Source organism: Antechinus flavipes, chromosome 4 (assembly GCF_016432865.1).
Source record: "Antechinus flavipes isolate AdamAnt ecotype Samford, QLD, Australia chromosome 4, AdamAnt_v2, whole genome shotgun sequence".
Classification (NCBI taxonomy): Eukaryota; Metazoa; Chordata; class Mammalia; order Dasyuromorphia; family Dasyuridae; genus Antechinus; species Antechinus flavipes.
This window is the reverse complement of record NC_067401.1, coordinates 78,550,295-78,694,473: the sequence shown is the minus strand read 5'-3', so window position 1 is coordinate 78,694,473 and position 144,179 is coordinate 78,550,295. Positions and strand designations below refer to the sequence as shown.

The 144,179-nt window shown below is 35.0% G+C and overlaps 2 protein-coding genes across 3 annotated transcripts; one reads left to right on the top strand and one right to left on the bottom strand.

Moving 5' to 3' along the window:
* Positions 1–71,628: 71,628 nt before the first annotated feature.
* WDR26 (WD repeat domain 26) lies at positions 71,629–114,046 on the top strand. 2 transcript variants are annotated; one of them, XM_051993381.1, is made up of 14 exons: positions 71,629–72,744; positions 74,751–74,850; positions 74,954–75,010; positions 80,778–80,914; positions 84,660–84,757; positions 85,830–85,986; positions 90,012–90,150; positions 95,920–96,060; positions 98,328–98,447; positions 98,784–98,929; positions 99,207–99,285; positions 99,531–99,660; positions 108,880–109,065; positions 111,932–114,046. In XM_051993381.1, exons 1-14 carry the CDS (start codon positions 72,302–72,304, stop codon positions 111,955–111,957), a joined length of 1,959 nt encoding a protein of 652 aa, XP_051849341.1. In that variant the 5' UTR covers positions 71,629–72,301; the 3' UTR covers positions 111,958–114,046. The 2 variants fall into 2 exon arrangements, with proteins under 2 accessions (XP_051849341.1, XP_051849340.1); XM_051993380.1 differs by having other exon boundaries at positions 74,954–75,058.
* A 7,095-nt stretch (positions 114,047–121,141) lies between these two features.
* Positions 121,142–143,768, bottom strand: CNIH4 (cornichon family AMPA receptor auxiliary protein 4). Its single transcript, XM_051993387.1, has 5 exons — positions 143,574–143,768; positions 141,313–141,381; positions 135,375–135,487; positions 123,025–123,165; positions 121,142–121,363 (listed from the first exon to the last, which is right to left on the bottom strand). The coding sequence occupies exons 1-5, from the start codon at positions 143,640–143,642 to the stop codon at positions 121,336–121,338; spliced, it is 420 nt and encodes a 139-aa protein (XP_051849347.1). The 5' UTR covers positions 143,643–143,768; the 3' UTR covers positions 121,142–121,335.
* Between the last annotated feature and the right edge of the window lie 411 nt (positions 143,769–144,179).

Here is a 144,179-nt window from a genome sequence, read left to right as displayed (position 1 = left end):
CCTGTTTGTAGTGGCTAGAAGCTGGAAAATGAAAAGATGCCCATCAATTGGAGAATGGTTGAGTAAATTGTGGTATATGAATGCTATGGAATATTATTGTTCTGTAAGGAATGACCAGCAGGATGAATACAGAGAGGACTGGCGAGACTTACATGAACTGATGCTAAGTGAAACGAGCAGAACCAGGAGATCATTATATACCTCAACAATGATACCGTTTGAGGATGTATTCTGTTGGAAGTGGATTTCTTCGATAAAGAGAGCTTTAATTGATCAAAGATGGACAAAAGCAGCTACACCCAGAGAAAGAACACTGGGAAATGAATATAAACTGCTTGCATTTTTGTTTTTCTTCCCGGGTTATTTCTACCTTCTGAATCCAATTCTCCCTGTGCAACAAGAAAACTTTTCGGTTCTGCACACATATATTGTATCTAGGATATACGGTAACCTATTCAACATGTAAAGGACTGCTTGCCATCTGGGGGAGGGGGTGGAGGGAGGGAGGGAAAAAATCGGAACAGAAGTGAATGCAAAGGATAATGTTGTAAAAAATTACCCTGGCATGGGTTCTATCAATAAAAAGTTATTTAAAATATATATATATATATATTTGTTGTAGTTCTTTTTGTGGTAATAAAGAATTGGAAAAGGGAGTGGATGTCCATCACTTGGGGAATGGCTAAATAAGTTGTGGCATATTAGGATAAAAGAATCTTATTGTTCTATTTAAAAAAAGATGAATAAGCTGATTTTAGAAAGACCTGAAAAGATTTACATGAACTAATGCTGAGGGAAACAAGAAGAACCAGAATACATTGTACACAGTAACAGCAAGATTGTGAAATGATCAACTATGAAACACATGGTTCTTCTCAGTAGTTCAGTGATCCAAGGCAATCCCAATAAACTCTGGATAGAAAATACCATCTGCGTCTAAAAAGAGAACTATGGAGATTGAATGTAAATCAATACATGCTATGTTCACTTCTTTTTTCTGTTTTTTTTTTTTCTCTCTCATGGTTTTTCCCTTTTGTTCTGATTTTTCTCTCTCAAAATGTTTCATAAAGAAATATATATTTTAAAAGTTAATATATATGTATAACCTGAAAAAAAATTTTTAAAGAAAAGAAAAAGGTAAGTAATATAAAATAGGCTAGAAAATTTAGTTGAATCCAAACTGTAGCCTAGAATGCCAAGCTGAGAATTTGATCTCATAGTTAACTTTTTTTTTAAAAGCTGAAGAATTTTGTACAAAGGAGTGATATGATTATATCTATGCATTAAAATAATTACTTTGGTATTACTGTGAAGGAGCTTTTGGAAAAAGGAGTATCTGAGGGCACTAAGACCAGTTAGAAAGCCATTATAATAGTAGTCCAGGCAAGAAGAAATTAGGAAGGAAAAAAAGCAAGTTTATTAAGTTCCTTATCATGTGTTTGACACTCCACTAAATGCTTTACAAATATTTCATTTGGACTTCACATCACTCTGGGAGGTAAACAGCTTAATGGAAATAATCCCATTCAACACCAGAGGAAACAAGCAGAGAAAGGTTAAATGATCAGGCTAGACTCAAATAACTTAATAAGTGTTAGAGGCAGCATTTGAACACAGATCTTCCTAACTCCAAGTCCAGTGCTCTATCCACTGCACCACCCAGCTGCCTTAAAAAAGAGTCTAGACTAAGTGGCATATAAAAAGAGTAGAAAGGAGGGCAGATGCCAGAAATATGTAACAGGATTTGAATACAAGTCCTATGAGGGCTTGGACTATTGTGGATGATTGGATATGGTTTCCCTATATCAATCATATCAGTAGAAGTGATTTCATCAACTCCCATGGATTCAATTATCAACTATATGCAGATTCTTTCTAACTCTATATATCCAGTCCTCATATCTCTAAGTAAATTCTAGTCCTGTATCTTCAGCTTCCCACTAGACATCTTCACTCAAATGCTTCAAAAGTATGTCAAGCTCAACATACACAAAACAGAATTTATTTTCTTTCCCCCTAAACCTTTCCCTCTTTCTAGTTTCCCTCTTCCTAGCTTCCCCAGTTCTAATAAAGTTATCACCATTCTTCTTATGACTCATTTTCACAAGCTGAGTCATTCTTCATTCTCCTTTCTCCCTCCATGTCATCCCCCATAGTCAAGCCAGATGCCAGCTCTGTTAATTCTACCTCCCAACATCCCTCATTGTTTGTGTCACTTTTGTTAAATACTTTAATATTTTGAGCTTCAAAATCTTCATTAGTAAAATCAGGGGTTTAACTAAATAATCTCTAAGGTTCCTCTCCCATATATTATACCCCAATTCAGGTCCTCTTTATTTCTCACCTGGAATATTGTTCAAGTCCTGAGTCTAATATTTGCTATTTGTGTGACTTTAAGAAACTTAACTTAACTTCTCTGGCCTGAGTTTCTTCATACATGGTGAAGGAATTGAAATACAAGATTTCTGAGGTAGACTCTAAATCTATAAAAAGAATAAATGATGTTTTCATAGGTCTCTATATCTAGCCTTTCCAATGCATCTTCCACACAAGAGTTAAATGGATATTCTTTTTAAATTTTTTTATTATAGCTTTTTTATTTTCAAAACATATGCATACTTAATTTTCAACATTCACCCTTGCAAAACCTTGTGTTCCAAATTTTTCCCTCCCCCAGATGGCAAGTAATCCAATATATGTTAAGTGTGCAATTTTTCTATATATATTTCCACATTTATCATACTGCCCAAAAAAAATCAGATCAAAAAGGAAAAAAAAAGGGGAAAGAAAACAAAATGCAAGCAAACAACAACAAAAAGAGTGAAAATGCTCTATTGTGATCCAAGCTCAGTTCCCACAGTCCTCTCTCTGGTTGCAGATGGCTCTGTTCATCACAAGATCACTGAAACTGGACTGAATCTTCTCATTGTTGAAAAGAGCCATGTTCATGAGAATCGATCATTACATAATCTTGCTGTTGTGGTTTATAATGTTCTCCTGGTTCTGCTCACTTCCTTCAGCATTAGTTCTTGTGAGCTAGGACTCTCTGAAATCATCCTGCTGTTCATTTCTTACAATAATATTCCATAATATTCATATACTATAATTTCTTCAGCCATTCTCTAATTGATGGGCGTCCACTCAGTTTCCAGTTTCTTGACACTACAAAGAGGGCTGTCTCAAACATTTTTGCATGTAGGGGTTCCTTTCCCTCCTTTATGATCTCTTTGGGATACAAGCCCAGTAAAAACACTGCTGGATCAAATGATATATAGTTTGATAGCTTTTTGGACATAAGTTCCAAATTGCTCTCCAGAATGGTTGAATCAGTTCACAACTCTATCAACTATGATATGTTCCAGTTTTCCCACATTCCTTCCAACATTCGTCATTATCTTTTCTTGTCATCTTAGTCAATTTGAGGGGTGTGTAATGGAACCTCAGGGTTGTCTTAATTTTCATTTCTCTGATCAATAGTGATTTAGAGCACCTTTTCATATGACTGGAAATAGTTTCAATCTCTTCATCTGAAAATTGTCTATTCATATCCTTTGACCTTTTATCAATTGGAGAATGATTTGAATTCTTATCAATTTGAGCCCATTCTCTATATGTTTTAGAAATGAAGTCTTTATCAGAACCTTTGAATGTAAAATGTTTTCCCAGTTTATTGCTTCCCTTCTAATCTTGTCTGCATTGGTACAAAAACTTTTTAAGTTAATATAATCAAAATTATCCATTTTGCCTTCCATAAAGTGCTCTAGTTCTTCTTTGGCCACAAATTCCTTCCTTCTCCACAGATCTGAGAGGTAGACTATTCTTTGTTCTTCTAATTTGTTTATAATATCACTCTTTATGTCTAAATCATGAACCTGTTTCAATCTTGGTATAGGGTATTAGGTATGGGTCAATGCCTAGTTTCTGCCATACTAATTTTCAATCTTCCCAAAAATTTTTGTCAGATAATGAATTCTTATCCCAGAAGCTGGGATCTTCGGGTTTATCAAACACTAGTTTACTATAGTCATTGACTATTATGTTTTGTGTACCTAACCTATTCCATTGATTGACTATTCTATTTCTTAGCTAGTACCAAATGATTTTGATGGCCACTGTGTTATTATATAGTTTTAAGCCTGGTACAGTTAGGCCACCTTCATTTGCATTTTTTTTCATTAATTCCCTTGAAATGTTTGACCTTTTGTTCTTCCAGATGAACTTTGTTATTATTTGTTCTAGCTCTGTAAAATAATCTTTTAGAAGTTTGATTGGTATGGCACTGAATAAGTAGGTCAATTTAAGTAGTATTGTCATTTTATTATATTAGCTTGGCCTACCCATGAGCACTTGATATTTTTCCAATTGATTAGATATGACTTTATTTGTGTGGAAAATGTTTTGTAATTGTGCTCATATAGTTTCTGACTTTGCCTTGGCAGGTAAACTCCCAAATATTTTATATTATCTATAGTTATTTTAAATGGAATTTCTCTTTGTATCTCTTGCTGCTAGACTTTGTTGGTAACATAAAAATGCTGATGATTTGTGTAGCTTTATTTTGTATCCTGCAACTTTGCTAAAGTTGTAAATTGTTTCTAGTAGTTTTTTAGTTAATTCTCTAGGATTTTCTAAGTATATTATATCATCTGCAAAGAGTGATAATTTGGTTTCCTTATTACCTACTCTAATTTCTTTAATTTTTTCTTCTTTTATTGGTAAAGCTAGTATTTTCAATAAAATATTGAATAGTAATGGTGATAGTGGGCAACCTTGTTTCACCCCAATTTTATTGGGAATGGTTCTAATTGATTCCCATTACATATGATGATTGCTGATGACTTTAAATAGATGCTATTAATCTTTTTAAGGAAAACTCCTAAATGGATATTCTTAAAGCACAAGTCTGACAATGTTACTCTTCTATTCAAAAAACTTCAGTAGCTCTCTATTACTTCTAGAATAAAATTTTTAAAACTCTGTCACATTGAAATATGTTTAAAAGAATTGCACATATTTAACCTACATCAGTGTTTGCTGTCTTGACGAGAGGGGAGGTAAGGGAGAGAGAGAGAAAAATTTGGAACACAAAGTCTTACAAAAATGAATGTTGAATTTACTTATTTCTGCCAATATTATATTCCCTGAGTAGTAGTTCATAAAGGAAAAGAACTCTTTCAGTTTCTTTTCTGTATCTTCACCAACAAGCTAGGTGCCTAGTATACTGTAGATGTTTAATAAATTCTTATTAAATTAAATTGATGAATCTCACTTCACTAAATCATCTGCATATAGTTAACTTTTTAACTTGTACAAACTGTATATTGTACACATTATAATGTAAGAGACTGACAGGTTCAATCAGTAGGTTCGTGCCCAACATACCATCTCATTTGACTAGTTTTTAACTGGTGTGGTTTTTAAAAAATGGGAGACAGGATTTGTTTATTTGTTCATTCTCATATTTAAAAAGATACTGGATTTGGAATTGGGGTGAGCATTTGTATACTCTCCCTGAGGACTAAAAACAGATCTTTGTATTTGCTTCCAACTTCAGATCCCATGAGCTTATGATGTCCAGGTCCCATTCCTAAGACCCATTCCACCCCAACCCCAATCCCAATTCATTTATCTCAGTAACAAAGCTGTTTGTCTTGGTATCAGAAAAATTAACATTCTTTCTGTCTGTGGATCTTACTCTTTTTTTCCCTTCAGGGACTGGTTAAAGTGGTGCTCTTAGAAAGTATTTGACCCCTCAGATCTCAATGGCATACCTCAGCACTGCCCACAATGCTGCCTTGAAGAAAGTTCTTCTCTTCCTGGTCCACTATCCAGAGCCAAGATTCCATTGGCCACATCTTTCTCTCTTATTATTTTATACCTCCACAATATTTATCAAAGACTAAGACTCTGATAGATCCTGTGGCATATACCCTCCCCCTAGAGTGTATCTAGATGAATTCCTCACCATCTAAGCCTTCAAACTTTCCAGCTTTAGTTCCCTCTCAATGAGTTACCTCTCCAAGGCAGTCAGAGAAAAAAATGCTGACTCAGGAATCAAAGGACCTGCTTTCAAATCCTACTTCTCATGCTTACTGCATGAGTGACTTTAAGTCTCAACTTCCCAGAACCACAGTTTCCTCATTTGTAAGATGAGGGGATTGGACTAGATCAGGGGTCCTTATTTTTTTGTCTCATGGATTTCTGGTGGGATGGTGAACCTTCATAAACCTTTTCTCAGAATGTTTATGGCCTACATTCATAATTAAAAGAAAATCTAAATGTCAATTAGAAGCTGATGAAAATACAGATATAATTTTTTTCCCATGAAAGATATCCATGGAGTCCAGGGAAGAGAATGAGAAGGGAATGATCACTTCAACAGTGCTTATTGTGTACCAAGCACTATGCTAAATACTTTACATATAGTAACTTATATGACAGACAACAAATCTGTGGGATCGATATTATCCCTATTTTACAACTGAAGGAATTGAGGCTAAGTGACTTGCCCAGAATGACAGAACTTGTGTTTGAGGCTCCATGGACTCCCTGACTAAATGGTCTCAAAGGTCCCTCCTAGGCCTAGAGCTATAATCTTGATGGTGACATATTGTTTTTTTTTTTTTTCCAAATAATGTAGTAGGAAAAAAACTGGACAGGTATAGTCAGAAGGCCTAGCTTCAAATCTTAGACCTGGCACTTACGAGGTATACACCTGTGGCTAAATTGCTTAAGGTCACTGAGTCTCAATTTCCTCAATTATAAAATAGTATTTATAATACTTGGCTACCTACTTGATAGGACTGTCATAAAAAAACACAAATAGATCATTATATAGGACTATAAATTTAAAGTTTGAATGGATCCTCAATTTATAGGTGAAGAGACTGAGACCCAGCAAGAATAAATGAATTATCCAATTATCCAAACCCATCACTAATAAGTTTCAGAGCCCATTATTTTCCCCATTGCACTATAAAGCCTTTTTTTTAAATTAAATGTGTTGTTGTTATTGTATTAAAATGTTAATTACATTTCAGTTATTACAGCCCACCAGACAATGGTTTCAGGGTATGTACAAACTCTAAGGAAAGGAGTTTTTGCCACCTGGCTCCAGAAGGTATCAAATCCTAAAGTGCAAATGAACAAGGAGCATAAGCCAGTTTTCCTGTCATTGGGCATCAAATCCTAAAGTGCAAATGAACAAGGAGCATAAGCCAGTTTTCCTGTCATTGGGTCAATTTCAGCAGCATTATCCCATTCATCTTAAAAGTGTTCATAAAGCACCTAAATGGAGGCAGTGTTGTGCTACAGGTTTTACAGGGAGACCCACAGAAACATGATCCCAAATTCCTAAAGCCTAAGACAGACATACCTATAATGCTTCGGGGCTGAGGCACAGGTGCTACCTGGAGAAGAGCAAGGATTGTTGGGAGAAAACCAATCAAAACACTCATGGGAGTGGCAAAGGATTATGGGAATCAATGGTGCCCATTAGGAATACATTAGTGGTGGAGCTATCTGGCCATAGCCAGAGAATCTCTGAACCAAGAAGATCATGAGAGCTATAACAATAACTGTGCAATACAATAACACAGGACAAATAGGATGGTAACCAAAATGGAAACAGAAACTCCATTACTGAATTCTCAATCCTCATGCTACTGAAACTTCCCCTGCTGGTGCTCTTAAATTTGTTTATACAGGGAAATGGGACCAACTCTCTGGAAAAGGGAAGAAGATATATTCTTGTTAACTGATTCATAGAAATTAGTCCTATTTCTGCTCCTTACATATTGAGATAAATTTTGGGTTCAAATATTTATTAGGAGCTTGTTCTTTGAAGATAGAGAGTTAGAATCAAGCTAAATTCAGATGTTTCCAGATATGACTTCTGCATGAAGGGAAATACAAGACATGTTTCTATTATAAAAAAAAAAAAATTATATAAAATTGAACTTGTCCAACTACCAAGAAGAGTAAAGGGTTTTAGGTGTCCCATTTAATAAATAGTACCCATAGAGTTACAGAATCACTGACTACTAGAGCTGCAACATACCCAAATAATAGTCTGAGGGACTATAGTTTTAGAAATAAAGAAACTGAAGCTGAAGATTCTTCCTAAGATCTTGTAATTGGTAAGTGGCAGATCTGTAATTATTATAAACCTAGGTCCCTGCTGTTTTTTACATTGCTTCTCTGAAGTCAGTAATTCCTAAGCAGGAATGTGTTGGGAGCAGTTCAAACCAATTCAGGAAAGCTAGCTGTTAATTTTTCTTTATAAGCATTTAAACCACAGAAATCAGCAGGGCTTGATTTATTATTTTGTTGATTGCCTAGACTTAAGAAAGTCAGGTTAATAAAACTCTGAAGTTTTTTTTTCCTCGTTCTTATGAAATAAAAGCCTCGACTCACTCGGAACACTGAACAAAAACAAGATAAAAAAAACATATATATCTGAACCCACAATCCCTAACTCAAGTTGTATGGAAGTTAGTTAACTCAACTAGCCCCTGTGTAGTGAATGAGACCCCAGAGAATCTGAATCAGGTTCAGGGAAGAAGCTTCTGTCCCTTTTTTTCTAGCAGTTTATTTAAATAGAGATTTGAAATTCAGTCAGGACCCCTAAATGCAACAATTTAGAAGGGGGAAAGGGGAAAGGAGAAATGAGAAGAAACAAAACATTTCAGGCTGAATTGGACTAATTAGGCCTGGGCAACTTGTTCCCTTGTACCTGAAACAGTTCACTATAGGTCATTCTTGTATAGCTGGATTCTGTTACAATTCTTAACTAGTTTTATACCTGATCCTGGAACAAGAAAGTAAAGGCTTAGAATTAGAATAAGGGATCTTAGCAATAGCTAGAATGCCTACATATTTTACAGATAATGAATCTGAGGCCTGATAAGGTGATGTGATTTGGCCAAACACACTGTCAACAGCGACTAGAGCCATCAGTTGAACTGAAGTACAGTTCCACGGCTCTTCCACTGTACTAATAGCAGTTGAAGCAGTGGCTATAGACTAAGCAAAGCCAATCATAACGTAGGTGGAGTAGGTGGAGACTGGCTTGCTGTGTTTTGAGGCATATCAGGGAGTTTCTACAACCCAAAAATATCTCCCCACCCAGTTGCAACAATTTCTGTGACTCATTGCTTTGGTTTAAGCTTTGCTGAAATGGAAAAGTCTCTTTTGGTTTCTACAAGTGCTCTCTCTTTCTGGGCAGAGTCCTTTTTTTAGTCCTTTGGTGGTCTCTGAAAACGCAAATACTCCTGGGAGGGACAACATATTCAATTACTAACCCACTTGCCTCACTAACAGGAAATTCTGGATAACAGGAGAATCTAGGACTTCATTAGACTGTACGGGAGGATCCACTTTTTTAAAAAATGATGTGGAATAGAGAAAGGAAGGAGAGGCAGGGCCAGACAAACTTCTAGTACTTCATCATTTTGACCATGGCCAGTCTAAATATCAAGACGTTTGTTGTTAAGCAGGTTCAGTCAAGACTGACTCTTCATGACCCCATTTGGGGTTTTCCTAACAAAGATACTGGATTGATTTGCCATTTCCTTCTCCAGTTCAGTTTACAGATGAGGAAACTGAGGCAAACAAGGTTAAGTGATTTACCCAGTCACACAGCTATTAAGTATCTGGGGATAAATTTGAACAGGCCACTCCATCCCCTATCCAGGGGTCCTCAAACTTTTTAAATAGGAAGCCAGTTCACTGTCCCTCAGACTGTTGGAGGGCCGGACTATAATAAAAACAAAAACTTTGTTTTGTGGGCCTTTAAATAAAGAAACTTCATAACCGTGGGTGAGGGGGGTAAACATCCTCAGCTGCTGCATCTGGTCCACGGGCGGTAGTTTAAGGACTCCTGTGTTTAGCTGTCAAAAACTCAGGACAGCAATAGGGGAAAGTATCCTCTTCTCCCAGACATTCAACTCCTCTGCTCAAATACTAAATGCCAATAACAAGGTTTTTCTCTGAGGCAGCAGTAAAGCGTGTGTCAGATTACAGACCCGGGTTCTAGCCCCAGCTGTGAAGCCAGTTAACTTTGTGGTCTTTGGCAAATAATATATCTACTTTGATAAAACAAGGAGTTTTGATTAGATAGTCTCAAAAGTTTCTTCAGTTCCAACATTCAAGAGAGGAAGAAAAAAGCCTCTGGTTTAGGCAATTAATTATGTCAACAGTAAACTGGAAAGATGCCTTAATATTAAGAAATAACAGGAAACTTAAGAGAATTTAAAGCTTATCTCATTTAACCCCAGAATTTTATAGATGAGGAGTCTGAAGCCAGGAAAGTGGTAACTTGTTTAAAGTCACAAAGCAAAAAATGGCCATCCAAGAAGACAAGAACTTGCTTTGTCCAGTGTACAATCTACTATGCTGCACTGAATTTAAGGGTGTCAAAAATATTATCAAGTCCCAATAAATATTAAGGAGGGATCTTATAACCAATATAGCACAATGATTATATGCTACCTATCTTTCTATTATTTTTTTTTTGATGGATTGTTTTGGGGTCAGGACACTAGTGAGGCTGAGGAGAATGGAGTCAAATTTCCCACTTCCATGATACCAGCCAGCAAGCCATAAGCTAAGACTGTAAAACAAACCCAGAGAAGCCAGAGCTAACTTTGCCTCCAGATGGAAATTTGACTTTGGATGCTGCAAGAATTCCTTAAAAACAGTTTTAGAATTTGGAAAGGGAGCTCCTAAAGCTCCAAGGAATGTCTTTACTTTTATATTCCTGTGGCCTCCTTTTTATTGCCCCATGGATTACTTTACCTGGAGGTTATTGAATATGTTTTTATTAAAAGAATTGTTTATCTGAAACTTCAGGTAATATATAGATATTACACCAGATATGAAACCACAACTCTAACTAGGAAGTTTTCAGGCAGATCTATGTTGGAAAAGTATAATGAGAGACTTTGAACATATCTCCTGGCTGGTTAGTGTTTTCTTGACTAGTGGTTGGGGATGCAGTAGAAAAATGAGATAACAGAACATCTATAAATGTGAGTAAAACTAATATAAATTGTACAGCCTAAAACGTATGGCTATGGGCCCACTGATTTGAAGAAAATCTTCCCAACATCTACTAACCTAAGAACTACGGTAATTGTAATCTGAATGTAATAATAATAATAATAATAATAATAAATTGGAATATAATATTGAATTATAGCAATAATAAACAGGAAATATAAATGTGATTGATAAAATATTCAGAAATTATATCATCATAGCCTTTTGTCCAGAGACATCTGTGATATAGCATATTAAAGAATCAACTCTTCTAGCTTTTAAGCCTGAATTCACATTATAGATTTTGCTACTTAATCTGAAGAAACGTGTTCAATTTTATGTTGTGCTTTCTTCTCAGATCAATGTTTCCAAGTTTATTTGTTCATTAAAATGCTGCATTCCAGTGTCACACTCAAATAAGATTTTGTTTTTTAATGAAAGTAATAAGTGCAAATCAATGTTAATTAATGAGCTGCTACAGAGGGAAAAAAATGCCTTTTGTTTGTTGAGGTAAGTAAATAGTTAAGTGGGTGACTGCCTCTTGGAGTACAGAGGAGAAAAAAAAAAGATTTTTTTAGGGCCCATTTCACCTTATTTCCTGCCTTCTCCAAATAGCCAAGCTTTTGACTTGGATACATTTCATGAGGGGCCCCACCCATGCTTACTTCACTCCCACCTAAACACTCTACAGGTTGCTCCACTCTTCAGTAGCAGCCTTGCCCACCTTAAGATGTCTCTATCTTGGTGAGCTCTTCACTGACACTGCCATTTCATTACCATCTCAACTCAGTCTCAGAATTCCTTTGCCTCCTCACCAACACATTTTTTCCACCCCCTTTTTAGCATCTCAAGATTTTTGACCTCTTATTGGAATGTACATTCCTTGGGATTAAAGACTGGGTTTTTTTTGTTGTTTGTTTTAGGTGTGTTTTTGTGTGTACGTGTGTATTTGTATCTCCAGTGGTCAGCACAGTCACTAGAACATAATAAGCAACTAGTAAATGTTCTACTTAAGACAAATTACACTAAAGAATCACCATTTTACTTCCTCAAGAAATGACTCAGCCAAAAAATGTAAGTATGCAAAGCTATTATCATCCCTCAATATTGCATCATTCATACCTCATCAGTGCCAAGGGACCCCTCTGACTAGAGAACAGAATACAGAACTCTCCACTGAAGGAGAAGCCATCCCTTTTATTTCATCCCAGGTTGTATTCCTCTACACGTTTCCATTATGTATCCTTACCCTTTCCTCTTTATTCCAATGCCTTCCCTAACTTAATTATTTTCTACTTTTCCTGCATATAGATAGCTTTCTTTTTATGTATTTGTCTGTATGTTGTCTCTCCCATTCAATTGTAAGCTCTTTATGGGCAGGAGCCTCTTTTTTGTATCCTCATAACTTAGCACAGTGCATGGTATATAGTGGGCATTTAATAAAAGTTTATTAACAGATTGGCTACTTTTCCTTCTTTTCAGCTTCCTTTTTTGTGTTTTCTTCCCCCACTAAAGGGTAAGCTCTATGAAGACAGGAACCATATTTCTTTACTACAGTTGTGAATTCAGCCATCTCCAACACTCAGTACAATGCTTGGCACATAACAGACATTTAATAAATTATGTAATTTAGGAGAGCAATTTATAGTTCCAAATGATGGGTTTGAGGTTCAGCACCAAATGAAGTTGATGTTCAGGTACTAATTGTTGAGGTTTTGTCATGTGAAGAATTCACAATGGCTATTCTCTTAAGCAAAAGGTAGGTTTATTTAGAAGAAGAGGTTACAGATAAAATGAAGAAATACACTAGACACTGGGAATAGTAAATATGAAATACAGTTGGGAGAGCATATAGTTAGCAAAGAAAAGGGCTTTAACAATTAACAATGGAAAGGACAAGCTCCCTAGTGGAACTCATAATTCACCAGGAGAAATAATTTAACACCCCATAAGGTTGGAGTATGCCCTTAGCTGGCAAGCTAATCCCAAAAGGGATTTAGTACCCTAAAAGAGTTAGTTACCTATAAGGAGAAAGACACCATGAGACATGGGGAAAGGGTGAGGAGAAAAACACCACAAGTCAGAGCACCCTGTTAGACTGACCCATAAGGGGTTCAGCAAAGATGATGTGAGCATGGACAGATTTATAGGGGAAACTTAACTTCAGGGTTATATATGACTTAGATTTCTGACTGGATGATCTCCACAAAGGATGGGACCATATTAGGTTAAATAGATCCCCATTAGTGTCCTTTCCTGCTTGCCTCAAATGAATAATTCCATCAATACTTTAGTCTTTCTCTTTCAGCCTCACCTAGTTACTCAGGATCTCATCAATAAACAAGGAGATGCCCAGATATACAATATCAGTGAAATAGCATCAATCAGGTACCCATACATTTGAGGAATATGGTTCTTATGATCAGGGCTAGAGAAAGCAGAGGTACACATACCATTATAAGTCAAGAGGCAATCTCTCTATTATGAATCCGTATCCACGAATTATGTTGAACTGGAGTTTCTAACACTCTTTTCTAATTCTTCACACCATTTACTTCCCCTTCAACAAACTTTTCATCTTTTCAACACATATTCATGCTAGGATGTCATCAAAGAAAAGTGTGACTGGAAAGGGAGGGAAAATGAAGCTTAATCCATGTGGGTACTCCCAAAGACAGACTAACACCTCTACCACTTAGCAGATGATTCTGTGTGTTTCTGGGGCCAGAGAAAATCATTACCCAATTGCCAACCATGTAGCGATAACTTTCTCTAAACTTAGGCTGATCCACAGACAGACCCATTTTTAAGGGCCCCTGGAATTAGAGCTTCCAAGAAATTAATGACCAATAAATCAAAAAGTATTTAAGTGCCTACTAGGTGATAAAGCAGCAGAGGAAAATTTTGATGGAACATAATCCATTACATGAATCAGTCTCAATAGTGGGATTATAGGTATGATTCATTTTATACAACAGTTGTGCTCCTTAAAGATGTGCTTAAATTTATGTATAATATCTAAATATTTGAAAATGAAATCATATTTTAATGCAATAAGAGAATGAGCTCATCCTTCCAAGAGATTCTAAAGGGAATTTTTAAATAATATCAAGAATGCTTTTGTAAAGCCAATCAGCATCCCAAATTTGTTCTATTAATATTAGTTTTATTTAAATTAATTTATCTAAAGAAGATGCATTTCATGTTATCCATCCCCAGAGAAAGAACTGATGAAGTCTGAATACAGATAGAAGTATACTTTTTTTTTTTAACTTTACTTTTCTTGGAGGATTTTTCATCTATGTTTTCTTTTACAATATGACTAATATGGAAATATATTTTGCATGACTACACATGTATAACCTATATCAAATTGCTTGCCTTTTCAACAAGAAGAGAAGGAGAGAATTTGGAACTCAAAATTTTAAAAATGAATGTTAAAAAATTTTATATGTATTTGGGGAAAAATAAAATACTAAAATTGTTTAAGTTACATTTCAAAATTGCACCTTTTCTAGTAATTTATATTCAACAAGAAAAATGTGTTAATGGCATATAGCAACACTTAACAATAATAAACAATAGGGAGGTAAGGAAAAAATGCTATATCCCACCAACCCACTAAAACTAGAAAGGGAACTTCAAAAAATCAAGACTCAAGCCCATGAATTCAGCTTTGTTCAGGATTAGGGGGTTAAAATAGGATTCCTTCATCTTTTTTGTTCTTTGTTCTACACAGAAAGCTATCTGGTTGTTCCTTACAAAGATATTACTTTTCTAAGAGTCTCCTAGTACATTCTGAAGAATTGATTTCTTTTGTTAAGATCTTCCTTGAATATCTGTGGAAGACAGAAATCTCATCCAGAGCAGCTCCCCAACTAAACAACAAAGATGTAACTTTCTGGCAAATCAACAAAGGCCATTTAAAGCAGCCATTCCTGGCTTATTAGTCAGTTGGTACCACTTAAAAAAATGAATATGTGGTGACGTATAGTCATAGTTGGAACATCTTTATTTCATCCAATGTAATCTCCACTAATGGATAATAATGTGCAAAAGGCTATGTTTTATGTAATCTATTTTTGTGTTACATCACTCCCCTGACCCAAATCTGCAATGACTTCTATCTATTAAATTATTCCTAAAAAATAATAATAATAATAAACTATTCCTCATAAAACTATCTGGCTTCTAAGGCTCTGTATGATCTTGCCCCACTCTACACAATAATAATAACAATAATATGGTATCACTTCTTGTAGCTTCTTTCTCCTCAGTTGACTGTCTCTCTATATCCATGTCTGTCTGGGGTATATGTATCTGCTTCCCACTAGATGAAATGTCTCCCATGGGTTCTGGTATTCCCAATGACATGATGAAATCACCCATATGGAAGGACATGAGGAGACAATCTCCTTCTCTTCCTTCCCACCCTCCACCCCTGTCCTTTCCCAACTATTGAGCTCTGGTATAAGGATAGGGGACTCTTTCCATAACTGCCTCAATAATGAGGAGGAAGAAATAGAAGAGGAAGAAGAAGACAAGATGCCTTGTATGAAAACACAAAAAAAGAATATCCAGGAGAAAACAGTCAACATTATCAAGTACTACAGAGAATGCAAGAAAGAGAACTGAATTAAAATTAAAAAACAACAACTGAGCAATCAAAAGACTACTGATAGAAAAGCTCTTGAATTGATAGAAACAGAAGGCAGACTACAAGGGTTAGAGAAGTGAATGGGACATAAGGAAGGGGAGGCAATGAATACATACAGTTTAACCTGCTATTTACACTGTTACTGTCTGAAATGTCTTAACTAGGAGTCAGAAAATCTGAGTTCTCATCTGAATTCTTCCATTCACAAACCTCAGCAAGCCTTTGAGCAAGTTATTTAACTACTCTAGGGCTCAGCTTCTCCAATTGTCACAAGAAGGAGGGGTAGGTTCTAAGGCCTCTCATTGCTTCCAAATGCTTTGATTTCAGTAGCAATGAGTAAAGAAACCTAACCTCACCAGATCTCTCTACAGAATTTAAACCATAGACACTTGGGAGTAGGAACAGACCCTATCTTTAGCAGGAGCCTATCAAGCTCATGAGTCATCTGCCAAGAACTTGAATTATGTGATCTCTTTTCCTAGCTTCCTTTGGATGAGCCAGATTCAGTCCTGACCACAGGCCCTAAGAATAAAGAGAAGAGAGGGCTTTTTGTATTCTTCTAGTACTTTCTCCTGGGACTGAGATGTTTAGATATTATGAGTCCCCAATAAGACAGTTTGTTGTGCTATAATCACATTCAAAAGAGGCAGCAAAGCATTGTAGCTAAGTGGCTAGATTTGGACTTCAGATGGTTTCTATTTCTAACACTGTGTGACCTTGGGCAACCATTTAACTTCCCAGTGACTTCCTGATCTTTATCAGTGGAGTATCCACAACTGGGAGTTTCTCCCTACTAAAGAAATTAATCAGCCAGTCAATTGGTAGGCATTGATTAAGGTCTTACTAAGTGTTAGGAATATGATAAACTCTGGGTATACAAATATAAGCAGAAAGTCCCTGCCCTCAAAAAGCTGACATTCTAATGGAAGATGATTAGAAACTGAAATGGGGGGAGGGGGAGGGAAGGGTTAGGAAGACACCAGTCATGATGGAGAAAGTCCAGTGGAGATGAGTAAGCAGAGTTCAGGAATGAAGGGGAATCTCCTTAAAAGACCAGTTCTACTCGGAACCAGCCAGTGAGAGGGAGAGGCCCCAGGGCCAGAGGGTACTTCCAATGTGAAAGTAGTCCAGGGTAGGAAAAGTGGAGGTTTCTGTGGCATGGAAGACTAAGTCCTGTGGAAATGAGTCAGCAAAGCCGTTTTAAGAAGAATGGAAATGAGGTTGGTCTGGACCTCCTCCTAAATTGGGGATTCTCCAGTCACAGATCCAGAGTCTCTCCCAAAAACCACACCAGACTCAGAGGACTCACTAGCAATCAATCAGCAAGCACTGCTTAGGGGCCTGCCCACTATGTGTTAAGTGCTTCTGACAAAAGAAAAAAAAATCAAGTCCATGCTGCTTGAAGGAGTTTTTATTTCTCTGGGGGGAGACAACCTGTAAATACATAAAATATAGGTATAGGTTGTTGTGTTGATGAAAGATGAAGGAGAAAATGTGAGTGTGAACCATGGCTCCACTTGTAGGAAAATGCAGAGATGTTTGTAAGACCTATGGGCCATAGATGGGTGTGTGTGTGTGTGTGTGTGTGTGTAACACACAACCATCTATCACCCATATGGGGAAGGCAGAATTACAGATATTCTTTCCCCCACAGAACCCAAGCGTGTCTCTCTGTTTTTAATAGCCCTCCATAAATCTATGAGTAAGAGAACTAGGCTGGTTGAATGTAAATGTAGCAGCAAAATTCAGCAGTGATGGCTTGACCTGATAGCCACCTCTCACATGATACTATGCATGTTGGGACATGGTTTCAGGGACAAAATTCAAGACCATGTGACTTTAACCCAGGTCATGGAGTTTAACAAATCCCTTTGAAATGAGTTGCTGAAAACATCTCCTTTCTATAATAAAATGAAATTTGCCCATAAATATACAAGCAGAAATTAAATTGTGGTATATTTCCTGGAGTCTATTGGTCTGGGAGTAAGCATTCATCAGTTTTGTTACCAGACCTGTTACTAGATCCTTTGGGCAATATTTTCACCTCTTGGGTGCTCAGATAACTCAGTTTAAAATCTGAGAAAATATACCTTGCTATACTTTTCATAGCAGTCCTGGATAAACTGACAAATAAGGTTGGAATTAATCTCCATTCTTTTATTCATCAAACATTTTATTGATTGGCATCTGTACATGAATTATTTAAGATACTGTGAGGAATTCAAAATAAATGGAAAGAGTAGGTCCTATCTTCAAGAAGGATAAAGTCTAGATGGGAAGATAATGTAGAGCCACATGAAACAACTATTAATTTAAACCAGTCATAAATAACAGAATATAGTCTACAAATCTTGAAAATACAGACCAAGTGAATAATTCAAGCAATTTGAATAAAAAAGTACTATTCTACTACAAAGCATTCTTGTTGGAACCAGATCCCCAGTCTCTTCCATCTAGAGGCAACCGAGAGAACTACCATTTAAACAATTAAGCTAAAAATCAAACAACTGGAATTCAACTGAATTCTTCCAACTGATTTGCTATGAAGGTGGAGGTAAATTTATTAATATCTGTGAATTTATCAATTTGTGGAGCAAGAATGAATATTCAGTTCAATCAAACTGAACTAGCCTAAGTTTGAGGATTTAGTAATAATGAATGACATTTACAAGGGGCTTTAAAGTTCAAAAAGCAATTTACAGATGTTAAGGGAAGGAGCTGGTGGGTGGGAAATTACCAATAAGGGTACAATCTGTTGAGCATGCTCAGATTTGCCCTTCTTGGCACGTTATAAAGAGCATACACAGATATCCCTGGCCTGGTTCCAATTAAACATGTGTAGGCATGCTGAGTCTACTTCCAGCCATGAATAACTGAGAAGCTGATTCTATGAGGTGCTAAACAGTCTTCTGGTTGGCTGAGGAGCTAGAAGGGCTGGTGACTCATGAGTTGCTAAGCTGAGACTGAGTGTCCATAAAAAAATAGTAATTCACCTTTCTGCCTGCCTTTTGATTCGTTTCCTTATTGGTGACAAGTTAAAGCAGAACTGCTACAAGTTACTAAGTTGGGGGAAGAGCAAATGATCTGTCATCAATATGGCTGCCATGTTTCCAATGAACATGTGGCTATTTCTTTTGTGTTCATTTTTTAAAATAATTTTTAATTGTTGTTTTCTTTTTATATATATCATTATTAAAATCCTAACTCTCCAGGGTTACCCCTAGGACTCTATGGAAAATGAGTAGTAGTCAGCAACCTTCTGGGTATCTGACTTATCAATACAAGTAGAAGTTAGAACAGTAAGAATGGAATGGATGCCACAAAGACATCTTATTTGTACCTCACTACAACCCTGAGAGACAGATACTACAGATCTTATTATCCCCAATTTTTTTATACATAAGGAAATGGAAGTTGAGAGAAGCAACCAAAGATCATATAGTTAATATTGAAGACAGGATTCAAAGGGTCTTCCTGATTCTAAAACCACTGTACCATATAGCCTCTCTAATATAGTTATTTCTATCCATTTGATTAAAAAATATTTATTAAGCATTTACTGTTCATCTAATATTAAGAGAGCTGCACTGAGGTAATGAGAGATCAATCAATCAACAAGTATTTAGCAGGAAAGTGCTCCCTCTCTTTCCAGAACTAGTATGTCAGGGAATCTGGGTGAAGGAATAAAACAGTCTCTGCTCTCAAGGGTTTTAGATAGCCCAGTTACATCATCTAAAAATGTAGTTTAGGATTAGACTACATTAGATTTTGAACGCAATATGAGAAGTCAGAACTTCATCCTTCAGGAAATGGAAAGCCATGAATAGTTCTTGATAAAGAAAATGGATTTGGAGTTACAGAACCAGAGTTTAAATAATCCTAGCCCTGTTTGATTTTGAGTAAGCCATTCAATCTCTCTAAATCTCAGTTTACTGATCCATTAAAAAAAAAAAAAAAAAAAAAAACAGGGTTAGGGGCAGCTAGATGGCACAGTAGGTAGAGCAACAGCCCTGAAGTCAGGAGTAACTGAATTCAAATTTGACGTCAGAGACCTAACACTTTCTAGCTGTGTGATCCTGGCCAAGTCACTTGACATCAATCGCCTGGGGGGGGGGGGGAGGGAACAGGTTTGAACTAGATAGCTTTTGAAGTACCTTCCAGTATGAAATGTATGGTCCTATGAGGAAAGTGAGTTTTAAAACTAAATCTAGTGGTAATATCTCAGAAACTGAGGATAAGGAAACTTGCAAAGTTGGATGATCGAAATCTGTGTTCGAATGGTAAGAGAATAGAAAGGAAGGGTAAGAGTACTGTCCTTGTAGTATTTGGATCTGAATCCCAAGTTCTATTAGTTTCAATTAGGCAACTCACTTCAACATTCTGTGATCCTAAGATTATTATTAATATATATAATATACTATTTAATCACTGTAATGAAGAGAAGAGAAAGAGTCAAAGAGAACGCTAAAGTTTCCCATTTGAAATATGATCCAGACTCAATGACTCTGTAATGCAATAGGGTCCAAAAATATTATCTAGAATGTATTTATAAGAATTTTTACCTATTATACTCATAGCATGGTTGTTGCTCAAAAAGCACCATTAGGAATCAACTAGGTCTGTCAGCCACTGAAATAAAGCTTTTAGATACACCAGAAGTTAAGATAATATATTTATTTGTACCATCCATGGCTTATAAGTGCAATTGGTGAGGATGGGGTGCTAGTGAAGTTAATGACTTGCTGCCTCATAAGATCTAGTTAACTCTTCATGACTAAAGAATTTAACAAGTAGTCTCTGTTTCCAAGTGAGAAAGCATCATTCCAAATCCATTATCATTGCTGAAAAGAAAAACTCTAAAAAGTAACTGCAAGTGGCCTGTTTTTATACAGGAAAGAAAGAAAATGGCTAATGTAATCTAATCCCAGAGATATTTTATTTAATGCAATTAAAATATTTATAAAGCTTCTTAAAAAAAAAAAAAAGAATTTTACCTATAGTTAAATTCTAAACATAATATCCTTATATGTAAATTAAGGTAGTTATGTCCAGTGTTATATAGAATATTCCTCCTATAGTCTAATGCCCTACCTTAAATAAACCTGTTCCCTTAGAGGCAGAATTTCACTATTAAAAATAGAATTCAATAAAACAGATGTAAGCCTTCCACTCCAGCCCAAAGTGCAGTTTTTCAAATGACCACCAGATGTCAGAATAATCAACAGTATACTTTGCACTTCAAAAATCCAAACCTTTGAAGCTTATTTGCCTTTCCATATTGTTTTCATAAAAAAAAAAAAAAAAAAAAAAAAAAATTGGAAAAGGTTTTTCAAAACTTTCAGATTCAAGATTTGAGAAGAAGTGCTTGTATATGACAGAAAGAAGGGGAAATAAATGCCTATGTATTAAAAAAAAAAATGATGCATTAATACTCCTGACTGAACATTATATATTCATTACATATTGCCTCATATTTAGAAAAATAAACTGGTTTAGGATAAATTTAATTCAGCAAATTTTAAAAGTGCCTACTATGAAAAATACTATCCATATTCAGAGAAAGAACTAATGGACTCTGAATGTAGAACAAAACATATTTTTTCAGTTTATTCTTTTTCATTTTTTTCTTTTAATCTATTCTTTCACAACTGTGAGTAATATAGACATGTTTTACAAGGTAGCACATGTAAAATCTATATCATATTGCCTACCATTTTCAGAAAAGAGGATGGCAAGAAGGGAGGGAGGAACATTTGAAACTCAAAATCTTGTGAAAATAAAGACAAAAAAATTGTCTTGACCTAATTAGGGAAAAAAATTAAATACTACTAAAAAAATAAAAGTGCCTACTATGTACAAGGCATAGTTCTAGGCTCTGGGAATATTCCACAATCACCGTTGCCATGGAGATTGCTGAAATCTTGGAGGAGAGACAGACATATATACAAGTAACTATAATTTGAATGATAGGTGTTCATCTTTTTCAAAGAAGACCAACAACATCATAGGATGATTTTTTAATTTGTGCATGAATTGGATTTCAGTGAAGCAGAACTGCACAAAGTCATTAGCTTCACTCTCCTAACATCATTAAGGTCCAGTGCCAAGACAAAAGCCTAGTCAGCCATCGATGTCTCCGATTTGCAAGGGGTGAGCTGGACCCCTTTGATCTGACCAAGCTCTAAGTACTCATGGTACTTGCTTTCAGCCACCTTTATGGCCACTGGAACTAACTCTTCTCATCCACCCATTCTGCCAAGGGAAGTCTTCACATACTTGGGGGAGACATGCCCCTAACTTCCTGAGCAGTTTGAGGTCCCTCAGATATCCAAACTTGGACTATCTGCCAAGACAATTTACGAACTTGTGGCTACTTCTTAAAGCTGCAGACAAGAATTGGATGGTAGTTGGGCACCAGAGTGGGGGGAGGGGGAAAGTAGATCCAAAGGAGGATCAGCAAACCCTCATAGCAGAGGTGAACACCCATTCACCCCAATTTGAATGTAACACGGGCATGAGAAAGGATGAGACATTTGAGGAAGAATAAATCATTTCTAGTTAAAGGAAGACATGCTGAAAAAAAAAAAAAAAAAAGACAGCACCTGAGATGTCCCTAGAAGAAAGAAAAAGACTTCCACAGACACTCTTAAATGGGACCTATCCCAGGCCCGGGGAGATAGAGGTGAGAGAAGGAGAGATAAAAGCCAGGAAGCACAGCTTGGTTCAAACATAGAATGCTTGGGGTGTTTGAACTAAGGCTGGAAAGGAAGTCTGTATTCAGACCCCAAAGGCCAGGACAGAATATTAGTCAAAAGGCAAGAGAGAATCATTAAAGATTTCTGAGTCAGGAACCAACATAATCAGATCCATACATTTGTAAGCTATTCACAGCTGTGTGAAGGGTGATTTAAAAAGTGAAAACACTAGATACAATGAGAAAGGTTATGAAGCCATTACCATAGTCCATACACTACTACCTGGATTTCGATAGTAGTAATAGGAATGAAAAGCAAGGGAGAAATATAAGCGATATTTTGAAGATATAAATTATGAGATTTGATAACTAACTAGATATGGGAAGTAAGAGAAGAGGAAGAATCAGGAATAATTCCAAGAAAAAATGATGCCATAGAGAGAACTCAGAAGGAGAGGCAGATTTTAAGTGGAAAATAATTAATTCAGTTTGGGGAATGTTGAGTTTTCGAAGGTGACAGCCAAATGGAGACTTTGAGTAGACAACTGGAGATAAGTAATAGAAGCCAAGGGAAAGGTCAAATCAAAAGATAACAGCCGCATCAACTATCTGCATAGAAATGATAATTAAATTGAATCCAAAAGAAAAGAAATGTTAATTATATCAGATAAGGAAGGATAAAAATAGAAAAGGTTAAAAGAGACTGATAAATGGTCAAAAGATAAGAACAGGTAATTTATAATTAATGAAATGGAAGTTATCAATACTCAGATAAAATATATTCCAAATTCCAAAAATTAATAATTAGAAAAATGCATTTAAAGCAACTGTGAAGTCCTACCTCATACTCATTAGATTGTCAAAAGTTTAAAAAAAAAAAAAAAAACAGATGTTAGAATGAGTATAGAAAACAAGTAGAACTATAATTTATGCCTACTGTAATATAATTTGGAATTATGCTCAAAAAGCTACTAAATTGTGCATAGCCTTTGACCTAACAATACTACCACAGGGACTACATCCCAAAGAAATCAAATAAAGAGGTTCATATGTATTAAATATTTATAACAATTCTTTTTACAGTAGCAAAGAACAGAAAACTAAAGGGATGTCAGTCAACTGGGGAATGGCTAAACCAATTATAGCAATAAGTTCTCATGAGGGAATTGAGAGGATAAGAGCAGTAAATGATAGGGAGAATTGAGTGAACCACACATACTGTATCTTATAACTCTATTCAGGAGCCGGCTAAGTTCCCTTTCTGTTCAATTATGGGTCCAGTCCAATTTCTGTCTTGCAAGAAAATTTTATTTAATTGTGGGAATTGAGAAAAAATCTTATTGCACTGTTTGAACTTAGCCTGCATAGCTAGCAAATTGGATCACCTCTATCTGGTGCTTAAAGATCCTTAACTAAGGACTTAGGTTATGATGACCAGAAACTCATTTAGATCTGAAGATTGGATGTGAGGAAATTTCTCACAATTATACATTTCAAGCAACCCATATATCTTATCTGAAAACTGGCTCCATATCAGTCAGTCAGTTATTGTTTCCATGATTCTTTGAATGAATACAGTTACTTTGGAGGTAGGAGAGAGACTCCTCTTTTTCTGACTTTGGGGAATTGTACCAATTCACCTTTCCCTTTACTAGGGAAACTCCCTAATTTCCTCGAATTAGAAATCAGATCACCTAATTTTGTATCCAAGATAACTGTTTCTTATACTTAATTTCTTTTATTTGATTGTTTTTAATACATAAAAGTTTGTCTGTCCCTGTATTTGGAATTGAATACCAAAGCTGATGGGATTTGGTTCTGATCTGTTAGGCAATCAGTGTGTATTATTTAATAAATCAATATACTTAGAAGATTTTTTTCTTTAATCATTTCATCTTTTAGCCACTTCACTTAAAATTGTTGGTGTCAAGACTATTTTTCACTCTTTAAAAAAATTACTGAGGAGGCAGAGCCAAGATGGCAGAGAGGACACATGCTTCTTTCTAATCTTTTCCCTGCACCCTCAAATAATTACCAAATTCAGCCTCTAAATTAGTTTTAGACTGGCAGAATTCACAAATATTGGGAGTGTGGCAAATTAAAAGCAGAAGATAATTTCTAAAATTGCCAAAAAAAGGTCCGTTTCAATTGGGCTCAAGGAGGTGGCCAGGCACAGGATGCCAGCACACACTGGGCAAATGCAGAGAGGGGTGTAGTCTCCGAGGGATTGTGCAGTCTACTTGGGGTGAAGAATCTATGAGGAGGACTCTACCACAGTGTTGGCTACTCTGCCCTGGTTGCAAGCCAGGAGATCAGCAGAGAAGTTATAAAACATCCAACACAGACACAAAAGATAAAGAGTGAACCTGATTCATGGCATCTGGACACACCCATCCAGCACCGGGAGTGACTCAGCATGACCCCAGAGTAGCCACTGCTGCTTCCTCGTGTCTGTAGAGGAAGCTTGGAAAATCTCCCTTGCCCTAAAAGATCCCAGCATTTTAAAAAATGAGTAAGAAAGGCAAAGTGAACTCTTAACTATAGATAGTTTCTGTGATGAAAGAAAAGAACAGATTTCAAGCCCTGAGAAGATTAAAAGCAGATTGTCTCTACATGAAGCCCCAAAAGGTAATATAACCTGGTCCCCACCACACAAGGCTCTCGTAGAAGAAATTAAAAAGGATATCAAAAGAGACCTAGAAGAAAAATGGGAAAAAAAAAAAAAACTCTGCAAGAGGGTGTGGAAAAGGCATGTAATTAATTAAAAGATAGATCTCATAAAGTGGAAAAAGAAAACAACTCCCTAAAATGTGAAATGTAAAAGGTAAAGAACTGACAGGAAAACAGAATTTGTGAATTGGAAAAGGCAAATAACTTCCAGGAAAACAGAATTTGTGAAGTGAAAAAAGAAAATAACTCCTTAAAAAACAGAATGTGTGAAATGGGAAAAAAAATTCCATAGAACAAAACTCATTTAAAAATTCAATTGGACAAATATAAAAAGAAGTTAAAATAAAGTAAATGAAGAAAATAATTCACTAAAAATCAGAATTAAACAAATGGAAATGAATGACTCGATGAGACATCAAGAATCAGTCAAGTAAAACCAAAAACATGAAAAAATAGAAAAAATGTAAAATACCTACTTGGGGAAACAACTGACCTGGAAAATAGATCTAGGAGAGCCAATCTAAGGATTATTGGACTCCCTGAAAATCATGATTGGAAAAAAAAAAAAAAAAAAAAGTCTAGACACTATTTTCAGGAAATCATCAAAGAGAACTGTCCTGATGCCATAGAATCAAAAGGTAAAATAGCCATTGAAAGGCTGCTTGAGACAAGTGTGTGCTCATAAATTAAATACTGGGAAGGAGAGAAAAGGGAAAATGAAAGAGAAAAGTATAATCTGGGAATAATAAGATGGCAGGAAATACAAAATTAGTAGTTTTAACTGTAAATGTGAATGAGGTGAATTCTCCCATAAAGTGGAAGTGGATAGCAAAATGGATTAAAAGTCAGAATCCTACAGTATGTTATTTACAAGAAACACATTTAAAGCAGAGTGATACATACAGAGTAAAGGTAAAAGGATAGAGTAGAATCTATTATGCTTCAGGTGAAATTTTAAAAAGCAAGGGTAGCCATTCTGATATCAGGTCAAGCAAAAGCAAAAAATGAGATTAGGAATTAAAAGAGATAAGGAAGGAAACTATATTTTGCTAAAGGGTACCATAGATAATGAAGCAATAACAATACTAAATATATGTGCAGCAAGTTAAGAGAGCTGCAAGAAGAAATAGACAGCAAAACTATAATAGTGGGAGATCTCAACCTTGCATTCTCAGAACTCAATAAGTCAAAACCACAAAAGAAATAAGAAGGTAAAGGGGTAAATAGAATACTAGAAAACTTAAGTATGATAGATCTTTGGAGAAAATTGAATGGAGATAGAAAGAAGTACACTTTCTTCTCGGCAGTCAAAATTGACAATATATTAGGACATAAAGACCTCAAAATCAAATGCAAAAAGGCAGAAATAGTAAATTCATTTTTTTCAGATTACGATGCAATAAAAATTACATTCAATAAAAAACCAGGGGAAAATAGACCAAAAAGTAATTGGAAACTAAACAATCTCATCCTAAAGAATGAATGGGTGAAACAGCAAATCATAGACACAATAATTTCATCCAAGAGAATGACAATAATGAGGCAACATGCCAAAATTTGTGGGATGCAGTCAAAGCAGTAATAAGGGGAAATTTTATATCTCTATATGCTTACTTGCATAAAATAGAGAAAAAGAAGATCAATGAATTGGGCTTATAACTAAAAAAGCTAGAAAAAGAGGAAATTAAAAACCCCCAATCAAATACCAAACTTGAAATTCTAAAAATAAAAGGAGAAATTAATAAAATTGAAACTAAAAAACTATTGAATTAATAAATAAAACTAAGAGTTGGTTTTATGAAAAAATCAATAAAATAGATAAATCTTTAGTAAATTTGATTAGAAAAAGGAAAGAGGAAAATCAAATTGTTAGTCTTAAAAATGAAAAGGGAGAACTTTCCACCAATGAAGAGGAAATAATTAGGAGTTACTTTGCACAACTTTATGCAAATAAATTTGATAACCTAAGTGAAATGGAGGAATACCTACAAAAATATAGATTGCCTAGATTAAAAGAGGAGGAAGTAAATTGCTTTAAATAGTCCTATTTCAGAAAAATAAATAGAACAAGCTATAATCAACTTTCTAAGAAAAAATCCCCAGGACCAGATAGATTTACATGTGAATTCTACTAAACATTTAAAGAATAATTAACTCCAATACTATATAAACTATTTTTTTAAAAAAATAGGGAATGAAGGCCTCTTACTAAATTTCTTTTTGGATACAGACATGGTACTGATACCTACACCAGATAGGACAAAAACAGAGAAAGAAAACTATAGACCAATCTCCCTAATGAATATTGATGCAAAAATCTTAAATAAAACATTAGCAAAGAGATTACAGAAAATCATCCCCAGGATAATTCACCATGAACAAGTAGGATTTATACCAGGAATGCAGGGTTGGTTCAATATTAGGAAAACTATTAGCATAATTAAATATATCAATAACCAAATTAACAAAAACCATACGATCATCTCAATAGATGCAGAAAAAGCATTTGATAAAATCCAACACCCATTCCTATTAAAAAAAAAAAAAAAACTAGAGAGTATAGGAATAAATAGGAATAAAATAGTAAGTGGCATCTATTTAAAACCATCAGTAAGCATCATATGTAATGGGGATAAACTGGAACCATTCCCAATAAGATTAGGACAGTTGCCCACTGTCAACATTACTATTAAATATTGTATTAGAAATGCTAGCTTTGGCAATAAGAGATGAAAAAGAGATTACAGGAATTAAAATAGGTAATGAGGAAACCAAATTATCACTTTTCAGATGATATGACGGTATACTTAAAGAACCCCAGAGAATCAACTAAAAAGCTATTCAAAATAATCCATAACTTTAGCAAAGTTGCAGGATACAAAATAAATCCACATAAATCATCAGCATTTTTATATTTCACTAACAAAATCAAACAGCAAGGAATACAAAGAGAAATTCCATTAAAAATAACCATTGATAGTATAAAATATTTGGGAATCTATCTGCCAAGGAAAAGTCAGGAATTATATGAGCAAAACTACAAAACATTTTCCACACAAATAAAGTCAGATCTAAACAACTGGGAAAATATCAGATGCTCTTGGATAGGTCAAGCAAATATAATAAAGATAATAATACTACCTAAACTAATCTATTTATTTAGTGCAATACCAATCAAACTCCCAAGAAACTATTTTACTGACCTAGACAAAATAATAACAAAATTCATCTGGAAGAACAAAAGGTCAAGAATTTCAAGGGAACTAATAAAAAAAAAAAAAATCAAATAAAGGTGGCCTAGCTGTACCAGATCTAAAACTATACTATAAAGCAGTGTTCATCAAAATCATTTGGTACTGACTAAGAAATAGACTAGTTGATCAGTGAAATAGGTTAGGTTCACAGGACAAAAAAGTCAATAACTATAGCAATGTAGTATTTGACAAACCCAAAGACCCCAGCTTTTGGGATAGGAATTCACTATTTGGCCAAAAACTGCTGGAAAAATTGGAAACTAGCATGGCAGAAATTAGGCATTGACCCACACTCAACACCGTATACCAAGATAAAGTCAAAATGGGTTCATGATCTAGGCATAAAGAATGAGATTATAAATAAATTAGAAAAACATAGGATAGTTTACCTCTCAGACCTGTGGAGGAAGAAGGAATTTGTGACCATAGAAGAACTAGAGATCATTATTGATCACAAGATAGATAATTTTGCTTATATTGAGTAAAAAAGTTTTTGTATAAACAAAACTAATGCAGACAAGATTAGAAGGAATGAAATAAACTGGAAAAACATTTTTACATTTAAAAGTTCTGATAAAGGCCTCATTTCCAAAATATATAGAAAATTGACTCAAATTTATAAGAAATCAAGCCATTACTCCAACTGATAAATGATCAAAGGATATGAACAGACAATTTTCAGATGAAGAAATTGAAACTATTTCTAGTCACATGAAAAGGTATTCCAAATCACTATTAATCAGAGAAATGAAAATTAGGACAATTCTGAGCTATCACTACATACCTGTCAGATTTGCTAAGATGACAGGAAAAGATAATGACGAATATTAGAGGGGATGTGGGAAAACTGGAACATTGATACATTGTTGGTGGAACTGTGAATGAATCCAACCATTCTGGAGAGCAATTTGGAATTATGCTCAAAAAGTTATCAAACTGTGCATACCCTTTGACCCAGTAATATTACTACTGGGCTTATTTCCCAAAGACATCTTAAATAAGGGAAAGGGACCCACATGTGCAAAAATGTTTGTGACAGCCCTTTTTGTAGTGACTAGAAACTGGAAACTGAATGGATGTCCATCAATTGGAGAATGGCTGAATAAATTATGGTATATGAATGTTATGGAATATTATTGTTCTGTAAGAAATGACCAACAGGATGATTTCAGAGAAGCCTGGGAAGACAAACATTAACTGATGCTAAGTAAAATGAGCAGAACTAGGAGATCATTGTACATGGCAACAAGAAGACTATATGATAATTCAGACCAGTTCCAATTGTTCAGAAATGAAGAGAGCCATCTACACCCAGGGAGAGCCATCTACACTGTGGGAACTAAGTGTGGACCACAGAGCATTTTCACTCTTTTCTGTTGTTGTTTGCTTGCATTTTTGTTTTCCTTCTCAGGCTTTTTTTCCCCCTAGATCTGATTTTTCTTGGGCAGCAAGAATAACTGTAGAGATATATATACATATATTGGATTTAACATATAGTTTAACATGTATTGTAATATCTGTCATCTAGAGAAGGGTGTGGGGGGAAGGAGGGGATAATTTAAAACAGAAGGTTTTGCAAGGATCAGTGTTGAAAAATTACTCATGAATATGTTTTGTAAATTAAAAAAAAAAAATCAAGGACTCCTCCAAAAGAGTTTTTGCTTGTCTATTGATATGATTCTATCTATTGATTTTAAATGTACTAAAAATTTAAATATCTTATGAAAACAATTTTGACCTCACAGCCCTATTGAAAGGGTCTTAGAGACAGACTTCCAAGGGTCCCCAGACCACAATTTAAGAATTCCCAGTATATTAATGGAATATCATATTATTGTGCTGTGATAAATGATGAGAAGGATGATTTCTGAGAGATCTGCAAAGACTTATAAGAACTGATACAAAAAAAAATGGAAATTTTTAAAATTTATATAGCAACAACAATTCTGTAAAAACAATTTTGAAAAACATAAGAACTCTAATCAATCCAATATTGCTGTTCTTTGTCCTTCATTCTCATCCATTCATTACTTAAGAGCATTAATTTTGAAATATGTTATTCATCTCTTGATACTGAAGTGATAGACTCAGGATACAGAACAAGGCCTCTATTTTTTGAACATGACCAATAAAGGAGTCTTTCTTGTTCTATACATATTTGCTATGAGAATTATATTTTTATTTTTATTTTACCAATCTGAAAAGATCATTATGTGTGTATGGGAGGAAGGAACAGATTTTTTTTATCAAAAAAAAAATTAAATTACAAAAAAATAAGAAGTTAGTAGGGAAATGACATTATTATTAATAATAAGAGCTACTAAATTACTATTGATTAGAGAAATGCAAATTAAAATAACTCTAAGATACCACTTCACACTTATCAGATTGACTAAGATGAGGCTAAGATAAAGAAAAGGTCATGATAAATGTTGGAGGGGAATGTGGGAAAACTAGGACATTAATGCAGTCTTGATAGAGTTGTAAAATGATCCAACCATTCTGGAGAACAATTTGGAACTATGCACTGTGCATATCCAGACCCAGCAATCTCACTACTGGGTCTATATTCCAAAGATATCATAAAAGAGGAGAAAGGACCTCCATGTACAAAAATGTTTGTAACAGCCCTTTTTGTAGAGGCAAGGAACTAAAAATTGCGTGGATGCCCAACAATTGGGGAATGGCTGAATAAGTTATGATATATGAATATAATGGAATGTCAATTTTCGATTAAAAATGATAAACAGACTGACTTTTAGAAAAACCTGGAAATTTTACATGAACTGATGCAAAACCAATGTACACAGTAACAGCATGATTATGTGATGATCAATTATGACAGACCTAGCTCTTCTCAACAATGCAGTGATCCAAGACAATTCTAATAGACTTGGAATATAAAATGCCATCCACTTCTAGAGGGAGAACTATGGAGATTGAAGCATACTATTTCCAACTTTTTGTGTGTTTGCTTTTTCTCTCTTGTGGTTTTTTCCCTTTTGTTCTGATTTTTCTTTCACAACAGTACAAATATGGAAATATGTTTAAAATTGTTCTACATGTGTAACCTATATCAGATTCTTTGCTGTCTTGGGGGAAAAGGAGATAAAAGAAGGAGAAAATTTTGGAATTCAAAATCTTACAAAAATGAATGTTGAAAACTATGTTTACATGTAATAAGGAAAATAAAATACTATTGAGGGAAAAAAATAATAAAAGCTATCAAGCATATAGAGAAGACTTTAAGGTTTGTAAAATACTTTACATCTATTATCTTATTTGATCCTCACAACAATCTGTGAGATAGGTGTTACTATTATCCCTATTTTTCAGATGAAGAAACTTACCAAAGAATAAAACTCTTTAACTAAGACACATAGCATGAAGGAAGGAGCACCCTATGATTCTGCATGCTTACTCAGTGTGTGTATATGGAGATGACTCGTATCATTGGAAGACCTCTAAACCTATAGTGCTACATATAGTGCATGTGAGAAAGAGAGATTTCAAAGATCTTTGAAAGAAAGAGAAGTGCAGAAACAGAGCTTAAAAGATACAGGAGTGAAAGAAGGCATAAATTTGTGTGGGGTTAATAAGAGATCCCAGAGCTTCATGCTTGTGAGGAAGACACCTCATATTCCTTGATTCCTAGCACCAGTCCCCACTAGAGACTTTCCTTTGTGGAGTTTAGCTTTTATTCCAGTCCCAAAATGAAGAGACTAATTACTCTTTTATATTCTATCTTCTACCTTAAACTGTATTATCTCTTAAATTTCTATTTATGGCTTACTTGGAAAAATGAGTTTGCTAATATTCTTTGATTATCTCTTGGGTATAAGTATTCAGTCAAAAGGAACTAAAATGACCAAAAGTAAGTTATCTTTCCCTTTAGTGCATTATTCTTATTGTTCTGTAAGAAATGACCAACAGGATGATTTCAGAGAAGCCTGGGAAGACAAACATTAACTGATGCTAAGTAAAATGAGCAGAACTAGGAGATCATTGTACATGGCAACAACAATTCTATATGATAATTCAGACCAGTTCCAATTGTTCAGAAATGAAGAGAGCCATCTACACCCAGGGAGAGGACTGTGGGAACTAAGTGTGGACCACAGAGCATTTTCACTCTTTTCTGTTGTTGTTTGCTTGCATTTTTGTTTTCCTTCTCAGGCTTTTTTTCCCCCTAGATCTGATTTTTCTTGGGCAGCAAGAATAACTGTAGAGATATATATACATATATTGGATTTAACATATAGTTTAACATGTATTGTAATATCTGTCATCTAGAGAAGGGTGTGGGGGGAAGGAGGGGATAATTTAAAACAGAAGGTTTTGCAAGGATCAGTGTTGAAAAATTACTCATGCATATGTTTTGTAAATAAAAAAAAAAAAATCAAGGACTCCTCCAAAAGAGTTTTTGCTTGTCTATTGATATGATTCTATCTATTGATTTTAAATGTACTAAAAATTAATAAGAATAAATGTAGAATTATTCCTATGAGTAGCAACCCTTTATATAATGCAAGGAACTGGAAGCTAAGTGAATGCTCATCAATTGAGGAATGGCTAAATAAGTTATGGGATATGAATGTTATGGGATATTATTGTTCTATAAGAAACAATCAATAGGATAATTTCAGAAAAACCATGAGAAACTTACATGAACTGATGCTGAGTGAAATGAGCAGACCCAAGAAAATACTACACAGTAACAAGATTGTGTGACAATCAATTCTGATGGAGATTGACTCTTTCCAACAACGAGGTGATTCAGGCCAATTTCAATAGACTTGTGGTGGAGAGAGCCATCTACACCCAGATAGTGACTATGGAGACTGAATGTGGATCACAACATACTATTTTCACCTTTTTTGTTGTTCTTTGCTTACTTGTTTTCTTTCTCTTTTTTTTTTTCCCTTTCTGATCTGATTTTTCTTTGTGCAGCATGATAAATATGGAAATATGTATAGAAGAATTGCACATTTAGCCTATATTGGATTACTTGTTGTTTAGGTGAGGAGAAGAGAGGGACCAAGATTTGGAACATCAGGTTTTGCAAGGGTGAATGTTGAAAACTTGGCATGTATTTTGAAAATAAAAAGCTATTATTTTTTTTTTAAAATATTCCCATGGACAAGCTTCCATGGGTAAGAGTATAATGAGCAAACATATTTATCCTAATAACATAAACATAAGATGGAAAAGTTGTACAAATTAGAATAGGTGATAGAACATAGAAAAGTAAATGGCCTCTTCAACTTGAAAGTGAGATAAAATCTCAGTTCAACCAAAGAGAGAGCAAGCTCATTTCAGAAGTCTGCTCTTAGCAATTTGGCGGGGAGGGAGCTGTCAATAGAGGAAGGACCAGGTGCAGGCAAAGCTCTCAAGAGATGTTGTGGGGCAGGCTTTTCTCCTAAGCCTGCGGCTCCAGTGAATCCTTTTAAACTATCTGTGCCTTCTCTCCCACCCCACCTCCCTCAAACTCCTTTCTCTCTCCATTTTCTTCAAAGTGTCTTTCTGCCTCACTTATGCAATGTCATTACACACATACACACATGTGTATATGTATATATACATATCTGTGTATGTGTATATACACACTGCTTGTTTTATGTGCATATGTGTATACATGCTCATGCATGTGTGTGTATGTTTAGTTGTTGAGTTGTTTTCAGTTGTATCCAGCTCTTCATAAGTGACTTGCCTGGAGGGGGAAAGTGTATCTATATATCACCCTGTTTACAAAGCTATCCTTCATGAAACTGCTAATCCCTTTTAGAGTGAGAAGAAGGAAGAACAAGGAGGAGAAGGGAAAAGAAAATTTACATGAAATTGCTATAATGAGGATTAGTTTGGAGGGAAAAAAACTAGCAAAACAGACTAACTCCTACCTATTTTGATTTTTTATAAAGACAGAGGAAAGCAAATTGCTAAAATGAAAAATGAAAAAGGAGAATCTATAATAAATAAAGGCACGTTAGTTAAATTCTAAGTACCCAGATTGTTAAAATGAATGAGTTGGGATGAGCATTTCTAAGCATGTGCTACAGAAGGAACAAAGAAAAGGCCTGTTTGCATCACAGTGTACAATAGTGAGGAAAATAATACACAGTGAGGTTGGAAATATAATGTAGGACTAAGTTGTTCATAACGTTTAAAGCTAAGCAAAGTTAATATTTTTATCACAGAGTAAATAACAAGGAACTAGAGTTGGATTAATATGGCCGTGACATGGTCAAATCTGCCCCTAAGGAAAATTATTTTGGCAGCAATATGTAGGATGGACTGGAGTAGTGAGAAATTTGAAAGAGGCTATTGCAATAAATCTAGGTGAGAGGTGATAAGAGCCTCAACTTAAATAATATCTGTGTGAGCAAAAAGAAGGGTAAGATATAAAAGATGTTGTGGAGGTAAATGATAACTGATTGGACAAGAGGAGTGAAAGAGAATAGATTTGAGGAAAATGCTGAAGTTTTAAATCTGAGAGACTAGAAAGATGATGGTTCCTTCAACCATAGAAATAGAGAAATTTGGAAAAGAGGTCATGTTGGGGGGAAAGACAGTAAGTTCTGTTTTGAACAAATTGACTTAAATACAACTAACAGATATTGCCATTTGGCAATGAGAGACTGAAGCTCAGGAAAGACTGAAGCCAAAATATAGTCTAGAAACCTTCTATATACAGTTGATAATGAAACCCATGGGAGCTTATGGAGTCACCAGGAAAGAGAAGAAAGTAAAAAGCTCAGGACAAAACTTTGAGAAAGTCTCATAGTTTGTGTGTGGTGGGGGTGGAGGAGGGAGTGAGGAGAGGGGCGGGATAAGGATTATGAGTTAGCAAAGGAAACTGAGGGATAGTCAGAAATGTAGCATATCAGGAGAGGGTGTACCCAGAGAAGAGTATGCAGAAGAGGGTGGTCAACAATGCCAAATGCAGCATGTCCATAGAGAAGGATAAATATTAAGAAAAGACCATCAGATTTGGTCATTAAGAGGCCATTTTGTAGCAATAGAAAAAACAATTTCAGGTAAGAGATAAGGTCAAAAGTCAAATTGCAAAAGGTTAAGAAATGAAAAGAAGGAAGCAGAAGAAGCAAATGTAGCTAAGAAAGAGAAGAGAGATACAGGATGATAGCTTGATGATACTGAAGGGTTTAATAAAGGATTTTTTAAGGATAAAGGAAAATTGGACATGTTTTTAGGTAGTTCAGAAGGAACAGTATATAGTCAGAGTTTTGAAGATTCAAAAAGGAGATGGGATAAGTGGCAATCTAGTGAAAGAGACAGGAGAGGTACAGATCAAGTATGTATATAGAAGAACTGATTTTGGAAAAAAGAAGGTCCTCCTCTTTGTCAGAGACTTGGAGGGAAAATGAAGAGAGTGGGACACAATGTCAATGATTGTAGGATTAAGAGAATGACAAAATAAAAAGCTTATTTCTAATGCAAGCTTCTCAGTAAAGTAAAAAGCAAGATCCTCAATTGAGAGAAAGTGAAAAACAGGCTTTTTGTTTTTAAGTAAATGGTCAAGGCAATATATCCAAATATTATAAAGAGTATCTCTCTAAAACCAACAACTAGTATTATCTGTCATTAAAAAAGACTAGAGGATTTTCCAATAAGTTCAGGAGTATAGCAAGGAAGTCCATTGCTTATTTCTATTTTTTAATTATAGCTTTTTATTTTCAAAACATATGCATAGATAATTTTCAACATTCGTCTTTGCAAAACTTTGTATTCCAATTTTTTTCCTTTTCTTTCCCCCAGTCCCTTCCCTAGATGGCAAGTAATCCAATATGTTAAATATGTGCTATTCTTCTATACATATTTCCACAATTATAATGATGCACAAGAAAAATCAGATAAAAAAGGGGGAAAAAATAAGAAAGAAAACAAAATGCAAGCAAACAACAATAAAAAGGATGAAAATACTATGTTGTGATCCACATTTAGTTCCCACAGTCCTCTCTCTGAATACAGATTGTGCCCTCCATCAGAAGACCATTGGAACTGGCCTGAATCACCTCGCTATTGAAAAGAGCCACACCCTTCAGAATTGGTCATCGTATAATTTTGCTGTTGCTGTATACAACATTCTTCTGGTTCTATTCAGGAAGTCTATTCTTTCTATATTTCTAGAAATGCTAGTTGTTATATTAGACAAGAAAAAATTTAAGCAAACAAACATGGACAAAGAAGAAATAAAATTATCACCTTTATAAATGTTTTTCTTAGAAAACCAAAAGACTCAATTAAAAACTGAAATAATATTTTCAGTAAAGTAACAAGATATAAAATAGACCCATCAAAAACGTCAGAAAAAGGACAGCTATGTAATTAAATCTCAAAATCAGATTTGAGACTCTTCCTTAAGAAGAATTAGCTTAGTATTGTAAAAAGGAAGCAGCTTCTTGCCTTTCCAAAAATGCAAGAGTCACAAGAGTTTTAAGATTAGAAATCACATAGTAAGGAGCAGAGAAAGATAACAAAAATAGCAGTAATTGGTGAATCTTTTCCCAGAGGTATTGAGGCAGCTATTTGTCCATTTGATAACAACAAAGTGGTTTATTGTCTTCCTGTGGCACATATCCAATACATAAGAGAAAACTTCCCAAAACTTATTACAATGGATGACTATTTCCAATTTGTGACTCACATAGACACAAATGACACTTTCAGAAAAAATCTAAAGGGTATTGCTAATGTTACTGAGGTCACAGAAAATAAAATTTTGATTATATAAAATTCAAAAAATTTTGCACAAAGTCAATATAGTTAAAATTTAAAAGGAAGCAGTTGACTGAGGGAAATCCTTATAGCAAGTTTCTCTGATAGAGATCTCACATTATATATATAAAATTAATAAAAATGTATAAAAGCGAGAGCCATTCCCCAATAGACAAATGCTCAAAGGATATTATTAGGTGCCTTCAAAAGAAGAAATACAGTCAATAGTCATATGAAAAAATGCTCCAAATCACTAAAACTTAGAAAAATGTAACTCAAATAACTATAAGATTCTACTTTGCACTCATCAGATTAGTAAGGATAACAAAAAAGGAAATGACAATTATTGAAGAAGCTTGGAAACAGGAACATTAATACATTGTTGGTAGACATGTGAATTGGTCTAGTCATTCCGAAAGGCAATTTGGAACTATATCATAATCATATTCACCCAACTCTAGTTCCTTCCTATTGACTCTATGATAAAAGTATAAACTTTGCTTAGCTTTAAACATTTTTGACAGCTTGGTCCTACTCTATATTTTCAGTCTTATATTTTATTTCCCTTCCGTACACTGTACTCCTGTCAAACTAGCCTTTTTTTTTTCTGTTTCTTATATATATAGCACATGCTCTGAAGTATCCATCCCAATTCTCATTCACCTTCACAGAATATCTAGAACTTACCTACTATACCTTTATTTCTTATATATTTTCCTTTTATATTTTTACTTTGGCAATTTGTTTTTCCAGTCTTTAAAAAAATCAAAATAGCTTTCAATTTATCTATTTTACTAGTTTTTCCCAAAAAAACAGATCCTTATAGCAATTTTATTTTCTCTTCTCTCTCTCTTTTTAATTTCTTATTCTCAGTCTAAGTGAGATTAGCAATTTCTTAAAGACAGCCTTGTGATGCTGGGTAACACACACACAATACTAGTTTTGTGACCTCAGTTAAGTTACTTATGAAAAGTTGGACAAAATGGAATAGAATTTATTTATGTATATATGTGCATGTAAACATACACCTATACATAGATTATATGCCTGTGTGTACATACATGTATGCATAGACGTGTGTATATATGAGATGACGTTTCATATGTGAGGGAGATAGGTACTTTGAAGAAAATGGAGAGACAAAGGAGTTTAAAGGAGATGGGGTGGGAGAGAAAGTACAGATAGCTTAATAGGATTCACTGGAGCCACAGGATTATAAAAAAAGCTTGTCCCACATTCTTGCCAGTTAGTTCCTGCACTTGGCCCTTTCTTCCATTGACAGCCTCCTCCTCCCCAAATTGCTAAAAGCAGATTTAAAGAGCAAGAGCAATAAGCTTGTTTTTTCTTTGTATGAACTAATATTTTATATCACTTTCGAGTCAAAGCTGGATATATGTACTTTGACCCAGCAAGGGTTATGTCTAGGCCTACATCCCCAAAGAGGTCAAAGGAGATCCACATGTACAAAAATACTTTTGGGGGCAACAGATGGCACAGTGGATAGAGCACCAGCACTGAAGTCAGAAGAACCTGAGTTCAAATTTGACTTCAGACACTTAACACTTCCTAGCTGTGTGACGGTGGACAACTCACTTAATCCTAATGGCCCCAGTGAAATTAATTAACTAATTAAACAATGAATGGATAAATAAATAAGTGGATGAATGAATAAACAAACAAAAATACTTTTGGTCTTTCTGTAGTAGCAAAGACCTGGAAACTAAGGGGGTACTTGTACCTTGGAAATGGCTAAACAAATAAAGAACTATGAATATAATAGAATATTATTGTATCATAAGAAATGATGAAATGAATGGATTCAGAGAAATCTGGAAGACGTGTATGAACTGATGTAGAGTGAAGTGTGTAGAACCAGGAAAAACAATTCTTACAATAATAGCAATATTATAAAGTGAAATAAATTATTTTTAACAATCAATAATTTGGGGAGACCCAAAATTTTCCCCTTCTAAAGTCCTGACTTTAAAAAAAAGTTAAAAATTCAGTTTCTTGAAAGATATTACTGATAATGAGGTTGAATTAACTGTCCTCAATCTCGGTCAGAAACACCCAACCTTATAAGGAGTTTAATCTAAAGTAGAGAAGCCTATTATGGAGGGAGGGAGTCTGGATAGAGAGAAAATTAACATAGCTCACTTCCCATTTTATTAACTTATCAGTTCAGTGCCACTCCTCTTCCAAAAGGAGTTATAAACCCTGAATCTCCCATGATTGTCTTTGATTTAAGAGAGAGGCCAAATAACCAACCATCTTTTTATTAATAATGTATTGCTTAATTTTAAAAATGATTAAATCATTTAATAAATAATTAAATTAAATTATTATAATCATTACAAAAAAAAAAAACTTTAAAAGACCTGAGAACTTTGATCTGTGACTGACTATGATTCCAGAGAACTGATGAAGAAGCATACTACTTACCTCTTGACAGAGAAGTAATAGACTCAGGAGGCAGAATGGGATATAAATTTTCAGACACAGTCAATGTGATAATTTGTTTTGTTTGACTATATAGGTCTGTTACAAGGTTTTGTTTTTCTAGTTGGGATGAAGAGGAGATAACAGCAATGGGATAGCAAAAAAGAAAAAAAGAAAGAAAAGAGAGTCACTAAAACATTTTTGTTGTTGTTAATGGAGAGAAAAAACAAAAGGAAAAATGTTTAAAGGGGAAGGAGTAGACTGCTTATGTATAACTTTACAGAGATAAGTTACAAAGAAGAAAGAATAATAATTGAGACACCTTAAGAACATATAGAAAACAAAATCCAAGGGAAAAAAACCAGTAGTAAAATACAGGACCTCAAATGTTTTTATATAGATGCCCAAAGTTTAGGCAACAAACAAAAGGAACTACAGATCTTATGAAAAGAAGTTTTGATTTCAAAAGTATCATTGAGACTTGATAGAATAAAACTATGATTAGACTATGGTTCTGAAAGGATATAACTTACTTGAGAAAAAAAAGATAGGTAAAAGGGGTGTCACTGAATATTCAAAAATATATTTAAGTACAAGTTAAAAAAGAAAAAAAAGGATTTTTGTCATTGAAGCATACTTTAGATTACAATGACAAAAAGAGGAAATAGATGAAGGTTTTGGAAAAAGGATCACAAGTGTGGCAGAGAGTTGTGAGAGTGAAGTGATGGGGAGGTTTCAATTATCCCCACATCTACTGGACCTCATTCTCTGTCAAAAGCTGAACAGCTAATAACTTAACTTCCTTTAGTGAATACTTCAGATACATAAAGAGTTAAAATAAAGGTTAAGGCAAAATGTATTATGCTTTAGCTGAAGTAAAAACAAAAAGGAGGAGCAACACTCACAATCTCAAGCAAAACTACAGTTAAAAAAAAAAAAAGATTTTAACAAAAGAAATAAACAGAAACCACATTTTGCTAAAAGGTACCACAGACTTTAATATCAATACCAAACACATACACCCTAAAAGTCATAGCATCTAAATACTAAGAGAAATAGTGAAAGGGATATGCTATAAGAAATTTGATTTCTTATAATGTGATATAAGAAATATCTGGAATGATTTTAGAAAAACCTGAGGAGATTTGTATGAAATAAGGCAGAGTGAAATGAGCAGGAGTAGAACGATTTACATAATAACAACAATATTGTAACAACAGATAACTTTGAAAGACTTTGAAACTCTGATTATTTCAAAGAGCAGTTACAATTTCAGAGAACTCATGATGAAACATGCTATCCATACTCGGAGAGTTTAGAGACTCTGTAGACTGAGACACACACGTATATCTATGTATTTTTATGTGTGTGCATGCATGTAAATGTGTATGTTGAACATGCTCCATGCAGTAATTTGTTTTGTTTAGTTTCATGTTTGTAACAGGGGTTTTGTTTTGTTTTGTTTTTCTTTTTCGACAGAGGAAGTGGGAAAGATTAAAGAGAGAACATAGATTTTTCTTTATCAAAGTGATAAAATTAAATTTAAAAAATAATTGGAAGGAAAATAATTAAATGGGGAAAATATTTAAAGTAAATGTCTCTAATTAAGGTCTTGTATCCAAAAACGGAGGTAAACGATTTGTATACACCGAGATATTTATTGAACCACTTTTTGAAGTAACAAAGAACTGGAAACAAAGTAAGCATTTATCAATTGGAGAAGATATGAACAAATTATGGTATGTGAGCATAATGGAAAATATTTGTACCATAAGAAATCATGAACATAATAGATTCTAAGAAATCTGGAAAATCTTTATGAAGTGATGCAGAGTGAAATGAGCAGAACCATATGAACATTTATATGACTACAATAATATAAAAGAAAATAACTTTGTGATTTCCCATAACCGGAAGAATTCGGTTATAACTAATTGTGACTTCAATCCATTGTTGGTGAAGTTTGTTTTTTTTTTCCCCTTCTTGTCAATAAAAGTGATAAATTAGAGGTTCAGAATAAGACAATTATATTTTTTTAAATAGCCAATTTATTGATTTTTTTTGCTTGACCACATTTATTTGTTATAAGGGAGGATGTCTATTTGGGGAGGGATAATTCATGGGAGAGGCAGTTGGATAATGGCAATGAGGCAAAAAAAAAAAAAAAGAACATCAGTGAAACATCTAAAAGCACACAGAAAAGAGAAAAATTCAGAAAGGTACAAAGGGCAAGATAGCTTTGTCACTTAAGTTAAAATTAAAATATATTTTTAAAAAAACATACATTTAGATTTCATATGTATCCTCTTTTCTTTCTGCATTAAAATTTTTCATTGATATCTATTATGTTCATAATGAAAAAGAAAATTTAATTTAAAAATAGATATACTAAAGACTACTTTTAAGGAGACTTTGTTTCATCTAGAGATCAAAACAAATTTTTTCAAAATCAAAAATTCTTTTAGTAATTGAGTCCTAACCCTTCTTTTTCCTTTTGAATCTTTAATCAAGTTTTTAAAAATTAATATTAACTATAAAATGATCAAGCTCATTCTCCTACATAGTATCTGTGTGCTTCATCCAAATGTAGTCTCAGACGTGGAAGGGACATTAGAAGTAATTTCAACCAATCCCCTCATTTTACAGATGGAGAAACATGCCCAGAGAGGATAAATGATCTGTCCAAGATCACCAAATCCCTTGTTTTAGAGATAAGGGAACTGATGCCAAACTGACCCAAGGTGACTTGTCCAAATAGTGAAGTAAGTGAAAGGTCCTCTAATTCAAAATTCAGTGCTTTTAACAGTGGCAATCACTTTCTTCTCCCATTGGACAATCAGTCAATCAGCAAAAACAAGAGCAATCAGCATCCAGAAAGGCATGTGTTTAGCATTGTTCTATGTTTGCAGAGAAGAGTGTTCTGAATCAAAAATACTTAAGATGGTAAAACACATATAAAAGTTTTGGATTCATGTTCTGGGTAGAACAACAGTAAGCCTATCTCAGGGAACTCTCTTCTTCACATCCAGAATTTCCACAGACTCACAGCATGAATTAGCAAAGATGTTGTATCATGAAGGAATCAGCTGTTTTGTTGTAAGAACTGATATTTCTAGTTCAAGACCAAATTAGCATCTCCCCTTAAACTCTGATGGATTAATATGACCCCAACAGGTAGCTGTGGGTCCTCATCCAGGGTAGCATTATAGATTATACCTCCCTCAGTCAGGTCTATGGTTGGTCTTACTTTTACATTCTCTCAACACAACTCTCCAGCTCTTGAAAGGCTATCTCATATATCTTACAAATCAAGTCACTCCAAGCAACAGCCTTCTTCTCACATAGTTAGCAAACCCCAAGTTCTTGCTTAGAATAGCTTATATATGTGTGTCTTCTCCCTTTCTTTTCTATTCATTCTTAAGCTGCCTGCATGTCCCAAAAGACTGAAGAAAGAGGGTGTGATTCTACTCCTATTGATGCACCCCAATACATTAACATTCCTTCAATCATAATTCTTCCCAGAGGAGGCAGTAATAGCATATCAAAAAAACCACAGAGTCCAAAGTTGGCTCCTATGATGGGTATGTGCTAGGATGAATTCGTGACTCGTATAAGCGTTGGGTTCAGTGATGTTGGGTTACAGTGCACCTGAGGGTACCAGAAGAACATCAGCCTCTTCACTATTGACTAGAATGTAAGAGTGTTGCAGGCATGGGGAAAGAAAAGACTCAATATTTTGTGGGTGACATTATTTAAAAACTCTCCTGGCCTCTTGATTCCCATTAAGCCTGATTTGGTCCTCTAGATGAGTTGATCTAAGTTCTTACACTCTAAGCTGGAATGTTCTAGGTGTGCCACATGAAACAACAAGAATTACTTTAGTCAATCCTCATCAGAAAAGGTCTATACACATTTTAAAATTACACCTGTTGGGTATATACCTGATGGCATACATGTAATAAAAAGTCAGAGTAATCATTAAAATGTAGGCAGTGTACTTATCCAAATGTGACTATGCATTATAATGAATGGTTCTGGGGGTGAGTTATATAAATATAAACTGACTACTTTAAAACAAAGGAAAAATTATACATATACCTCTTGTTTAGAATCTGCATTAACATACCATGACTGAAATAATGACTTGCTTTCATGTGGCCTACACAGATCTGAAAGGCAAGAATCTTTGTTTCCTGCTATGACATGTGACATCATAAATGCAGAATTAACCCCTGCTAATGCTCTAAAACACAAGAGAAGCCCCAAAGCCTCTGAGTCAGAGGCAGCTTCCCAACCTGTTCTTGTCAAACTCTCCACCCATCCATTACCTTGAACTTATCCAAAGCAATCTATTCAAAGCTCTTTAAAATGGTTTCCACTGCAGCTATCTCTTCTACTATACTTCAGTGTCCTTGATTAAAAAGTAAATTCCTATTCCTTGAGTTTCCTCCTAAACCTGTTTCTTTGTCTAGAGTTCTCTTCTTATGTTAAAAAAAAATAAAAACTATTAGGTACTTTTCTCCTTTGTACAATGTACTAGCACATCTATTGTATTGACAATATAATTTTTCAAATCATTAACAAAATCAAAACTACTCAATTCAACAAATATTTTACATCAGGGCTTCTTAAAATTTCTTCCACTGATGACCCGTTTTCTCCCAAGAAAGTTTTACATGATCCTAGGTATATAGGCATATAAAATAGATATGCAAATCAAACATTTGTTTATAATAAATCATAATTTCATAAGCTCCACATTCAGATACACAGCTCCGTATGGGGTCATAATACTAAATTTTTTTGTTTTAAGTTTGTGGTATATGAAGATAATGTAATATTATTTTTTATAAAAAATGATGAACAAGCTGATTTTAGAAAGGCCTGGAAAGATTTACATGAACTGAAGCCAAGTAAAACAAGAAAAACCAAGAATACATTGTATACAAAATAGCAAGACTGCAAGATAATCAACTATGAAAGACTTGATTCTTCTCAGTGGTTCAGTGATCCAAGGTAATCCCAATAAACTTTGGATAGAAAATGCCATCTGCAAATAGAAAGAAAACTATGGAAATTGAATGTAAATCAACACATGCTAAGTTCACTTCTTTTTCTATTTTTTTTTTAATCTCTCCCATGGTTTTTCCCTTTTGCTCTGATTTTTCTCTCCCAGCATGATTCATAAAGCAATGTATGTTAAAAATAAATTAAAAAAAATTTTTTTTTGTTTTACAGAATCTATTATTTAGAGAAGACAATACTGACAGTTAAGGAGGGCACAGAGTTTAGGTAATTAAAAAGTCCCAAGCAAATTAAAAAAAAAATTATCTTAAGAAAAATCAAATAAAATGAGCAGTTCCATATGCAGAAAATAGAAAAAGAGGATTGAATGTGAAATTGTAAATTATTTTTAATGTTTTATTGATACCTATTGTTTTTATATCACAATTATATCAATCCTCTTCCACTCCAGATAGAATTCTCTCTTGAGACAAAGAAAATTAAATAAATATCCAAAACAGTGACTGCCTCTAATGACATATACAATATTCAATCCCAATAGTCCTCCTTTCATGAGGGATGGAATATGTGTCTTTATGGAACATTTACTGTTTTCTCAGTTACTCAAAGTTCCATTTTCTTTGGGTGATCTTTGCATTTCTATTGATGCAGTAATTGTGCAATTGTTGTCTTGGTTCTGCTTAATTCATTCTGCATCAGTTTATCTAAATCTTCCCAGATTACTCTAAATTTCTCATTTTCATCATTTTTTAATCATATGATAATTTTACATTAAATTCCTACAACATAGGTTTGTTTTTGTTTTGTTTTATTTTGTTTTTTCCTCAGGGAGCAGCAAATTGGCACATGGATAAAGTGACAGGCCTGGAATCAGGAAGACTCATCTTCCTGAGTTCAAACTTGGCCTCAGATATTTACTAGCTTTGTGACTCAGGGCAAGTCATTTAACCCTATTTGCCTCAGTTCGCTCATTTGTAAAATGAGCTGGAGAAAGAAGCAGCAAATCATTACAGTTTGCCAAGAAAATCCCAATGAAATTTAAAAGAGTCAGATACAATTCAACAACAATAGCTGGGTTGTTTGTTGATGTTGTTGTTTTTCCAGACAATTCTAAGTTGATGGTACTCCTCAATTCTTTGCTACCACAGAAAGTCTTGTTGTTACTATTTTAATATATATTTATTTTATTTCTGCCTCTAATTTCATTATGATGTATAGAGTGGGATATTTAGGGATGTAAAGTTTAGTCACTTTATAATTTCAAAATGATATCTAAACTAATTTGGTAAATCATAGTTATCTACTAACAATTTATTAGTGTGCCAGTATTTCAATGTTTGTTGAATCTTCTTTTTTGGTGATTTTTTGCCAATTTGCATGGTATGAGGTAAAATTTCATTTATTTGTTTTAATTTCTCATCTGGAGCATGTTTTCACATAGTCACACACAGTAATTTGCAATTGGAAAGCTATTTATATTCTTTGACTCCTTAATTGCTGAAGGAATAGTTCTTAATCTTATATTTTTGGTTAAATTCCTTATATATTTTAGATATCAGACTTTAATCAGTGATATTTGATGCAACTATTTCCTATTCTATCATTTTAAAAAAATTCTATTTTCATTGATTTTATTTTTGCAAAAGCTTTTTAATTTTATAGTCTTTTCTTTTTTGTTATCTCTTCTATCCCCTGTTAATAATTCTTCCCTAGCAATAGTTTTAAAGATACCTGATGGGGCAGAGAGGTAGTACAATAGGTAGAGCACCAGTCCTGAAGTCAGGAGGACCTGACCTCAAACACCTAATTCCTCCTAGCTGTGCTCACTTTACTTCAAGTCACTTAACCCCAATTGCCTAAACAAAGATAATAACAGAAAAAATTAAGGTACCTAATCTTGTTCTCTTTTAATTTTTTATAGAAAAATGAACATCATTAAAAAATTAGAAGAGAACCAGATCAATAGCTTTTCACAGCAATAGATAGGTAAAGAATTCTTGTCAAATAGATTATTTACAAGCCTTTTTTCATAGAGGTATCTCAGATTTAAACTATGTGGTATTCCCAATTGACTGCAGTGTAAAAATCAAGTTGATTTTATGTTAATGAAAGTTAAAGAGCCATGTCTACTAAGTTATTTATGAAGCTACTAATCCAATCAAATGTAATGTCACTTTCTGGAGGCAAATGCATTTTAGTTTTTTTCTATCTTTTTCTGCCATAAACTTCAATAATTATCATATTCAGGAAATACACAAAAATAAATGCACGATCCTTAACCTCAGGTTCTTGCAATCTAGGTGAAAAGACAAGACATGCAAATAAAAGAACAGTTAGCAATAAAAAAGGAGCATATGTTAAGTGCAAAATGAATGCCAGATAACAAATACTACAAGAATTCCTAGGCAGGTGAGATTACAGTAGGTTGGAATATTCAAAAAAGACCTTATAGAGGAAGTAGAAATTTATCCAGATCCTGAAAAATAAGTGAGATTCACATGAGGAGATTAGAAGAGAGAAAACGCATTTTTACAATAAGTAAATCAACTGCATTTAATTAAGTACCTATTATGTGTCAGTGTTAAGCACTGGGGATATAAAGAAAAGCAAAAGATAATTCCTGCTCTCAAGGGGCTCATAGTCCAATAGAACAAGTAGCTAAATGGTAAAATGGATAAAGTGGGGAATGAGGAAGACCTAAATTCAAATCCAGTCTTCACAGATTTTTTTGGTAACCATCCAGTTTGTCATTTCTTATAGCACAATAGTATTTCATTATAATCATATAATACAACTTGTTCAGCAATTTCCCAAATTGATGGGTATCTCCTCAATTACCAATTATTTATCAATACAAAAAGATTTGTAATTTATTTATTTTTTTACAAATAGATCCTTTTCCCTTCTCTGATCTCTTTGGAATACAAATGTAGTAGTAGTATAGTTGGATCAAAGGATATGCAGTTTTATAACCCTTTAGGCATATTTCCAAATTGTTCTCCATTTCACAGTTACACTAACAATGCATTGATATCCCAATTTTTCCACATCCCCTCCAACATTTGTCAAAGTACACATACATACACACACACACACACACACACACACACACACACACACACACACACAAACTTGTACATACATATAGATGTATATACATATGTGTATGTGTACATGTACATATGTATTTGTAATGGATTTTGTTTTTCTTGCCTTCTCAGTAGGGAGCAGAGGGTGTGGGAAGAAAGAGAGAATTTGGAAATTAAAAAAAATTTAAAGATTCTACTTTTAAAAAAAAATTTAATATTATTTTATTTGTTCCTCGCAATAACTTTTATTGCTATTATTGTCCCCATTTTACAGACATGGAAACTGAAGCAGACAGAGGTTAAATGACTTGTCCAGAATCACAGAAAGTATATGAAAATACATTTGAATTCAGGTCCAATCTGACTCCAGGCCCAGTATTCTAACCATTGCATCACCTACCAGCCTCTCTTCATTTGGTATATGTAATTTGTGAAAGATCATATATAAGAATCAAATAAGATTTTTAAAAAATGCATGGTTGGCTTTCAGTCTTTACTAGCTTAGGGTACATCTACTTGATGAAATCATTGATCCACTATAGTACTGACACATCTCCCAGTGTCTAGAAGAGGGCTCTGCACAGAGTGGGACCTCAATAAATTCTTATTGGCTCATCAAGAAGGAGGAGTTGGACTCAGAAGTATGATAAAGATAATAATGCTAAATAATAATAATAATAAATTATTATAATTTTTTTCTCTTAGAACCTTGAAGGGATTTACACATTTTATTCTTACTTAAAACAGGAATTGTAAGACAGGAAGAAAGTGAGATATTATAATATCAATATTTATGAGGAAATGGGAGGGAATAGCCCAATGACAAAAATAATAAAATTATTTAGTGTTTTATGCACACACATTGCCTCATTTGAGCTTCACAAGAACCTTGTAAGATAAGTAATAAAAGTATTATTGCTCCATTTTGCAGATGAGGTAACAGAAGCTGAAGAAGTTGAAATGCTCTGCCAAAAGATCACATAGCTAATGAGCATCAGGCCTGAGATTTGAATTTAGATCTTACAACCCTGTAGTCCAGTTTTTTTTTTCACTACTACATGTTAATTATAAAATCTAGTGCTTAGCATAGTGCACACAGTAGTAAACACAGTAGGTGTTTTATAAATATTTACTGATTGACTGAAAGTTGGCAATAGGCCTTAAATGAGAATCTAAACTCCCTTATGTCAGGGTCAAATTTGTTCTTTATTTTCAAAGCCCATGTTCTCAGTTTTGGGGGCGGGGGAAAGTTAAAGCTGAATTGCCCCCACTATCAAGCCCCAAGAAAAGATCATATCCAACAAAATGTAGGTTAAACAGTTGTCAAATTCACTAGGAAGAGTGATGATCCTAACCAGACCTCCTGGGAACTAGACAAAATCAATTTGGCTGGCTTGGTATGTTATGCCACAATCTCTTTTGACTGTTTTACCTCAGTTTCTCTGTATGAGTTTCCCTTATCTCAGTCTCCTTAACTATTCCCCTTAGTTGTAAATTCCCCTCTGGTCCAATAAGACTGAGGACCATTTACTCTAAGGTTATAAATTGTTAGCACAAGCAAGGTAAACAAGAGAGTAGATCTCCTGACTCTTTTCTGTCCTCAAGAATTTACAATTTCCCTCTAAAATATTCCAAGATACCTCACTGATATCTTTACTTCTGTGTATTCAGACATCCTGTCTCTGGGTTTTTAGGATTTATGGCCTCCCCTATCCCGACAGAAGCTTTCCCACCCTTTTCTTTGTTTCTAAAAAGTATTTAAGGGTTTGAGATTCTCCCATTCAGCTCTGGATAATTTGAGCAGAGAGTCTTGTCCAGTCAATTATGCTCTCCAATTAATAAAATATTAAAAACTCTCTAATCTCTCTCCTGCCTCAGTTTCTCTGGCATTACAGGTGGGCACTGTTTAACCATGTTAAGGGAGTTTCAGAACAAGCCTGACTTGTCAAAAATAACCCCAATCCCCAAAGGTTTGCCAGCAGGTCTCCCCGCCTACTCCCTTTAATAATGGGGGAAATCTATGTTTGAAACAATTGTGACAGTCAGCTGGAGTTGCAGCCAGATCCTCGGATTCCCCCAGACTTCCCTGCCCTCTAGCAAAGTTGCTGACAAGCACTAGGTGTGCCTAGGTGATCCAAACATCTATTTGCCACTCCTACTTCCACCTCCATTTAGGGTTGGTGAGTCAGAGGGGTCAGATGGACTGATGCACTTGTTTTTGTTATTTTGCCAAGATATGGAAATAGTTAGAACTTCTCTCCCTGCTGCTCCTGCCTCCATAATACTGTATATTCTCTTTCTTTGGGAGGGCAGACTATCCTCCTTAGGTCTTATCCCCAAAGGCAGGGCTGGAGGCTTCTTAGCAAGGTCACTATTTCAGTAGATATCAGCCCTTAAGGAGGGACAGCTCCCTGAATCTGACCGCCCTGAAAGCCCATACAGCTAGTGCAGTCATCATAGTTATAATTAATCCTCCCCTAAGTTGTTTCAGTCTTACTGAGCAGCTTCCAAAGCAGTGACTGAGCCTTCCCTGCCTGTCGAAACTTCGAAACTTCGGAGCAAACATTCCTGACTAGGTCTTTCAACCCAAACCCAATGACTGGTACCAGAAGAGTAAACATGTTAGCCCCAATGGAGGCAAAACAAAAACTGGTTCTCCCACTCTCTTTATGACTTGTAAAGTTTTAATTATGCTTAACACAATACAGCTGAATTATTTTTCACCCCTTAAAAAGCCTCCAGACTATGACAAAGAGTATTAGAAAGACAGAATTGAAGAATGATTGAAATTCTTCAATGTGTGAAGCCACACAAAACAATGTTAATTGGAAGTCTTAAGTTATTTCACTTGCAAATGATAAAATGGTAACATCACCATTCACTGGAGCATCTGAAACACTAATACTGGGTAAAGATTGGTCCTTATCTTTTTCCTTATTTATTGCCAAGATTTTTATATCACCTCTTTTTTAAAGATCTCCACTAGTACCATATATTTCAGGCTGGAAGGAACCTTTCATGCCACCCATTTAGTCAAAGGATTCTTAACATTTTTCATAGGCTGGACCCTTTGGCAGTATCTGGTAAAGCCTAGGGATCCCTTCTTGAGAATAATATTTTTAAATGCATAAGATAAAACCAATAGAATTACCAAGGACATTGTAATGACATTGAAATATGTAATAACTTACATATTTAAGAATGGCTGAAGCCAAACTCCTCATTTTATAGATAAATAAAACTAAGGCCAACCAGCTTGCTCAGTGTCACCCAGGAACTAAATACTAAATAGCAAAGTCAAGTTTTGTACACAAGACCCCAACTCCAAATCTAGCACTTTACCATTGTCATTGATTTTTCATAGACAGGTATGCGAGACCCTTGAAATAATTCATCAAAAGTTACAAAGCAAAGTAAGTGGGACAATTAAGAAGAACTTTTAGATTTATACTTTCTTGAAAGATTCATTGCATTACTTATTAATGTCAGGCTAGTTTGAGTTGTTCATGCCTAAGATCAATACACAGAAGTTCCTAACTATACATAAAGCCTTTCCATTGGACTTGAAATCAAAACAAACCTGTTCACTTGTAAAAGGAAGCTATGGTGTGTTATACTATGGAAACTACACTAGCAGTGGAGTCAAAAAAAAACCTGAGATCTAGTCATAACTCTTTTTCTTAATAGCTATATGAGTCTGAATGATTTACTTAGTGCTCAAAGCCTTGGGATTCTCATTTAATTAAGATTATAAACTTGGACGGGACAGCCTCCGAGGTGCCTTCCAGATCTAATTTTCTATGATTTTAGGTTTTCTTTTCTAAAGGAGAAAGGCAATTTTTTTGTTGTTGTTATTTGTCAGTATTGTTATCCCCATCAAACATGAAGGTGCTGATACAGGCCCTTTGGCATGATACATAGAGTGTTGGGTTTGTGGTAAAGAAGACTTGAGTTTAAATCCTGCCTCAGATAGTTATCAGGCATGCACCTCAACTTCCTCAATCATAAAAGGGGCATAATAATAACACCTACTTCACAGCAACTCTGTGAGGATAAAATGAGGCAACTTATGAAAAGCATTTAAAAATATTATTATGAGACATCTGGGTGGAATAGGGGATAGAATGCTACCTCCAACACTGCCTAGCACTGTGACCCAAGAGAAGTATTCAACATTCCAGTTTCCTCACCTATATAATGGAGAAAAATCACAGCACACAGATTATGACCCCATTGTGACTTAATTGATAAATCTCAGATTTTTGCTTGAGATACACAGAAATTAAGTAAATTATCTAGGGTCACTTTGTCAGGAGCAAGATTTGAAGCAGGGTTGTTGTGAATATCAAACAAAAGAACACATGCAAAGAACTTTGTAAATCTTAAAGTGCTATATACATCTACCTGTCATTTTTGTAATTATTTTACTTGTTAAGAGTATCTCCAGAATGTTATGATAATTATACTAGTCAGGTTACTTTATGTAGCTGACTGACTAAATTCTAAAGGTAATCAGGTATAGGAGATAAAGGACCAGCATTGGAATTAGGAAGATCTGGATCCAGGTCCTGCCTGTGACACATACTGACTGTGTAATTAAAATTTCAATGCTACCAGACAACTCTCTAAGATTATAAATTACAGAAAAGTTGCCAATCAACATCATTACAAGGACTCTCCAGAGTAGAAGTTCCCACTATTGATGAAATCAATAGTCCAGACCCCTTCTCCCACTACCTTCCCTCCCAAAAAAAGACTGAATTGGATCTTTAGACAATTGATTTACATATATGTAGAGGGCTGAAACTCTTGGGTCACTGCACTGAGGTTGGTTCAAGCACTTAAGACTAATCACCAATTGGACAATACTTTAGGGGCATGTGCTTGAGGAATGGCCCTTCCCACTATCCTGTGCTGGCTCAATAATTGGTGTATACAGAGAATTGTAGGAAGGACTAGGGGGTGGAGTAAGACTAGCCAGGGTCACTTGGCTGTAAACAAGGGAGGAGGAAGGTCCAAGAGATTCTGCTTCCATCCAATTCAATCCTACGTCTCAAGATCAAGAATAAAGACTAAGGACTTTTGCTCATCCTGACTCCAGCTGATTCTAAGATATCCTGGGTGCTAATGCAGTCATTACACATATACACATAAATTTATGTATGTATGTAAGTTGATTTGCCTATATATAAGATTTGTGAAGACAGCAAAAATAAAAACTAGATCATAATACAATGATAAAGTCTATCGCATAATCTAGATATCAGCATGGTTCATCCACACAATTAATATATTTATAAGAATATAGGTTCTTGTTATCCATCAACAAGTAGTCTCTATTACACTATGTCTGAACTGAATTAATTTGAATTAAATTGTATACAGAATTGTCTTTGGTCTTTTTGACTCAAATTTTGAAAGGAACATTTATTTGATTCAGAAAAAAACCTGGCTGAATGAAATGCATCTAAACATGAGACCTCAGCACTCAGGGCAATGCTTAAAAAAAAAAAAAAAAAGTTTTATAAATATTTTTAATTTTTATACACTTCAATAATTTTTCTGGACATTATTTCTCACCCTTCATGACCTTTCCAGATAGTGAAGAACAACAATCGAGCAAACTGTTGTTGAGTAACTATCTCTGTTGTATTTGGCATCTATAATAATCTGACCTCTGGATTCAATATTGGTCATGGAATTCATCCTGTGTTCAGTTGCCCTTTGGGTTATTTTTATTTCCATATTTGTAATTCTTATATATCTTCTTCTGGGACTACTTATTTCACTCTGCATCAGTTCATCCAAGTTTCTTTAAATTTCTCATATTTGTAATTTCTTTTGAAGATACTATTCATTCAGGAAGGTTTTTATTGCATAACTCTCAGATGGAATAGGTGTCCAGTTATGCCGGGACTTAACTCTGGCCAAAAATTCATTGGATGTCAGGGCCAGTATCTTTTTCTATGGAAAAAAGGTACATGGAAAGAAAGAAATAATACAAAGTTGATTATTGAACAAATGAGAAGAACAGAAAAATTGATGGACTTTTTCCAGTTAATTGTTAAAAGAGTATATAGAAAAGAAGAAATGCCTTTCTCCCCCCACCCAAAAAACCCCAAAACCTAAAGCAACTGGGACCAATCAAGTTTGTCACACTGAGGTAAATTCACTTACCACCTTTCCCCAGGAAAGAAGTTGAGTTTCAAGAGAAAAGGGTGGGGGAAGGGAATGGTAAAGGGTCTATGTTCCTCTCTATCTTTGTGTAGCAACACTAATCAATATGCTTTATTCCTCTGCTCTGTAGTTTGTCAGTTAAAACTGAGAAGTCTTTGACCACAAAGTCTTGTATGGGTCCCTAAATGCAGACAATTCAGGGGCCATTTTCTTCTTTGTGTTATCATTGCTTCCCAGTTGTCCAAAGTGTGTCCTCTAATGGTCCTTAAGCCCTAACTTGGAGAAGTAGGGTACTCATGGTGCATGTGCTCTGACAAAATATGTTTGCTTTCAGGATAAGTAAGGGTTAAAGCTCAATTTCTTGGATTCTTGCCTAAATGGAGGTTTAATTTCCCTATCATAAGTATTAGATGTATTTATTTAATAAATAAAGGTATGCAGAAAGCCATCTTGATAAAGTTCCAAATCTCTATGTTAGTGATTTATCTCTGCTATAGTTTTATACACATTAAAATAGCAATATACTACCATTCCATAAATATATATTGCTATGGCACAACAGAAGCATAGGTATTTGCATAAATGAAGAGGGAAATGTTCAATTGAAAATTGAAGACAGGATTATAAGACAAATATATCAATAGTTAATAAATTCCTACAGTATAAACATTAAATTATTATTTTTGTTATTATTACCTTTACATATGGATAGCAAGACATAATAGACAGAGTGATAAGCTGAGAGTCAGGAAAGTTTGAGTTTAGTCCTGCTCCTGACAAAGAAACCCTAGATAAATTACTTAATTTCTACATCCCTCCAACAAAAACCTAAGACTTATCAATTAAGTCAGAGTGGGGTCATAATCAGTGCCAATGGAGAGTGTGCCCATATTAAGAGCCTTTCATGCTGACAAAAACACAAATTATTAGGGGCAGCTAGGTGGTGCAGTGGATAGAGCACCAGCCCTGAAGTCAAGAGGACCTGAGTTCAAATCTGATCTCAGATACTTAACACTTCCTATCTGTGTGATCCTGGGCAAGTCACTTAACCCCAATTGCCTCAGCAAAAAAAAAAAAAAAAAAAATTCAAATATTCTCATATCTTACTATACTTGACCTTTCTCAGGTTAACATCCTATATCTTTCCTCTCCTAGCCAAAATCTATGAAAATGCTTCCACTCAATACTTTCCCTACATCTCCTTTCACTTACTTCTTCATTAATTCTTTGTGATTTAGCTTCTAACATCTTCATTTAACTGAAGCCACCATCTCCAAAGTTACCAATGATCTCTTAGTTGTCAAGTCTAATGTTCTTTTCTCAATTGCCTCTTGTTTGTTATTGTTGCCCAACTTTTTATGTATGTCTTAAGTCTGGATTTAAATTCTGGTCTTCCTGCCTCCAGGTCTGACATTTTATCCACTGTACCTCCTAGCTGCCCCAAATCTTCCTGACTTATCTGCTACATTTGACAGGTTACCACCCTCCTGCATACTCTCTCCTCTGTGCTTTCATGGCACTATGTCCTTCTGGTTTTTCTCCTTCCTGTATGACCTCTCTCAGTCTCCTTTGCTAACTCATCATCATATCACATGCTCTAACTTATGCTTTTTTTTCTCCCTCAACAACCTACTCATCCATCATAATCCCCATCCCCTCCCAGAAAAAGCTCATTATTAGGAAAATCATCATCTCAGAGATTTCACCAGTTTGGATACTCATAACTCAGCAGGAGCCTCAGTGAATTCTGCCCCCTCATTCGGAAGGACAAACAAAAAGGTGGAGAGTGGGACAAAATCACTTCCCAAAGTCCCTATTTAAATAAAGGGTTAAGAAGCCCATCCAACTCTTCATTTCCATAAGCTGCATGACTTGGTTGCAACTACACTAACATCATGCCTTTACTAGATGCTCTACTCCCTAGTCCCACCGCCAACTTTTTACAGTTTCCTTTTGTGTATTTCCCTAACCACTATGTCACCTGTTTATTTTCCTTAAGAGCAGGTCCTACCATTTAATTGCACCCCAATAGGTACTTAATAAATGTGTATTATATTGTTTTTCATGTTGTATTGCATTGCATTACATCCTACAACACTCTCTTAGTAACCTCATCAGCTCCCATGGAGACAGTCACAGATAGAAGCAGAGAGAGAGGAAAATAAAAAGAAGAAAAGATATACAAACACACACATACTTGTGCTAGTACCATACTTACGGATCCATGTCTAATTGATTGTTGTAAATTTCAAACTGAATATCCCAGAAACATCTCAGACATAGCATATTCAAGACTGAACTCATTAGCTTTCTCCTCCAATTCTCTCTTCTTTCAAATTTCCTTCTTTCTGTCCAAGTCACTACTATCCTTCCATTGGCTTATATTTACTCTGTATGGTTAATCAGTAGCCGAATCTTGTCGTTTCTGTCTTCACATCTTTTGCATGCTCCACGCTCACCCAGCTTTCACCTTATTTCAGGCTCTCATCACCTCTCACCTATACTACTGCAGCCACCTCCTAAATAGGTCTCCCTGTTCTACATTCCACTACATTTGAGCCTCTAAATTGCTGACAAAGTAATTTTTCATACATTTTGGGTGACTGGCAAATGAGGGCACAGTCCTTAAAGCATGTACCTTCTCCTCTGTTAGCTACTAATACACATGGAGGATTGAATCTGTTTTGTGAAATATATTATAGAAAGGTCCCTCCGATTTCCTGATTCTCTGGTTCTTGTCGTCTTACTATGGGATGATGAAAAGCCCTTCAAACATACATAAAGTTCAAGCAGGAACAGGTGAAATTGATCTCTCTCTTCCCTGGAAGAGACACATGGTACTCCATCTCCAACCTTGACAGTGATCATCCCTTTTACCTAGAATGCATCCTCGACTCACCTCAGAGTCTTTTTCCTTTAAGGCAAAGTGCTAATACCATCTTTTGTGTAAAGTCTTTTCTGATTTCCTCAACTACTAATGACCTCCCTCCTCAGCTACCTTGTACTTAACTAATTTGCACATATTAATTATCTAATCACTCTATATTTTGGTTGTGTTATTTCTATATCTGCTTGATAGCTCCCTATTTAGAATGTGAGTTCCCTATAAGGATTATTCTTTGTACTTGTATCCTCCACAAAGTGCCTGGCACAGAGTAGGTATTTAATAAATACTTGTTGATTGATTTGTGTTACTATCATGAAATGTTTAAAAGAAAATACAGTGGAAAATCCCTAGTGCAAAGGATAGTTTATGGAGGGTTTACAGAAAGACATGGATAATATCTAAAGTATTATCATCTTTATTATCTTCATCCATCACCAAGATTTTCTGGATTTCTACCAGCTTTCAAAACTAGTCTTCAGTATTATTATTCATTCTGGGTGACTTTTAATGTATAATAACAACATTAGAATGTAGAATGATAGTTTATACATGAATAGAAAATAGTCAATTTGCATGTATGCAAATACATAATCAAATTTCACTAAAAACCTTTCCAGGTTAGAAGCATGAGCCAGAATTCACATTCAGCAAGAGCACATCTACATCATAAGAAGACAGAGTAGAATTCTAGTTGGGGGGCTGTCTGTCTTTTTTTTTGCTTTGTTTTTATTTGTTTTTGAGGCATCTTCCACCAAAAGACTTAATCATTAAATATATATATATATATAATTTCATGACTTTAAACAGATATAACCTTTAAAGTCTCAAATTAGAAAGGACCATAAAAGTCATCAGATCTATCCACATTCCATAATGATAATATGCAGCAGTTGTATAGCACTTGAAGAATGACAAAATGCTTTATATCGTGTGATCCTCACAACCCTGGAAAATAGGTTCTCTTATTATTCCCATTTTACAAATGAAGAAATTGAGGCTTAGAGAGACTAAATAAGTTGTCCAGGATCACACAGCTGTTAAGTGTCTGGAGTGGTTTTGAAATCTGTCTTTCCTGATTCCCAAGACTCTCTCCACTACAACACAAGTAAATCTGCACTCCAAATTATCCAATATATAAATCTAAACTCTGTTTTGCATACCTGCCTGGGGATAAATGGATAATGTACTTATTCATTAGTGAATAACCTAAAAAACAACTGAAAGGGAATTTTTAGCTAAAGATCCAATGAAGAGCCTTAGTAAATGCACAACAAAGTAAAAAGAGCTTTCATGACTGTAGGGTTTATGTCAAGCTGAGCAAGTATGGGTGTCAAGAAAAAGATGAGGCCTTTGAGAATTATTTTCTGCATTCCTTGGCATATATGCCTACAAAGGTACTCCAAGTTGATATATCTTTTAGACCAGGAGTTCTTAACCATTTTGCATCAGGGCCTCTTTCAACAATCTGGTGAAATCTATGGGCTCCATTCACAAAATATCTGAAACAGCATTAAAACACTTAAGATTAAAAAGGAAACCAATTATATTAAAACTCAGTCATCATTAAAAAAAAAAAATTCAGGGACTCTAGGTGAAGTTCCTCTGTTCTAGGAGAACAGCAGATTCTAATAAGAGTTTCCATAACCTATCTGCATGTCAGTTCCTAGATACTGAGCCGAAGCTATCTAGCTCTATCTCTGTTAGATATCTATAGCAGTAGCTTCCTTTGCCAGCTGACTTGGCTAGAGCTGCTAATGGAGTTTAGATAATAAAGTGAGGAGGCCTATGTAAGTCAAGTCTGTTTGTTTCTTATCCTAGGATCCCCTACTTACTCTATTACAGATCCATGCAGTATAATAATGATTCTTACCACAGTAATAGAAATGATTGACAAGAAAAAATGATCAATAGCTTCAAGGAGACAACTGCCACTTCTATTTTTTTCAACCCTTCCCCCAGCCCTTCCTTTGCCAGGGCAAATTAGAAAGTAAGAATAATTAATGTTTCACCAAAAAAGAGTTCTTTGTTACTTTGGTGCTGAACTCTGAAGCCATAGATCACTTAGCAGGTAGAGGCAGCTCTAGGGAAATAAAGAAGTTCTGGGTTTTTTGGCCTCTACTCCAAGCCTTCCAATGAAGGAAATCTGCTTCCTCTGATAGCCCAATTCCTTTCTGTATGGCTCCAGTCACCAAAAAAATGTCTCCCAACATGAACCTCAAATTGGGCCCTCAGCAATCCTCCACCTCCCACCCATCAACACCACCACTAATTTACTCCTACCTCTGCCCTCTGAGATCAAGAAACACAAGTCCATTTGACTGTGGGTACAAACTTGTGATAATTACCAGATACTTTATCACTCAATGTATATATACTCCACAGGATCTTGCCTTTTCCACTAAGGACATAGAGCCAATCAACAAGAAATCCTCTCCCTTACTTTTCCAAATTTCTTCCATTGTCATCATTCTTTCTCCTTTTCCTTGTATCTAAGAGAAAAATGTATCTCAATTCTTTTTTAAAAGTTAGTTCCTCGGGGCAGCTAGGTGGCACAGTGGATAGAATACCAGCCCTGAAGTCAGGAGGACATGAGTTCAAACTGACTTCAGATACTTAACACTTCCTAGCTGTGTGATCCTGGGCAAGTCACTTAACCCCAATTGTCTCAGGGAAAAAAAAAAAATTACATGAGAAGCATATCATATACCTCTTACATCTATGGTTAAGAGATAGATTCTTAACCAAACAAGGAATAGAGGCAAAAGATAAAATCGAGTAACTCTGATTACATGAAACTGAAATTTTTCTGCAGCAGACAAAATTAATGCACGTAAGATAAGAAGGAAAGTGAGTGAATGGGGGAAAATCTTTGTATCAAATTTCTCATAAATATTTGATATCCAAGATATGTAAACAACAAATAAATAAATAAAGGTCTGAAAGCCATTCCTCAATAAATAAGTAAAGGAAAATACACAGCTTTCAAAAGAATTACAAAATATTCACAATCACATGAAAAAAAATGCACTGAATAACAATGAACTAGAGAAATACAAATTAAAACAAACCTGCAGTTTTACTTCACACCCTAAAAATTGGAAATGATGACAAAAATGGCAACAGTTAATGCTAGAAGGATTGTGGAATGCTAACCACACCAATACATTATTGGTAGAGCTGTGAAATGGCACAATCATTTTGGAAAACAATTTGGAATTATGTAAATAAAATGATTAAAATTTCAGTACCCTTTAGACCAGAAACTACATTACTGGACTTATAATTCAAAGAAACTATTGATAATAATTCTAGTGCCTTCTCTCTGCTAATTACTATATATCCTATACAAAGCTTGCTTTGTATATATTTGTTTGAATATTGTCTCCTTCATTAGATTATCTTTCACTTCTTTTTGTATCCCTAGCACATAGCACAGTTCTAACACATAGTAGGTACTTAACAAATATTTAATTATTCATTCAATAATGTTTATGATTGATTTTAAAAAGTCCCTATACATCATAATACTTATAGCAGAACTTTTTGCAATAGCAAAGACTAGAAACAAAGTAGATGCCTGTCAATTAGGGAAAGGCTGAACAAATTTTGATACTATGCTTAAGAAATAACATATGTGATAAATACAAAGAAACATGGAATATCTACATGAACTGACACAGAATAAAGTAAGCACAATCAAGAAAACAATATACAACAGTAATTTCAACTGTGCAAATGGAAAGAACAACCACATATCAGAAAATCAAAAGTGACCATAACAAAATTATAAAGGCCAATCATGGGAAGACACCCACAACCTATTCTTTTGTGAAGAGGAAGATGTTAGGCATTACACATGTTTTGAATTTTTTCAATGTATTGATCAGTTATGCTGATCTTTTTTCTTCTTTTAAAATATTATTAGTTATTTGGGATGGCTTAGTTTAATATGGGAGGAAAAGAGGAGGGATGTTGGGATTATCTATGATATTAAAAAAAAAGACTTTGATAAAAGCTTATTTTAAGAAAAAGAAGTCAAAAAAATTTTTTATTCTAGTTCTGTACATATTGGTATAGAGGAACAACCATACAACTACATTAAACCCAGAGTCAACATGTGCTTACAAATAATACTACATAGAGATAATAAAGATCAGACTAGATTAATTTCCTTTTGTCTCTTTGCAAGTTGGGATGTGTGTATATATATTTATTTTTAATCAGACGTGTGTTTTCAATGGTGCAGCAAACCTGTTATTAGACAACAATCACTTATTAACCATTGCTCTGTGCCAGGTTCTATATCATTGCTACAGATATAAAGAAGATAAAAACAGTTTCTGTTATCTCACATTTTAATGGAGGAGATGATACATAAATAACTAGATAAATACAAACTACATACAGAATGCATAGTAGGTGAGACACTAGTTTCAAAGGGAAGACACTACTTTCAGTTTAGCTGAAAGGGCCAGAAAAGGCCTCCTGTGGAATTCAGAATTTGAACTCAATCTCCAAGAAGGTCAAAAAAGTTAAGAAGGGAGCAGCAAATAGGCTAGTAAAAAATAAAGTAAAAGAAAACTGGAAAGGTGGGGAGGGACTATAATATGAATAGTTTATAAGACAACCAGAAGATCTTGTATTTGATTCTGGAGGTAATAGAGATCCTTTAATTTTATTGAGTAAGATGACATAATCACATTCAGGCATTAGAAAAATCATTTTGGCAGCTGAGTGGAGGATGAATTCAAGTAGGAAGAAATATGAGGCAGGAAGATCAATTAGAAGGCTCTTGAAAGATGGGAGATGAGGAGAACCACTGAACGACCTCAGTGACTATGAGTGTAGAGAAAAGGGGAACTGGATAAGAAATGTTGTGAATACAGAAATGATGAAATTTGAAAACAGATGGCATATGTTAGCTAAGTGAAAAGAAGAGTTAAGGATGATACCCTAGATTGTGAGCCTTGGTGACTAGGAAAACAGTAGTGCCCTCGACAGTAAAGAAAAGTAGGTAAAGAAGAGGGTTTTAGGAGAGGAAAAAAAAAAGATTTCTATTTTGGACATGAGTTTCAGATGTCCACACATCCAGTTTGAGATGTACCAAAGGCAAGAACTATAGGTCAGGAAAGAAACTATATATATCTGGGGAAATTTTACTTAGAGATAATAATTGAACCATGGGACCTTATGAGGTCACCAAGTGAGATAGTAAAGATCAAAATGAAAAGTCTAGGAGAGAGCATGAGAGACACTCACTACTCAGGAAATTCTATCAATGACAGACATTAAGTCTGCAATTTAGATCATTCCCTTGTACATGTGTGCCCAGAGTGTAGTACATATAATAAACATTTACTAATTGTTTGTTGATGGTTAAATTGATTATTTTATTAAGTTAAAAGAATAGTTTATTCTTGGATAATTTGGGCAAGGAGGAGGATTCTGGGGGAGGGGGGAGGATGTGGGTATAATATGCAAAGACAACTTTTTCAATAAAATACTAACTCTTGAAAGTTTTTTTTTTTTTTTTTAGTACTGCTTTCAATTATTTGAAAACTAATTATTATTAGACTGGTCTTTAAAATAGCCTTCTGGATTCCAAATCTTACTATTCTGTCCCATTAAAACTTTCCTGTCTTATGTCCCATTCTTCTGTTTTCCAAAATTCCTAACTAATCTGACAAACGAATCCCAGGGCTGAGTCGCAGGCTCTTTTCTCACTTGGTGACCTCATTAGCTCCCATGGGTTCAATTACCATCTCTATGCAGATGATTCCCAGATCTGAATATCTTTGTATTGGGTGCTAACAGCTTCATGTGTCAACCTTTTCTAAGGGAAATACTGAGATTGTAACTTGGGCCTTCTACAGACAATGACAACCCAGTAAGATGGATCTGATGGCACCCTGGTTGTCCCTTAGAGCCTTCAGAAAGGCAGATGGGCTTTGTGGAACCGTTACAAACACTGCAAGGGAGTGACCAACTACCCTGGCACCCACAGGGCTTGCCCCAGGGACATGATTCTGGCACAGGGTGCTGATTAATGCCTGTTCCGCTCCGCCTTCTCCTCCCTAGTTACTTAGGAGGTGGAAATGGAGAAAACAAGAAATGACCAGGATTGCTCTGGCCTCTCCTGAATAATAACCTGACTTTTGACCTTTTCAGATTAGCATTCAGGACTCTGTTCTTGATGGAAGCAGGGAAGGGAAGGAGAAAGAAATCAAGAGGTGTGACCCACCCATTGTCAATATGACAATCATCCCCAGCAGGCCCAATGATTGACAGATGACTTAGCCAATAAAATTCATGGAAGGGAGAGAAGGGAGAAACAGACTTGACAGAGACAGGTAGACAAAGTAAGAAAGTAGGAAAGAGGTACATAGACGATGAGACCAAGGCAGCAGACACGGAAAAAAAGACCGAGTTGTTTCCTCCCCTAAGTTTTAATGTGATTTAATATTAAACATAGAATATCTGAATGAGATGGACCCTAGGATATCACCCAGTGAAGTCCAATTCTCCCATTTTACAGATGAGGAAACTGAGATCCTGAGAGGTCACAGGATCATTGGTTTAAAAGGAGAAAGACTCATTCAAAGTCACCAGTGAAGTCATCTTCTTGAAGTTGGTGGAACCTCAGTGAGAAAAAAATCCCTTCATATAGTCATGATGGACTCTATTAGAAGAGCGGATACACTGGTACTTACTAGTCTTCAGAGATGAAGGACTGAGCCATTGTACACATAACAGGGTAAAGTTTAATAACCCACTGATAGGGCAACCTCTATTCTGTTTCTTGCACTGACACTTAGTGAATTTAATGCAACAATGTTTTGCCTCCAGTATCTATGAATCTATGAAAACCTTACTGTTTATGACTGACATTGCAAGTAAAGAAATAAAAGTAGAAACAATAATAATAGCTGACATTTATATGGTACTTTATAAAAGTTGAATAGCAGATGTGAAACTAAGAATAAGACAAGACCAGACAAAAGGAACTGCTGTCTGAAATCTACAGAAGGGCTTCCGTTACTATTAATTAAAGTTTGTAAAGTACTTTACAGACATTATCTCATTTGATCTCTACAACTTCTCTGTGAGAAGCTGAGAATGCTTCTCTTACCTCTAGCTAGTAACTGCTGAATTCAAACCCAGATCTTCCTCCAAGCACAACAGTATTTCTACTAGAAATTAAAAAAAAAAAAAATCAGTGATTTTATATTCCTCCTAAAATCCAGAGTTTCCAATTTAAAGTCCTAGGACTCAAGACTCTGCTTTTATTGCACACATTTTCTATACTCTATTTTTTTAAACAATAAGATGGAGAAATAAAGAGTAAGAATATATACTGTCTGTATCTATTTACCTATCTACCTACATCTATTTTTTTATCTCAATGTATCCTATCTACATCTATGTCTATTATATCTATCCATTTCTACCTCTATCCATATCAATTTATCCATCTATTTCCTATATTTCTACCTCTCTATATGATAAAATGGAGATAGAGGGTATATATGGAGTAAGGAGTAGATAAATCAGTCCTTTTCAGAAGGTCAAACAGAAAGGCTGCTTTTATCTCTCAGAACATCAAAGTTTATCAGATATTAGTCAACAAGCCTGTCTTGAGAAGTTTTTCAAATAGTGATCAATGAAGATACCTGAATAGTATGGTAATAAAGAGCTACTGTTTTCTTCTCAGTGAAAACTATTCAAATCTGCCTCATATTATTTCCTAAAAATTTATATTATTGTAATTTATCATTGCCATATGCACATATAGTATTATATAACGTAAGAGCAACTTAGATTTTTAAAAAATCAATTAATTGGAAAATGTCCATGAAATATTTTTCATATTTGTCTATAAAGACATATTTTTAGAAATATTTGTCTATAAAGAAACTACCATTGGCTTTAAAATTCTAAATTGAAAGAAGACTTTTAATTAACAATCAAATTTTAATTTTATATAAAGAATGTAATTTATACATATATGGACATATATACACATAGATATTTTACTAAAAATATGATTTAATTTTAAACATGTATTTAACTTGGCATTTAGTGGTATTTGTGCTATTAATCACTACTTATTATTACTACAAAACCAGAGGGATACACATCTCTTTATAAAAGTTGAGCAGCAGATGTGAAATGAAGAATATGTAAGATAGCCCAGAAGGGCCTGCTGTCTAGATTCTACATAGGGGCTCCCAGTGCTATTAATTATTTATCCACTCTTGAATGTTAATAAATAGGAATGTCATTTTACCCTTTATCCCCTTGATGAATTTAAACAAATGAGAGCTAGAAGGAAGGATGGCCAAAATAGATCCTATTAGGTGTATGGATGAAGGAGTAAACAAAAGAAAACTTAAAAAGAAAACTTAATACATTTCATTCTAGCTGAGGATCAATAATATTTCTCTCATTTTTATTGATATCAAGTCCACATGAGCAGTGCATGGCAATGTAATAATAATTTCAATGTGGTTTTTAGTGTGCTTATTTTCTAAATGAGACTAGGAATAGAAATTGGACCTATAACTTCACTAGTATAATGAAATCTTGGGTGAAGAAACTCTTTTTACCTATGCAGATGAATAACTTCTCTGGAATTCACAATCTTAGAAGAGGGATTTTTAACCTTTTTTGCATGGCAGGGGCCCTTTGTCTGGTAAAATCTATACACCCTTCTCTGAATCACATTTTTCAAAATACATAAAATTAAATATACAGGAAATTAAATAAACAGGATTACAAAGAAAACCAATTACATTGAAATAAAGATATAATTTTTCCCATCCAAGTTCATGGACCTCCTGAAATTTATGTAATCTAGTGTTCCAAAATTCGAGCACTGAATTTACAGGGAAGACATGGATGCAAATCCTGTCTCTGGCATTACCTGTGTGAGCTCAAACTAGCCCACTTAATTTTTCTCAGCCTTAGTTTACTCATTTTAAAATGAGGATAATGATGAGGGGTGGTTTTGAGGATCAGATGAGATAACACATAGCACTATATAGGTGATTATTATTAATAGGATCCTTAAAGTTAACTGATGATATCATAAGGCATTACATTTCATAGGATCATAGTCCTAGAGCTGGATGAGACTTCACAGGTAATCTGTACAAATATCTGACTAAATATTGGAGACCCAAGTGATGTCTCAGTACCCTTGTGACTTATATGTCCCATTAAACATCCACAGTGTCGTTCTTAATTATTTTAAACCAGGAAACTTTTTATGTTTTATATCCCTATCACTGCTATTCATTCATTCCACATTCATTTAAGTGTCCAATGTGTTTAATTTCCTGTGCAGGGCCTTAGGAAAATACAAACTCTAGGTAATTCATTATCTGTGCCTTTAATAAGATTGTAGTGAAATAGAAAATGACAATAGGGGTAGAGCCTCTGAATTTCCCCATAAAGTTATAGCCCCACAAGGTAGGTGATCAATAAAGACCCATTTATTAATTCAAAAGGGTCAAGACTCACTGTTCAAATACTCCCAATGGATCATCTATTTAGATTTTCCCTCCAAGAATACAGATCATAATCCATGCATGCCTTCCCATTCTATGAGACTTGTTCATGTCCTCTTCCAGATTTGCCATAGAAAGGTTACTCTTAATGCTGGAGGCCCTTCTTGATTTCTCGTGATGTCCTGAATTGACTAGTAAAGCTTTCAAAATATTCAACTCTTTCTTTACCATCAACATCTGACTTGTCTGTATTCTCTTTCCATCAAACATTTCCCTGGTGATACCTTTTATTCTTCTTCTTCAAGGTTCCTCACAAGTTACATGTTGCAACCTGTTCATGATTTATAAATTAAGTATAAATACAAGCTTAAATTAGAGAGAGACAGACAGACAGACAGACAAACACTATTTAGATCTTTATTCTTAAATCTGCTCATAGTTACCTTACTTTTAGAACTGTAAGAAATATACTATCTGTAATTTGGGGAAGAAATCATTTTTACATTCAGGAATTGGAGGTGTTAACTCAGGACCTAGTCTCCTAGGGACAGAGAATTTCTATCTTCAGTCACCTAAATGGCAGATTTATAATCTGGAAGACCAGGGTTCAACAAAAGGCATTACATTTCACAGGATCATAGGTCTGGAGCTAGAAGGGACCTTATGGACCATCTAGAACAACATCTTACAAATAAGAAAACAGGCCAGAAGGATTAAGTGATTCACTTAAGGTAGGTTGTGTTTAAATGCCAAATAAGTGATATAGATGAAAGCTTCTTGAACTCTAGGTCCATATGGGGTCACATAACTGAATATGGGGGTCACAAAATTATGATTTATTATCAGTGAATATCTGATTTGTATGCCTATTTTATATTCCTACATAGTTGAAGACATGTAAAAACTTCTTGGGCAAAAAGGGGTTGTAGGTGAAAAAATTTCAAAAAGTCCTTTTACAGATAATGAATGCTATCAATAAGAGGGAAAGACCATTGGCCTTGTTAAGGCCAAGGAAAGTTCAATGAAGCTGGAACTGAGCTGGTCTTGAAGGAGAGATAGTGATTAAACCAGTAGAAAGGAAGAAGTTAGTATGCACAAGCAAAGCCACAGAAGTAAGAAAAAGCATGGCAAATTTGGACTCCAAAGCAAAGTAATAGATAGTAGGGTCAGAAAGGTAGGTGAATTAGAACAATGTTATAGAAGGCTACTTCAGCCTTCTTCTTAGTTTAAGAAGTCTGAAATTGATCCAGTATAAAATGGGAAGTTATTGAAAGTTTTTGAGTGGAATGTGAAATAGCATGAAAAAAACCTTTGCTTTTGGAAGATGTATCTGACAGAGATATGAGTCAGAAGATCTGGCTCTACACATTATAAATATTCCAAATTGCCCAGAGAATAGGTATTTTGTTTTGTTTTTTTTCTTGAACTAGAGGTTTCAAAGGGAAAAATAGGCTTATATGTGCAATTCTGATAAGAAACATTCCATAGAGAATAAGCAAGATGATTGGAAAGCATTTTACTATGTTTTAATCAAGGGGACTTTCAGGGACTAATACTATTGCCTCTTAAATCCAGTGCTTTTCCTTTTTTGTCTTTTTACATTTACTAAATAAGTGTAGATTTTTAGCTATCTTTGAGTACCTGTGTACTTTATAAAACTTACAGAGGTTAATCAGAAATTTATCCTAAGTGCAGCATCAAGCCAAAAAGTTATCATAAAATACTTTGCAAACATAAAGTCCTACACAAACCATAATAACAATAGTACTACTAATAATAAGGTTGACTGAAAGCAATAATATGCTAATAAGGATCTTTGAAGGTATTTACTATCTAGTAATTCAGGCTTTGCTGGATATAGTGACCATGCCCTTAGACCTTAGACAGGGCCTATCTCAACTAAATAAAAACAGTTCATGTGAGTCACCTTTCTCAGGCACCTGAAAGCATACAAAAATTACTAAAAAAAATTTTTATCACTAAAAATGTAACAGTATTTCTCCATGTTTACTCTTCCCACTCTCCTAAATTAAAGTTCAAATTTAATTTTATACAAAAATCATTTCATTATATATTTTAAATTCCTTTAATCCTCAAAATTATTTATAAACTACTAATATTATAACTTTAACAAACCTAAGCTTCTTGGTAAATTCTAAATTTATGATATGTATGTTAGTATGATAGCTAACTTGCAACTTATATGAAGACCAAGAAGCCTTAGTACAATTGAAAGAGTGCTTACTTTGGAGTAGAGAGATTTGGGTTTAAGTTCAGGTTCTGCTACCAACTCATTGTATGATACTGGGCAAGTCACTGAAACTGACCTCAATTTTCACATCTGAAAAATTCAGGGTTTGAACCAGAATCAGAGGTGCCCTGTAGGCTGGTGGGCCTCAAAGGGACAGAAAAACTCCCAGCTGGAACCAGACTGAATGGGAAATGTTTAAGAAAAGAAATACTCAATACAACATTTTTGTTTTTGTTCAATCATGTCTGACTTCATGACCCCATGGACCAAAGCATGTCAATTCTGTCCATTGGGTTTTCTTAGTAAAGATACTGGAGTGATTTGTCATTTCTTTCCCCAGTAGACTAAAGCAAATAAAAGTTAAACGACTTGCTCAGGGTCACACAGTTGGTGGACTTTGGTCTTCCTTAGTCTAGGACTAATACTCTATCTTAACTGCCTATAAGAAACCCACAGATTTGCTTTACTTATGTTGTATAAGTTAATATATAGCCCCAATTTCTATCTGAGTTTCATACCATTAAATTAGATGATGGCTTCTAAGGTTCCTTCCAGCTCAAACATCTATGAGCCTATGAATGAATAGCTTCAGTCTATGCATTTGTATGATGTAATTAGATGATCAAGATTCAACCCAATAATGGTGAGAATGAATATTGTCAATAATTTTGACAAGAGGAAACATAAATTATTTCCTCACATTTCAACCCATATGACCAAAAAAGGAAACAGGCTCTTCATGTAGAAAGAGAAAGGTACAATAGATACTCTAAGTGCTATCTTTCATTCAGCAACCATTTATCTTTTATTTTTATTTTTTTTATTTACAAGTTATATGCATAGGTAATTTTACAGCATTGACAACTGCCAAACCTTTTGTTCTAATTTTTCCCCTCCTTCCCCCCATCCCTTCCCCAAGATGGCAGGTGGACTAATACATGTTAAATATGTTAAAGTATAAATTAAATACAATATAAGTATACATGTCCTAACAGTTATTTTGCTGTACAAAAAGAATCGGACTTTGAAATAGTGTATTATTAGCCTGTGAAGGAAATCAAAAATGCAGGTGGACAAAAATATAGGGATTGGGAATTCTATGAACGGTTCATAGTCATCTCCCAGAGTTCTTTCACTTGGTGTAGCTGGTTCAATTCATTACTGTTCTATTGGAACTGATTTGGTTCATCTCATTGCTGGAGATGGCCACATCCATCATAATTAATCATCATATAGTATTAGCAAACATTTATCTTAAGCAATTACTATGTGCCAGACACTGTGCTATATGCTCAGGATAAAAAGATGGGAACAAAACAAGTTTCTTCCATACTATTAAGGGAAAGAATATGAAAACAAAAGTTAATAAAAAATATAGACAAAATAAGCTCCCTGAGGGGAGGATGTTAGCAACTGAGGGAAGTTAAGAAAGGCTTTGTACAGATGGTAGCATATAAACTGGACCTTGAAGGAAGCAAGGGATTCTAAAAGAAGGTTGTGAAGAGGAAGTGCATTCCAGTCATAGACAATAGCTTGTTCAAAGGCACAGAGATGGAAGATGGAATGTAGAATACAGGAAACAGCAAGTAGACCAGTTTGGCTGGAATGTACAGTGCATGAAAGAGAGTAATATGCAATAATCTTAGAAAGGTAGGTTGAAGACACATTGTGAAGGACTTTAAATTAAAGAACCAAAGGAAGACTTCATGGCATTGGGTTTAAAGAATGACATGTTCCAAGATGAGATATAGAAAGATTGGATCTGCACCATTGGAAAGGACATCCAAACAGATGAGATCACAGGTCCATTTAAGTATGAATAAGTCATGTTGACTGACATATTAACGTCACACTTAATTTTAGCATTTCAAGCCTGGAGCTGTCCCTTTAAGTCATTAATCCTATGAAATCGTGATTGTTCCAATCTTTGCTTTGAGCTTCCCTCACCCTCTCCCAACTACTGGGACTAGACTGACAATGACTCAGGAAGGAAGCTGGTAATAAAAATAATAAAAATAAAATAAATAAATAAGGTGCTCTCCCTGGTGCTAAGAGACCTGTCTGTAGCTCACTTAATTAACACACATTCCAACCATTAACCCCCCCCTCAAAAAAAGGCTTCTACGTAACCAGAAAATATGGTGAATACAATTTTTGAACCAAAAAATCAAAATATGAGTCCATCAAAGATATTCCTTTCGCAAAATCTTAAGAGTACACTAAAAAGAACAACTTAAATAGACATAGTATCTTTTTTTATCTTAAAAGTTTGCAAAAGATATTCCTCACAAAGATCACTTTGGTAGGACAAATATTATTTCCTATTTATAGATGAAAAAACTGAGCTGAGAAGTGTGGCACCCAGGATCCCAGAGCTGATGTCAGAGATGGGATCTCTTGATTACAAGCCCAACTTGTTTTCTTGAAATTGATAACTGTCCTAGAAAAATGGGCACACACAGTCACTAGACATTGAACAGCATATGTTGCAGTGTAAGGCTGCCCTGAAGTTCGCTTACACTTGGTGTTCGAGGTATGGATCAAAACGTGATGCGCTTTGGGGCTACGAAGCTCTAGAAATGGCTCTATCACCACCACCACCACTAGGCCGCTCAAAGACGGCCCGGGGCCATTCCAAAAATGGCCCCAAACGCAGCCAAATGAGGCACTTTACAAAGTGAGACTTTCCATGAGGTGGGGTCTTGGTATGGACAACCACTACTCGGGGGGAGACCCTCCACCCCGTCACCGAGGTTGCCAAGAACACGAAAGTCAACAATACCGCCCCCCCCCCCCCCATACCCACACATTAGCAAGAACCAAGGAGGCCAGTAAGATGTTTGCAGTGTCATCCCCTATCGCCCATGTTCTAGGTCACACTGGTGTGCACACACACACACACACACACACTGCCATTAGTCATCTGCATACACAGTCACAGGGAGAAGGGGGAGAAACTTGGTGCTCGGACCCTGCCGGCTAGCCCGCCCCGGGGGTTGCTCGGGCCTGCCCTCCCTCCCAACTTTCCGGGAGCCTGCCCCCTGTCGCACGTGCTGGGTGACAGGCCCCCCTATAGGTTCCATACCTGCCACCGGAAGTGAGTGAGGAGGGCAGTATAGGCATTTCCTGTGACGCGGCCGCCTGGACTCCATTAGGCAGCAGCTGGGGGAAGAATCAACACACCAGGGAGCGGAGCGGGACCGAAGACAGAGGCGGCAGCTGCCTCCGCTGCCGCCGCCGCCGCAGCAGCAGCCGCAGCCGGGGCTCAGCACAGCGGCAGGCTCCCCCCTCCCCAGCAGCGGCCGTCGCCGCCCCAGCGGCGCCCCCCCCTACGGGAGCGACCCCCGGGCCGGGCACCCCAGCTGCCTCCGGGAGGGGGGGGACAGGGCCCAAATCCTCCTCCTCTTCCTCACCCTCCCCTTATCCCTCCCCCCTCCCCGCTTCCCTGTCCCCTCTTCCCTCCCCCCCCCTCACCCCGGCCCTCTCCCCGTCCCCCTCCTCCCCTCCTCCGCCTCGCCCCACCGGCTTCCCACCACGGCCTCTCTCGGCGAGGAAACTCTGGCCTCCGCTTCCTCCTCCTCCGACTCGGACACCGGCGGAGCCTCCCCGCCCCCGCGGAAGAAACCCCGAGCCTCGGCGGCGGAGGGAGCAGGAGAGCCCGGGGCTTCGACAGGCAGAGCAGGCCTCTCCCCCCCGTCCTCGTCGTCGTCGTCGTCCTCGTCCTCCTCCACCTCCTCCTCCTCTTCCTCTTCTTCCTCCTCCTCCTCCTCCTCCTCCGTGGTGGTAGTGGTGGGACTCCCCGCGGCTGCTGCCCCTCCTGCCGCCGCTGCCGCCCCCCACCGCAGTAGCGGCCACAGCCTGGTCAGCGGCAGCATCATGCAGGCCAACGGGGCAGGAGGAGGAGGAGGAGGAGGCGGCGGCGGCGGCGGAGGAGGTGGCGGCGGCGGCGGCGGCCCCGGAGGCGGGGGCCAGGGACAGACCCAGGAGCTCGCCTGCCTCTCGGCCCAGAACGGGGAGTCGTCGCCCTCGTCCACTTCGTCCGGGGGAGACCTGGCCCACGCCAATGGGCTGCTGCCCTCTGCCCCCTCCGCCGCCAGCAACAATAGCAACAGCCTGAATGTCAATAACGGGGTCCCCGGCGGGGCGGCCTCCGCCTCGTCCGCCGTCGCCGCGGCCACCTCGGCCACCACGGCCGCGTCTTCCTCGTCTGTGGCCTCCTCGGAGCTGGGCAGTAGCCTGAAGAAGAAGAAGAGACTCTCCCAGTCCGACGAGGATGTGATTAGGTTAATAGGACAGCACTTGCATGGCTTAGGGCTCAAGTAAGTATTCCTCGGAGAGCGCTGCGATCGGGGGCCGGGGGGAGGAGGGGGGGAGGGGAGGGGAAGTGGACCGAGGAGCCCGAGGAGGGCTGCTCCTGACGGACAGCCCCGCCGCGGAGTGACGCCTGGGGAGACCCCCGGTGAGACAGGCAGAGCCCGGGAGGAGGAGGAGACAATCAGACGGAGAGACTGGAAGGCTGGCAAACTGCGGCTCCCCGAGCCAGGCCCTGAATTCCCCCCAGCTGCCCCCCTTCCCCACCCCGCCCCAAACTACCCCCACTGGAACTTAATTATCGGTCGGCCGAGACAGATGTATAAAAATGCCGGGGGAGGGGGAGGAGTGGGCCCGATCTGGTGGAAATAATGAATCTCGGAGGGCTCGGCCTTCGGAGTGTGTTTTAGACATCTGTGCTGGGAACCCTGGGAGAAGCTTCTCCCATAGAGAACGAGACCGTAGCGTGGTTGCCAGTCAGGAAAGCTGGACACCCACAAGTGTTTGGGTTATGGAGGGGGACGGAGGGGAGGGCGTGCAGCTGGTGGTGATGGTCAATTGGAAAGAAGAGTTGCTGAGGAAATCAAACAGGAATAATGGCGCAGAGGAGACATGTTTGTGTTACTTGTTAAGCTTTGTGTGTTCAGGACACAGGCCACAAACTACTGTCAAATCCTAATTATTTTCAGGAAGATGTTTGGGAAGGTATAGCTGATCTGACCACATAGGTTCTAGTCTAGGTGGCTCGATGCACCCCGGAGAGAGGGTGAAGGGGGCTAACCTTGGCCACAAACTGCTATCAGTTTGTTTACACATCAATAAAGGAAAAACCCAGGGAGTGGGGGAAGGGTTCTTCTAGAGACTGAAAGCTTTTGAGAATGGTGGAGGAGGTGGAAGGGGCAGGACCTAAAGGAGACTCTCTCACACACACACACACACACACACACACACAAAAAAAAAAAAAAAAAAAAACCACCTCCAGCAGTCAGAGTTTCCTGGCTGCAAAGCTTAGATTAAAATAAGCCTTTGGGCTTGCCACTGTGCAGTTTTTGATTTATAGGTTTGTTTGAGAAAGAAATAAGAAGTTTTGAAAAGTGACATAAGTGCATCGACACAAGCCATACTTGGAGGTCAGCTGTATTTTGTTTAAAAATTAATAGAGGTTGGGGGAAAACACTACAACAAGAAAATGTTAAGCAGATAAATTAGGACTTTTGAAATAACAAAACAGACCTAAGGAACGAGCTATATATAAAAAGCCAAACAGCCATATTTATCTCCTCTTTCCCCTGCCCCCAAAAGGAATTGTTTGCCATGAGAGAAGATTCTACACTCTATGATAAAGATGGATTTGGTATTAAATGAGCTTAGTAAATGTAAAATGTATTGCTGAAATTAGGCAAGCTGACAGCAGAGGGAGAAAATAACTCGTGACTGTTTGGAGCCTACAGCATAGTAAATTTGCTATTTTTAGTTAGAAAGGTGGGGGGGGGAGAGGTGATTTTGTTTTGCTTTTTTAATTTTTTTTTTTTAAATAATTGACCTCTTAAAGTGTTGATGCAGACACAAAACTTGCATGTATTTTATACTAGACATCACTGAGAGCAGCTTATATAGTATAGTAATTTTATTTAAAATAGTGATAATATAGATAGGTGGTTTCCTACTTTCCCAATTGCCACTTGATTGCAACAAATGTTATATTTTAAAACTTCTATTTTCCCAAAGTATTCATGTTTCAAGTGGCAAAACTGGGGGAAGTACACTTATTTTTGAAGTTGTATACAAATTTTTAAACCTAATACCCCAATATGGATATAGGAGATTGCTCCAGTGTGTGTAGCTCAACAAACTTGGGGCTTATATGCATTTTTTTTCCTTATGTCACTATAACTTAAAATATAATTAGTTCTTTTGGGGAAAAAAATTCACACTGTTGCATAGGTATTGGTATATTTGGAAAAGTAAAACCCTGAAGTTGGTCAGGTCTTTTTACACTGTATCTCTCCTGCAGCCAGACAGTTGATCTCCTCATGCAAGAGTCAGGATGTCGTTTAGAACATCCTTCTGCTACCAAATTCCGAAATCATGTCATGGAAGGAGACTGGGATAAGGTAAAGTAGGGCATATGGAACTGTATAACTGATGTTACGTTAAACATCTGATGTGCATATCATAATACTTTTGTTTTTCTCTCTTTTATATCAATTTTTGCAGGCTGAAAACGACCTGAATGAACTTAAGTCTTTAGTGCATTCTCCTCATGCTATTGTGGTAAGAGGCGCACTTGAAATCTCTCAAACGTTGTTGGGAATAATTGTGGTAAATACACTTTTGTTCTTAGTTCTGCATTTATGCTAATTTTAGTAAGCAGAATGGTCTCAGTAATAACTTAGGGCATCTGCCATCTCTGTAACATAATTTGTGTAATTTTTGTCTTCGTATCCAGAGCGCCTAGAACAGTGTCTGACACAGGCACTTGTGTCCATTAGATTATCAAGTATAGCTCCCTCATTCTGCAGATGCCTAGAAAGATTGATTTGTCTGGAACTATATTGTGTGTATTAAAGTTATACAGTAATCAGTCTTGATTGTGTTACAACATTTGAACTTTTTTTTTTTTAATGCTTGCCTAGAAAATATCTTTTTTTTTTTGTTTTGTTTTGGTTTTTGCCATACATATGAAAGTTATACTAATGTCATATTTTCAGTATTTATGCTAAGGAATTTTAAATCACCTTTATTTGTTTTAGATATTCAAAATCAAGGAAAATGTGCAAATTTTTATTTTAATCTTTGAATTTTAAATTTTGGGAGTGAAGAAGAATGAAAGCTATTATAATGAAAACTATTATATGTTCTTTAGCTTCTTTGAGGAAAGAAAAAGAATAGATTGGATAAAGAAGTTTTGTCTTTTTTATGTAAGCTTTTTTTTTTTTTTTTTTTTTTTTAAGAAAGGTCATGTGTGTTAATTCAAACCAATCATTGGGTTATGGTCACCCAGTTCCATTCAAGTACTCTCAATTTCGTGAATTTATAGTGTATTCATTTGAATTTTGTATGAATCATCTGGTGATTTTTGTGCAGATCTGAATATTTATGCTCTGTTTACTGTTTATATAAGATAAAATTGGGAGTGAGGCCCATTTTCAGAAATCATCATGTATTTTAATATCTATTAAAATTATTAGTCATTAATTCTTAAGTAGGTATTTGAGAGGGGAGAGGGGATGTTTTTTAAAGTGCCTGTGATTATAAACAAAGAAAAATCAGCTGGTGGCTGCTTGCTTTAGACTTCTGGCTGATTCATTTGTTGTCAGAAGCAGTTTCCTGTCCAGTGGGGGAGGGGATGGGAAAAGAACAGGAAGTATGGAAAACAGCTGTTTGTTAAACATTAGTGAGGATTATATTATTTTTATTTAAATTGGGTCAATTTTATAACTTCTTTGACCTGTTAACCTGCTAGATTTGTTGCATTTTTAATTTAAAGAAATGGTACTTATATAAGAGAGCTGTACCTGAGAATGATTCTGAAATTAGTAGTTTAAAGAGATTTACAAAAATCTCTTTTCTATTTATGAAATTTTTTTTAATAGAAAGGGACTCACATTTAAGAAAATGTAAGGTTTTATGTCTTAAAACAAATTATGATTGCTTCCATAGTTGGATATTTGGGCTCCAAAGACACTAAGCATGTTTAATAAAAACAATTTACAATCTGAATTGTAAGTTGAAAGATAAACCTAATAGGCAGAAAAGGGGGAACTTTGATTCCTTGGAATTCAGCAAGTAGAATTATGGACTGTTACTCTAGAGTACATATATAATCAGTTCAACTTTTTAAATTGCCCTTTACCTGGCAAGTAGTTTATTTTATTTAATCCCAAAATGGAAGGATAAAAAAGTTTAATGTGAGTTCTGTCATATTTATAATATTTCAAGTCTTTTAAAATGGACATTGTGAATTGTGAGAGCAGTTTTGTGATTTTCAGCTTAACTTCAACAAAAAGTGATAACCAGCCTTAAATATAGATTTTTTTAAAAATTATTTCTAATAACCTCATATTCAGTTCTATCTCAAAACAATTTTAGTCACAACACATGGTTTTTATTCTCTCAAACCTGATTGAATAGCATTTTACTTTGTTTTCAGCTATGTCTAGGTTTGTTTGAGGGTTTATATGAGGAAATTTGAAGGTAATAACTTGAGAACTTTTATCTAATTAGAAAGTTGAGCTAATCTTCATTTCAAACTTTAAATACAGTATTGTGGACCATGCTTTACACATATTTAACATTTGTCTTGAATGCTATATAAAAATTGTGTAGCAGTTCACCTTTACTGTTATATTTGAAGAGACTGCTTCAGAACATGTGGCATTTTAGTTAATTTGTGTTCAGTGTGATGTGGAAAGAAGGCATCTGCTTATTTAATCTACCTTTGCCTGTTACATGGTATCTTGTACCTCCCCTAATCCCAAATAACTCAGCCCTATATTTCATCTTTAATAAAACATGGCCTGGAGAAACTGATTAGACTGATTAAATCCATTTTATTGTCTCTAGTATTGTGTCAGTTGTAGCAGCAGCATTAAAACTACATGAAAATCTTGTATACCAGAGAATTAAAACTTTATAGTGTAATTGTAGGCATTAATAAACTTTTCCCTGAGTACATAAGTACTTTTGAAATTTCTGCTTTGTGAGTTGTTACTGCCACAGTCAACTTTTAGAGTTTTAACTTTTCTTTAAATCCCTTTAAAGCTTCATTACGGTATTACTGATGAAATGATTGTCTGTTGTTTCATTATATTTTCTTACACAAAATAAAAAGTGTTTTGTTAAAAAAAAAAAAACTTTTAAAATTTGTTATTATTCAAACAGCTTCTAAAACTAGATTTCTTACTGGTTTGACTAATTAGATATTGGTAGACCAAAGGTAGAATTTGTTGAAATAGTGTACTACATTCTTTCTTTCACCCATAGTATCAGAAGTTGGAAAGATAAGTAAGGAATAGAGCTTGAGGAATAGAAATTCCAAAGTTTCCTTAGCTATGAAAAAAAATTGAGGCCTGCCATGAATAAGGCCTTTGCTTATCTTAGAGAATTCAATTTGACCTGTTCAGAGCCTACTTCTACAATATTTTAAAAGCCACTCTGGGAAAGGGTTTAGGATAGTGACTCTACTAATGCACAGGGGCTACTTCTCTGCAACTCAGGATAAGTGGCTTGGCAGAAGGAGCATTTGGACCTTAGTAGTCCTGGTTTCCAGGCCAATTCAGTATTTATTGTGCCATCAAATGGAATACTATGTCACTGGGCTTGAGTTTTTACACTTGAGCCATTTTGGATGTATGCTTAAAATGTGCTAGTGTTTATAATTCTTAAGATTATAGTTTACAACATTATAGTCTATAGTCTCTTTCCCAACTTCCTGGCTCTATATAAATGCTTCTGTTGTACATTTTTTAGAAATTATATTTTTGATTCAAGTAATTAAACAAGTTTTATGAGAAAGCATTTACTTAAACAAATGTCTTTCTGTGTTTGGTCAACAGCGCATTACCAGAGTCCAATACCATGCTTAAGTATCTGTTTCAGAAATCTCTTTGCACTATCTGTGGACAAAATGACTCAGAGACAGAGTTTCTTGACCTGCTTTTGTCTTCCCCATGTATCTTTAGAAAAATGTTGACATAGCCTCACTTGAAGTTTTACTCACTTTTTTCCTGCCCCACTTATATCACATGAAAATTGAGTTGCAATTATACTAGCATCTCTGTGGAGAAAATTAAGGGGAAAAATGTCTAATGTTTATTGGAGTGTATTAAAACTGTCACTTCACAAATTTGTAAGGGAGGAACCTGGATATGATTACTAGGAAAATGAAATGTGCACATAATTCCTCAAGGAAAACTAAAGTGTTTACCAGAAATGCTTAATAACTGAGAAAACACAGTGAAGAAATTAATACAGATATTGACAAGTTAGACATAAAATTGAATTGAAAAATCCAGAAACAAGTATGTCTTCAACAGTGGGTGTCATATAAAGGGAAATCTTCAAATAGTAAAGGAGTTTTGTAATACCAAGTAAACTTTTAACAATGTATTGATAAACTGAATTACACATTGTTTTCTCCATTGACCACACTCACAACAGTGAGGGTCAAGTCAAATACCATATATAAGTGTTTTGCAAACATCAAAAGTGCTTATACAATGATAGCTATTTTTAAAAAATTAAAGCTTTGTTCAGAAATAGAGAAGTTGTTTTTTAAAAAATCTCCCTTTTATAAGAACCATTTTAACAGTGCAACACTACTAAAATATAGAAAGCTTAACTTTAGACTATATGTAAAACATTGTATTTTATTATTTAATCTATATCTTTAAAGTATATAAAGAAAACCAGCCTAGCTTTGTTTACATATTGCATAGAATTTGGTAAGTGTAATAGTTCTAGAGTTACAAAAATTCTCATGCATTTGGAGAATGCCATTTTCTGATTTCTTTTTTATCAAAGATTTAGCATAGTTAAACAATGTATATTTGTTGTCCTATTTTGATAGCATTATCAGTTTTGCATTTTTAGAAATAAGCATTTACCAAATGCTGTCATATTCTCTTAAGATTTTTATGTTAATATTTTTAAGTGCATTTGAATTCATTTGGAGTACTAAATATCAGTAATATTTTTCTGCCCACTTTCAAAACCCAACATAACCTAATTAAAGGTTTCATTCAAGTGATAATCCTTAAAGTTGGATTTAGGGTTTAAAATACCACATTTTATGTTAATAGAAATGTTTTCATGCCTTCTCAGTTTTGCCCAAAAGGTTGTGGGGGATGGAAGGGTTAACTGATAGCTAAAAGTGAAACTTAGGGTAAAGTAATGCTGAGAAACTTAAAACCTAAATATAAATTCTGAAAATATGACTTTATAATTAAGTAGTAAATAGTTTGTCCTTTATCAAAAAAAAAAAAAAAAGGATTTTTAATGTTATTTTCCTCCAGAATATTTTCAGTGTTAGGAGGCTAAAGCAATCAAGATTCCAATCTTTATTACAAATATGAAATGGTTAAGTTGGAAGGGACCTCAGAGTTTATCTTATCTGCTCTCTTAACCAATTTAGAAACCCTTTTTTACAACAGCTGAAAGAAGGTAATACATTCACTACAGATAATCCACTCTGTTCTAGGGCTATAATTCTTAGAAAATGGTTTCTTAGTTTAAGCCAAAATTCTGACTTTTAACTATTAGTCTTCCTTCTCTCCTCTGGAACCAGAAATAAATATACACCCTCTTTCTTATGATAGCCCTTCAAATGATGGCAGATAACTACCATGGTTTTTTTGTTTTTTTTTTTTGTCTTCTCTAATCTAAAAAAGCCCATTTCAAAATATTAATGTAATTAGAGAGATTCCTAAATATAAAATTTGAGGGTTTTTTTCCTTTAGTAGAAAAGTTTAACAGGCTGAAATAAAAATAACACATTTGATTTTTTTTTTTTTTTAAGATGGTTACTGAGCTTAAAAATCAGTCTTAATTTTTAACAGCAGGTCTAAGATCATGTCCAACCTACTTGAATAGGAATTGCCTCTACAACATCTATAAATCTTCATCCAAGTCCTCTTGTAAAGAATTACTTGATGGGAAATGCAGTACTTTCTGAGGCAATCCATCCACTCTAGTATAGCTCTTAATTTTTTAGAAAATTGTATGTTTTTATAATCATCTTTTTGAGTCCTGGAAGTAATACTTTAAAGTAGTTGTTTTGAAGCCTGGGATTGAATCAAATATCTATTAGCCTTGACCTGAAAAGGTTTCATAAGTAGGTAAGCTGTTTCAACAAGGATAGAAGGAAGATTTTAATGAACCAAGACCTTTTTTTTTTTTTTTTTTAAATCATGAACCTTTTATGTAAAGTTTTATTTTCAAAGGGCATAGTAGAATGGTTTCTACTGTTCTGTTTAGGCACAAACATTGTCTGAAACTTCCATCAACCCTTTTCCCTGACTGCTGCTTTCTGTCATGTCAGAGGATGAAGTTTTTGCTGCTGCAGCAGAAGTACCTGGAATACCTGGAGGATGGCAAGGTCCTGGAGGCACTTCAAGTTCTACGCTGCGAATTGACGCCCTTGAAATACAATACAGAGAGAATTCATGTCCTCAGTGGGTAAGGATGTTTAGTTCTTGAGCTCTGCTTTGGGGGAATCTTGTTAATGCAAATTTTAGTTCTATGCTTTCACTGAATGATTGAAGTTTTTGGAAATTTTGGGTTGTTTTCTCCCTGTGATAGGGAAGTGGGATAGGGCAAATGTTTCTTCTTTGCTTTTGTATAACCCATTGCCCTTATCTGAGGAAGCTTTTCATATTACGATAAAGTTATGTTAAATGGATAAGAGAAGATTGTCTACAGAAAATCATTGCATATTCTTTTATAATTTCTGCGATATGCTTAATTGCATTATTCTTATATTGTGACTAGTTCCTTTTTTTAATCAGAAATTCTGTTGGACATGTTAATGCAATAGTTAGTTCACTTAAGTCAGAAGACCTACAAGATGTCATATTTATAACTCAACATTCATGAATTAAGAATTCTTCTATTTTGTTTTTTTTTTACATTTTGAGAAAATTGAAGCTTAATGAGATTAAATGGCCTGATAAAGGTTATTTGTGGGTAGCAAGTCTCAAATTAGAACTCAAGTTTACTGATTCTGAACATCTTTCATACAATATTTCCCCATAAATAGACATTGATTTGAATACTGAAATGTTCATGTTCAGTCATTTTACAGTCATGTCCCAATACTTTGTGACCTCATTGAGGTTTTTTTGGCAAAGATCCTAGAATGGTTTGCCATTTCCTTCTCCAGCTCATTTTACAAACGAGGAACTGAGGCAAACAGGGTTAAGTGAATTGCCTACAGCCACACAACTAGTAAGTGGCTTAAGGCCAAAATTGAATTCAGGTTCTCCTGACCTCTGGGGTCCGAACTTTCATCCACTGTGCCACTTAGTTGCACTAGTGAATACTGAAAATTGAATGTCTGTTAACCACATGGAACATTTGGAAAGAATTTTTAGAATAAAATTGTGAGTCAATTTTCTCAAATTTTTGTTAAATCATTTAAAATCAAAAAAGAATGTTATGATTTCTTTCTGTTCCTATTCCCTTCCTTCTATTTTTCAAAAATAAACTCAGTTATTTAGTTCCTTTCTTCTAATAGTTTGGTTTTGTTGGTTGAGATACTTCTTGGAAAATGTGCTATCCAGTGATTGCAATTGCAGAAGGTATCCTCACCTATACAAACTAATAAGAAATCCCTTAATAGTCACAGTCTAGGTTAAAAAAAAAAAAAGTATCTCATAAACAGATTTAATTGTAACTTAAGAAAAGGGACTGATTTTTTTAATTAAAGCAAATTTTTAAAAAACTCTAAACTTTGCAAAATAAGTAAAATGAGCATTTCCACATACATTGTAGAACAGTAGAGTATTTTTATTTTATATGAAGCCTGGAACTTCTATTATATAGAACTTGATTTTAATAAGATATATACCTGTAGATAGACATACATAAATACATTTATTTATTTGTTTGTTTATATGCCCCTGTGCACATGCATACACACACAGGCTTGATTTAAGCAGGCATTTGGTAAATTTTTATTGGATTAAATAATTTTTCCAAGAAAACAGGACAACTCAATTGTTCTGATATGGGTTAGACTTCACACAGTTACTCCATAATTTGTTTATATCTATCACTTCTAAATACAATAATTTAGATCGAAAGATATTGTAAGTGAATTTTCATTTAATAAGTATTCATGGAAATCAAAGAATTTTTAAGTTTAGTTTAAATTTTAAATCCTCCCTTTAATTCTTAACATATTCATTATCTCGATAACTGCTTATTATTCTCTATTTAACTGCCTTCAAACAAGTCCAAGTTAAAAAAATTAAACCAAAAACTCTCCACTATTCCCCATTATTCTTTATCTCACTTCCCTTTTTTGTCCTATCTTTTTAAAATCATTGCTTCTATTTCCTTTCCTCTCTTCTGGATTTTATCCTCATTACCAAACTAAAGTCCTGTCTCCAAAGTTACCAGTTATCTCATACTTGCCAATCTGATTGTCTTTTTCCCAGTCCTAAGCTTTCTTAACCTAGTAGACAGCGTTTTACACTGTTGACCACCCTCTTCTGCATACTCTTCCCTTTGTGACACTACTCTCACCAATTTCTTCTACATACCAGGCTTCCTTGTTTCCTTTACTGGTTTATCATCTGTGTGACACACAAGTACCCTCTACCCCCATTTCCATTAACGGTTGGTCTTTTTCTTTTTCTATATATTCTTCTGTTAACTTCATCAGCACCTATGGATTTAAGTGTCATCTTTATGTAGATGGCATCCATATTTACATATCTAGTGCAACACATTTCTTTCTCTTGAATTTGACTAATCCTAGATCACCAATATTGCCTGGTAGACCTTTGAAACTGGATTTCCTGATGACAGCTTAAACTCAACATGTTTAAAGCTCAACTCATCTATCCACCTAAATCTTCCCTTTTCCAAGCTTCTCTGTTTCTGTCAAAGGTACCTCCATTCTTCAATGACTTCAACCCTTCAATCTTTCATCCACATATCCATTCATTTGTGAGATATTTCTGTGTCTACTTTCATGACATCTCTTATATTCAATCTCTTCTCCAGTCACAAATCTACCACCATACAATCCATCTTCTTCTCCTGCCTAGATTATTTCACTGGCTTTCCAGTCCATTCAACACATTGTCAAAGCAGTTTTTTTAGATATAACCAATTCCAATGGCTTCCTGTTGCATCTAGAATAAATTATAAATCCTTTGTTTGTTTCTTAAACTTCTTAAAATCTGACCCCATCCCTTCTTTTCTGCCTGTTATTCTCCCTCTTGCCCTCAGTAATTGAGCCAACTGACTAGCTCTCTCTTCTTTAATCACAATATTCCATATCCTGTCTGTGCCTTTGACGTGTGTTTTACATGTCCTTATTTCCTCTATTAAAATATGAGCTTATTGTGTGTTAGGATTATTTCCCTGTGTACTTGTGGTCCCAACACCAATATAGTGCAATGCTTGGCATGTAGTAGTAGGCACTTAATAAATAATATGTAAGCAGTGTCCCAATGGTAGCAGAGTACTTCATAAGATCTGATATTTTCTAGATATCATTTCTATAATTTGATTGTACTTTAATTTCCCTCACTTGACAGTCATTTTCTTCTGCATAGAACACCAAGAACCAGGTCAGGGACATACTTAAAGGAAAAGACCTTGATTCGTTTCCCTGGAACTTTACTCTGTGTCCATCAGTATATCTAATGAGTATTGAAGACAGTCCCTGAGTTTTGTTCCTGGAAGCCTTGAATTGAGCCCCCCCTCTGAAAGCTCACACAAAGCTCATATTAAGATAAGACAAGAAACCTTTGAACTAGGTGTGGTACAAGTTTTTGTCCCCATTTTACAGATTAAGAAAACACTATGGTCTCAGAGGTTGTGACATGCTGAGGTTTGAATTTTGATTACTTAGTCTAATCTAATGGTTTGTTTTCACTATATCACATTGCTTAGTTTTTTAAGTCTGTTTAAAGATTGAATACTTTAAAATACCCTCTTGGAGAGATTTTCTGGTTTTATGTTTTAATTTAGTTTAAGTTCCTTTAAAGAAAACACATGTATTTTCATGGTTGTCCAAAGTTATTATATTTCTTCAGATGGCAAAGTCTTAATGTTAATGACATATGGCCTAGCCAGTCATTTTTCTTCATTCTGTTTCTGAAATTAAAAATAAAGAAATATATTTTTATTATTTTAATTCCAAAAAAGAAATTGATGATGTTAGCTACTTTTACTGTTTCATTGATAGGTATCTGATGTGTAGCCATGCAGAAGACTTACGTGCAAAAGCAGAATGGGAAGGCAAAGGAACAGCTTCTCGATCTAAACTTTTGGATAAACTCCAGAGTAAGATCTTTTTTTTTTTTTTTTTTTTTTTTAAGTCTGATAATGTTGACATTTATTTCCTTAAAACTAATATGGATTTGTAACTTTACTGAGGTTTTTGTTTGGTAGTACTTAAGAATTGTTTACTCCTGAGAGGATGAGATGGGGCTTGTTTTATAGATGGATTCCTTAGACCACACATTTGTTTAATAAACTTTCTCATTTTAGGCAAATTTTTTTGTTGTTGTTAGTGTGTGTGTGTGTGTGTGTGTGTGTGTGTGTGTGTGTGTGTGTGTGTATAAAACCATTACTGGGAATAAATGGGTCCAATAGGGTGCTTCATTCTTACTAGTTTATTTTATAAAGTTTTTTCTTGCCCTGTCCAGACAAATTAAGGGTTCCCACTGCCTTTTTTTTTTTTTTTTTTTAAATGAAGTTGGGAAGGTACAGGACATTTATGGGTTGAAATAGAATTGGCAGCAGTGTCAGAACTTGTATTATTTTGTGTAGGTCTCACATAAAATATCTGTGATATTTTGGGGACTTGTTGGGACTTGGAATTTTGTTCTTTTGAGTCATTAATCTTTGCTAGATATTTCAGTTGAGATCTTTCCCAAACTTTAAAGGACAGCCATTATACCTTCTTTGCTATTTATTAACTAATAACTTTCTTAAACAAGAAAACCCAAAGAATTGTGAATTTTCTTTCCAAGTGAATTCTAGCATCAGTATAGTCATAAACAGCACTTGACAGGTAGTCATAAAAACAAAATATTTATAGGCAAAGGTTCTGGATGGCCTGACATAAATACCATAATCTTGATAATGATTAACTGAAAGCCAGAAAATATTGAGCAAGTCTCTTTAAAAAGATTTCTTTTCTGAATCCTCCCATAGTTGCTAATGGCTCCCCCTCTATATTGCTTTATTCAGTATTGTATAGCATCATTTTTCCCATTGAGGCATAAGCCCCTTGAAAATAGGGACTTTTCAACTTTCCTAGTCTTCCAACTCTTAGCCCTTTAGGAAATGCTTGTTATCTGACTGACTGAAAATAAACTCTTGTTTTTTGTTTGCTTCTTTTTTTATTAAGCCTATTTGCCACCATCAGTGATGCTTCCCCCAAGGCGTTTACAGACTCTGCTACGTCAAGCTGTGGAGCTGCAGAGGGATCGGTGCCTATATCACAATACCAAACTTGATAATAATCTAGATTCTGTGTCGCTGCTTATAGATCATGTTTGTAGTAGGTAAGAGGAAAACCATTTCTACTACTCCCAAGATTTGATTTGTCATCTTTTTTTTATAAGTGATCCCATTTTCCTTCTTAACCCATTAAAGACATGTGAACTGGAGTTCCTTAAAACTAAATTCTTTTTTGAATTGTTACTCATTCTAACGTACAAAAAAATTAGAATGACTATTTTAAAATGTTCTCTTATGTCCCCTGTCCCAAATCCCAGGTTTGGTTATTAAGTGTCCACAGTTAACTTATAAAGTCACAATTTCGGAGTAGTAATTAGCGTTATGTTTGTTTCCTATATAATTTTGAGGGATATTTTGCTATCAGCTACAATGCATATAATTTTAACTTAGGAGAATATAAAATTGTCCTTAAGTTTGGGATTCTTTTAATTATTAGTGAAGCAGGAACATTTTTCATGACCTCTAAAGTTAGTGTCATTTAAGTAGTTGAGATACTGAAAAACAAATTGTGAAATCTTTCAAACCCCAGGAAGGAAATAATTTGGGGCTAGTGGACGAAGGGGAACAGCTGCAGTACACATAGTCCATTTCTTTTGCCAAAGATGATCAAAGATATGATGAAAGTAGCTTGAACAGGAAGGGCAAAAGTAATAAGGTTAAGTGTGAGGGCTTTTTGTAAATGAGGAACCTACAATAAGCTACTGAAATAATGGTGCAGGCAACCACTGTGATTTAAAAGAAATACCTTTTTTTTTTTTTTTTTTTTTTTTTACTTATTTTGTAATCAACACCTCTATATGGGTACCTAGCTCTAGGTTATTTTTTAAAATCTTAAGTATTTTATTTTTTCACAGGAACAAAAAAACAGCATTCTAGAGAAATATGACTAGAATTTTTCAACTTTGCCTCACTCCAGCCCCATGTCATTTTTTTTTTTTTTTTTTTTTGCTTAATTTGGGTTGGTTTTTAATTATGCTGTTTGGCATATGCTGTTTGAGTTTTTTAAATATGAAGATTCATGATCATTTCACTTGGACTGTTAAGTAAAACCTATTTCATTTTTGACACCTTTGGGAAATTTGAGAACAATACTGATTAAAATTAGAGCAGCTATTATGCCAAAAACTTTAATTTCACTACTGGTTCCTAAATTTATTGTTGGAACATATGAAGTGGTAATTTATTGGAGATCAGCTAAATCAAGAAATGCTGGTATAATGTTGATAGTGTACTTAGATAACTATGAGCAAAGGATTCTGTATATTATCCCTGTTTTACAAGGTTAATCTGCATAAGATTGACCTATAGTTCCCTGAATTTTTTAGTTGCTTTTTTAGCTATCTATAAAACTGAATGGAAGACTAGAATTTCATAAGCCCCATAGGGAATCCCTTTGAACTTTTATATAGGAAAAGTATAATATGGTTCCTGCCTCCAAGAAATGGCTAGTAGAAGAGAAGGGTCTTCTATATGAAGCCATGAAAAATTCATTAAGCCCTGTGGAGGTAAAAAGGAAGGATTGGGTTTCTTAAGTTAGTAATTCTTATCATTTTCCCTGCTCTGCCACCCACTTATCCCGAGTCAAAACACTTCAAGCTCAAGGTTTATCCTCTTTTCAGATCAACCCACTCTGTCTTAATATTGTTGAGTTGAAAGCTGTAATTCTGAAATTTTATGCCTTTTAAATTTGATACATTGAAGTAATCTTGATTCTATTGTTTTTAAGAGAATGTCATGCCTATAATGTCAGGGTTATTTCTATGATCATAACAACTTGTATTTTTCTTTTGAATTGTGCCCTAATACTTATTGGACTGTCAGCTATATCAGAGTACTACTACACAGAATTAAGTATGATTATGTCATACTGGTCAGTAAAGGCCTTGGATTGAGCCCATCAGACTAAATCACTTCCAGTCCTTAGGAGGATGGTCAGGGGGAAAGGGAGGCTGTCTTCACATTTCCTGACCCATCTAATAGAGGACTTAAAAGGACACCGTTGAGGTATTAAAAATTTTTTAATCCAATTTAACTCAATTTCAAAAATTAGATCTTAAAATTGGAATCTGTTTTCAGTTTAATTCAGGAAACATTTGCTGAGCACCCTTGTGCAAGGCATTATTGTGCTCTAGGTGACATGGCAGATACCAAGATATAAGATATGGTCTCTTCCTCAAAGAGCTTATGATCTAGTGAGCTCCCTTTCTGTAGACAGGAGTGCATATAAACTAATGACATTGGATGTGCTTTTTCCTACTCATAGAAACATTGAAGATGTTTTTGAGTTGGAAGCATACATAGGTTAAATTTTTAACCAGTTAGCCTTGACGGTGTTTCTTTAAGTTGGCAGGTTTTTTAACCACCATCCAATGGAAATAAATTTTCCTGCACATAGTTTTATAAATATTAAATTTATGATTTGCATTTTGTAAAGTATCAAATTATATACACATTCTAGAAATGTATTGTTTAAAATTTGTCAAGTGAATTATTTCACATATATATATTGGTGGTATTAATTTGTTTAGAGGAAAATGTATAAACTTATTGGGTATGATCAGGTGATATTTCATAATCACTTCTTGATTAGAGAAATCGTTTAAGTAATATTTAAGATAATGAGTCCTTGAACAACACTTCAACACTTCAGTGACAGGGATTACAATATAAGTAATGACTACATGACCGACTGGTTTGTGCCCTGTAATTTTATGAATCAGTCCTTTAATAAAGGTATTCTGCCACTCTCATTTTAAATACATCCTTGCACTAATTATTGACTCTTTATTATTGTAAATCATTCATTATATGCTTTAGGAACATGTGCATTGTGTATTACTAGATGTCAGTGTTATAACTATTGTGGCTCTAAAATTAGGAAAGAAAATTTCAACTCTGAAATTTTAAGTAACTTCTCTAGAAAAAATTTTTCAGTGTAGTTTGAGGAAAAAATTGAAATAGGCATGACAATAGTCAACATTTTTGCACTTGTAAATTGTACTTATTGATAGAGTCTTGTTTTTAAAAATTCACTTAGTTTTGCAGACATTTAAATCTTCAAATATCTCCTTTTCTAGAGTCACAGGTTATGGCACATAGTAATAGAAATGCAGATTCAATTTATTTTATAAATAATCAATGGACTGGTGAAAAGTAATTTTAAGTTATTTACTGACAAATTTTTAAAACACCTTTTTTAAGGCAAATTTACAAATCATGTAGAACTAGTAATCTTTGGAAGTATTAAAAAAAAAAAAAAAAAAAAAAACTATGAAAAGCACATGGTCCTACAGCTGAGGATTTGGCTTCCTAAATTAAAGAATATTTAGCCAAACTAATTTTCTGTACTCCTTGATAATCAAAACTTAGCCAGAGAAAGAATGACTTTTTTTGAGTTTTACTTTATGTATCTAGTGTTAACTGATGCTATGTAATCACTTAAACAAGATCACATAGTATTGAGAACATTTAATAGGGCAGACCCAAAATTTGCAGTGTTAGTTGGTGGTTACTGCTTTTCACTTTGACTTTGCTAAAATAATTTGGATGCTTAGAAGGGTAAGGGATATGAGATGGATTGAATGGATATGTTTTGTTTTTAGCCCAAGGCAGTTTCATATGTGGGTTTAACCTGCTTATTATTCAGTACCATCTCAAAATTATTATGCCATTGAATTTTTATTTCCATTTGACTTAAAGGCTCTAATAAATAATTAGTGATTTGTATGAATTGATCCTAAGCAGACCAAAACAAATTCTGAACAGATAAAATTTTTATATGTCTTTACAATCTTTTTAAGAAAACAATGAAGTAAAATTTAGGTTATTTTCCAAATTTATATTTAGAATATATTAATGTTTTTAATTTACTCAGCATGCAATTGAGAATTTTCTTCCTTAGCTAAAAGGAAAGACATATGTACATAATTTTAAAAACATGTAATGTTGCAAGAAGCTTTATTATAGTCTTTTTTTTTTCTGATAGTATATTTTTAAAAAAGCATTCTTAGTTTATTTTTGGGTGTTTTTTTTGTTTTGTTTTGTTTTGTTTTTTTGGTTTTATTTTTAGGAAACAGTTCCCATGTTATACACAACAGATACTTACAGAACACTGTAATGAAGTGTGGTTCTGTAAGTTCTCTAACGATGGCACTAAACTAGCAACAGGATCAAAGGATACAACTGTTATTATATGGCAAGTTGATTCGGTAAGTATTCTCATATGAATAGTTTAATTAAAAACTTTAAGGAACTTAAAGGAGATTCTATATTTCTGTTGTAAATATTTCTATTTTCTAAGTTATTCTCCGGCAGCATTGTTTTGTGTTATGTCTGCATGTTTTACTTTTCCCAAACATTGCCTAGTTTCACCACCTTTTTTGTTTGTTAATATTTTTAGATTAAAAGTTAATTGCTTCTACCCTCTAAATCCAGTGTACAACAAGCTGATAGAAAATCTTTTATTAATTTAACTTTCAGTTTAACATTAATTTCCTTTGTGAAATATTTGGTGCCAGTTATATTTCATGAAATGGCCTGGGTAAAACCATTTCAGGTTTCATTTGAGTTATCTTGGATTTCTGTAGAATCATATTTTTGTGTTATTGTTGTTCTTACCACCAGTGAACTTTGTAGAGATTACCCCTCACTTGTACAGTTGTATAATTTTGAACTTTGGCTAGCAATATTTAATACTCAAGGGCTTTTATTTTAGCAAATAAAAGAATCTCTCTAGTTCTAATGAAGGAAATGCAGACAGTTAGAAATTATAGTAGAAACAATTCCTATAGAAAATGAGTGGGAGGGAAGGGGTAAGTAATAGAGTCTTACTTCAAGTTGACAGTAGGGTACCTGATTACCTGGGTTCTTTTGAAAGAGGATAAGACAAACATCTATAGAGGTTTTTAACTCAGGAATCATCAACCTATAGTCATGGTAGGTGGTAGATTTTGCAAGAGAATAGTGAGCCTAGGATAAAGAATTTGAGGCCTTAAAAGGGTGAATAATAGAGCAGCCAATGAAAAGTTAATCAGTGACATACTTTTCATCAGATCCTAGAGTTTTCCCCTATCTCTATTATCCTACCCTAGAAACTTCTTTTCCTGGCTATTCCTTGGGTTTTATGAATATCTGATTCTGGTATTTCTTTTTTCATGAGTTATCAGAATCAGATAAAGGATCAGGAAAAAAAAAAGGAAGAAAAACTCTAGAATCTGGTGAAAAGTATATCATTGGTTAACTTTATATAATTGTGAAGTGACAACAGAAATGAAGTCAAGGAAAGCCAAGTCAGGAATAACTAAGTGAAGCCAGTCTTGACTAAGAGGTCAAGATGCATAAAATTTGGTAAGAAAACAAAATAAATAACAATCCAATAAAATATAGGAGAAAGTAAAATAAAGTGGTTTTTCCTTTTGCTGAAGCAATTGGGGTTAAGTGACTTGCCCAGGTCACACAGCTAGGAAGTGTTAAGTGTCTGAGCTTGGATTTGAACTTAGGTGATCCTGTCTTCAGGGCTGGTGCTCTGTCCACTGCACCACCTTGCTGCCCCAAGTGTGGATTTTCTAAATCAGGAATCCTTATATATTGTTTAAATTGCCTCCCCTTCTGTAAGGCGATTGCTATAAGGAGAGGTCTAAATTCTTTTGGCATGCTAGGAGTTTGATTAATTGATATATGAGGATTAGAAATTTTTTTCCATGGATTCATGGAAATATTTATTGTATTATTTGATCTCTGATGTTCTTTTATTCATGCATCTTTAATAAGTTAAAAGAATGGAAGGGTAGCAAAATCTAGGTTTAAGTTCAAGATTACAGTTCTGATACTACTATTATCTTTCCTTAATTTTTTCAGTGATTCTTAATTTCCTTACTAGATCAGTTTTCTCTCAAAAGACAGCACTAGTTAGATACTTTAAAATGGAAGGAAAAGTATTTGGTAATACAACCGCCATTTGATTTCTTGAATTTAGGTAGTCATTGCACAGAGCCTCAGTTTCCTCAGCTTTTAAATGGGGATATTAATATTTGAACAATCTATTTCATAGGTTCTTGTGAGAAAAGGTACTACATAAGCAAGAATTGTCTATAGGAAGAAGTCCTATGATTGTAATGCAGGTTCAATACCTGTGCTATATCAGTGCTTCTCAGAATTGGTTTTTGTAGCATTATATTGTAATTTACTAGTTTGAAAGAGACAGTGTCCTGCACTAAGCATTTTTAATGGAGTTTTAGTAAATTGAAGATACAGGATAAATGTGAGATTTTTGGTTACATTTCTATATTGTAGTTAGAAATGGTGGTGCTGCTAAAAGATCTTAAGAATTAGCCATGGAATGAAGTAGGTTTTCAAACAAGGGCAATGTGTTGCTTAACTATGCTTAGTACATAAAGGATATTCTATTGGAAGTAGAAAAGGTGTTGGAAAATGAAGTGTTGTTTTTGCTTTTTAAAAAAATTTAACAAAACAATCAGGAAGACATAACAATTATACAACCTAACTTGCTTTGTTGAGGATGCTTTACTAATCTAAGTATTTGTAATCATTTATTATTCAGTCTTAGAAATAGTAGAGGATATTTAACTTGTTCAGTCTACCAATGAAAAGATTTTATAAGACATAAAGAAGAACCAAAAATAGTAACCATAATTCATTTATCTTCAGACATGAAGTTACCTTTCTCATTCAAATGCAAGAAAATAATAGTTGGAACAGTTAGATAGCACAGTGGATAGAGCACTGAACTCAGGAGAACTAGCATTCTAATCCAGCATCAGACGTGTAACACTCACTACCTGTGTGACCCCTTAATCCCAATTGCCTTACAAAAAAAGAAAAAAAAACCATTATAGAATTTATTTGAAAGAGTTTTTTTTTCCATTAATATGAAATGGGGGGAAAGGAGGTATTGTCTTTGCTAACTGTTCAGTATTGTTTAGTCATTTCAATTGTGTGATTCTTTGTGCCCCTGTTTGGGTTTTTTGTGGTTTATTTTGGGCAAATATACTAGAATGGTTTGCCATTTCCTTCTCGGATCATTTTACAGATGAAGAAACCAACAAAACAGGATTAATGACTTGTCCCGGGTCATATAGCTAGGAGGCATCTGAGACTGGATTTGAACTTTAGTCTTCCTATCTCGAGGCCCAGGGTTCTATCCATTGTGCCCTCAGGTCACAAACATTTGGCATATAAATATTTGAAAATGTTCATTATATTAATTTGCTGCTTTTCATTTTTTTTCTGAACCTGTGCAGCTAACTAAACTTCTTCTCACTGCTGCTGAATTCTCTTGAACGAGAAATAGAGGCAGATGACAAATATCTAGCTTCATAAAGATCTGAGGGTCTCTTGGAAGGGAAAGAGTTCTTCTAAAATGGTTTCACTATTTAGATAATGGCAGATGAAGTTTTGGAATAACTAGAAGGGTGTTGAAGCTCCAGTATTTAGCAATATTTGATTAGAAACTCCTTGAGCCTATACTTAAAAGAGCTGAACTTTAGCTACATTTGTGAAATTTAGAGGTTGGCTGTTGTTTGGGGGGGGGGGGGTTTGATAGCTTAAATTGTCTTAGGCCCAGGCTATGGAAATAGTATATCACATTTCTAGTCAGACTGTTGAATTGTCAAGCATTGTTCTTAAAACTGTTATTCATCTTTAATGGTAGTGTGGAGATGTGATCTTTTATTGATTGATAATATTGGTGTAATGAAAATGCTAATTTATATTTTTACAATGCAAGAATCTTTGCCAGATGATATGTAGTTTTTTTTATTTGTTTTTAAGCAGAATGAATGGGGAAAACAACAGGTCTTGGTGTTGGGTGTAATACCTTTACTAATACTCAATCCTTTCACCTTCAGTTAAATGGCTGTGGGCCATTATTGAATGCAAACATTGCTTGGTTAAGGCCTCTGGGTGTCAATAGTCTTTCTTTTGTAGTACCAATAGAATTGTGAGTAATTTATTTAAAAATATAGGCTTATTTGACTTAATATTTGACTGATCACCTTTTAAGCTTAATGTGCTGAAACAGGCACGTTTAAAATAATTATTTCACAGTATTGTTGGGAGGATCAAGTAAAATTGTGTGTAAAGCACTTTATAAATATTATAATTTTATGTATATGTTAGTCATAAAAATAAACATGTATCTGCTTACTTAGAGGAAGTAAATAAGTTTTAAGAACATTGGATAATAAGGTTTAAAATGTTAACCTATTTCCATTTTTTTAAGTGGTTTCATTTTTTTTAATACATGAGTAGTTAGATATATTTTCTGTTAATAAGGTAACTAATGTGATTCTAATCTTATGATAGAGACATACTTAGAAGTTGACATTAATAAATGTGGATGAGACTGTGGGTAGAGGGAAGAAAATCTGGGTTTAGTAGTTATATGGGTTTAGTATCTGAGTTAACTAAAGCCTAATGAGATTTTGAATATACATAGTCTAGTATTGTCATTTTAGTTTTTTCCCTAACTAAATTTTTATCTTAAATGAATATTTTCAAAGTTGAGGAGTGCCCTCTATTGCAATGGTTTCCGAACTTTGGTGATTGTGCCTAGAACTCTTCCTCATTTCTACTTTATAGTTTCGTTGGCCTCCTTAAAATCTCAGCTAAAGTCTTACCTCCTGCAAGAATTCTTTCAAATTCCACTTGATGCTACTGTTTCTTTGCTTTTGATTATTTTCACTTTACCCTGATGTTTGTACATCATTGTTTGCATGTTGTCTCCTTCTATATACTGAAGGCTCCATTAGAGCAGGAACTGTCTCCAGCACTTAGCACAATGCCAGGTTCACAGTATGCACTTAATAAACAGTAGTCAAATAACTTGAACCAATAAATGACAAAAGGATGAGATAATGAAGAAATTATGAGAGCCTAGAGTCAATATGAAGCTACTGGAGTTTAAGGAGGAGAGTAGTGACAAGGTCAGATGTATGCTTTAAGAAAATCACTTTGCCAGATTGATTGGAGAAGTAAAAGACCTGAAATAGGAAAACCAATTAGGAAGCCACTACAGTATATCGAGAGATGGTGAAGTTTTATATCAAAATGGTAAAAGAGTAGAGAAAGCCAATTGTGAGAAGAGAAAAGCACTACTACTGAGGCTGTATAGTAGTTAAAGGGAAAGGTTGAATAAACAGTGTTAAAGAATAAGGGTAGGTCTGGGTCTCTATTAAGAGAGTAGTATGAGATTTAGCTTTCCACCTTCTAATTGGTTAATCATACACCTTTGGAGTTATGCCACAGACTCTACTTTAAAGATAAACCATTGTTCTGTCGGTTGCCCCTTATAATTTATTTGTTTATGGTTTATATAATCTTTTCTTAATTGTCTCCCGCTATATACCTAATTATTTCTGAGAAGTCTCTTTTAGAAATGGGAGTTTTATAATGGGATTGGGGGGGGGGGCAAAAAACTTTTTTTTTGTGGGGGGAGGGATATGGGCATGTTGACTCACTCTAAGTTGATAGATAGCATTTGAATGTATAAATTCTGAGCTGCAGTGTGGCTAAAGCCAGTCAGGTCTGTACTAAGTACTGAGTCAAAAACAAAGTGGGTCAAAGCTTCCATGCCAATCATTTGTGGGATTGGGCCCATAAGAGACCCTTTACACTGGGCAAGATGAAGCCCCAAAATAATTTTTTTTTAGAAAGAAGTTGCAGTCTGTTAAAATGACCTGTTAGAATTCTAGAGATCCCTAATGAAATGACCATCTTTTTTTTTTCCTTGAGTATGCAATTTTTCTATTTTTCAATAACATGGGAAAATAGGGATTAGAAAAAATAGATTTGTTGTTCATTAAGATAAATTTAAAAGGAAAAAAAGCATTCTATTAAAGCTATAACTTGAAAAGAAAAAACAAGCAGATTTATCTCAGAGTATTATCAAGTATTTTAATAAAGTGAAGAACCAAAAGAAAAATAACATTGATTTTGAAATGTTAATTTTTTTCCTTCAGGATACACACCAGCTAAAATTGCTTAAAACATTAGAAGGACATGCTTATGGTGTTTCTTATATTGCTTGGAGTCCAGATGACAACTATCTTGTTGCTTGTGGCCCAGATGACTGCTCTGAGCTTTGGCTCTGGAATGTACAAGTAAGCAACAATTCCATTCTTTGTATTCCACTGGATGCCTAAAGTTAGAGTGATTGTCAATTGGTGTTAAGTAACTTGCCCAGGGTCACACAGGTAGTAAGTGTTAAGGGCCTATGGTCAAATTAGAACTCAGGTCCTTACTTGGGGGGGGGTGTCGTCTATCTACCTGTCTCCTCTTCCCCCTTCCCCCTCATACTCCCCCCCCCCCGAATTTATTGCAATAAACTTAATCCATTTACACAAATGAATTTTTATAGCATTTTTAGCATTCGTTTTAAAAAAAAATTTTATCTCCATTTTCTCTCATCCTTCCTCCACCCATTGGAGAGACAAGAAATATATCAGTTGTACACGTCAAGTCATGCAAAACATTTTTCCATATTAGCCATGTTGCCAAAAAAAAAAAAGCTAAAAAACTTATTCAATCTGCCCTCAGTATTCAGTTCATCTAATCTAGCATTTTTTATCCTGTATTCTTTGAAATTGTTGGGTATCATTTTCATCAGAGTTGCTAAGTAAAAAGAAACCTTCAAATATGTTTGGATATACTATAGTGCTGTGAAAATGAAGGAAGAAATGTGTAGTAAACATTTTTTAAGAGGTTTTGTAATTAATGTATGGATTTTATAACAACATAAGATAGAATTACTTCATTAATGCCATTAATCTTAATTTTCTACTTAATATTCTAACTTTTCTGGCTACCTTTAATAATTTCATATTTAACTTGATGGAGCCAGATAAATATTTCATTCAGGTGCCATGCATAAGTACACCAGTTTCAAATTCTGGAATCTACTTTTCATTCTAAAAGGCATTTACTTTTATTTTGACCTTGGAAGTAACCCTTCATTTCTTTATCAACTTCCCAAAAAATCTTATGTGCTAGCTGGTTTGTGAGGCTTTTTTTTTTTTTTTTTTTAACTGAAAGAAGCATAAGAAAAACTCAGGTTAGCTTTGAAATTGTCAGAACCCGAAAGGATAAGCTTGAGTCCATCATGTTTATAACTAAATTCATTGTTGCTTCTTTGAATAACTATTAGAAAGGAATTGCATTTAAAGAATTTGGCAAAAGGAATGCCATAATTACATTATGATGAGGCAGGGGCAGAGCCAAGATGGCAGTATTCTAGTATTAATTCTTTGACCAGGACACAGAAAGGGCGGTGTGTATTTTAATACTGCAATAATTGATGAGCTTTTAGTTTTTGGTTTTCAGTTTTAAAATCTCAAGTTTTCATTTGGACCAGTTTTTAAATTCATTCGTGTATTTTGACATCCTACTTACTTTTGTTGTGTATCACTTTAATTTACTTCAGAAATTCCTTAAAAAGAAGATAGTTTTTAAACATCTTATCTAAAAAATGTCTTGTTCTCCAAACCATTCCTGGATATGATTTAGTTTTGGTTCCCTGTATGTCCTTTTAAAAAAGAGGAAGAGGACAAACCTTACTCTCAAGGAGTTTATAGTGGCTCTTTTATGTTCATATGTTTTATGTTAATATTACAGATGCTATTTCATAATTCGAGGTTCTAAGTTGTCTTCTGACACCAAAGTTTCCAAAAAGTAAATAGAAGGACATGCAGATCAGGAAAAATGTATAAAATGTTGAAGAGGTGGTGGCCTTGCACTATTCTTATGCTGCTATTCTGAAAAATAGCACATCCATTTCATTTTGAGAGGGGGTATATCACATCACTTTTCTGAACCAGAGTAGAGTAGCCAGAGCTTCTGTGTTTTGGCTAAGAGCCTCCCACTATATCCCCTTTGTGAGGCCTCCCAGTGCCACACCTGCATTAGGCCATGTGTCTGTCCTCCGCCCCTGCCCAATTGAGACAGACCTTTCCTGAAGTCCTTCCTAGATATCTTCTGCTATAAATATTTATAGATTTTGTCACTGCAAAGTCCATTCAGGGGCTTGACCTGGTGTTGATTCTGAGGGAAACCAGGATGAGCTCAGGTAAAGTTCTATCTACTCTGCCATCTTGGCTCTGCCCCTGCCTCATCATTTTTGATCCACTGTACTTTAAAATAATCATCTATGTCAGTTGTTGATGTTTTAAAGTCCTTATTTCACTTCAAATGAAATAATTTCTTTTAAGTACTTTTTATTTAATATTGCTGATTAAATGATGTTTCTCTAAATGTATAGCACTGTTGTCATAGGCCTCCAGTTATCATTAATTCACACTTTTTCCTCCCCACATTTTCCCTACACTAATGGTGAGAGGATAGATCTTATCAATATTATTTTTTTTCTTTTTAGACAGGGGAGCTGAGGACAAAGATGAGTCAGTCTCATGAAGACAGTTTAACAAGTGTGGCTTGGAATCCAGATGGGAAACGCTTTGTTACTGGAGGGCAGCGTGGACAGTTCTACCAGTGTGTAAGTGCTAAGATGTTCCCCTCAAGGTTCACATTTCTGTGAATGAAGTTCTTAATTTGTTGATTCAGAAAAAGTAGGATTTGCTTAATTACCAAGTACTGATTCAACTTAAGACTTTGGAGAACTTCATCACTGAAATTTTTGTCTTGGTCATATTTATTTTAATGGAACTTGATCTGTGTTTAGATTCTTAGGGTGGAATAGGAATTTTTGGGAATAATTAGGCTGAGATTTAACATCATCTGCAAATTTTTTTTTTTTAATATTTGCTTTTATTTTGGAAAATTGTTATGGTGTTCTCTGACCATTCTTGTTATATAATTCTCTCCTGATTAGGATTTAGATGGTAACCTCCTTGACTCCTGGGAAGGGGTAAGAGTGCAATGCCTTTGGTGCTTAAGTGATGGGAAGACTGTTTTGGCATCAGACACACACCAGCGAATTCGGGGCTACAACTTTGAGGATCTTACAGATAGGAACATGTAACTATTGTTTTGGTTTTTTATTAAATAACCAATAATGTTAAGCATTTTTTAAAATGCATTTGAACAAGTGGGTTAAATTACATCTAAATGTTTTTGATTCAGATTAATTTTCCCCAGTCAAGTATAAAGATTGTATTAATTTCAGATAAAGTAGTGCCATTTTTACCAAAAATCTGGGAAGAGAATTGCCTTTTTTTTTTTTTTTTTTAGCATTTTAAAATATATTCTAATCTTTACCAAACTGATTGGATTTTTGTTTGTGTTCTTATTACAGAGTACAAGAAGATCACCCTATTATGTCTTTTACTATTTCAAAAAATGGCCGATTAGCTTTGTTAAATGTAGCAACTCAGGTAAGTTTATAATAACTTTAAATTGAATGCTAATTGTGATTTATCAATTTTATATGTAATTGAATAGAAATAGTTCCATCAAATATAAAACTGCTGTGTCTATGGTACTTAACAATTGAATTTTATCAGAAGACAGTTACTTTGCTTATTCATAACAAATAGAAATAAAAATAACTAGGGAAGAAAAAATGTTAATTTTACATGTTAAGTACTCTAAGTAAAATAAACTTTTCTTTTGCTTATAGGGAGTTCATTTATGGGACTTACAAGACAGAGTTTTAGTGAGAAAGTATCAAGGTGTTACACAAGGATTTTACACAATTCACTCATGTTTTGGAGGCCATAATGAAGACTTCATCGCTAGTGGCAGTGAAGGTAATATTAGTTGAATATATGATTGTAATTAAATACCATTTTTATGTACTTAAATTAAAGATCCATAATCAGAATATGTGATGAAAGAAAATGTAGCAGGAATGGAAAGCTGTCCTCAGAGCCAGGGAGGACTTGGGTTCAAGACTAACTTTTGCTACATCCTAGCTTTCTTACCCCAGCTACATCATTTAAGCCTCTCAGTCTCTAGGCAATGGCTCCAAGACTAACTCTTTGAGTTTGGAAAGATCCTGATCTACGTTGATAAAGAAGGAGCTTCCTCTTCAGATGCACCTTTTACCCATGAAATCTCAGATCTGGTTCCTATCCATTGTTTTCATAGATAGGGGGATTATCATAGGTAACAGTTATCACTCCAAGACTTAAAGCTCTCCTGATGCCAGATTCTTAGCACTTAATCTTGACTTTGTGTGTTAGGTAGGAGGAAGGAATATGGGGGGTTTGGAGCCCATGCATCACATTGATTAAATCATTAGTTTGTCAGGGCATTCATTAGATTAATGATTCTTAGAAGTAGGTTAAGATATAAAAATTCAATGTTAATAGTGTTTTACTTGGATGAACTCAGTTGAATACAGTAAGCTATGACTTTCAAAAGTCATGTGTTTCTATTTTTGTCAGTAATCAATAGAATTTTTCTGCTATTTAGCGTTTTAGGCGAGCTGATTACAATCATGCCTGCATCTTTTTGATTAGATTTCTTCTTTGGAAATGTCTTGGTCATTTTGTGTTACTGAGAGCCGTATATGAAGTCAGGATACACATCAACCAAACATTTGTGAAAGAACATCTGGCATTAATAAATGTCAGTGCTAGGTGTTGTGCTAAGTGCTTGTGATTACCTTCTCCCCCTCCCCCCCTAAAAAAAATTGCCCTTAATGAGCTTTTTATCAGGAAAATAAGCAACATATGGGTAATTATGTAAATAGAAGTTAATTTCAGGGAGGAGGTATTAGCAACTGAAAAGATTAGGAGAAGGTTTATGAGGAGAATGGCACTTGAGCTCAGTTGTGAAAGAAACTAGGGATTCTGATAGTTGGAGACCAGGTGGTGACGCTCTTCAGGCATGAAGGACACGTACAGAAGTACAGAGTTAGATGTGAGATGTTGTATCTGAAAAAACAGCAAATAGGCCATTTGGATTGAAAGATAGAAGGAAGGAAGGAAAAATTGTGTTGTGGATCTGTGTGCTGGAACCAGGTTTGAAGCAGAATAAAAGTACCAAAAGATTGTTAGTATTTAAGCCGCAAGCAGTAGGGATTCACTGGAGGTTCCTAAGCAGGAAACTGATATTGTCAGATCTGTATTGGAATTATGTCACTTTAATATCTGAGTGGAAGATAAATGGGAAAGAGCCCCAACTGGCATGGTAACATCTAGGTCCAGCAAACTCTACCTGCTACCTGACTTTGAATGGCCTATAAGCTATAAGTGGTTTTTACCCCCTTTAAATAAGATTTGTTGTACTTTTAAATGCATTTTGGCCTCAGGCTATAGTTAGGGAAGTCTGGTCTAGATGAGAAAGATCTGGCCCAGAAAAAAAAAGTGGCATGGAAGTGGCTATGAGAGGAAAAGGAGGAATTGGGGGTATATTTCCATGGTTATGACCCAAGACTAGTGAATGATGGGGTCTTCCCTAGTCTGCAAGAAGGCCAGGGTTAGTGGAAAATAATATGTTTGAGATATTGGTGAAACTCCTTCCCTGCACTTATTTGTCACGTTACCTTTCTGGACCTGAATTTCATCTGTAAAATGGGTATGACTTCTCAGATATTTATAAGGATAAAAAGTGAAGGTATACAAGCCACATTAGCCATTTTTCGTACAGTAAAATGATATATGTTATTACTATATTTGTTGTATAGCAAAGATAGGTATAATGATAAAATCTGGGGGCTTACATAAATCTTACAGACACTGAATTAAAATGTGAAATGGATTCAATAAATTTTCCAAGCTGATAGAAGTATAAAACAAACTTTTTTTCCCCTGAGGCAATTGGGATTAAATGATTTGCCCAGGATCACACAGCCAGGAAGTGTTAAGTGTCTGAGGTCACATTTGAACTCAGGGCTGGCATCAACAAAAACTATTGAAGATAAATTGTGGTAATCATCACCAAAATCTGTATAAAATAAATTTTAAAGGTTCAGCCAAATACATTTAGCTAAAGCTGTTACCATCTAAAGTATTCAAGCATTAATTATTGGGGTGATTTAAATTTGGAGCCTTCAGGTTAATAGGATGTTGCTATAAACTGATTTGTTTATAGACAAATAAGATAGATTATATTTACTGAACAACTTCTAGTAAATTCTCAAGGAACAAATACCATCACATTTTATTTTAAAGCCCAAAGAAAAGAGATAATATCATGTGATCTGACCCATTTATTTTACTCATAAAACTGGGACCCAAAAGACATGAAGCAGCTTGTCCAGAGTCACACAGCTAGAATCACCTTGTTTATTTTGGAACTAGAATTCAAGTCATTTTTGTTACCTTATCCTGATTTAAGGCATGTATGTATGGGACAATGAAGAAATTGGGAATTACAGCTCTAGGTTTTGGCATACGGTGAAGTTCAACCATTCATTCCTTCTGTAAATATTTAAGGCCTACTATGTACTAGAACCTTACATTCCCTTACCTAATAGAATTTACCTAGTAGAAAAGTTAAAACATACACAAATAACTATAACGCATATATAGAATATGAAAGTACAGCCAGAATAGGAGAGAAGGGAGAGAGACCTTCAAGTTAGAGGAAATAAGAAAGGCTTCATGGAAAAGATGTAGCTGCTCTTGACCTGGAAGTATATGTAATACAACTGGATTTGGGGAAATTATAAGTGAGCAAAAGTAGTGAAAATGGAGGTATTCACAAAGTAGATAGTAGCCCCATTTTGGTTGAACATAGGAAAAGGACCAAGTTTTGGACCTTGGTAGCTAAACAATTGGAAATATCTAGTTTGGTTTTTTATAGTATTTTGTTGTTCCAATTACATGTAAAGACAGTTTTCAACATTCATTTTTATAAGATTTTGAGTTTTAAATTTTCCTCCTCAAGATGGCAATGTGCAGTTACATAAACCTGTTTCCACATTAGTCATGTTGTGAAGGAAGAAACAGACCAAAAAGGAGCTAAATCTATTATAGTTGATCATAACACAATCTTGCTATTACTGTATGTGATGTTCTCCCGGTTCTGCTCATTTCTCAGCATCAATTTGTCTTTCCAAAATAAGCCTGCTCATTGTTTCTTATAGTACAATAGTATTCCATTACGTTCATATACCACAACTATCTGGAACTATCTGGCACATAGTTAAAAATTATAGTTTGACAACTTGAAGTTAGAAATTAGAGTTTTCTGAATAAAGGAGATACTTGAAACCAGGAGAGTGGATCACTATGAGAAACAAGAGAGACAATCCAGAAAAAGGATGACTGAGAATATGGTATTGTAGAGACTTAAGGAAAAAGTCTTTCCAGAATAAAAGGAGTCCATATTCAGTTCACTTCTGCAAATATTAAATAACTGTTTGCAAAGCACTGAGTTAGACACTGGTAGCATCTTCAGTTTTAAAAGGTCATTTATTTAAGAAGTGTCCACTAGATTTGATAATTAGGATCTGATTATTAGTGACCTTTGAGAGTGCAGTTTCATTAAAGTGAAAGGGTGAAATGAATCCAGATTGTAAAGTGATAGAGGAATAAATGAATGGATGGAGAGGAGATAGAGATAGTATTTAAGAGAAGAGATGTAAGATCAGGTAGCAGTGATGAATTGAGAAAACAGACATACAGCTAAGAAGACTAGAACATGCTTGTAGGTAGATGGGACAAGATCAGTATATGGAAGATTCAAGTAGAATGGAGGAGTTGGGAGGAAATCAAGAGATTCACATGGAACAGGTTACCATTTGAAGTGGAGAGAGAAAAGTCAACAGCTAAAATCTGAATATTTTTGTTATTTTTGATCTGTATTTGTCATTTTATTGCTATAGGTTTCATTAGGTAAGCAAAATCCCTCTTACCAATGCAGATCAGCAGCTGTTCTACAATCTAGTCTCATAATTGCTTTATGTTCAGAGGTATACAATAGCTTTCAAAGCCACTCTGTCTTGTAACTTTTTTGTCTCTTTCATTCTATGATTTCATTGCTTCATCATTATTCTGGTCAATCATATTTTCTATTGACTTATTCTTCACCTACTACAGTTCCTGTACTTTTTTCTCCTCATATGTGAGATATCTTTCAAAATCTCTACTCTAGCTTCTGAAATTCATCTCTTTGTCTAACACAATAGTATAGATATCCTTATTTTGTGGGATTAGGACATTAATATAACTCTCTACCTTATATTGAAGAAACAAAATTCCCTCTTGGCCCTCTTTTTCAAGTTGAGAAAATGGCATCATGATTGTTAACTTTCTTTAATCCGGTCTCAGATTTTAAATCTGTAGATATATTTCTATGCTTTACTTAGAAGGCAATCAGGTTTCAGTGTGTAAGATGAATCAAAGAGAACAGAATTTTCTGGGAAAGAACATAACACATTAAAGCAAACAAAAATAAAGAAGTGTGGGGCGGGGGGGAAATCCAAGGAAAAGTGGAAAAACTTTAAAAGAAAGTTTAGTGCCTTAATGTGGAAAGCTTTGGGGTGACAGAAAAGGCAGGAGCTAGACATTGTAGTTGTAATATAATATTTGACTTTTGCAGTCCATAATCTATCAAAATAAAACCATTTTTACAAATAACTTTTTTTACTTTGGGGTGTGAACTGAATATGGAATTACTGTTCAGATTACTTTTAATATAACTTGTGCAGCTAAATGTTTATTAAAATAATGGAACCTTTTAAAATCATTCCAAATTTTTTTTCCTATAAATGTCTATTTTAATTATCAGACTGTACTCTGAAACCACCAGGCCATTTTGTAGGAACTCAAACCTCTTGAATTTCCCTAATATTAAAGCATGAATACGCCAAATTGGAAATCTGTAACAGAATAGTTTAAAAAATGGATTGGATGGATCAAAATGATGAATATTGCTTTGTTCAATTTCCCCCTAAATTAGGTGACTTTCTCCTTAAAAACTATTTATCATTTAGATGAGGTACTAATTTAGGGTAGGGGAATCATATTCTTAAGTTTAGACAAAGATATAAATTAAATATGAAATCACTAGGGTCAAATGTATATGATGAATGGGATCTACTCCAAATTTGTTGTCTCATGGCAAACTGGTCCCTTATTGCTATAAAACAATCAATTTTTCCAAGTTCTCTTATAGATATTTTATTATACTACCTCAGCAATTTTCAAGATTTGCAGACCCCTGAAAATCCCTGAGACTTTTTCAGGCCCATTAAGTCAAAACTGTTTTCATGGTAAAAACTAAGATATTCTTTACCTATTGGAATATTCTATCCTTTTCAAACTACATATTTTTGAGAAACCAGATTTTTTTCATATGCTTGAGCCAAAATAACAAGCCTGACATTTTTAAGATATTTGCAAAATATATGTAAAACAATGCTACTCTCACTAAATTATTTTAAGGTGGTTTTTTTTTCCCATTAAGTTCATATTAAGCGGTAATGATATTGTTATTATTTTATGTTTATTAGTATATTAACTATTTTTGCTTTCTAATGTGGTAAATATTGATAGATAAAACTCAAACAAATGTTCTTTGAAGTCCTTAATAATTTTTAATAGTGTAAAAAAATCTTGAGACCAAAGTTGGACAGCCCATTACCATGATTGTATCCAGTCTTTTCTTTTTTACTCAGTCCCATCATACCACTTTCCCCATCCCCTTTTTGCCTCTGCAGAGGACAAACTCCACCTCGTACTTACCTGTGGAGGCTACTTGCTGTTGCATTGAGCTGTTGCCTCTTCCCCTTATTCTGTGTCCCAAAGTCTTTGGACATCGTCACATACACCCACCCTAGACCTTTCTTCCTTCCTATGATCCAGCCTCTAATGAAGAAGCAGCCACTTCTTACCCAAAGCCAACCCCTCGAGTTTTTGTTCCCATGTCTTCCAGCAATTAGTCCTCACAACCCAACCATCCCTCCCACTGATTTTCAACTCCTACATACATACTAATTCAGTCTTGCCATTGTTCTCTACATAGATTCCAAAAAAGCTTTATTTGACGTGACTGCTCAAACTCTCTTTCCTTTCACAACCAAAACAAATTTGCTTACTGCTTTCTGTCTATTTCTTTTCTAACTCTGAACCCCTTGTATTCTAGCTTTTAATATCAGCATTTAACTCAAATTTTCTCCCTGGTTATCAGAGATAATGTACCTTTTATCAACCCTAAGAGTTCTTGACTTTGCAGAATCTGACACAAGTGACCCCCTCCTTCCTGGATGTGTTCTTTTAGTGATGCTCCCCACTTCCCATCCCCCACCCCTTGGTTCTCCTGCTGCCTCTGCTTGCCTCAGTGCTGGCTCATCCATGTCTTCCCTTTCCCTGTGGTTTATCCTCCCCCTTCTCCCTCCAGGCTCTGTACTTTCGGGGGGGGGGGGGGTCATTAGCTCCTTTGGAAATGGGTTTCACCAGCCATCTTTTGCTGATAAGGATGAAGCAAGCCTCTCCTTCCTCCAGGAATGCATCACTGGCTTCAATTGGCATCTCCCAACTTGGTCATCCAAATCAGAACATCTCTCTTCCTAACTTTGCTAATTTTTTTGAGAGTTAACTCTACTGTCATTCCAGTCAGCCAAATTCACAATTAATTGAATCATCTTTCTCTCTCCCTTCTTTCCCCACCCTTTATATGTCCCACCAGGTGCCAAGTCTTGTTGATCTACCAGCACAATATTTTTTATCCATATCCACCCCCTTTTTTATATTCATATGACTGCTATCCTAGTTCAGGCCCTTATGACCTGTGATGAAGACTGTTAAAATAGGCACTTGAAACTGGTCTCCTGGCTTTCAGCCCCATCTTTTCCCCATTCATATCTCACGTAGCTGTGACATTCACAAAGCTCTAGTCTAACAATATCAAGCTGGTCATTAATGTCTCTTGGCTCCCTATAGCCTCTGGGGTTATTCATTGCTCTTCTGCATTTTAAATATAATCTGGCTTTATCTTTTCCATACTTTTTATTGAACAATTATGCTTCTTCATTTACTCTTTTCCAAGTAAACTGACTTAAATGTTATTCCCTGGATACCACATTCCATCACCCATCTTTTGTATAGACTACATCCCTAGGGGGCACTTAAGAATCCTGCCATCCCTGGGATACACTTCCTCCCCACATCCACCTGTTAGAATCCCTAGCTTCTCTCAATACGCATAATCCCCCTCTTATTTACTCCACTTAATAGTGACTGCTCCAAAATTACTTACTTATCTTTCTTCATGTTACTTTCCTTGCAATAGAATTTAAGTTCTTTGAGGATTTAGATTTGTTTCTGTTCACAATGCCCTAAGTATTTCATAAACGCTTGTTGAATGAATAAATGCCTGCCTCATAAGTATATTATATGGGAAACGTTCTCTAAATTGGAAAGTGCTATACAAATGTAAATTATTACCACTCACTTTTCATAAAAATAAGTATTTTGGTCCATTGATGAAATGTGGTATCTACATATGAGTCATAAATATAAAATAATGGGGCTGCATAGAATCTAGGGCATAATAGGTATTTAATATTAATATTTATTAATAACCATTTATTAATTAATAAATTAATGATTAATTTAATATTAATAATAATAGTATTATTAATAATACTAACTATTAAGTGGCTGAATTGTTGACAAATATACTGAACTCCCTTATACGCAAATGAATGTCTCCATTGTTTAAAATATTTTGAGAATGCCTTCCAAATTTTTTTCAGAACATTATATTCTATTAGTGAGTCAATTCAATTGAAATTCAACTTAAATACACGGAAGCAAAGACCCCTCAGTATCTTAGATTACCAGCCTCCATAGCTAAAAAGCATTTGGTTCTCCACTGCCTTCAGCAGTAGCAAATCTTCATGGTTTGAAGATGATGAAATAAGTTAATTCATAATTCACTGAGTACCTAATGGGATGAATAATCAAAGTAACGTATATTTTAAATAAAAACAAAATAGGTGTAGCTATAATATAATGGTGGGTTTTTCTTGTATGACTGATAAGACTTAAGGAGATTTGGAATCAAAAGAAATGGATTTAAGTTTGGGCTTTTTGCCTTGGTAGGTGGGAATAATAATTGATGGCCAATCTAGCCAGCATGATTGTGAGGGGGAATATGTTGGATGCCTTGCAGCATGTGATATGTATGAGCTGACATTTGGAGTATTTGATGTTATTGTCTAAGCTTTTGAAGCTCTTATTTTAAGTATTTTACAGCTCATTTTATTTATGGTTTTGTAGTTCAAATGTGATAAAAGTGAGTTTTTTTCTTCTTTCCTCTAGGGGTATTTGATTAAATTGTGGGGGAAATGTTAGTAGAGTTATTAATCTGTAAAGCAAATTCCTATATATGATTTGAAATAAAAGAAGAGAGAAAATATAAAAATAGATTGGCTACAGACACAAAGGAAACTTAAAATTCAAAAGTGACTACTGAGAAAAACAAGATTCAGTTGGGTGTATGTTTTAAAAATCATTCATTACTTCATGATCAAAAGTCACAAATATACTGTGGGAACAGATAAGTGACAAATAACTGTATAGATAAATCTAAGTTATCATTGGTCTGCTTCTGTTCAGAAAACTTAATAAATTTTTATTGTGAAAATAAATTTACCTTAATATTAGCATAATATGAAGGTTTTTCAAACTATTATGGATATGGTCCCTTCACCAAAGTCTTCTTCAGTTGCCTCCTTTTGATATGGAAGGGAATTTAAGTTCTCAAAGTTAAATGAAAGCATAAACTCTTGATATGTTCTATCAAGCTATAAGACTATATATATTGCGTGGAGATGGCAGTTTGGGACCACAGCAATAGTCACAGATCCTTGAAGTGTTACTTGTTTGATCATGTCATCTTTATCATGAGATGATGATAACTGAATAAAGAAAGATGGTAGTGTTAAATAATTGCTTAAGAGAATTGTTATTAAGCTATATTGGTAAGCCTACAGGATAATTTGAAAATGTTAATGGTAGTTAATGAGCATATATCTTTTTTCTTTTTCTGTAAAATGTTATTTTATTCAGATCACAAAGTATACATCTGGCACAAACGTAGCGAGCTGCCAATTGCAGAGCTAACAGGACACACACGCACAGTAAACTGTGTGAGCTGGAACCCACAGATTCCATCCATGATGGCCAGTGCTTCAGATGATGGCACTGTTAGAATATGGGGACCAGCACCTTTTGTAGACAACCAGGATATTGAAGGTAATGCCATTTATGATATTCTTTTTTTCCTTCAACGAAAGCCGGATTGTACATGTTATTCACAATAATTGTTGATAATGTTCAAAGTATACGTATGTAGCCTTTGTCTTGGATGGGGGGGTGGAGTGGGGAGAAATTTATCCTTTGAGTACTGTACATTAGTCTTACATAAAGATTCTTTTAAACATTGTTGTCACTTAATTACATATTTATAACTTTTTAATGGTTTTTATGAATAGAATTGGAAAGAACTTCCCCCAACCTTATCCAGTTAGAGACTTACATTCCTACCATATTAGAAAGTTTTAATTTTTTGCTATGCATGCTACTTAATTTTGCTTATTCAGCAAACATTTATTAAATATCCACTTAAGTGTAAGTTACTACTAGTAAGTGTACTAATTGCCAAAGGATACCCAAAAAATCATGTTATTCAAATTAACAGAATGGCTTTACTCGATTTCAGTAAAAACATCGTAGGTTTTCCAATGATCTTGACTGTAGATTTTTTTTGTGTGTGTTTATAGTTAAGTGCGTCCTGCATGTTCGTTTCATGCTAGTTAAATGTAATCTAAATATAAAGCCAGAGTGGTGTCTCAGCAAATGAGGTTAGATGTTCCAAAGTACAGTAGGGCAGAACACTGCAAGAGAGAATGGAGCAGAAAATGAATCAGCAGAAACACATTCAAAGGGGAGCATTTGGGAAAGACAAGGGTCAAGATCATGGAAGACCTAGATGGAATAAGGTGCCCCAAACTGGTAAAGCCTGGTGAATTTTCATAGAGTTCTTGCTGAGTCAAACAGGCTCAAGAATTAAGAGGCTTAAGATTAATCGGGGGGGGGGGAGCAGTGAGCACCTGGAGTTTTAGCTATTAAAGACGTTTTACAGCCAGATGACTGAGAAGTTGAGCTTTGATAGGGCTTTTTCATCTAACAGGGAATTTTTTAAGATGAAGCTTTGGCTTTAGAGCAGAGATAAAGAAGCAATAGGAGAATGATGAGTTAAATTTTAATATGAAAATACTGATGAATTAGTGCAATGTGGTGATAAAATACAGAGAAGTTCTAAACTTAAATGACTTAGTAGCAGTTTCAGTATGATTGCTATGAATTTTTTTCAGTTTGTTTAGAAGTAGCTAAATTGATCTTTCATATGATTAAAGCATTTTACCATAGTTTATCTTTGGCTCTTTTACAGAAATGGCTTAAATGGAGAGAAAAGGAGTAGTTCCAATTTTTTTTCATTGTTTTAGATTTCGTCTGCTCACAATCTTTGTTGATCTTGGGATAATTCTGCTTTTAACTTCTAGAAAATCCTACTTGTGAAAGAGTAAATTAGAGTCATTTTGCTGTTACCTGATTGCCAATTCTGATACCTCTAAGGCAGGTAGAGGCAGATATTTTATGAATCTACATTGTGATATTATGCAGTTTTCTAACATAATGCTCTTAGTTCTTAGGCAGCTCTTCATTCAAAGAAATTCATGTGGGTGACAGGAGAATAAATCTTTTATGTGATGTTTTATACTAAGGTTATTTATATATATATATAAACCAAACAGCAACTATCTAATGAGTCCATGTAGTCACAAATGAAAGTCAATAAATTTGCTTCAAATCATACAGTTGAAATAGAGATGAGAAGTCATTATAGTTTGCTCCCTATCTATATAATGAAGTTCATCTATGTCACTAATAAGTAGTGTAGTCTTCCAACGTAGTCTTTCAACATCTGATTAAAGACCTCCAACAATGGATTTAGGAGCCAAATTAATTTTTCATCTTTCAGGGGAATAAAAACAAAAAAGGGGGTGAAGAGAGAGGTGGCATTGCTCTTCAGTTTCTAAGAACCCAAACTAGGATGACTGAGGAGGATCTTAATGGATCTTGGAAGATCCTCTGGGGGGGGGGGGGGGACACTGAAAGAAGGAGCTGACTCAGTCATTTACAGAACAGAAAGACCTTCTGGTGGCCAGTACATACACTCACATTTTAGCTAAAACTTTAGGTAAAGTAGATATAGTAGTGACTTGAGAAACTCAAGGAGAATTCAGGAACGTCTGTAATTTAGGGTTTGTTTTTTTCATTGTTGTTGTTATTGTTTGCATAGAGAGTAAAACACAAAAGAATGAGTCATGAGAACAAAGTGAATTTCACTTTCCAGTAAAATTATATCCAAAATGCCCATGATGAAATGGCTAGTGATATAGTGCTAGAATTTATCAAAACTTGCATGTAGGATCAGCTCTAAATATTGTCTATTATCTCAAAATTATGTTTCTGGTTTAGGTTAGTATAGATCTAACGAGATTTCATCTCTCACATGAAATATAAAAAATATTTTTCAAGTCCTTGTTCCTTTGCTTTCTATCAGTACAGGCATGTATTTGTTTAAAAAAAAAAAAAACCTGGCAATTTAGAAATAAGTGACAGTTAAAAATCTATATAGTATTTGTTCATTAAATGAAAAACGGTGGTAGCATATTGGTTAAAAATCTTTTTTTCTGTGGTGTAAAAAATTTAAAAAGTGATCAAGAAGAAACATATTTAAGAGCCAGCATTCAAATCCCCATCTTACCCCTTCACTTAAATGATATTTCTTGGTGTATACCCTTCTCTCTGTTATTGTATTATAAAAGTAAAATTTGGGATAACAGTGATAATGAGTAACTGTTAGTTATTATGGGAGCAAATTATTTCTCTTTTAAGTTCAGCCAGTTTTACCTTAAAATGATGCCAAAAATATGACTTAAATTATTTTATTAGGGATGCTGTAATTTGTAGTGATGTGTTATTTTAAAAATTTCTAACCAACTTTTTTCTTTTTCTCCTCCATATACACATATTTCATCTTGTCTTCATTCAGAGGAATGCAGTAGCATGGATAGTTGATGGCGAATTCGGAGCAGACGACTTCTGTTTAACTTAAAATTAGTCGTATTTTAAATGGCTTGGGATTTGGTGCAAACAAACATGATTGATAGCTGGACAGACATGCTCGTCATGAAAAAAAAGAACCATTTCTGAAGCCCGATTGGGGCCAAACATTTACCACCTTGCTTCATAGTAACCAGTTGAGATGAAGCACGTCGTTAGAACGTTGTTGGACACCGTGTTGAATTACCCCCCCATCGGTTGTGAAGAACTGTGCTACATTCAGGCTACCCATTGAACTCAGTATATATATTTTTTTCCTTCCTGCCTTTTTGTCTGGCGGGCTACCATTCTTGTTGCTCTTCTGTGTAATGAAGTTTAAATGCTTGTTTGGAAAACTTTATTTAACAGTTTAGAAGGCTTGATAGAAAGAGTGCTTTAGTCTGAAGAGTATACGTTGGATAGGAAAGTTATTTCCTTCTCTTGTTTCTCTAAATCTCTCCGCCTTATTTAGCTTGAGATCTTTGCAGCTTGGTTCATGGATTCTAGCCTTGCCCGTTGCGCAGTATATACTGATCCAGATGATAAACCAGTGAACTATGTCAAAAGCACTCTCAATATCACATTTGACAAAAAGTTTTGTACTTTTCACATAGCTCGTTGCCCCGTAAAGGGTTAACAGCACAATTTTTTTTAAATAAATTAAGAAGTATTTATAGGATTAAAGTGACTTCATTTGTATACATTTGGAACTTAAACCAGCTTAAAAAACAGTGTCATCTATGACATAGATATGCAGTATAACTGATGATCTTCTGGAGTACCATACAAGACATGGTCAGAAACAGAGCTCGGAAGGACTTTACACAGGCAAATAAGAGTAAAATTTTTTGAGGTCTTTTGTTTTTGTTCTTACAGCCATCATTCATCTTTAAAATACTGAATAAAAATAACTTATAGATGCACAACCAACATGATAGAACAAAGGTCAACTTAGGATTTTTCAAAAGCTTATTCAGGTTTTTCATGAAATTGGAAATCAAAAGATGAAAAAATAGAAACCTAAAGAATGCTACAACCTTGGCTATTTTTTTTAATCTCAAAAGTAACTTAAGAAGAGGACCGTTTCCAGATTATCATGCATATATTGAGTTTATAAACACATCTATTTCCCCTACATTACTTATAAATTTTTCCTTAAAATCTTGAGCTATAGGGATGCATAGACTCAAAGAATACCCCTTTTAAGTTGAAGTTACAAATATTGCCATACTGGACCTCATTCTAAACTGGTGCTGTGGATAGATTTCTTTTTTCTGGTTTTCGTTTTTAAATATAAGGAATGGTTTCCTTTGTAAAAAACAGAAAAACAAAAAAACAAAAAGCACTTTTATTTTAAATATTTTACACTTCTGAAAATAAGCCAAGAGCCTGATGTTCATGTTGTGCTTTTTACCCCATCACAGTTGAATATGGCACACTTGGTCTCCCTTGAAATTCCCTTCTTTTTCAGGTAAAGGACAGAATAGGGTAGACCACAGCTTTTGATTAGGGGGAAAAAGTATCAGGATGAACCCAGAGTGATGAAAGATCATGATCAGTAGAAGTCTTGAGAACTGGAGTTAAAGTTCCCTTTAGGACCAGTCATCTACACTATAGTTAACTACTGTGGATAGACTTCTCCAGATTCCACATGGGGAAGAAAAAGGCATGGGTGGCTTGGATATCACGGATTCTTCCATTATTTGGGGGAGGGGGGAAACTTGGTTGGTGGGAGGAATAATATGGGGGTGGGGGAGGAGAGAAACACAAATTGGCCTTAAAATAACAGATTCTCCCCAAAGCTTGCAGTAAGAGAAATTAATAGATCGTGGTCAACAGATTATTTATCAAATTGGTATATATAACCTTAAAGATTTTCATAGTGTCTTTACTCTCCATTTTGCAGAGATCGCCACTTAGAGAATCAAAGAACTCCTGTCTGTTTTGATACTTCTGAGTTAGAATAAGAACTATATGTTACAGCTTATCTGGTACTTCATTTTTCTTAACTAAAATTACTTTTTACTTTAAGCTTGAATAAAAATCTATTGGTAACTGTATATAACTAAGTGGCAACTTCTCTTTACCTCAGTACAGTTCAGACCATTCATATTTTAAATGATTTGTGTATACCCTGAAGCCGTTAATACACCCTAGTCTCTGCAGTAACATCGCTAGTAAATAATGAGCTGTAGAAATTCCACAGCTGTTTACAAGTTTGGTTACAAGAGTGCTGTGGGTACATTTGTAACATTGAAATTGATGCCCATTCAAGAGGCAATCTGGATGGAAGAAAAAAAATCCCTCTGAACTGCCCCTCCTACATAATTTGTGAATTTTCAAAGTGCACTTTTAAAGTACAGTCCAGTAAGAATGCTTCAAAAGCGGAGATGTGAGGCCCATTCTACAGGAACATAGCTCCAAGTGGAGCAACACAACTAACTATGCAAAGGTTTCTATAGCAGCTAGGCGAGTTCATTTTCCAAGTGTATTGTCTTACTGACAGTTTCCTGTATTCTCTGGTACTTTGCTGTGCCAATTTACTGTTAACATCTGTTTCTTACATATACCAGTTAGTGACTGTGATAGAAAGGTCAAATTTGTATGGGGAAGCAATCCAGGATTTTACGGTACCTAAACCCTGCCAGCAGAATAAGTCCACAGACAGTAATTGCAAAGTTCTGATAACTGCTGTAAAATTTTTAATAAGATGAAGAAAAGCAACTTAAAATTTCTAGCAAGCCAAACCACAAGATACTAGTAAATGTGTGAAATGAAAAGTACCAATACTTTTTGCACATATGAAAATGGAGATTTTGACTCTGACAAAAAAATCAGGTTAGTAGCAGATTAATTTCCATGTGCTTAAAAATGTTTCTAGTCTGGTATTTTTAAGGGCCAGAGCCAGGGTGAAAGATTCTTATTTCCAAATAATTTGTCAATATAAAATACTCAAATTTTAGGGTTGTAGAGGTTTAAGGGTAAAATTGGGGAAGGGGTAATGGGATATTCAGAATAAGTTGTATTTTTTAATAGTTTATGATAAAAATCACGACAACTACATTTATGTTCTCATTGGCAAGGGAAATTCTGAGTTACACTGAATAAGGTAAGTAGTTTAAAGATGGAGCACAACTTCATTTGGGACTGTGGTCATAAGTTACAGGCTAGCCAAAGGGAAGTGAATTCCCAAGTTTTAAATGCAAATTATAAACATTTGAAGAAAGTTTCAATCAAATTATTAAGCTTGAAATTAAACCATCCAATTCATTGATATTTTTCTTAATCTGAAATACACACGTATTGTTTGTGATTTGCTAGTAGGAGTGTTTTGCCGCTAGTGGCATTTCATGACATTAATAGAAAATTCTTCTTTCCCACCCCCTCCCCATCTTGAAATTTTCTTTTTTAGGATGTTGGTTCCTGCAAACCAGAACTGACCTTACCACCTCTGCCTCACAGTGGGTAAATGTATGGTACATCTATTGATACACTGAAGGGAAAAATATCCATGTCATATCTTTCACAGCAGAAGAATGGCTGATTTTGAATGGGGAGAAAGAAGACATTTTTCTTAATATCCTTTATTGCCCCAAATCCAAAATGTATAAAATCTGCATCTGATTTATTTGGTTTGTTTTCTACAAGTTAAGCTAGTAGCAATTCTTTTTTTGGTTCACCCCTTCAAAAATTGAGTATCAGAGTCCATTTTAGTAACTGATTTAATGGAAACTGCTACTTTCAAAAAAAACAAAAACAAAAAAAAAGAGGCAAAATTTCATTAACACTTAGATAATGTCTAAAAATAGGATAGTAATTGAAAATTTTCAGTGGTGTTAAGCTATTGCTATGGTAGCTACCCTCTAGTTGCTAAAATAAAATTATAAATCCCATTTCCTACTTTCTTAGTCCAGGTAATCTGGATTCATCAAAACTAATAGTTGAAGGAGTATAAAAAACTGTGTGTGTGTGTGTGTGTGTATGTGTGTGTGTTGTGTGTGCATGTGTGTATGAGAGAAAAATAGAGAGGACTACATAAATCATGGAACCAGCTGTTCTAGGTACTTGTCATGTTTTATTAAAAACTTTTCAAGTCTTGTGCATATGTGAAGTGCCCTCTCTAACTTTAAGGTTTGGTTAATAATACTAGTATATTTTTATAAGCTTGAAATTAAATGTGCCCCATCTTTTTCTTAAACATTTTCATTATTAGGGCAAATGTGCTAGAATTGAATCTTAACATTTTTAGGCACAGATGGAAAAAAAGTTATTGGCTCCTTGAAAATGTATGGGGAAAAAAAGGATCCACAAAGCATGTATGTTACAAACCAAGCTGTAGAGATCAAGAAAAGAACTTTATTGTTGATCCCAAGATTTCTAAATTGTCAAGAGTTTTATGAAGTTGTGGTGGAACTAGTTAACCCTTAGAGCTTTGGGTATGTAATGACTATTTGCTATGGACTGATATTAAATGTTTCAAAGGATTGCGTTCTTAAATTTTCTGGGTGTTTTTTTTTTTTTTTTGTTTGTTTGTTTTTTTTTTTTTTTTTTTTTTTGTTACTTTCCTCAGATTCTATTTAGTAGTTTAAAATTTCTTTTGCTATATTAAAGCGTAAGAACTTTGGGTCTCTATTTATTTTCACTTGTTTTACTAATTATTTACAGGACACCCTATGTTAACTTTTTTATTTTATAAATGTGTAGTATATTAAACATATCTTTAAAAGATTTTTTTTGTTCAATTGAAACATTAACTTTTGATTTGTTTTACTAGGATTTTAAAAAAAAAAAAAAATTACACTTTTTCCATGTCAGTGCACAGCACTTAACAAATTGTTTGTATTCCCTTTCTTTCAATTCAATAAAAAGAATGAATAACTGAATTTAGTGTGTTAATCCTCCCTGGATTTTTCAGTATTGACTCTTTTTACTAACAAACCAATTCATTATTCCAATTATTACTCCAATTATGTATATATTATTATTTCATTTGGTAGGATCTGAATTTGACATCTTCCCAATTTAAAATTCATATTCTGTATGTTGCAAATAGAGAAGAGATCATGTAATTTACATCACTAATGTTCAGAGAACCCTTTCAGACAATGTTCAGAGAATCCAAAAAAAAATACCTTTACTGATTTTAATTTTAGGAAAACATTTTGGTTCTGTAGCTTTCACAAACAGCAAAATCTCTAAAACAAGGAGAGAAAACTACTTAAAATTTTGTGATAAAATCCATTCTATTATGTGAAATGTGTACTGCTAGAGTTTTTTAGACCAAAAAAAAAAAAAAAAACTTCAAGCATACATTCTACTCTCCTTCTAAAAGTCATATTCTTTGGTTTAAAGTAGTATATTTCAAAAATAGGGTTTTGGATCATCATTATCAATAACAGTTTAGTGTTTTTGAAGTATTTGTCTTTCAGTTAACTCTTACCATCCTTTAAGATATGCCCCATTTACAGCCAAGTAAGGTTGCCTTCGTCTTCTCATTTATCAACCCCTGCAGCTCTGTTGCTACTACCACGCACTGCCTCTTCACTTGACTAAAACCATATGGAGAGAAATTACTGACTTGACTTTAGGCAAGCCACTTAAACTCAGTGCCCTAGGCAATCTCTAAATCGCTTAAGTGAGTTATTGAAATAAGAACCACTTGCAAATGAGATCTTTTACTGAATCAATATAGAATCTCATTTGCAAGTGCCCTGTGCCAATTAAATCATAGATCTAGACCATATCCTGTACATGTCTGGATATATGTATCTTCCCAGTGGAACATAACTCCCTTGAGTTATTTTTGCCTCAAATATGAAGGTGTTTAATGATGAAAGTTCTACTTGAAAGCCTAATCTTAGTGGGAGGAAAAAAAACCCTGCAATATTTAAAGTAATTAAAGTCTTATCAGTTAAGCACATTCCTAACAACAGACTATGGCAGTTATCTGCAATGAAAAGTGCTAGGTTTGAAATAAAAAGACAAGTTCAAATCCAACTTGACCTCTTGGACAATTCAATTGACTTCATTAGATCCACTTCCTCGTGTGTAAAATGTAGAGATGGAAACATGACCTCTAATTCCATTCCAGCTCAAAATAAAAGGGCAAGTATATGACATAGGAAATGAAGTGCTGGACTTGGAATCAGATGACTTACTATTGTTCCATTAGCAGTGATCCTATCTACTGCATTTCAGCCCCCAGTGAAACTTTTAGAAAGTATTTGGCTTTTACCATTAATTGGTTTCTTCAGAGATTTTAACATTTTCAACATTTATATTTTCAGTTACTTACCTGTGTATCCTTTTCTACATGTCTTTTAAACTATAATCTGTTCTTTGAGTTCCACTGCTATCTTAATTCTAACTCAGAAATGGAAGAGCTTATTTTTCATTTCTTTTTGCCCAACTTTCTCAAAATTTTAGGCTTCAAGATGCTACCTATTTTTTTTTTTTTTTTTTGAAATCTGCTCTCAAAAATCTGAAATGTCAGCTATTCCCCAGCTTTTCCCTCTTTATCATGAACTGTAAATGAAATGGTAACTTCTTCCCAGGCTAGCAAGGGAACAGTTTGGCTTGGTTATTTTGGATTATCTTGGATTTACATTTTCTGTATAAATGAATTAAAAGTTTTATAAACAAAATAAGAACTCTTCCTATAACTGATTAGAAACATTGTCTATAAAGAAGTTTGGGATGAAGCTAGTTCAAGACTGAAAAGGAGCAAAAGATAGTATTAAATGTAGTTTTGATGAAATACTGAATAACCAGAAGCCCAAATCAAATGTTTTCTTTCAAGTGGTTTCAGTAATCCCATATCTGCAGTTATTGTAATACTTAGGCTTGCCACCATGTCTTTGTGATGGAGAAAGGGTTATGTCCAAGGTTTTTTGCTTTTCTTAACATTGAGCCATCAATGAAGCTTCCAACATGAACCAGAAGTTCCATTAAATCTCAGAACTATGGTGCATTAACCAAATCCAAATGATAATTTGTGGACGAAGTCTACGCGACTTACGTCATAGATCATGGCTACATGCTGCTGCCTTACATCTCCTCTTTCTCCCCAGAATTTGAGCTTGGATGCGTTTGAATTTCAGGCTGCCTAGGGGGGAAAACGATTTGACTCTTTATTAACAGAGGCAAATATATGCTCTCCACACTTCCTCACTAATGCCATACCATTCGAGGATTTTTTAAAAGAGGTCATTGAGCTCAAAGAAGTGATTTTTGGGAGACATTTAGCTATTAAAAATATATCTGAAGGACTGTCCTGTGGACAAAGCATTAGACTACTTTTGCTTGATTCTAGAAGAGATAGGGAATAATGGGTATGACTTGTTCAGTAGCAGATTTGAAAGTGGTATAAGAAAAAAATTGCCTTGTTCATTGGATCTCCTGTGATCCTATAAGTCTTAAAACTGTGGTGAGGGGCCTCAATTATCAGTGGAGACTAGAGCAATGATTGATAGGAATTCCCCATAATCCACACTGAATATCTGAACGTTTACAATACACTAAGCAGAATGTGTTAGGCATATTAAAAATCTTTTTAGCTAATACTCAAAAACAAACCACTATTCTGTGCAATAAGTATTCCTACATTAAATACAATGAGATATGATACTGGTGAGTTTGTCATTTTGCAAAGAAACATCTTCAGTCTCCCTGAAGATGTAAGATTTTTTAATTAAGATGCTTTGCTTACTCCGCTTATTTCTGGATCCATAGTTAAACTTTCCAGTCTTGACTAACTTGATAGCTAGGCTGTTCAAGAAAGGCCTTATATCATTAATACATGAGACTTTGGAAGTTCAAACAACTATATTAATTTGGATTAATAGAAAGAAGGAGGTTAATTTTAAAGTTACAAAGTAGAGAGATTTACTAGGGAAGAGTGGTACAAAGAAAGTAGCATTTTTAAAAGTAGTTCTGTACACATAAAAATAGTTCTGCAGCTTTTTATCCAGCAGGGAGACTACAAATTTACTACAAAGGGAAAAGTTCTAAACATGTAGCATATCTGCAGACTGTTTTTGGCCTTCTGGTTGAGGAATTCACTACTCCTTCATAGTCCCTTTTATCTCTTGCCAGAACACAATTTGCCTAATTGTAAGGCAGGCCCAAGTGGAGAGTTTGGAGCTCAGTAGGTAACACCACCAAGGCTGGATTTGAAACAAGCATGACAGAGTAGCCCATTTAATCTTTCAATGATCACACACCTTGAGCACAGTTGGCTGCTCAGCTCTGAGTGCAGATGGTGATTAATATTCTTGGGGAGGCCACAACCACATTGTGTTTATGTACTCAATTGCAAAGATTGCCATCGTAATCTCGATTTGGCAAGTAGTGCCGATGTGGTTAACTCCCCTTATCAATAGCTGCAATGATGTAGAAAATAATGAAATGTAATTTCAATGGTGCAGCTTCTATGTGAAAGTATTAGAGCAGTGTAAATGTAACTGACCAGAATAGTTTTTATTTGGCTTCACACAAACAATAGATTTGTTTTCAAACTGTGATTCTAACTACAATCACTAGTTTACAATTCAGCCAGCATCTCATGCCAAATATTCCCACTCTAAAACCATCAAAATATCAGAAATGAGTATTGGAGCAATGATTTTCAACCACAACAAACAAATTTAACACTTGTGAAAGTCATTTAGAATGTGTATTTAAGGAATTGAAGCTGTGGATGGAGCAGCTAAACTCATCAATATTCTAGTTGTAATTTCTGTATTTGCCCCATCTTTAAACAGATTAACTCTATCACTGGGTAAAAAGTTTTGTAATTTCTGCAATTGTTCTGTTGAAATATTTACTAAACATTCATTTGAAAAAACCTTTGGTTCCAAGTCTTAAAAATTTTAAAGCAGATTAAGTACATGAAATTGTAGTAGTGTAGGGAGAAAGGACAGCTAATTTTCTTTTAGACCAATATTGAGATGATAAGTTCTGCTTTATCACTATAAACTTAGGGATATTTTTGTTAATCCAATAAACTTTACTTATTATATTTACTCTTATTTCTTTGGCTTGCAGTTCTTCAGTAATAGTACCACTCCTTCAACAAATGATATTTTCAACATAGTAAAGATCAAATGGGTGCCTTCATTACTGAGGCTGAGAACCACAAATCTACAAAAAACTCAATTCATGGTTTTTTTAAATACTTTATGTGGTAAAAATACAGCAAAAATAGTTTTTAGGGTTTGTTTGGGGTTTTTTTGTCCAAAGAGGAAAAAAATATACTGCTTAATGGACACGGTTCTAGATGTAGACTAAGCTCATCTCTGGCTCTCAACTGTTCACTGTAGTATAAGATTCCAACTTGGGCATCTCCTTCCAGATTCAGTCATTTATCAAAGCCAGAATCATACTGTAAAGAAAAGAGATTGTTGTTAACATGTGTTTAAGGAGAACCTACAAGAGTTGTCCAATCACACTCAATTATACAATGGAATCCCTACTTTGAATCTCTAAAGTTCACATAATACTGTTTTGATTAGAAAGATCTGGATCACAAATCAGTGATTACCACCAATGTATGTGTATGTGTGTGTGTATGTGTGTGTGTGTGTGTGTGTGTGTGTGTGTGTATAGACACACATGTCTTTAAAAAGAAAAACCTGTTACCCTTGTGACAATTAAAATAAATTCAATAAACATAAATAAAGCTAGGCAACAGCAATACAAAGATAAAAGAACAAAAATCCCTACCCTCAAGAGATTTACAATCTACAAAGGGACAAAATATAAATAAATTAAGTGTCGGGTACTTAAAATGTCATCAGGACAAACCAAAATCTGGTTTAGACTACAGGTATAATGCTTCAGGAAATAGAAAGCAAAAAAGAGATTTCAATTGGAGTACATCAGAGTAGGCTTGAAGATAGTATCTGAGCCAGATTTTCGGTTTAACAAATTTTAACAGATAAAAGGACTGAATTCAGTTTATTTTTAATTGACTGAGTCTAAATATATATGCATGTACATTTACATGAATAATTTAACATACATTGAATTGCCTGCTATTTATAATTCAAATGCACTGTGGCAGGAACCCCAGGAGATTGGCAGGAAAAGTACATGTAGCCTAAGATCCAAAAAGTAAACATTTAACAGCAGAAAACAGGCAGAATTACCAAATTCAATGGGAACATAAAATGAAATGAATGAAATTAAATGAAGCAGGTATTCAATAAAAAATTTACTTAAACTTCAGTTTTTATTTTTGGTACTTGATAGGTGTGTGTATGTGTACACACATGTAGATATAAACAGAGGTCTGTGTGTGTGTGTGTGTGTGTGTGTGTGTGTGTGTGTGTGTGTGTGTAATAAAGAAGGGGCAGCTAGTTGATGTAATAGAGTACCAGCCCTGAAGTCAGAAGGACTTAAGTTCAAATCTTCCTAGCTGTGTGACCCTCGGCACTTAACCCCAATTGCCCCAGCAAAAATAAAGAATAAAGGAGTTTACCCAAACACACTTGTAAGATTTTAGATTCTTTCATTCCCTTGTCCTGGAGGATGAAGGTGAAAGCATACAAAAATAACAAGAAAGACACAAGAAAGGATTTCATGTTTGAAATTTGGAGAAGAAATGTGTAGGGTTTCTGTAGCAGTTTCTGGTGATTTCCTCCAGCCTTCATCTCTCCCAATTGCTCTCAATCTGGATGAAGTTGGGTGAGAAGGGATCCTCTTGAGGATACCAAACTAGCTTACTGTTGATGCTGCCTTGGGGCCAGTGGCACTAGGAATTTTGCACAGGATATAATTCAGTGAGTTTGTCATGAAGTGAAAACTCACAGATACAGCAGCATGAGAAGAATGAGCTCAATTCTTAGCTATGAGCAGAATTTTTAACATGTTGACAATTCCCTGGCTCCCAACAATGACAATGATAAATCTGCACAACTAAAAGAAATAAAAATAATCTCTGCTTTCATATCAATGCAAAAGTTATCTATGTTTTAATATATTAAACATTAAAGAAATAAAATTCCTTTGCACACAGTAAAACCCCAGTGATATTAGACTTACCTATAAAGATACATGAAGAAACAAAGCAAATGAAAACCAAGCTTGATCATGGCTTCCTTCATGTGTGACTTCAACTGTCCTCGGTTATGTATCTCTGTAGGATCAAAAACTCCCATGTTCCCACTTGGCACCATAATGAACCTGGAAGGTTAAAGAATAAAGACTTAATAAATTATTGAGGGTATGAATCTTTCACCATAATAGAACTTAATAAATTACTGAGTTGAATAGAAGATTTTACAAAAGAAGGCAATGCAACAAAAGTGAAGTTTTTAAAAATACTAATAAAGAATAATGTGTAGAATGAGCTAGGGAAAAAAATACAAAGACAAAAACAAAATAGTGCCTGCCTTCAAAGAGCTTACACTACTCTATTAGAGGAAAAGACATCTATACAGAAAATTAATACAAATTATATGGGGGGAAGGAGGAGGTAGAGCCAAGATGGCAGAGTAGATAGGACTTTGCCGGAGTTCTTTCTGGCTTCCCTCAGAATCAACACCAGATCAAGCTCTGAAAGGATTTTGGAATGACAGAATCCACAAACATTTGGAGTGTAACAAATTTCCAACAGAAGATATCTAGGAAGGACTTCAGGAAAGTTCTGTCTCAATTGAATGGGGGTATATGACTGCAACATATCTAACATATATAGGACTGCTTGCCATCTAGGGGAGGGGGTGAAGGGAGTGAGGGGAAAAATTGAAACAGAAGAGAGTGCAAGGGATAATGTTGTAAAAAATTATCCTGGCATGGACTCTGTCAATATAAAGTTATTATTAAATAAAATAAAATTAAAAAAAAAAAAAAAGAATGGGGGTGTATGGCCCAGCACAGGCAGGCCCAGAGTAGAGAGGCCCATTCCAAAATAGAGTGGGAGGCTCTTAGCCAAAATATGGCAGTGCTGGCTACTCTGTCCTAGTTCACAAAGCCAGTGGATCAGCAGACTAACTATGAGACTCCTATACAACTATAGAAGGCAAATGGTGAGTCCCTGAATCCCTGCATAACAGGTGGGACTCGGCCAAGCCCACCCAGCACAGTGGGAAAGCCTGCGGCACTACCAGCCCCAGTGCAGTGAAAAGCCCCTGGGGCAATGTGCTCTAGGAGCAAACCTCAACCTTTAAATATGAGTAAAAAAGCAAGAGTTCTGACCATAGATAGCTATTATGGAGATAGGGAAGAACAGAACTTTCAAATTTTGGGGACACTAAAGGCAAAACACCTTAAAATGAAGTTTTAAAGGGCGATATGAACTGATCTCCAACTCAAAGGTTCTCCTGGAAGAATTCAAAAAGGATCTTAAAAGAGAGAAGAAAAATGGAGAAAGAAAATGAGAACTTTGCAAGTGAGTTTGGAAAAGGAAACAAATTAATTGAAGAAAATAATCAAATCTAGCCTCAGACACTTAATATTGCCTAGCTGTGTGACTCTGGGCAAGTCACCTAATCCCAACTGCCTCAGCAAAAAAAAAAAAAAAAAAAAATTGAAATGGATGAATAGAAGTGAATGACTCAATGAGACATCAAAAATTAGTCAAACAAAACAAAACAAAACAAACAAACAAAAAAAAAAACCTGAAGAAAATATAAAATACTCTACTGCAAAAACAATTGACTTAGAAAATAGATCCAGGAGAGACAATCTAAGAATTATTGGACTACCTAAAAACCACAATGACAAAAAAAAAAAAGCATGCACATCCTTCAAAAAATTATCAAGGAAAACCACCCCAATATCCTAGAACTGGAGGATAAAATAGCCATTGAAAGAATCCACTGATCATCCTCTGAAAGAGACCCCAAAATGAAAACTCCAAGGAATATTGTAGCTAAATTCCAGAGATATTTAGTTTGATATAGAAATTTGTTTCCCCCCTATAGGGAAGGAGGAGAAGGAAAGAAGAAAGGAAAGGGGGAGGTTGGCTAATAGAAGGGAGAACAGAAATAGAAAGGGAAAGGGATAAAGAAAGGGAAGTCAGGCTGAAAAAAGGGGAGGGCTCTTTAAGGAAAATGATGGTTAGAAGTAAAATACTGCTGAGAAGGGAAAGGGGGGGGGGTAGAGAGAGAAAAGTATAACTTGGAGAAAAAATAGGATGGCAGGAAAACACAGTAATTTTAACTGTGAATGTGAATGGGATGAACCCTCCCAAAAACTGAACATAGATAGCAAATTAGATTAAAAGCCAGAATCCTATAACATATTATTTATAAGAAACATATCTGAAGCAGAGAGATACACAAAGAATAAAGGTAAAAGGCTGGAGGCGGAATCTATTATTCTTCAGCTAACATAAAAAAAAAAAAAATAGGAGTGGCAATCCTAATTTCATATCAAGCAAAAGCAAAAATAGATCTAATTAAAAGAAATAAATTAGGAAACTACATCATACTTAAGGGTATCATAAATAATGAAATACCAATACTAAACATATATGCACCAAGGGGTATAGCATCCAAATTTCTGGGGAAGTTAAGAGAATTGCAAGAGCAAACTATATTCAGAGGAATTTCTGAGGCAAGGATCTTAACAATTGGAGATATTAGAATAAGCTTTCCACAGGATGAGGCACTTGAGCTAAATTTTGAAAAGAGCAAGGGATGCTCAAAAGCAGAAGAAGGAGAATACTTCAGACATGAGGAACAGCCTGTGCAAAGGGATGTTGACACGTACATGTGGGACAATCTGGCTGGTACATAGACTAATGAAGGAGACTAATATATGATAACCTTTGAAAGACAAACCAGAGTTGGACTGTGATAAGAAGCCTGGAAAGGTCAGCTCAAGCCACAATGAAAAGGCAATCAAAAGAGTCTGTATTTTGTTCTATACAAAAGAGAGTGCATCTCCAGCCTCTTTATATTAATAGACCTACAGTGTAGGTATATCTTGGTAGTCAAGTGGAGGATGAAACAGAAAACAGGAAGGGCTGGAAGCAAACAGACCAATTAGGTTATTTTAATACTCCAGGCAAGAGATGATGAGGGCCTAAATTAATGTAATTGGAGCAAAGATATCCCAAGACAAAGGTAAATTATTTTATTAAAACTTTTGGGAAGCAATGTATAAGGCTTCTATAGAAACGTATAGTAAATTCCTAGTCATAACCAATGTGTAATAGTAGCTGATAAAGCGGCATGAAAGAAAACAAACTGTTGGCCAGGAAAGCCCATCATTCTCAATTGTGCATTGGCACAAAAATCTGTGCCAATCTGGATATAGGGTATAAATGAGGAAAGATAATTCCTATTATATCATTTGGAAGCCAGGTGGGCAAGAGTAATCTTTGGAGACACATTATGGAGGTAATATAACAAGATCTGGCAAATGATTAGATATAAATGGTGAATATTCTGCCAGTCTACTAGCACTTATGAAGCACTTATTATGTACCAGGCACTGTGCTAGACACTTAGGGATATAAAGAATAGCCAAAAAACCCCAAAATATGGAAACAAAAACAAACAGTCCACTAAGATGACAATAAAGGCAGGAACTTACCTACTCTTCCCCCAAACTGCTCTAAATTCCTTTAAATAAAAACTCTAAACAAATCACAGAGCATTAGGAACACACACCAAGACCGAGTACATTTTCTAGCTGAAGCCAACCTAGAAGGTCAGCAGGAAAGGCCTGGAGCACATGAAATAGATCCCAAAATGAAAATTCCCAGGAATATTATATCCAAACTCCAGAACTCCTGGGTCAAGGAGAAAATATTGCAAGCATCCAGAAAGAAACAATTCAAGTACAGTGGAGCCACAGTCAGGATAATACAAGATTTAGCAGGTTCTCCATTAAAGTGGGACCAGAGGGTTTGGAATATGACATTCCAGCAAGCAGTGGCACTCAAATCACAACCAAGCCGTGGCACTCAAATCACAACCAAGCCGTGGCACTCAAATCACAACCAAGCCAAACTAAGTATGACCCCTTCAGGGAGAAAGGTAAAAATTCAATAAAATAGAAGATTTTTTTTTATTATAATAACTTTTTATTGACAGAACCCATGCCAGGGTAGTTTTTTACAACATTATCTCTTGCACTCACTTCTGTTCCGATTTTTTCCCCTCCCTCCTTCCACCCCCTCCCCTAGATGGCAAGCAGTCCTTTACATGTTAAATAGGTTACAGTATATCCTAGATACAATATATGTGTGTAGAACTGAACAGTTCTCTTGTTGCACAGGGAGAATTGGATTCAGAAGGTAGAAATAACTTGGGAAGAAAAACAAAAATGCAAACAGTTTATATTCATTTCCCAGTGTTCTTTCTTTGGGTGTAGCTGCTTCTGTCCATCATTGATCAGTTGGAACTGAATTAGACCTCTTTGTCAAAGAAATCCACTTCCATCAGAATACATTCTCAAACAGTATCGTTGCTGAGGTATATAATAATCTCCTGGTTCTGCTCATTTCACTTAGCATCAGTCCATGTAGGTCTCTCCAAGCCTCTCTGTATTCATGCTGCTGGTCATTTCTTACAGAATAATATTCCATAACATTCATATACCACAATTTATCCAACCATTCTCCAATTGATGGGCATCCATTCAGATTTGAGTTTCTAGCCACTACAAACAGGGCTGCCACAAACATTTTGGCACATACAGGTCCCTTTCCCTCCTTTAGTATCTCTTTGGGGTATAAGCCCAGTAGTAGCACTGCTGGATCAAAGGGTATGCACAGTTTGGTAACTTTTTGGGCATAATTCCAGATTACTCTCCAGAATGGTTGGATTCTTTCACAACTCCACCAACAATGGCATCAGTGTCCCAATTTTCCTGCATCCCCTCCAACATTCATCATTATAAAATAAAAGATTTTCAAGCATTCATGACAAAAAGACCAACTCTGAATAGAAAATTTGATTTTCAAACACAGGATTCCAGAGAAGCATAAGGAAGTAATCAGGAAAGTGATATTAATAAGGTTTATCTGGAAACATGACACTTGTAACTCATTAGAACTTTCTCATTATTATGGTAGTTACGAGTTTTAATAGACAGAGGGCAGAGATGTGAATTGAATATGAAAGGATAATACCTAAAAAAATGAAATTAAGAAGTGAGAGAAATGTACTGGGAGAAAGGGAAAGGTGGAGAAGCACCATGTGATGCTAATAATCTGCCATAAAAAGAGGCCAAAAAAAAAAAAAAAAAGCTTTTATAATGGAGAGGAAAGAGGAGAGAAGAGGTTAGTGAATGAACCTTACTCTCATCAGAATTGGCTTAAAGAAAGGAAATAGATTCTCAATATGGGTATAGAAATCTCTCTTACCCTGAAGAAAAGTAGAAGGGGACAGGGTCAGGGGAAGGAGGGAGAATGATAGAAGAAAAGGCATATTGGGGGAAGGGAGTGCTCAATAGCAAAACACTTTTGAGGAGAAACAGGGTGAAAAGAGAGAAAGCACAGAGTAAATGGGGAGAAATGCAGTTAACAATAAGTATAAAAAGAATTTTGAAAAAAGTTTCTCTTGATAAGGCCTCATTTCTCAAACATACAAGGAACTGAGTCAAATTTATAAAAATCAAGAGCCACATCCCAAATGATAAATGATCAAAAGATATGAACTATGTCCAAAAAGTGATAAAATTATACTATGACCTAACAATAGTACTACTGGGCATAAATCCCAAAAGAGATTTTTAAAAAGGAAAAAAAAAAAAGACCTATATGTACAAAAATATTTATAGCAGCAATCTTCTCAAAGCAAAAATTTGGAAACTAAGGGCATGGCCATCAATTGGGGAGTAGTTCAATAAATTGTGGTTTGTGATTGTGATGGAATATTATTGTTCTATGAGGAAATGATGAGCAGGATGCTCTAAGAAAAACCTGGAAAGTCCTCCATGTATTCAAGCAAAGTGAAATGTACTATGTACAAATTAATAGCAATGTTCTGGGATCATCAGCTGTGAATGACTTTTCCATTTTCAGCAATACAATGATCCACAACTATTCTAAAGGACTTATGATAAAAAAAAATCTTATCTACACCTAGAGAAAGAACTATATCTGTGTCTGAATATAAACACAATTTCAATCTCTCTGTGTCTCTTCCTCCCTTTCTTTCTTACTTTATTTTTCTTGAGGGGTTTTTCTGGTTTATTTTTTAGGGGGGAAGACCTATATTTTCTTTCATAACATGATTTTTATGGACATGTTTTATATAACTTCACATGGGCTTTCTTAATGGGGACTGGGGATGGAGACAAGGGAGAGAATCTAGAACTCAAAGTTTTAAAAACAAATATAAAAAATTGTTTTAAATGTAACTGGGAGGAGATCATTATACACTTCGACAACGATATTGTATGAGGACATATTTTGATGGAAGTGGATTTCTTTGACAAAGAAACCTAACTGAGTTTCAATTGATAAATGACGGACAAAAGCAGCTACACCCAAAGAAAGAACACTGGGAAACGAATGTGAACTATCTGCATTTTTGTTTTTCTTCCCGGGTTATTTATACCTTCTGAATCCAATTCTCTCTATGCAACAAGAGAACTGTTCGGTTCTGCAAACATATATTGTATCTAGGATATACTGCAACATATCCAACATATAAAGGACTGCTTGCCATCTAGGGGAGGGGGTGGAGGGAGGGAGGGGAAAAAAATTGGAACAGAAATGAGTGCAAAGGAAAATGTTGTAAAAAAAAAAAAAAAATTACCCTGGCATGGATTCTGTCAATATAAAGTAATTATTAAATAAAAATTAAAAAAAAAATTTTTAAATAAAATAAATGTAACTGGTAAAAAATAAAAATGTTAAATAAATAAAAATAAAATTAACTTAAACAAACAACCAAACAAACCCCAGCACAGATCACAACCTAAAGAAGTAACCCTGACTTTGCTACTGGGGGAAAAAAAAGTCTAATTAAGAGGAGATAAGCATGCCAACAACCATTAACAAACAAACTATAGCCAGGATAAACTGGGAACAGTCTCAGAGGTAAAAAACTATAAGGAAGGAAACCAAGGTTAGACATGGGCTTGAATCTTGCTACTGAAGTACACTGCCTTTGTGTGTGTGGGTCAGTCAAATGACTAACTTCCTTGGATGGTTTCCCCATCAGTAAAATAAAGGGATTCAACTGCACAGCCTCTGAGGTCCCTTTCAGCTGCAGCTCTATGATGCTCTCACTATCCCTCCACCCAAATAAGTCAACTTTTAGTCTGAAGTTCATGGTGGGTATTCCTTTAGTCCTCGGAGGAACTCTCTCTACCCACTGCCTATACCAGAAGTTTCAAGTATGCAGCCCAGGACACTCCTAAGTATAGACCAACTCAGATTAAAATATAACTGAAAAGTATTTGATGAAATAAATAAAAACGATAAAACAGTATTAATATGAGGTTTCTCAGTTAATGTGTGGCCTTCAGAGATTCATAGGTATGGTTTCATGACTCTTTTGAGTCGGATTCCACCAGCCTAAGGGATTAAAGTCCAAGGAATCCGAAACCCTACCAAGGGCAATCAGGAAGAGCTCAGACAACTATTAGGTAAGACATGGTAGGAAATTCACTTAAATAATAATGGCACCAATTTTCCAGGATTGTGAGGATAAAATGAGGTATCTGTAAACTGCTCTGGAAATCTTAAAATGTTATATAAATACTACTTACTGCCTTTCTAGCCTCCTCTTCCATTATTCGTCTATTAAAAAATATGATCTAGGCAAATTTCCTGCCTATGTGCTTTGCTTGTGACATGCCTAAATCCTATTTATTCTTCAACGCCCTGCTCAGGTGACATGGTGATCTTATCCTCCTCTTTCATTCCTATTACTGAAAATACCACTTATTTGGCAATGAACTGTGTATTCTCTTTAGAATACCTATTTCATGTTTATATTTTTATTTAATTTTCCACATATTTACATCCCGTTTCCAGAAATGAGTTCCTTGTGGCCAGGGACTACATTTTGTCATTTTTCATGTCTCCCTGACAGTGTCTGGCATAAAGTTTTGTCCATGCAAGATATTTAATACATAGTTGAATGACAAACTGAGGAAGAAATTATTTGTGAATGTCTAACAAACTTGTGATTTACTTGTGTAATGATCTTGTGATGGTTCTTTTCTGAAGTGTTCAAATACACATATATGTTTTTTGTCCTCATGTAATTAATTATAAGTAAGGAAGATCTTTGGACTTGACAGCCAAAAGCAACCAAGGGGAGTGGCTTCCTCTGTTGTAATTTAACAGTAAGTACAAAGGTAACTACTTCAGAGCTCTTAATTTCTTCAGTATATATTTCAGTTTCCAATAAGCTAAGTAATCACTTGCATGCATTAAGCTCCTAATGGTTTGGTTTGTGCTTAGTTAATAATACACCCAAGTCCAAGAGACTAAAGATTTCAATACCTATTATAGCTCTTATATAGTATGTTTTGGTCAGAATGAGACCAGAATATGAGGCATTAATGTACTGATTCCACTCAAGTGTATCTGCTTTCTTTGTTTAAAAAAAAAAGACTAACAAGAACAAAAAGTAATTTCCTGATTTATTAATTTAGTATTATGCCATTCAAACTATCATGAAAATATTTTATAGAATTAAAAAAATAATAACAAAATTCATATGCAAGAACAAAAGATCTAAAATCTCCAAGAAATAATAACAAAAAATAGAATTAAAAGAGCAGATCTAAAATATATATTTAAGCAGTAACCATCAAAACAATTTGCTACTAGTTTAAAAAAAAATAAAGAGCAGTGGAATAAATTATTAGATAGGAATCAGAAATGATTAAATTCAATTACCCAGTGTTGAATAAACCAAGAACATAAACTATCTAGAAATCAATTCCCTACTTGATCACAAGTGGAGAAACTGCTTGGCAAAAACAAACAAAAAAACCCTCAAAAAAATATAGCCCATCTCTATTTGATAAAGGATCAAAGGATATGAACAGACAATTTTCAGATGAAGAAATGTTACCTATAATCATATAAAAAAATATTCCAAATCATTATTGATTAAAAAAATGCAAATTAAAACATCTCTTAAGTACTATCTCACACCTACCAGATTGACTAATATAACACAAAAGGAAAATGATAAATATTAGGAATATGAGAAAAGTGGAATATTGACTCATGTTTGGGGGAATTGTAAACTGATCCAACCATTCTGCAGAGCAATTTGGAATTATGTATGCCCAAAGGACAATCAAACTCTGCATACCCTACCACATATCCCAAAGAAATCATAAAAAAGGGAAAAGACTCACATCTACAAAATTATTTATAGCTCTTTCTGTGGTAGCAAAGAACTAGAAATTAAAGAATGGTCATCAACTAGGGAATAGCTGAACATATATGAATGTAATGGAATACTATTGTGCTGTAATAAATGATGAGTAGATGGAGTTCAAAAAAAAAAAAAAAAAACTTGAAGACTTACATAAACTGATGCTGAGTGAAGTTAGCAGAACCAGGATCATACTGTACATGGTAACAGCAACTCTGGGGATGATCAATTCTGAAAGACTTAGTTCTTCTCATAAAAGCAGTGATTCAAAACAATTCTCAGGGACCCCTTGTAGAAAAATGCTAACCACATCCAGAATAAGAACTATGGAGTCTAAATGCAGATGAAAGTATATTATTTTCACTTTTTTTTTAAATTTCTGGCTGTTTTTTCCCTTAGTAATGAGTGTATCACAAGAGTAATATGGAAATATGTTTAACATGATTTACTTGTATAACTGCTTGGGAAGGGGAAAGGGAAAGGAATGAGGAAGAAAAATTTGGTGCTCAAATCTTACAAAGATGAATACTGAAAACTATCTTTACATGTAATTGAAAAAAAATATTATTAAATTTTAAAATAAATACCATTTATACCATATGCCATAATAAATCCTAAATGGAGACCTTAAAAAAATCTAAAAGATCACATCACATATCAAAAAAAAAAAAAAGAAAAGAAAAGAAAAGAAAAACAGGTGGCATTAATTATCATTAACTATGGGTAGCAGGAGAAATTTTAACCAGACAAGAGATAAAGGCAATTAAAAAATTAAAGTAAATTAGGTTAATTGATATCAGAAAGAATAAGAAGGAAAACTACTGAATGAGAAAATCTTTATAAAAAAAACCTTAATCTTAATCTGTAAAGGGCAGGAACTTTGGAGAAATATACTTAAGGCTCAGTATGATTGATTTAATCCTACAACAAGGTGTTAACTCAGTGGAATTGATAAGACAATGGTTCTCCAGTTTAGCATGTGAGTTCTCTAGTTCAGTATGATTGATTTAATCTTACAACAAATAATGGTTCCCTAGAGATATAATGATTAGTTTATACTCAATATATTGTAATGATGTAATTGCAATAGAGTATATGTAAAGTGGGGGACACTCAGCCAAAGACAGATTTCAAGATAGAGACCCGTCCTGGTGGCTCTCCTGCCTCCTGCACTGAAACCAAGACCCATTCCGGAGGACCTCCAGAAAGCTATCCTGGCTCCAGGCGAAGAAGACAAACTGTGAAGGAGATAATAAAGCTGTGGACTTTATCCCTGACTATTCTCGTGGTAATTGCTCTGCTAAAATGAAGGCTGGTCCCAAGACCTCCAGAAAACTAACCAGAATATTACATTAATCAGTCTGATAATCCAAGACGGAAATGGAATTAACATGAAAACACATGCACACGTACACACATACACACCTATAATTCAAGAACCAGTTTCCAATGGATTAGAAATCAAAAGTTTTGAATTCTCAAAATAAGAATTACAAACTATTAATAATCATGAAACAGCTCTAAGTCACTAATTTTTAAAAAGGAAAATCAAAATATTGCTTGAGATTTTATCTCACCAGCAAATTCACAAAGATAACAAACAACAGGGATAATACAATGTGGGAAGGACTGGGAAGACAAGTATAATACTGGTGGAGCTGTGTATTAATCCAATAATTTGGGAAAGCAAATTGGAATTATGCTGAAAAAGTGACTGAAACATAGGTTCATACCCCATGGAAGACAAAAAATAAAATTAAAAAGTCTCATTCACACCAAAATATTCACTCTATCCCTTTTTGTGATAGCAAAGAATCAGAAAGAAAATTGGTGCCCACTGAATGGGAAAAAGCTAACAAACTGATGCAAAAAATATAGTGAAATGTTACTGTTCTATAACAAAGGACTTAGGACATATAAGAAGAATACAGAGAAATATGAAAGCATTTGAACTAATGCAAAATGAAGCGGTATCCAAAAAAAAAAAAAAAAACCCAATAACTACAACAATGCAAATGAACAAAAAAATAAATCAAACTGATTACTCTCTATTTGACATATAACAGATATGCCTGGTCCTAAAAACAAGATGACAAAATGTACCATCCTTCACCAGAGAAGAGAGAGTTATCTCAAGGGAATAAATATTATATAAATTTTTAAATTCCAGTGATATGTTAACTAGTTTTACAGAAACATTTTTTTCCTTTTTTTTCTTCTTTCTTTCAAAGGATGGCTCCCTGATTGAAAGGAAAAGAGCTCTGAAGATAATTTCAAAATAAAAGATACTAATTATTGAGTTAAGAGAGTCTTAACTAAAGGAGAAACAATATGAAATTTCCAGTAGAAAAAGAAAATCTCTTAAAAGGAAGAAAGCAACACTTGACAGTCAATTGATCACGCTAAGAAAATTTTTGTTTTACTCAAACAAAATAGAAATAAATACAAAAAGAAAAAAGCTAAAAGTTTCCAAAAGCACTAACTACCATAACAAATGTGGTTTTAAGTACTATTATTTGAATTCTTTTCAAGTTAGAAAATATATTGAATACTAATATGATATTTCCAATCTACTATATAGTAGAAGCAATATCAAAAAACAAAACAAGACTTTATGTTTTAGTAATTGTCAATTATCTAATTTGTATGTTCTAATATATAATCTGAATGACCTGTGGATCACCTGTAGTTTGAAATAATCCATGCCTAGACATGAAATGTAATAAAAATCCTAATAGATTCACTCTTTTGAATTAAGTACTGAAAGAAAGAATATATTTCAAGTTTATAAAAGCTAAATATTACAGACTTTAAAAAATTTATAAGATACAAATTTATGCTTTTTCACCAGAATAGTCATCTTAAAAGCAGCTATTTTCCCACTCCAAAGTGAACAATGTATGCATATTACACAAATAATAAGGAGCATTCTTTCATTTACTCTATTATCCAACAACTTCTTATTAAGAGCAGGCCATTAAAAAATACAATAAATGTTTTGGCTTACTTTCAAATGTGGCTTATTTTTACTACTCTAGACCAAAAAATTTGGTCTAATAAAATAACTAAATATGCTGTACTCACCGATATATATTCCAGGTAGCAACAGGCAAGTTGAGAAGAAAGATGAACCAGTGCAATGAAATAAGCATTAATACTGTAACAATAGTGTGGCCAATCAATTCTGGGACCACCCACTGAAAAGAAAGTAAGAAAGCACAAATTACTTTTGTTCATATTGCTTGCAGCCAGATCTATGAATATAAAGAACCTCCGTAATGGGATCTTGGGACTTTACCCAAGAGCAGAGGCCTCAGATCTGCAAACCATTTCACTTGCCTATGCAATCAATTTATTGTCTATATGACCAATTCAAGGTGTTTTAAATACTGTACTTAAATTTCATGTTTGCTTTTATCACACACTGAAAAGTTGGGGGGAATCTGGTTTATCTTCTATTTCAGTCTCTGTGCTTAAAAAAAAAAAAAAAAAAAAAAAAAGTCAGTAGGAACACAAATTAGGACACTGGAGAGGGACGGGACTAAACCTGGAATCTGAGTGGCATAGGGAGTTCCTGCTAAGGAACTTCTACCAATACAGCAGTTGCCCAGAGAAGTGATATCAAACTCAGATGGAATCAGAGGCCACTAATCCACACACGAGAAACTCTGCAGCTGTAGAGTGACTTAGTTTTAAAATGTGACATTAACTATGTTTAACTGTACTTATATTTATTTTGTCTCAATTACACAGTAATCTGGTTCTAGCCATTCTCTGGCCCCACAGTTGTTACCTCTGGCCTACAGCACTGAAAAATAACTTGTCCAAGTTCACACAGTATAGACATGTCAGAGGTGAAACTTGAACACAGGTAGTTCTGGTTCCAAGGTCAGCTCTCTACCTGCTATGCCACTTGTGATAGATAATATCTACAAAAGACCTTTCAACCAGGAAATCTCAATATAATTTATGAACATATTTTCACAGAGACCATCTTTCAACTCAAGGAAGGATATAAACTTAATCACTGAATAAAGCTTAAAGGAAAAACTTGGAAGAACAGACAAATAGTGGCAGAAGCAGAACTTAAAGATTACATTATTACATTAACACTTATAACTATTTTTCATGAACTGACAATAGTTAGACTCTCAAAGGGGAAAAGGTAAAATAGAAAATATGGAAACATAAGAACCTAATAAAATGTTTTGTCTTAACTTGTTTCATTGCTTTTAATAATGTATTTGTAAAAGCTAAACAAAAGGGAATATTAAAATAATTCCCAACCAGTCAGATCCTCCCACTGGATAATTTACTCTCCACAGACAAACTGTAAGATACTTGTTTCTTCCACATTTTCTGAAACTGTAGTCAAATTTTCAAACTAACAAATGCATAATTTTAGTTTAGTAGTCAGCAACATTTATATTTTAATATATGAAATTATATTATATTCCCTTTTCTTTAACGAGTGTCACTAAACTGAGAGATTAGGAGAAAGCTATTTACCAAGTCTTTAGCAAAGTATTTGAATACAGATCTCATGCTATTCTGAGGAAAATATGGAGAGATGTGAATTATATACAAAGTTATATGAATTCTGAACTGGTTTAAAAACTAAACTGAAAGGATAGTCACTAATTGTTTGCTATCAACTTGAAAGGAACTCTCCATTGGAGTTTTTCAGGAATGTTTGCATGGCTGTATGCTGCTTAGCGTTCTTATCAATGGAAGGTGTAGATGGCATTCTTATGAAATTTGCAGATGACACAAAGTTAAAAGAGATTAACTACTCTAGATGACAGTCAGGATCAAAAAAGGATCTTATTTGTCTGAATTTAATTAAATATAATAAGGATAAATGTAAGCTTAGATATTTGGGTATAAAAAACTAACTTCAAAAATACAAGATAACAGAGTTTATTTTGGGGGGAGAGGGGGAGAAAAAGCCAGGAGTTTGAGTGGATTGCAAATACAATGAGCCAAAAATATGCTATTTCTATTAAAAAATAATAATAATATGACCTTAAGCTGAATAAAGAGGAGCAGTTTCCAGAACAAGGAGGTGATATACCATATTTACTCTATCCTGGTCAGGCATCTGGAAGGCTACACATTTCTGTGTACCAAAATTTAGGAAGGACACTGAGCATCAAGGAAGGCAACCAGGAGAGTGAAGGGCCTAAGGATCACATAACATTAACAGTGGATGAAGAAAACAGGGGAAAATTAGCCAGAACAGGAAATTCAGAGGTAAAGGAGAAGCAATACCTCTCTCTTCATGTATTTCAAGATTTGTCATGTGGAAAAAGGATTGGTCTTATTTAATTTGGCTTCAGTGAGTAAAAGTAGGAAGAATAAATTGAAGTTGCAAAAAGGCAAAAACCTTAGGCTTGACAGTAAGAATTTCCTAATAATTAACAACTGTACAAAAGCAGAATGGACACTCAGTAGGTTGTGGGCTCCCCCTTGCTCAGTGTGCTATGGCAGAATTATCACTTTTTTCCAATAATGAACTGGACTAAATGGCTTCTGAAGTCTCTTCTAATTCTAGAGTTCTCTTGTGATGTTTTGACAAAATGCCAAAGGAACAGAATCCAATCCTTAAGTTGACAGTGTGAAAACAAGATGAATTAAGGTAAAGAAGCAGGCAGGAAAAAGCACATAGAGGTGGTACCACTGCTCTAAATGGCATCCCAGAACAAGGCGGTGGCTCAGCCCCAAAGTCGTTATCACTCTCAGCCCTAACTCCAGGGAGTGAGTGCCATCATTAGTCACAAAAGAATTGTGGACTTATTAAGTAAGATAGTCAAGATACTGGAGCTGGCTCTGATAGAAGGCAATTTCATAAAATTCTCATCAAAATCCCAAGGACTGTCAAATCCTAACCAGTTATATCCATGCTATAATTAGCTAATACCATCCTAGAGATCTGCCAGTGTTTGGGTTTCTAAAATGACACACATCAGGGGTTCTTAACCGTTTTTGTATCACAGTCCCTTTTGACAATCTGGTGAAGCCTTTGGATCCTTTTTTTAAAGTAATGTTTTTAACTGTATAGAATCACTAAGGAAACCAATTTTATTAAAATACAGTTATCAAACAGATTCACAGACCTCTGACTTAAGCAGATGGCAAGAAATAACCCTGAGTAAAAAAAAAAAAAATTTGTGTGCATGGCAATTTTTTTTTCAGCTTTCAAAAGAAATCCCAGAAAACATCCTATATTACACTAAACAAAAATAACATGCCATTCAATTAATCAAGAAATGATTTATTTCAAAGTTAACAATTCCATAACAATATTACTACTGATAATTAAGATATGGTTTGTATAAGAAAGTCAACTTTAAAAGTTTGATTTTGTTTCTATCATAGGTCAGAGAAATCTCAGTAGGAAAAAAAGTGAAAAGACACCTGAAAATGGTTTTTGAAGTCAAGTATGTATTTGATATTTTTTATGTATAAAGTGCACCTTTCCTGTAGGATGAACCAATACTAATTGTTTCACTTACCTATATTCAATTTCTGCAATTCAAATATTTTTAACAAAATAAAATTCTGGCCAAATTAAGTGATACTGCCTCAGTTTCCTGAAGAGAATCTTTTAAACAAAAACTTCCACTATTGTGGTCTGATTGTAAACTGAATTTTTTTTCTCCCAAATCTGGATTAAACTCAGAGTAGTGAAGTACATCTAACATCATTTATAAACTTAACGTGCATTGTTAATATTTTCTCCTCTCACCTCACCTTAAGTCTAGACAGTCAATGAAACAATAAATCAAGTCCTGATCTGTATTATTTGCCAATTTCTAAGGTATAAAAACTCAGAGTAAACAAATTTGAAATGGCTCCTGCTGGCTCAGGGTATCTCCTACCATCTCTACCCTTGCGTGTGTGTGTGTGTACGCACGCGCATGTGTACACACACACACACATATGTACATACATATATATATACGTGTGTGTATGTGTATATTTCATTTCACAATAGTAATATGACTAAGAGAATGATTACCCTTTCAATTATTATCCTCACCCAGGGAAGATGTGAGGCTCTAAGATGAAAGAAACACATCCTGGAGAAAGAAATACCTTCCTTGTTCTGGAAAATACACTTCTAATCATAGAACCTAAAGTCATATTAAGAGTTTTAGCAGATAAATCATAATTTGACTAAGTTTACAGTCAACTAAAACTCATAAATCTTTTTATATGAACTGCTGTTATGCCCACATCTTTTTCAACATATAGTTATGAAGTAAACTTTTTCATTCTGAGAACTGTGAATCTTAAAAAGACAGCCTGTGTAGTGGAGTAGGAGTTAAAGAGTCTGGACCCTACCACTTACCTAAGTATGCGACAGACAAAGTAAGAACCTCTCTGAACTTTAATTACCTCACCTACAAAACAGAAATTTTGCTATCTTACAGAATTGTTCTGAAGAAAGTATCTTTATAACTATAAAGTTCTACATAAATGTAAGCTATTGTCAACACCCTAATTCCAATTCATGGGTCAGAAGAACAAATGGTCTCCAGCATACTGGCTAGACCTTATAACAAACTTCTAGGGCATGACTAGAGTAATGGGCAGGATGGGCAGACATAGATAAGATCGCAACCTGCATCACTGGGGGGGACTCCAGAATCAATGAACTCCATATCTATTTGAATATCTGAGAATAATACCAATTAAATTCCATCTTATTAAATTTGGATACTTTGATTCAATCATTCAGTGTATTTTAGCTAATCTTCCCAGTTCTCTATCACTGCAAATTTGAGATATGTACCATTGATGTCCTCATCCAAATCATTGATAAAAATGTTGAAAAAGTCAGGATTTAAAGCATATTTATACACACCAGGAGAAAGACACCCCCACTCCCACCATGAGTTTAACATCTAACCACTAATATTCTTTAGGTACAGACTTAACCACTATGTTAATGCAGTTAACCATATTGTTGACTAAGGTAGCAAGGCAGTGTCATAACTCCCAATATATCTGGGTTCTCCTGATTGTGAGCATAGCGCTCTCCACTTTTCTATGTATCTGAGTTTCTAAGATCTCACAAACATTATATTTTGCCAGGGATTAAGATCAAATTTACCTGTCTAGTTTCTAGAGAATCCAATTTTTATCTTTCCTTATCCCCCACAAATCAGTATTTTTCTATTTTCAATCTTTTAGCATATTTCACATTCCTCATGATTCTGAGCAATTCTATAATTTCATTTAGAAGTTCTTTATCAATACTGATTATCTAAGAGATATTTCAATGGAGAAAAGATTATACTTGACCTCAGACTACTGAACCTGGATTAGGAAATGACAAATCTTGGTAGTAAGAAACAAGCTCTTTACAATTAAGAGTGGCACCAAAATGAGATGGGGATGAATTTTGAGGGGGTGAGAGAATAGCATGTTTTAGACATGTCCAAGTGGAGGCTACATGTCAGGGACAATACTGTAGAATTCAGGCTTTAGACACAGTCTGGACTAGAGGATTTCTAAGACTCCTTTAAACTTCCACGATTCTTTAAAGTCATTTAAAGAAGCCCAGAGCACATTATTACTAAGAAGTTGCTTTTCTTAAACTTTGACTTCCTTTTCACCAAGTATGTCCTACCATTATCTGTCTGAGGATCCTTTTTGTTAACTGAGAAGGTGGAAGCAAAGTAGCTGGGTATTTACTTTCTCTTCTCTTTCTTATTTGGTAGCATTATAATTATACTATCTGTCCCAAGGAGTAAACTTAGCCCTTCCCCTTGTATCTTTAGATTAAATAGACTTTTAAAAGTTCTTTACTGTCCTTGCAATATTTTCTTCTGAAAGCTTCAGTTCTGGCCTACTGCCTTTCTTCTATTATTTTTAATATATTATATCCATAATTCAAACTTAAAGAACAACATGTATTCTAAAGTCAATTTCCCCTTCATTGGTACAAGGCATTGAGAGCTGACTAGATTCCTATTGATTAAGATTTCAGAAGATAAGTTTTTAAACATCTTACCTTGTTTAATTTTGAGCAACAAGACCTAGCATTGATGTAGTCACATTCTAAATCAGATAATGTGATTATCTGAAGACCAAGATAAGGATCCATTAAAATTGTTTTCTAATAACACAACATTAATTTCATTTTAAAGTCTTAGTAAAAGTATACAAGTCACATTGTTCAAAGGCAGAATGAGGGTTGACTTGCTAAAACTCTTGCTATTTCTTTACCAAAGAACATTAAAATCAGATTATTAAAATAATTTTAATTTCTAATTTGTTTTACTCCATTCCCTTTTCAATTAATGATTTTCATGGACAGTCATACCAGTACTTATTATCTCTACATCTGAACCTCCCAAATGTAGCACAAATGTAGCAAAACAGGTAAATTAAAAAGATCCAAAATGACATTGTAAAAGTAATAAAGAAACACATTTTTAAACCTAAAAAGGAATGGAATTATGCCACATATATCCTTTGCCTCCATTTCTTTAGCCCTATTCTCCTTAACCTAATATGCTCACCATTCTTTAGAAAAGTGCTGCGTACTATCAGTTACACACACACTATTAGGTGCTATTGCTTAATTAAATTGGGGAAAGTATTTGTTTTGTGTATTGCTAGAATTCTGTGGTTGTCTTATTATTGTCAAAACAAAAGTTAACAATTTTAAAATAATTTTAAAATTGCTATTGTAGGATAACCAAAAAGCAATGTGCCCTAATAAACAAGGTTTAATTCTCTCTAAATAACAGGGATTCCTAATCTGGAGTTCATAGAGTTTTAAAATATATATTTTGCTAACTATATTTCAAAAGAAATGATTTCCTTTGTGATCCTATGCATTTAAAAACACTGTTCTACGAAAAGGTCCACATGTTTTAGCAGATTATCAGAAAGGCTCATGACAGAAAAATGATTAATAATTCATGACAGAAAAATGATTAATAATTCATGACCTAAAATGTCACCAAAAAAGGAGAAAAAGAACGTTAATTTCTGAACCATTCATTCATTTATTCAACAATTAATGCGTATATAACCTATAATGTTCAAGGCACTAAGCACTATAAAATAGGAGGCAAATTCTAGTTTAATTTTAATCACAATGTGATGTAACATAATTATGCAATACCGTTAATAAGACTGGTATTCCGGGGTTGAAATATCAAGTCGGGTTTCACCCGACTTTTTAATGCTCTTTGGTAAAGAAATAGCAAGAGTTTTTAGCAAGTCGGGTTTCTTCTCTATTTTCTAAAGTGTCTACTTAGTTCAGTCCAAAACTTTAATAATTACTTTCTGCCTTGTACTGACACCGTATAAACGGTAACATGAAAGAATATAAAATCTCTTTGAAACTTTCAGTCAGCTTCAAATGGGCCTGCTTTGTAAAACACTTCTGGCACACTGAAAACTCTTAGGAGTTTCACACTTTAAGTACTATAAAAACTAGTTGTAAAAAGGATGGAGGTAGTTAACTAGGAGTATATTTGTGGATGTGCAATTTCTTTAAAACTGTTTTTTTTTTCCAATTAGTTTTAACATAAACCACTCAGAAAAGGATGTTATTCCAAAGCAAAGACTTTGTCCCCAGAAAACGAGCCCAGGCTTGCTTGGAGTGTGAAATGCCAGGCTGCAATACTCGGGAGAACAAAGGAGGAGAACGTGGAAGGGAATGACAAGAGGGCTCGCTCCCGAGCACCGGGAGAGGGGCGGGGAAGGGAAACGGGGGTCCCAGCCGGGCTCAGACAGATGAGAGTATCCCGCGCCAAAGCTGCCAGTCTCAGCGCCGCCGGATTAGCCTTCCGCGCAAAAAGGCTCCTGGGGAAACCTAACCTTTCTCCCCGAAGAGCGCCAAGGGACAAAGCGAGGCAAAGAATCACTCCCGAAGGGGCTGCACCTGGGACCTGGGCGAGGAAGGGGCCCAACTAAGAAAACCACCTCTCCCCCTTCTCCCCCACCCCCCCCGAAAAAAAAGCCGGGGCACAAGAAATCACGGGAGTCGGTCCGGGGCTCCCTCCGCCCGACACACCCACCCTCCACCCCAGTAGCTCGCCCCGCCCTGAACCGAGCCCTGGACCGAACCCTGGACCGAGCCCCGTCCGGCCCTGCTCGCGCATCCCGACTCCGCGGGCGGCCCCCCACCACCCCCAGTCCGCACCCGCACCCGCTCAGCCCTGAGGCTAGAGCTCCCCCGATCCAGGCCCAGGCCCGCCACGCTACGGTCCGGCGGACGAAGTCCCAGCCAGGACAGCAGAAGAGAGACAAGGATACAAAATAGACTGAAAGGAAGATGAGAGCGCAACAATCGATGAGCGAGAAGACGAAAACCACCGCCTCCATCCTTCGGCGCCTTCGTCGCCGCCAATTCCGCCAAACCGGCTACCATCCGCGGAACCAATTGCCTCCCCCGCGCCGCTGCATGACGGGAGTCGTAGTCCGCTAGCTGTCAGTCCTTGCCGCTCCGTCTCTGCAGTGGCGTCTGCTGCATGCTGGGAAGTGCCGGGCGGCTGCGCCCTGGCTCGGCCCCTCCCCCATTGGAGTCCGTAACTTTTTTTAAGCGTGTTAGAGGTTCCCCCCTCCCCCCTTGGGTTGTCTAAATACCACGATGAAAGACCATGATCTTTGACCCCAGAAGATCTCTTAGGCCTTGCTGCCGGAGCACCTCACGGTTCTTGCCGCGCCCTGTTCCTTATATAGAAACCTATTCCCTGCTTGGCAATAACGTCCCTTTCGGGATATTTTATGTTAAAACTAATTGAAAAGTCAATTTTGGGGGGGAGGAAGCAAGAGGGGAGAAGAAATCAGTAGAGGCTTGGTACAGTGACATAAACTCGGGATCTGGGGCGAGTCCCGGGGTTTGACTTCTGAATGATTCTT

Excerpts from the sequence above, each read along its gene's own strand:
- WDR26 (XM_051993380.1), top strand. The coding sequence starts at position 72,302 with ATGCAGGCCAACGGGGCAGGAGGAGGAGGAGGAGGAGGCGGCGGCGGC. Across the intron at positions 98,448-98,783 it reads GTGGACAGTTCTACCAGTGT|GATTTAGATGGTAACCTCCT; the intron begins GTAAGTGCTAAG and ends TCTCCTGATTAG. Across the intron at positions 99,286-99,530 it reads TGTTAAATGTAGCAACTCAG|GGAGTTCATTTATGGGACTT; the intron begins GTAAGTTTATAA and ends TTTTGCTTATAG.
- CNIH4 (XM_051993387.1), bottom strand. The coding sequence starts at position 143,642 with ATGGAGGCGGTGGTTTTCGTCTTCTCGCTCATCGATTGTTGCGCTCTC. Across the intron at positions 141,382-143,573 it reads TCTTCCTTTCAGTCTATTTT|ATAATCACATTATCTGATTT; the intron begins GTATCCTTGTCT and ends CTTGGTCTTCAG. Across the intron at positions 123,166-135,374 it reads GCTACCTGGAATATATATCG|GTTCATTATGGTGCCAAGTG; the intron begins GTGAGTACAGCA and ends TTAACCTTCCAG.